Source organism: Microtus oregoni, unplaced genomic scaffold (assembly GCF_018167655.1).
Source record: "Microtus oregoni isolate MIOR12 unplaced genomic scaffold, Mior012 000092F_ref0000046, whole genome shotgun sequence".
Taxonomy (NCBI): Eukaryota; Metazoa; Chordata; class Mammalia; order Rodentia; family Cricetidae; genus Microtus; species Microtus oregoni.
In genome coordinates this window covers 3,082,184-3,226,362 of record NW_024544604.1, presented here as the reverse complement: position 1 = coordinate 3,226,362, position 144,179 = coordinate 3,082,184, and the positions used below count along the sequence as shown (strand labels likewise).

The following is a 144,179-nucleotide window of genomic DNA, read 5'->3' as shown; positions in this document are numbered from 1 at the left end:
TAGCAGCTGCTGACCCAAACCTTACCAATAGAAACTGTTATGATAGTTTGAATGAAAAGGGCCCCCACAGGCTCCTAGGCAGTGGCACTATTAGAAGTGTGGCCTTGTTGGAATAGGTGTGGCATTGTTGGACCAGGTGTGGCCTTGTTGGAGAAACTGTATCACTGGGTGGTGGGGCTTGAGGTTTCAGAAGCTCAAACCAGGCCCATTGGCTCACCCAGTCTTCCTGTTGCCTTCAGCCACAGATGTAGAACTCTCAGCTACCTTTCCAGCACCATGTCTGCCTGTGTGCTGCCATGTTCTCACCATGATTGATAATGGACTAAATCTCTGAACTTTAAGCAAGCCCCAATTAAATGTTTCCCTTCCCAAGAGTTGTTGTGGTCGTGGTGTCTCATCACAGAAATAAAACCTTAAGACAGATGTTGATAATGGGGACTGGCATATTGCTGTGACAGGCCTAATAATGGTTTTGTTTTAGAAGAATGTGGACTTTGGCACATTGGATTAGGAAAACAGTTGAATGCTTAAGCAGGTCTTAATGGGCCGTAATAGTAGGGACATGGGAGACAGTGGTGTTGAGAGTGATTTGAACTGTGGGAGTCTGTCTCAAGAGGCTTCAGGGTAGAAGAATATTAGTATGTGGCTTAGAGACCATTCTTGTGATATTTTGGTGAAGAATGTGGCTCTTTCTGTGTGAAGCTAAATTGAAGAGTTATGGAGTAATAGATTTGGTAGAGATTTCCAGAGAGCCTAGTATTGACTGTGCTACTTTGTTATTAATGGCCACACTTATGCAGATATATAATGGGAAGGGGCAAGCTCAACAAGGAAAAACACAGTTTGAGGAGAAAAGGCGCACCAGGAAAAGTTAAAAAAAAAAGTCTGATCTGCAGGGCAGTTCAGGGCAGTTGTGGTGCCTGCCTTTAATTCCAGCACTCAGAAGGCAGAGGCAAATAGATCTCTGAGTTTGAGGCCAGTCTGGACTACAGAATGACTTCCAGGACCTCCAAGGATATACAGAGAAATCCTGTCTTGAAAAACAAAACAAAAAAATAAAAAAAATGGAGAAAACAGTTACCTCAGGGCAAGATCTCACCCAGCTAAGCTTCCAATTTGTGGAAAGGAATTAAAGAAAAGCTTAGGGGCAGGCATGGCAGTGCAAGCCTTTAACCCTAGAACCTTGTGGGAAGAGGCTGGTCGATCTCTGAGTTCAAGGCCAGCCTGGACTACAGATCGAGTTCCAGGATAGCCAAGCTTAGGCAGTGAAGGACACCCTCAAAAACAGAAAGCCCATGAAAATGTATTTGAAGAAAGGGGACATGTTCCAGCCCCAGCAAACAGTAGAACTTGGTAGTTTCATCTGGGTAGTTCTGGCTTTAACATCAATGATACAAGAAAGGGGTTATGGAATCTCCCTCCTTGACCAAGGAAGTGTGTTGAGGCTAAGCATATGTCAGGGGTGTCCCTGAATGGAGGTCTAGAGAGACCATTGTGTGAAGTTGTGAAGTTGAAGCCTGGATTGCCTTGGAGATCTTAAGGTGTTGGAAGATGCCAGAGCTGTGGCATACCTGCCGAGGAGAGCTGCTGAAAGGGAGTGGAAACAGACCAAGAGAAGGGAGTGTGTTGCAGTCAACCGAGCTGAACGTAGTTGGAGATCTAAAGAGCTCTTTGATGTCACACATGGAGATGCAGAGTTTGGAATTTGCCAGGCAGGTTCCACGCTTTCTTTGTTCCAGTATTTCCTCACTATGTTCCCTTCCCTGTGTTTTGGAATGGCAATGTGTGTCCTTTCCCTTTGTATACTGGAAGTGTGTGACCTGCTTTTGTTATTTTGATTTTCTAGGGGTTACAGTGAAGAGATTGCCATGAGTTTCAGAAGAGAATTGGAACTTTGGATTTTTAAACAATGTGAAGACGGTGATAGACTATTGTGAATTTTTTTTAATGTCATTAAGAGATTTTTATTACTCTTTTTGTTGCTTTTATTTGTTATATATATATATTTTTTTATTGAAAAAAATTCTGCCTCCTCCCCGCCTCCCATTTCCCTCCTCCTCCCCCCACTCCTCTCCCTCTTCCCCCCACTCCACTCTCCTCTACTCCTCCCCCCTCTCTTCTCCCCCTCCCTCTCCAGTCCCAAGAGCAGTCATGGTTCCCTGCCCTGTGGGAAGTCCAAGATCCTCCCCCCTCCATCCAGGTTTAGGAAGGTGAGCATCCAAACAGGCTAGGCTCTCACACAGACAGTACATGCAGTAGGATCAAAACCCAGTGCCATTGTCCTTGGCTTCTCATCAGCCCTCATTGTCCGCCATGTTCGGAGAGTCCCGTTTCATCCCATGCTTATTCAGTCCCAGTCCAGCTGGCCTTGGTGAGCTCCCAATAGATCAATTCCACTGTCTCAGTGGGTGGGTGCACCCCTCGCGGTTCTGACTTCCTTGCTCATGTTCTCCCTCCTTCTGCTCCTCATTTGGACCTTGGGAGCTCAGTCCGGTGCTCCAATATGGGCCTCTGTCTCCATCTCCATCCATCACCAGATGAAGGTTCTATGGTGATATGCAAGATATTCATCAGTATGGTTATAGGATAGGGCCATTTCAGGTTCCCTCTCCTCAGCTGCCCAAGTTGGGTTGAATGTAGTTTTGGATACAAGCCTATGGGGGCCAGAGAGTGAACGTTGGGGGACTTAATGAAAATGGCCTTAATAGGCTCACAGGAAGTGGCAGTATTAGGAGGTGTGGCTTTAATGGAGGAAGTATGTCACTGAGGGAGAGCTTGGAGGTTTCAGAAGCTCAAGCTAGGTCAATTGGCTCACTGGCTTTTCCTGCTGCCTTCAGATCCAGATGTAGAACTCTCGAATCCTTCTCCAGCACTATCTCTGCCTACATGCTACTTTTCTCCCAGTTATAATGATAATGGACTAACCTCTGAACTGTAAGCCAGCCCCAGCCAAATGTTTTCCTTTATAAGAGTTGCTGTGATCATGATGTCTCTTCAGAGCAGTAAAAACCTATAAGACAATGGTCTTACATGTTTGGATTTTGGTCAATTCAAGAAGTGGGACACACTATCTCATAATTTTTGTTTTTATTTGTAGAATTAGAATTAAAGTTGTGTATATTTCTTCTATGTTTTAGAAGCTATTTATAAACGTTTTCTTATGAATCATCTTTTACCTTCCTTAACCATTGACCCATTATGTTAATCTATTTTCTATCACAAATAATAGAATATTACAGACTTGTTAAGTTATAACAAAATAAGGTTCTTATGTCCTAAGAACCATTCATAGTTGTGATATCATCATGTGGTAATGGCCTTCTTGCCGACACCGTCCCGAGGAGTACCAAGCACAAATAACAATAGTGCGTGCATATGCGTCTCTTCGGGCCTTGCTTCTTCTTAGAACGTCGCTAGAATTTAGTCATGGGAGTTTTACCTTACTGGACTTATCTAATAACATTCACTTTTGAAAAGCCCTGTATCTAATCAGGATTCTCAGAATATGTTCACAATGCTTTTAATATCTTACAGTGGTGATTAAATTTTAATATAAGAAGACTTGAGAGACGCTCAAACACCATTCGTACCATGGCATACATGTCTCTTGAAAGGTTCTTATGGTTTCCTTTTCTTGGCTTTTTCTTTTCTATTTAACTCTCTAGTGAATTTAATGCTTGCTCTAGTGCATGATTATACAGTATGAGGTATGGATCTAACAGTACACTATTTTAGATCATACTCTAGTAGACTAAAGTCCTGAGCCTACTGATTAGAATGTCATTTTATCATGCAGTAGCCATTTTCATCATGAAGTAACACGCACATCGTTCAATATCTGAACTTTCTATTCTCTGACCTTGGTTCCCGCTATCTTTTCCAGTATTGATATTTATTTTTTAATTTTTGTACTTCTGCTATCTTTGTGTTGTTTTAATTTTTTCAGAACACACCATTGGTTGGTCATTTTTTTTTGTAATGAATGTTACTTATAGCTCTCATTGTGGTCATTTAGCCTTGGGTGTGAAGATATAAAGAAAGAGACACACTTCTAAATATCTTATGGGAACTTCATTTTATAGATGACTTTTCTCCCTTTGTTAAAATGGAAATAAAAACTGAAGCATTATGAACTTGCCTGTATTTAGGTGGAGAGTTTGCTTGTGAGTGCAAAGCTAATTTTACAGTGGGGACCACACTTCAGAAGAAGCAGGTGCTGGAGAATTAAAGTAAAATAGATGATTCCACATCTGAAACGTAATTTCAGAGAAAGGAAACAGTACGAAGGCACAGGTTTAGTGATGCATAGTACATTTGGGAAATGACAAGTGTAGGTGGTTAGGGTGTGTGTTGGATAGTTTTATGTCAGCTTGACACAGATAAAGTTGAGGAGAAAAAACCTCAATTAAGAAAATGTTTCCATAAGATTGGGACATAGGCCCAGTCCACTGTGGGTGGTGCCATCCCTGGGCTGGTGGTGCTGAAAGCAGGTTGCATAAACCATGAGGAGCAAGTCAGTAAGTAGCATCCCTCCAAGGCCTCTGTAGTAGCTCTTGTCTCTAGGTTTCTGCCTCCGACATTGAACAGTAATGTTGAATTGTAAGGCAAGTAAATCCTTTCCTCCATGAGCTGCTTTTGGTCATAGTGCTCCATCATAGCAGTAGTAACCCTAACTAAGAAAAGGAATAAGGAAGCCCAGAGGGCCATGAATACATGGATAATCAGATCCTGCAGTCCTCCCTATACCAGCAGAGAATCATATCTAACCCCTTTCTCTAGACTTTAACAAAATCACTAGCCACTGAAGAATTCTTTATTTTACCTGCTTTGTGCCATTTAAAAATATTTATTCTTTTTTATTTATATGTACATGTTTATGCTGGCGTGAGCTTATGTACATTGTCTGCATGAAGGTGCCTGGGGAGGCCAGACAGCATTGGAGCCTGTGGAACTGGTGTCACAGGCACTTGTGAGTCATCAGATATGGGCACTGGGAATTGAACCCTGAACCTTTGGAGGAGCAGCAAATGCTCTTATCCACTGAGCCACATCTCCAGCCCCTTGTTTGTGGCATTAAAAATAATCTTGCTTCCACCCAGTGAAAAGTTAATTCATATCCATATCTTCATTCCCATTCCCTTGCACCACAGCATCTTTTGTGCCTTTTCAGAATTCTCTCCCCGGGAATGTATGTGCACTATGGGTACATGTCCTTTTAAAAACGAAGCTTACTGTGTTGCAGTGTAGCTTGCCATATTTATTTTCTAGTTAATTACTGCTCTTTGCTATGGCTGTTTCTGAAAAGGCTTGCCATTTAGTGGAAGGACTCCTTTGAAAAACTGGTTATGGTGGATTTTTCTCTGCAAAATATGCTAACTATGCATTGACACCGAGCTTTCGGAGCAAGGTATATGTGCTAATTTCCTCACATAATGAAGTCTATTCAGATGTTAGGATGCAGAGCTAATTTGAGGTGTGCACTGGGTGAATGCAGCTGTTTTGTTTTTCATATGTGGGCCAAGCAAGATCCGAGGAATGGCAGTGTCACATCTGTAGTCTGTATAACGTGCTTTGTTTCCGTGTGATCAAACCCACCCGTGTTGAGCTTATACTGTGCCCCCACAACGTTATATGCTACACATTTATTTTCAAGTAGCGTTTCAGGGCAAGATAGGCAAAAGCCCATATTAAGGTAAAGAAATGCTCAGAAAGCAGAATTCACCTTTCAAGGAACTACTAAGTCTCTGCTCCTTGGGGCAACAACAATGAGCTTTACTTTTGTACACACTTGCAAATTGATTTTTATTCCTTATACAAACTTGCTTTCACAGTTCAATTGATTTATTATTCTACTTGCAAACCGTTTTGGGGTATTTGGGGTTGGGTTACAGTGCAATACAATATTCCCCAGTTAAATTAATTTGCTCAGGTTTTCATGAAACAGTTTTTTGCATAGTGGGAAGATTTTCAGCGAGAAGCCCCTGTCTCTAAGGGAAGGTGTAGAAGGCTCTTGAAGGTTGTGCATTCCAAACAAGATCACAACTTCACTCTTCCATTTCCACCATTCTGCTCCTAACTTTGCACTGTTCGGTGTGTGTGGCTACCACAGCAACTCTAACCCCTCACCTCTAATCACAGGAGGTAGATTTTGCTTTCCAAACAGGAAAGGGGGCAGTAGGAATCCGCAACAGAAAGTACAGTGCCAGATATCCTCATACACATATCATAAAGCACTTGTGCAAAAATATCTGTAGGGAAAGTTTCTAGAAGTAGAATGGCTAGGTTAAAAAATGCGGACATTTACAATGTAAAAGGCAGTGTTGAATTGTCCTTCCCAGAGGACACACCAGTTTACACTCCCATTAACATCAGACAAGAATCCCTAGGCCGTCACCAAGAGTGGATGATCACAAACATTTTCAGATGGGCGAAGCAGCGATTCATCTGCTTTATATGCATTTCCTTAGATGTTAGTGAGGTATAAGGATGGAGGGAAGCATTTTTCATGTGCTGATACCCGTATGCAATTCTTTCACTTAGAAAGGCCTCTTTGTGCCCTTTGCCCATTTTTCCATTAACTCGCTAGCCCTTCTTTTATTGAATTGTAAGACTGAAGGATTTTAAATAAGGGAGAAATTCAATCGCATTTTCTTCTGCTTTATCGCCTCACGTTGATATTGCAGTTTATCATTCACTTGGCTAATGTGCTCATATTTCTGAAGAGTCTGGACAGAGGCTTCTCAGAGCCTCAGTGAAGGAGAAAAGCTACTATGAAATACCAAGTTTATAGATTCTCGTGGGCTAGATAGTGTTTTATTCTGTGACGTTTGAGAGTTATGATGAAAAAACAAACAGTATCTTGGAGAACTGACAACAGAAAGATCAGAAAACATACACATTCTGAAAAGGAAATAAAAATTTAATAATGAAGACCATTTCAAAAGGAGAAAATGACAGAGATGTCCATTGTCTTAATTTCTCTGAAACAATGCTTTGATTTCTCTTTGAGATGGAGTGATGTTTCTTCTCAGTCCCTTTTGAAGAAGACCCACTCACCTCTACCGGATGAAAATTCACACCGAACTTTCCATTTCCCCGCGTACTGGATCCCAACTCAGCAGGTGAGCATCACTGCTTAGACCCACTTTCCCAGGAGCGTTGTGTATTCTCTAGTGGGAAGTGGCTGCCTCATCCACAGTGGATGATGCTGGGTTGTCCACCTCTCAGCCTGTGTGCCCTGGCCTTAGTGAATCCTTAGTGAATCTGCCTCTTGAGACTCTCAAGGTCATCCGAGTCTTTGAAATCTTTGATACTTTAGTTCACCCTGAGTCCAGGAGAGCTTGCCCTTCCTCACCATTTGACCTGTCCTTAGGGTTCCACCTAACTTCTTTGAAGAATGTGCTTTTTCCCCACACTGTAGTGTGCGGCTCTTAAGGTCACAAATTCTGTGTTAGACATATTTGTGTCTCTTCTACAGCGGAAGGAGGTCTCACAGTGCTATTACTCCAGTGTGACAGGAGGACTCCTAAATGTTCTTCAGTGGCAGTGTGAAGTCCTTTCCAAACCTTTCTACAACAGCCTTACCTTGTTTCTGCACATTTTCTGGATCACCCCCCCCCCTTTTTTTCTGTGAGAGACCTAAGAGCAAAGCTGAAACCTGTCTGGAGCCATTCATAGGTTTATGTGGCTCAAACAAACATGGATGCTAGACAGTTAGTCATCGTAGCTTCCCTGGGGCTGTATCCCTGTAGAAAACTGATTCTTTTTTCCCCAGCATCCATCAATTGCCAATAGCTCCTCAGCAATCCAGGAGTGGAATTCTGTGAGTCCTCCCTCATCCATGCTGGGAGTTTGGCTGGCCTAATCTGTCATAAGCCTTGTGCATGCAGGCATAGCTGCTGTGAGCTCGTGTGTGAAATGATTCTGTCGTATTCAGTAGGTACTGTTTCACGGAAGATGTCTGCTACTTCTGGCGTTGATACTCTTTCTACCCTACCTTCTACATGATGACCCTTGAGGGGAGAGGATATGGTACCGATATCCCATCTGGAACTGGGTACACCATATTCTTATTCTCTGCACCTTGACCAGTTGTGGGTCACTTTCATTAATCACCACTCACGGCAAAAAGAAACTTCTCTGATGGGGGGATGCATTAATCTATGTGTATAAAGATAAGATCTTGTGGGCGGTTTATTACTATGCCCATTTGGCAGAATAATAGTGGTAAAGTCTTCTCTAGGGCTTATGCTCTAGCTGCCCACAGGATTTGGCCCTACCAGACATGAGTTCCATCTTGGGATGCTTCAATGCTGCTATCATAACATTCGTCCAATGGCTGCACCAGTGGGCAAGTCTTGCCAGGCTGTCATTGTCTTGTCATCACTCAAATGATGTACAAATGGGTGAGAGATGTTGGCTACTCTCCTTCGCGGTAGTGTGCACAGACTCCCAGCTCTATTACAGCTAGCCTACCGAGGCATGATGCTTTCGGATCTGTACTCATTTGATTTCTCCATGTCTTATGACACAAGTATGTGGTATCTTCAGCAGCAGAGTCTTACTGTCAAGGTATGGAGGGTAATTAAGAGCACAGGCAGTAGTCTGTAATGTCTGGTGGTCTGTGGGACCCCACTGACCATCACTCTAAAAGAGGCAACCCATTGCTAGTACTGGTCTTTTGATTTGATAGATAATGGGGTCTGGGAGAAGAATTGTCTCCACTCCCTTGATATAAGATACTTGCATATAAACTCCTTTTATATATTATAGATTTTAGGAAGCTTCCACAGAAGGTTTTCATATGCCACTTCAAAGGTCTTTAGTGTTACTTCCCCCTCTTTATACTCCTTCCTGGACTCCGCCTTCTATCCTCCACCATATTTAACCCTTCCTGGTTCAATAATGATACCCCTTTCTCCCCCCATACCACCAGTGTTCCATCCCCGTTCTATTGAAATCCCCATCCTGCCTCATTACCAGTTTTTGTACTCCTATGAGTACTCTAGTTTAAACTCATGTATCTAAAGATTTAAATCTAATACCCACATATGAGAGAGACCATGAAATGTTCGTCTTTCTGGGCCTTGGTTATCGCACTCAGCACAATATTATCTAGTTTTATCTGTTGACCAGTGAATTTCATTTATCTTTACAATGGAATAATACTCTATTTGTGTAAATGTATCATATTTTCATTATTTATTCATCTAGGCTACTTCTATTTCTTGACTATAGTGAGTGGAACAGCAATAAACATACATGAGCGGCTATGTCTGTGGTTGTATATGGAAGTGCTTTGAGAGTCTGTCCAGGAGTAGTATAGATATTATAGTAGAACAATTTCTAGTCTTTTTTTTCTTGAGGGCCCATCACACCGATTTCCACAGTGGTTGTATCAATTGGCGCTCCCACTGAAAGCGAATCAGCACTCTTTTTGTCAGCATCAACACTAGCATTTGCTGTCTTTTTAAAAAAGTCTTAATTGTGCTGAGTTGGCTAAGACAAAGAATCTAGGGGCCTGATCTTTCATAACCTTTTCTGCCTAAATATTAGCATTCCACAGAAGAAAAGCAAATTCTATTCTTATTAGGCAATGATCATGATATAGGTTTCATGTAGCAATGGACTCTCTTACAAAGCAAGATTCACTTGGATATTACTTCCGCAGTCAGACCAAAAGTCTCCCAATGGTACAGGGAGCTACAAATGTAAGCCTACAATGATTGGCTTTTTAAAAATGCCAATATTACAATAAGGATGAGGAAGGAAAACAGAAGGTAAGTCAGGATTGTCTGTGCCTTCACATAAAACTGCTGTGACTCCTGGGGAGTTTATGTCCTACTAACAGTTATGTAAGCATCCTATCAGGTAGAAGAGATTTGTCAATTGTATATTGACTCCTGGTATTTATTTTCATTTTCTTATGTGCGTGTGCACATATGTGTGAGACTTGTATAAATCTATGCTATGTGTGATGTCAGACTTGTGTGAGTCAATGAGGCATGTGTGTGCATGCTTTCTTATGTGTGTGGGTGTAGGTATGCATATGTCAGAGTACATGTGAGGTCATGGGGCACATTTCAGCATCAGACTTTCCACCTTGTTGGAGACAGGGTCTCATTGTTTGTAGCTCCATACGCCAAGGGTAGCTGGTGTGCAAACTTCTGCACATCCTCCTGTCTTTGCTTCCTGTATCAGTGAAGCAGTACTAAGAATTGTAGATGTGTTCCATCGTGTCCAAATTTACATGAGTGCGGGAGATTTGAACTAGTGTTTGCACACTAAGCATCTTGCTCACTGAACCATTATCTCCCCAGTTGGATCTTGGTGTTTTACAGAAAAATAAGATACAAAGTCTATTTGAATTCTATGGGGCAATTGCAGCAGTTTGAAGCCACTGGTGACAAATGGATTTGAGTAACCTGGTAGCCAGCTTGTTCGTTTCTGCCCCCTAGTGGTTCATTTGGAGTGCTTGATACGTAACTTGAGCTGCTTTGAATGTTTTCTTGGTGTATAGATTTTGGAATTTATGGAGTACATTTTATTTCTTTGGCTATCATGCCATACTGACTCACTCCTAAAAGCTTAGCTTAACCTAAAAAGAACTATTTCAACTCTTACTTTACACAGCCTGGTCATGCTTTCAAAACATATTATGGTTTCTTGATTCTGATGAAATGATTGACATACTGGTTTCATTACTTTCATCCTGTCTAGAATTATTAATGGTGTGTTATGCTGCTTGATCTCTCTCTCTGTTAATCTTGGCGAGATTTGTGATTTGTAATCGTTATGTAACCAGCATTCTCAAATGATGTACATTTTGTTTTACATTAATCTGAAATGGAATGTTATTGGGTGAAATACCCCTTAGGGGTATAATGAAAGGGACCCATTAATTTTCAGAGCAGGAAGGCTAATTACTCCTCTCCCCCTTAAGTCGGTACTAATTGCTAATAACTTTTTATAGAATTGAGTACATGAAGCTAATTTTGATTTCTTCTATCCAATGTACAGAGTATCTGAAATGCTTATCCAAAATAAGAAAAGGAGGTTTTGAAGGTTGAGTGTTTAATAAACATGCTTTATGTATTGCAGTTTGTGAACGAGTCAAAATTGAGTGAAATTTGGGGCCTTAAGAGGAAATACCCATGTTTTTAATTAGAGGGAACTGTAATGGGGTAACCTGAACATTTATGATTGCATGTATGAACAATGCTTCGTAGGAGACCCTTTCTAGAAAATAAAGATGAGGCAGTAGTGCATTCTGGGTAACAGTCCATCCCTGGCTGTTCCCACTGATTCAGTGGGACCAGCTCCACTGCTGTGACCTTATGGAAAGTGGTCCATTACTTGGTTTATTAATCTGCAAAATGGGAAGAAAAACACTCCCTAATTCTTATCCTTGTTGTGAAGAGTAAATGAGATTTACAAATCCTTGAAAACACTAGCAGATATTAGGACCAACATTTTTGCTATTGTTAATAGTAGAAGAATTCTTATATTCATAGCAGTGTTATTCACTACAGTCAACAGGTAGAGGCTTGGCGGTGGTGGCACATGCCTTTAATCCCAGCACTCGGGAGGCAGAAGCAGGTGCATCTGCCTGGTCTTCAAGAGCTAGTTCCAGGAAAGTCTCCAAAGCTACACAGAGAAACCCTGTCTCAACCACCCCACCCCGCCAAAAAAAAAAAACAGGTAGGAGGTCCCTAGACAAACAAAATGTATCAAACCAAGTGAAGCACACAATGTGGAATATAATTAATATTTAACACAAAAGAAACCTTGTGTCTGTGATAATACAGATAAACCTTCTGAAGGGAATTACACTAAGTGACATAAGCCACAAGGCACAGTGCTACATGATTGGACTTGCATAAGATCTCTAATCAAATTCTTATAGACAGTGGAGTGATGCTTCACAGGGCTTCCAGGGAGGGGAGGGAGGGAATTGCTTAATGGGTATGGAATTTCGGGTCCCCAAGATGAAAAGGTTGCAGCATTCCATTTCACAGCTATGTGGTTATATACAACACTGCTAAGCTTACACCAGTAATGGCAAAGGTGGTAAATGTGTGTGTGTGTGTGTGTGTGTGTGTGTGTGTGTGTGTGTGTCTGTGTCTGTGTGTAGTTTTACCAACAATAGAAAAAAAAGGCATTTTGTTCTGAAAATCTGGGAGTTTCTTGGAACATGTAATTATTCTGTTCTTGACCTTGGTCAAAGTTTTAGGTATTGTGGGTGGTGAAATTTTGTCAAAACATGTTTTTAATTTTTTTTTAAAGTAAGCCGGGCAGTGGTGCCACGTGTTTTTAATCCCAGCACTTGGGAGGCAGAGGCAGGCGGATCTCTGTGAGTTCGAGGACAGCCTGGTCTACAAGAGCTAGTTCCAGGACAGGCTCCAAAGCTACAGAGAAACCCTGTCTCGAAAAAAAAAAGCAATTCCTATATGTCTTTTACACTAATGAAAGGGTTTCAAAGAATGGGATTTCCTTTGACTGAAGCATACAGCCATGCAGCCAGGACAAATATACAACTGTTTGGAGAAATAATTTTCAATGTATTTCCATACAGAAATGATCATCCAGAGTCTGCAGGTGTGCTCAGAATGTAAAAAATTCTACACCCGTCACATAATATTCCAATAAACTGAGGAAAACTTGGCAGTGCAATGGAGATAGAATTCTTACTCAGTATGCACTAGAGTTTTATATACTTTTTCTCTTCCTTCCTTCCTTTCTTCCTTCCTTTCTTTCTTTCTTTCTTCCTTTCTTCCTCTTTCTGCTTCGTCTTCTGGTTATTCAAAACACAATTTCTCCATGTAGCCCTGGCTGTCCTGAAACTCACTCTGTAGACCAGACTGCCTTGAACTCACAAAGATCCATCTGCCTCTGCCTCCTGAGTGCTGGGATTAAATGCGTGTGAAACTACCACTCGGCTCATTTACTTTCTAAAAACCAATCACTTTTCGGGGAAGACTCAGAAGAATTCAGTGACAAAAGATTTCCTTTAAAATAATTAATATTGTTATTGGTTATTATTGAAATAGTTGACACACCGTTTTATAATAGTTTTACTTTATAATTCTATGTTATAAATTATATAAAGACTATAAATCATGATTTTAGTAGTTTCTTAGAGTTGGAGAACTATTGAAACAACTAACTGTAGACCACGTTGATAATCTCGTGAAGAAACTCCACACTCTGCAGCTGGCATTCTTCATTCTCTCCTGTGTTCACCACCACACACTTGAGGCAATCACTTCTACTTTCTGAGTTTATATTATTATTTAGAAACAAGTAGAATTATACAGGTACTTGCCTTTCTGAGTCTTCTGTCATTCACTTAGCAGGATGCTTCAAGGTTCATCCATGTTATAGCATGTACCAGTATTTCACTTCTTTCAATGGCTTGGAAAATGGTCTATGGACATTTGATTCACTTTGCAGTAGATGGTCATTTAAGTTATTTCAACATTTTGGCTATTACGAAAACTGCTGTTGTGACCCTTTCAGTCTGGAGAAGAGATGGTTTCATTTCTCTTGAGTAGAATATACATAGACATATTTGACATACAGCAAATGAATCCACCATAACATAGAAATTGGTAAAGGATGATGTATAAATACACACACCTCAAACTATCAGAATCATGGTCATGAACACATCTATCATGTCTCCTCCCAAATCTCCTCATTTGCTTTCATCACTCTTTATCACCAGTACTGCCCTGAGAAAAACTTTAATCTGATTTTCATCACTGAGGGGATTTGAACTTTCCATAGTTTCATATAAATGGAATCATAAAATACATACTCTTCGTTTGGCTGGCTTCTTTCACTTGATATTATGATAGTAACCCATGTTCCTTTCTGTATTAGTTCATCATCACATTTTTATTGTCCCATGTATAAATATTCTATAATTTGTTCACCAATTTACCTGCTGACAGCCAATTCTACCTATGATATTTTGGATATGGTAATCAGTATTATATAGTAAATTATTTTAATTTTGGTTATTGTCGTGAATACATAGGTAATTATGATTTACATAGTTAAGTATTATGTTGTGGAATATTCCTTTACACTGCACGAACATAAGTCACCATGATTGGTTTAATAAAAAGATAAACTACCAATAGTTAGGCAGGATTTTCAAGGCAGAAAGAACGCTGGGAAAAAGAGCAGAGAAGCCAGACAATTGCAGAATGAGTGAGAGACACAAAATAGGATAGAAGTAAAAGCCACATGGTAGAACTAGGTTAATAAAAATATGGATTAATTGAAGTAATAAGAGCTAGTTAGGAAGAAGTCTAAGCTATGGGCTGATCTTTCATAATTAATAAGAAGTCTCTGTGTTATGATTGTGAGCTGGCTGGTGAGACAAAGAAAGATGAGCTACACTATTAGGTATTGATTTATACAATTATGATTTAAATTTCCATTTTCAAAATGACTAAAGTTATCAATCATAGTTGTATGCACTTATGTAGCATCTGTGTGTCTTCTTTAGGGAAATACCTGTTCAACTATTTTGTCTATGTTACTAGGATTGATTTCTTATTTGATTTTGTGACATTTTAAAATGTATTCAATAACACATCATTTATTGTACATGGTTTGCAAAGACTTTATTCCAACCTGTAGTTTGTCTTTTCACTTCTTTTTTGGTGTTTTATCTAAGAAATTTTTGTGTGACATATAATCATTTATTTTTTTAGAATTTTGCCACATCCAGCATGGCTTGGTCCTGGAAATTTGACTAGGAAGATGAAGCAATGGAAAAAAGACAGACACACATACAGCAGGGAGCAGGAGGGCTGTGCTCACTCTGATGGATCAGCACCAACTACGCAACAACCAGAACCTGGGGCATTTATCATGTGCAGCATGAGAAGGAGTTGGCTAGTCTTGTAGGAGATCTCTGTAGGAAAGCCATCTTAGGTTGCAGTCATACACGAGGAGGAGGCTGTGGTTAGTACACACTTGTCCATCATTTGTATCTTTGTTATTGTTGTTTTTTGTGTTTTGGTTTTTCAAGACAGGGTTTCTCTGTAGCTTTGGAGCCTGTCCTGGAACTAGCTGTTGTAAACCAGGCTGGCCTTGAACTCACAGAGATCCGCGAGCGTCTGCCTCCCGAGTGCTGGGCTTAAAGGCGTGTACCACCACCACCTGGTCTCATCATTTGCAAACAGTTGAATTTGGACCAGAGAAAAGCTTTGCTATGCCCCTGAGCCTCATAGGTAGGAAAGCTTTTCCAGTTCCCATGGATCCGATGTCTATTGGTCCTTGACAATAATAGATATTCACTTAGGACTTCATCAATTCCTTACACACTCACTCAGGAGCTACTATAGTTTTGGGTTTTATAGTAAATGTATAATTAATTGTTTATGCAAGTGTGACTACAAGTTCTTTGTGCATGCAGCCACTCAAACCTTTCCACACTGTTCGATAAAAAGACTGTTATTTGCCCCTTTGCTTTGGAACCTTTGTGAAAACTCAGCCATCTTACATCTGTGTTGCTCTATCATTTAGACTTCCAAATCTCTTCAATTTTGTTAGAATTATTTTGGCTATTGTGAGTCTTTCATATTTCCATATGGAGCTTTAATGTCAAGCATACATTTTTACTAAGATAATAAGCCTTCCAGAGTTTTTATTGAGACTATATTGAATTTGTTAATTTATAGGAACTGACATCACTTTGGAGTCTTCTGAACAATTAACATGGTATATATATATATATATATATATATATATATATATTCTATAATTTGTCAGTAATGATTTTTTTTACTTTTCAACCTATAGATTTTGTGATCTTTTGTCAATTTTATCATTAAGAATTTAATTTTATTTATTTATTGAATATTTTTCTACTTTTATTGATTCTTTGCAGATTTCGCATCATGCATTCTGAGCCCACTCATCTCCCCATCCCCACACACCCTCCCTCTGTTCTTGCAACCTTCTCCCAAAAAATTGAAAAGAAAAACCAAAAACCAACCAAAACAAATAAAACAACAACAAAAACCCAAGCAAACAAAACTGGACTCTCACTGGGGTGCCTCTTCCATATTCTTTGATCGTCCTGTGGGGATCCTGAAGTTTTGGATCTGTAGGTCTGTCCTCTTCACATGCTCCAACAGTTCACAGATGAGGCAGATGTGGGGTGGGGGAATGCATGGTTCTGTTTGTGGGCCTGGGTAATAGCTGGGTTAGCCTGCCAGCTTTCTCCAACAGACTCTACCCAGGTGAGCTCTCCAGCACTGAGCAGAGCTAGTTCAGCTCTGTGGCCGTCATCTGTCTAATCCACACTCACACAACCAGGACCAGCTCCATTGTCTTGCCCAGGCAAGGTGCAGAGCTTTCTCTCTCTTTCTCTCTCTCTCTCTCTCTCTCTCTCTCTCTCTCTCTCTCTTTCTCTCTCTCTCTCTCTTCCTCCTTCTCCCTTTCTTTCTGAAGGGGAGGCATATGTGGGAGGGGGCAGGACGGGGTCAGCACTGCTGTTCTCTTGCCCCTAAGGGCTGGCTGACATGCACCACGACCAACAAGGTCAGCTCTAGTCTACTGGTGGGGTGGAGGAAGAATTTAATTTTAAGAGAAATTTTTAAGACTTTAATTTCAGATGACTCATTGGCGATTCATTTATTAGTTCACAGCTTTTGAGATTTCATCAGATTTCCTGTCTATATAGAAGATGCCTTTGGTTGTTTTTTTGAGAAGATTTGGGATGAATATATATGTATTTATTCATGACTGTGATGGCTTCAAGTGCGTATATACATATCACAACTTATCAGTTTATACCCTTCAGATAGGTTCATTTATTGTACATCAAATATGTATATGTGTATTCTATTCTTGTCCATATGCAAGAGAAGTATAAGTGCCATAGTTCACATGAAGTTTTCTTAAATTTCTTAAATTTATTGGTAAGAAGATGAAAAGACTAGCTACTCTGTCTGGGAAACTCTAGCTGCTTTGGTCTCCTGGAATCAGGAAGTGTCTGTTCAATTCAGGGTCTTGACCTCAGAGAGTTCCTTCTTCCAACATGAAGCCATCAAAATTCTCAAGAAAGTAAAGCTGAGGATATCAGAAGGTTCATCTCCTCTGATTCCTGCTTCTGGAATTTCTGTTCCTATTAAAAATGTCCGATAAAGTAACGTTACCTAATGTATTTCTGTTCCTCATCACTTGATTTCAAAGTCTTGAACAATGTTGTTTCATGCAGCTGGAGCTGGCAAGGTCTGCCATTGTTTCAGGTATGAGGGCAACTCATTTTGTTGCAATTGATCATTTCTTTTCTATAGTTCTTTTCAAATAGAAGAGATCTTTCCCTCCCAATCCTTCTATTACATTGTCCTATTTTCTTTGTGCAGCTTTTATTCTGAGTTTTGTGCTTTACAAGTGATGTAGTATTTTAATTAATGATTTTACACTGTGTGCTTCCCTAGCAGACAGGAATTCATGCAAAAAGAAAACACTCCAAAGATGGCTTTTCCTTTAGGCAGGTGCTTCACTGGGAACCCTGCCTATAATTGCGTGGCTATGGATGTGCACTGCCAGAAAGATTGTACAAATGGTGGTTTTGAAAAACCTATATAAATGAAGGCTCGGTCTGTATTGTGTTCACTTTCTGGTCAAGGAGGCCTCGTTTGGTTCCCACTTGTCTTAAGAACAAAGAAAACAAAGAATTCAAAGGAACTCGAGTAGCAGTCATTAGTTCAGGGTGTTTACAACCATCTATTTCCACACTTGGTTTGTAGATGAAGAAAGAGAAGTGTAAAACACTTAAAAGAGCCCCAGGAAACTCTTTGGCGTAAGCTGAGACGCGTGTTTCCCTCAGCTCGTTTCTGGCCATGCTCTGGTTAGATGGTGCCATAGCGCCCCTCGCTAACCATGAGAATGTTAGTGTGCAGTAATGACAATGCGGACACATTGTTACTTGCTGACTGACATTTAATCCAACCTCCTTATTAGTGTCACCTCACTCCTTGCTCGTGAGTAATCTAGACCCTAGATTCTCGCATAGGTAAGTTTTGGCCTGAGAGCAGAATGAGGCATTTCCCAATACTGAAGCAGAGGGGTCTAAAAACTAGATATTAGTGATAACTGAATCATGGATAATTCTGGGGAGTTAATTTGGGAAGTAGTGGTTCCCAAGATAGGATTTTAAAAATCCTTCCTCCCCATGTCTCACTTAATGATATATAATTGTCAATAAAATTTTATATATTTGAGGTATACAGTATGTTTTTTATATATGCATACATTGTGAAATGATTACCACAATCAAGGTAGTTATCATTTCCAGCCCTTCAGCTGCTTTTGTGTATGTGGTGAGAACATTAAGATCGACCATCTTTAGCATATTGGAAGTATACATTAACAATTATAATCGCTACGCTCTACATTCAACATCCAGAACGTATTGAAACTGAGCTTGTTCCTCTAACAAGAAAACTTCTAACCCCTGCCTCCTACCACTCTGTTCTGCTTCCATAGAATTTGTCTTTTGTAAAACTCTAGCTGTAAAGTAAAATCATGCCATCAGGAGTTGTCATGTGATGTCTGGCTTTTTTCGCTTAGCATGCCTTCCAGGTTCATCTGTGTTATCAAACGTTAGGATTTCTTTCTTTACAAAGATTTAATCTTCCAATACACACATATTTTCTTATCCATCCATTTGTTGATGGACACATATGTGGTTTCCATATCTTGGTTTTATGGCTAGTGCTGCAATGAGCATGAAAGTCTAGATGTCTGTCTGAGATACATATTTCATTTCCTCTGGATATATACCCAGAAGTGGGATTGCTGGATCATATGGCAGTTCTAATTTTTTTCTGGCTCTTTGTAACCACTCTTGTGACTTCTGAGTATTGCTTAGTTTTATCTGCTCTTGACTTTCATATTAGTAGAATAACATCCTCTTTTGTATAGTCTTTCACTTTATATTTTGCCTAAGATATTCATTAATATCATTGTGTAAAGGTTTGTTTTTTGTTAAGGATGTTTAGAATTTAATTCATATAGTATAGTTTCAATATCCATTCTCCCATTAATGCACACTTGAGTTGAGTCTAGTGTGAACCTATTGTAAAGGAAGCTGCTACGATTATCCTTGCCACAAAATTTTAGTAAAAATACATGTTGAATATTTTACAACTTTCAAGATTATATTTGGGCCTGTGTAGTGTCCGCCACAACTATGCTAATCCCTTATAGCCCCCAACAGGCTTGGAAGTTTTAAAATGAATTCCTGTTGGTTTGTTTTCACATGAATGGGATGGATGACAGCAGATCTTCAAAGTATGCCAGTGAACAAAACTGTTTTGTCATCAGCAGGGAAAATGGAAATGCTTGATTTTCTTCAGCTAAACCAGACATAAAGAAACAGCAAGCCAAACATATATGCTCATCAGCATGATTATCTACTCTCTGTAGGGAGACCGCCTTGTCATAAGTTGTGGGACCCAAGGAACTTTGGCCTCCTGGTTATGATTGTTTTCCTATCTGAAAACACGAAGCACTCAGGGCTGGGTCTCCAGCTGTTGATTCTCTTTCAGAGTGTGTGCCACATTTATTCATCAAACACTGGTCAGAAGACAGTACTGAATTCGGATTAATATCCTTGCTGTGGCTAGACTGCTCATCTGTGTACAATTTACAGCACTCACTTGCTTATCTTAGCTAATTTTTATATGTAGTTATTTTGAACTTTAGATGTTCTTTCCCTGAGATCTCAGTACTCTCTGTGAAGCAATCATGTACCTGAAGTGTTTCCATTGCCTCCCTCCCTTCTCTCCTTCCCACTGTACTGTTTGGTAGTCTCTACTACCAGCAGTGTGATGGCTTCAATGTAAGAGACAGAGTGTGAATGGGATTAGGAGAAAGGACTTCACAGCCACATTTGGGCTTTCCTGGGGAAAGAATCCTTTTTTTTTTTTTTGGACATAAGTACAGAAGTGCAATCAATGCTGGAGTGGAAACAGATTGCTGAGTCTTGGGCTGACAGCTCGGACTCCACTACTCTATTTCAACTGTGGGCCGGAAATCAGGCTGCAGAGGATTATTGTCTCGGAGAAACATCCTGGCATCTGGAATAGTCTACAAAACGGTTCATTTGCACAATAACATCCTCCAGGTTGCTAGTAGAATGGCAATTAACCTAAAACTCATGAGGAAATGGTAATGGTGACCTGAAACACAGTACATAATAGTCTATATGGGGCGGGTTTTCAAACTCCTTTCTCATTGATTAACTGCTTTCATTCCAAAAACAGCTGACTCTTATTTCTGGTGAACTTTGCTAACTTTGGCTTCATTTTTCTTCTTACCCACATTGACCACAACCTAGCCTAGGACATTTGGTGTGTGTGTGTATATATATATATTTGTCCAAAAACATTTGCAATTTATTTTTAATGTTAAAATATGAACAAGGCGTTTTTTATTTTAGCCATTCTGACAGGTGTAAGATGGTATCTTAAAGTTGTTTTGATTTGCATTTCCCTTTTCGCTAAGGAAGTTGAGCTTGACCTTAAGTGTCTTTTGGCCATTTGAACTTCTTCTGTTGAGAATTCTCTGTTCAGCTCAGTGTCCCATTTTATAATTGGGTTAATTAGAATTTTAAAGTCTAGTTTCTTGAGTTCTTTATATATTTTGGAGATCAGACCTTTGTATGTTGCGGGGTTGGTGAAGATCTTCTCCCAGTCAGTGGGTTGCCTTTGTGTCTTAGTGACAGTGTCCTTTGCTTTACAGAAGCCTCTCAGTCTCAGGAGGTCCCATTTATTCAATGAGGCCCTTAATGTCTGTGCTGCTGGGGTTATACGTAGGAAGTGGTCTCCTGTGCCCATGTGTTGTAGAGTACTTCCCACTTTCTCTTCTATCAGGTTCAGTGTGTTCGGACTGATATTGAGGTCTTTAATCCATTTGGACTTGAGTTTTGTGCATGGTGATAGATATGGGTCTATTTTCATTCTTCTACAAAGATCCTAACTTTGTATCTATCTGCCTCAGTGGTCAGGTTCCCTACCTCTGATGCATCTCTCCTTGCCCCTGCTTATCAATCAAAACTTGCTAATTTTATTGCATGTGTTCACAAGAATGTGGGTGCACATTTGTGTGGGTATGCATGCACGTACATATGAAGGCCAGAGATTCATGTCAGGTGTTATCCTCCATCACTCTTGACTGAGACAGGCTCTTTCACTGAACCTGAAGCTCACTGATTTGACTTGTCTATCTAGCTAGCTTGTCTCAGAAATTCTGCCTCCACCTCTCTGGAGCACCGAGATTACAGGCAGGCCTTCATGCTATAAAAAAAAAGATGCCACTCGTCTTTTTATATGGATGCTAGGGATCTAAACTCTGATCCTCATGCTATATACACCAGAGCCATTTGCTTCCTCTTTCCAATTCTTTCATTCAGTATCAGGACAGGAGTATATGGAAAAAATCGGTAAGAAATGCTTACACAATACAAATTTTGATAATTAATATGCATAATTTTGTTTTCAGTGATAGAAAAGATGGTGTTGCCATTTCCCCTTCTCCCCACCACCATTTTTGATCATTTGAAAGCATAGATTCCTTGAAACAGTGAAGATATAAAGAGGCACTAGAATCAAGAAGATAAAAAATGAAAAATCTTCCATTCACTTCACTATTTCATAGAAGAATTCTATGCTATATACATTGTCTAGAAGAGATTAAGCAAAACAAAGGTCACTGGGGAAACTGAAATTATTTTTATAAATTCTTGTTTTATTTTTATTTTTAAAATTTTGTTTTAATTGTGGTGCGCGCGATCACACACACACACACACACACACACACACACACACACGCACATGTCTTCATCCACGGAAGTTAGGCAAGGGAATTGGGAATTGGATCCCCTGGAGAAGGAGTTAAAGATTATTGTGAGACACACACACTGGCTGCTGGGAACCAAATTTGGGTCCTCAGAATGAATAGTACACATTCTTAACCAGTGAGCCATCTCTCCAGGCCTATTTAAAACACCTTCATTGAAAACATTCTCATAGAATACATGATACTTGAGAGGCAAGAGTCAGGGTTGAGAGTTTTAGTCTCCAGCTTATGAAAAGTCCCAGCACCTGCCTCTAGACAAGAGTCACAGACGTGAGAATGAATGCTAAGATTGTGGAGAAAGTGGGTTGGGATGAAATTACTTGTAATAACCTATTTCCAGTGGATCAGCTATGCTATATTTACTTATGGATCCCATGTGTAGTGGTAGACTTGTGGGCATTTCCGTGGTAAACTTGTATAAAAATAGAACACAAATCTGAATTATGAATCCCATAGTTGCAGTATAAGCACATTTTGGCATTTTCATCTACCATGGACATTCAGTTTGGAAGAGCACAGGACTCAGAGGTGTTAGTGCTATCATATGTGTAACATAAAGAACATTGGTTCTCAGAAAACCAGTTTTCACTTGTTATTACAAGTGTGCATGCTTGAATCATAATGAAAAGCTCACTGCTACCTGCCTTCTGAGCATCAAGCTAAAACTTCACTTCACACATGCCTCCTTCTAACAATGTCTCAGTTAATGTAGCTTTAGGACCATGGGGAATTTAATATATTAGAATTCTTAAAGTAGTGTATGGCTTGCGTGTTTCCATGGTTTGATATTCATTTAGAAACCTGGAAGTACTCATATAGATTTAATTGTTCAAATCACATTTCTGGGAGATGGACAGAGATAAAAGAAGGGCGCTGAAACCCCAAGGTCCTTTCATGAATGGTTAGAAACTACTTTCCCTTGTCCACCAATCCTCTTCAGTTTGCTTTATGGCTTAATGAATGCATAAGACCTTTCTATTTACTGTCTTCAGCAGTTGGAACTACCCATGTGGCTTCTTTCCCTGGAGGAATTTCACAGATAAATTATTGCATACAATTACATAAAATAAATGTAAACTGAATAGGGTGAGGAGCAGGCAGGCTAGTTTTTCTGACTGTTTCTGTGGAGTTAATCCCTAGCGAAGAGGGGGAAAAAAATCACTGCATATAAATGAGATATCGCTGCTGTCGAATCCAGCTGATAAATGATTCCATCTGCTGGAAAGGAATTCTCAATGCCCTTGACACTTGTCCCACCCAGTTACCAGAATAGCCATTCTCCATTACTTACCAGCTTTCACGTGAAAGGATGGGGTTGGGTGAGGGGCTCTTATTTTGCTTTACTGGTAGAGGGTTGTAGTTGATAGACTCACACTATAAATCTGCTTCTTTGGGTAGCCACACAGCCCACATTTTTAGACACCAATCACATTAGGGCTCAATTTGTGGTCTAAATCAGTGTCCTCAAACTTGGATGCACATCAGAACTAAACAAAGAAACAAAACAAAACAAAAACAAAACCATGCCTAGCCAATTACTCAACTCTCAGGTCATTCAGCATTACAGCTAAGTTGGGAAAACAGTGGTCTAAGTCCTAAATAAGTACTTCTCAACTTTGTGTGAATATGAATCCTGTAAAGTCTTTCCAGAAAATGTAGATGCTGGTTCTGAGTGTGCCTTGAAATTCTGCTCTTCTCACCAGGCTCTCAGGTGACATGCGCACTGCACACACTGCACACAGTGCTGATCAAGATCACATTTGTGTAGCTCTGAATCCTCTCATTGGTATGGTAATCTAGCACAATGGTTTGGAAGAAAACACCCTTTCTTAAGGCTATTGGCATCCTTTCTTTAAATCCACCCTTACAGCAAAGCCTTGTATGTGAGAAAGAACAGATGTGGGTGACAAGGGTGAAGGACCAGGGCTAGCGCACTAAGCTAATCTAGCAGGATCACAATATACCCCTTCAGTGGATATTCTTGCACAAACACATTCTTTTCTGTCTGAAGTCAATTCTTTTATGTAAAAGGATATCTAAAATACTGATGTACTGTCTTTGTGGCAAATTGTTCAGGGTCCACATTTGGGGAAGTTGTTAGCTTTGTATATATTATTGTAAATGGCTAGTTTTAATACTCTTATTCTCTTGTAGCCACAATGCCTGAGCCCAAACCTTAAGCATATATCATCTGATTCCAGGCCACTTTTAAATGAACTTAGATGAGGTGACAGAGCTTGGCCGTTCAGGTTCGTAAATGAAACTGAGAGTTCAACTGCTAAAGTGGGGTCACCAATGTCACTCATCTACATTTACTATTTTAATGATTTATTTATTATGTACACAGTATTCTGCCTGCATATGTGCCTGCAGGCCAGAAGAGGGCATTAGATCTCATTATTAGTGGTTAATAGCTACCATGTGGATGCTGGAAATTGAACTCAGGTTCTCTGGAAGAGCAGTCAGTGCTCTTAACCTCTTGAGACATCTCTCCTGTCCATTTACATTTATTTTTTAAAGTCTATCACTAGTCTTATTGAGAAAAACATTATTTGCTATCTTCTCTTTAAAAAAATATCTCTTTAAAAAATTTATGTGCATTGGTATTTGGCCTGCATGTATGTCTGTGTGAGGGTGTTAGATTCCCTGGAACTGGAGTTACAGACAGTTGTGAACTGCCATGTGGGTGCCGAGAATTGAACTCAGGTCCTCTGAAAGAGCAGCCAGTTCTCTTAACCACTGAGCCATCTCTCCAGTTCTTTTCCATCTTCTCTTAAAACAAAAATTTCATATGGATAGTTGATACGGGAAGTCCTTCTGTCTATGTGTTGCTTTTATTGGTTAATGAATAAGAAGCTGCCTTAGCTTGTGATAGGGCAGAGCAGAGCTAGGCAGGGAAAACTAAACTGAATGCTGGGAGAAAGAAGGCAACATTGCGAGACATCATGTAGGTGCCAGAGGGGAAAGATGTGAGCTGCCAGCTGGAACCTTGCCAATCGGTCACAAACCTCATGGTAAAATATAAAATAATAGAAATGGGTTAATTTAAAATGTAAGAGTTATTCAGAAATATGCTTAAGCTATTGGCCAAGCAGTGATTTAAACAATAATTTCTGAGTGATTATGTCAGGAGTCTTGGTGGCTGGGAAATGAACGAGCAGCCTCCCCCCAACAGACAATGGCCTGATCTGTCTTGTCAGCACTGTAGTCTCGCACTGAAAGTGGTGGTTAGCACATAGCATTTGCATTCAGAATTATTACATAAAGAGAATCCTAAAGAAATTTGGATTCTCATTTCTTTTAGTTCAAATCACACTGATCTGGACCTCTCCTGGGTTTGAACCAGTTAGTCACATCATCACCAGCACTTCGGATTTCTAGGCTCTTTTCTGCATCGGAGCTGTTGTCAGCTAAACTATACACATGTGTAGTTTGCAAGAAGAGTGTGAGTTGGGTAAGTGAAAATGGAAGACACTGCCATCTATATAGTAATTGAAACAACCTGGATGGATACAATTGCCCAGAAGGAGAGGGTTGAGATGATGGTCCAAGTATGATTCCCCATGAACTCAGTGTTTAAAGAAGACAATGAGTTTCTTCCTTAATGTGCCCCCATTGCCATCCATTCAGACTTATACGATGAGCTTCACAAATTCCTTCAACTCAAAGATGACCCTTACTAGTCTGAAGAGTACTTTTGACATCATTTACTAGCTTGCCAATGTTCTCCTTCCACAAAGATCTTACAGAGAAGATGACTACAAAGCTTATTTGAATCATGTAAGAGGACTAGTCCTAATGAATAAAATTCACAGAAGAAAGGGTAAAATCAAATACCAAATAATTTACTTTCAATGATTTCTTTTGGGGGCTATATTTTATCATGACATATGTGGAAATATGGAACTGTGGTCATTAGTATATATTTTTTTTAAAAAAAGAGAACATAGATAGATATCCAGCAATTAAAAGAAGATAAGAGAAAGATAGTTTGATATTTTTTGAAACTTGTAGCATTTTATTTGTTTACCAGAACTTATAATTCCTGGGGAGATTATTTGAGATAATTTTAAAAAGCCTTGGCTCATCATAAAAGAAACAGAAAACATTAAGATCCGTGAGTATAAAGTTAGTGCAAATCATGCTTCTTTCTTAGTTTAGCTGCCATTACCTAGGACCTATGTGAGTTTTCCAGCAAGTCCCAAGGGGAAGCAAACCCAAGTAGAATTGGTGTAGGTTGGCTCTAAGGATGGTGCTCAGTGATCCTAACCTCCCAGTAACTCCAACTGTGTATCAACCTCTTCCCTTTTCATCAGCTACATTTATTCAAAGACTTCTAACAACTGGGTTCTACTGAATTGACGTTAGGATAGAAAATTGTGGCTTCTGTCTCAGATACTCTTTCTTTGATTGCTCATCCTGGGGTAAAGCAACTGTTTAGTCTAAAGGATACCCTGTGGAGAATCACATGTGGCAAGGGATCAGGGGCTGTCAACAAGTGACTGAACTTAGAAGCTGGCGTGCCCACCTCAAGTTGAATTTTCACAGTAGGTTGCAGTCCCAACCAATGGCTTCACTATTAACTCATCAAAGAACTCTAGGGCCAGAAACCTCTAGTTAAGCCATCCTGGCATGGTGATTCCCTGAAACCTATAATAATAAGTAGTTGCTCTTTTAAACTGATAAGTGATGCATGTCCCATCATTTATCAGTTGAAAATAGCAATAGACAGCTAATGCAGTTGTACACACAGATTGTATTGTATTTGATTTTTTCACTTAACTCTACAGTTCTGAATTATTCTAGCATCAAGCACTTTCACAACCTATACTATACACAACAATTAATCAACATTGCTTGAAGGTGCATGCATTATTCTTTTTCACGTCTCGCAGTCTAAATTCAGGACGTCTTCAAATAATCATTTTAAATTAAACCGCAAAAGTCCTTGGAAAGTATATAGACTAAAATTTCTGTGCATGTATTGCATAGTACTATTTTCTTCAGAGAACCACTAGCACTAGCTCATTTGTCAATTCTTTGATCCTTTTCTTCTTATCCATTAGCCAATTTTACACTTACCAGATTCTGTTAGAGGGCACAACCTACATTTCTTCACTCAAGAAACAAAACCTAAAAAGTAATATCTAGGGATACAATCCAAATCTACATAAAAATCCAGATGGGATCATTCCATTATTACTCAAGACATGTAACTCTTTATTGGGAAGGCACACCCATGAGATAAAGATATGGATCATTAATTAGCAAACAGAACATGGCACAAAAATGGAATACTACAAAATTCAGAATTCTAGAGTTAAATCCACAAATAAAACTCAAGGAGGAAATGAAACAAAGAAAATATATCCACATAAGATAAGTTACTTTTCTGGCACATAGCTAAAGATTGGGAGTGCATTCATTCATTATTCATAAAGGAATCTGAGAACCCCAAAAGTGATCAATTCTGCATGTCACTGTAGGGATATAAAGACACTGTTAGACTGTCTTTGTTCTCAAGAACTCTATTCAAAGTTCTCCATCAAATGTCAGGGAAATTGCATGAGAAACAATTAGGGAAATTTGAAAGCAGACTATGATACATTAAAAATAACGTAAATAATAGTTCCTGGTAACACGACAACCTGAAGGAAGATGAAGCTACTTATACAAGCAGAAATTCACGAGCTGGATAAAAATATGCTGAACTGCATTCAATATACATTGATAAATAAAACCTAAAGCAGGTGTTTTGGACTGAACCTTTCTTTGTATTAGGCATTAAAAGGTGAAACCAAAACAGAATGGAGTGACTCATGTCAAACTAGATTTTAAACGAGGACATTTTCTCAATCATGTGAGTACTGTGTGTGTGTGTGTGTGTGTGTGTGTGTGTGTGTGTGTGTGTGTATGTGTGTGTCCTGATGCAGGAAAGTAGAGGGCACTGGATCCCTCAGAGCTGTGGTCACTGGTGGTTGTAAGCTGATTTATGTGGGTCCTAAGAATCAAATTCCAATCTTCCTTAAGAGCAGTTATGTGTACTTAACCACTAAGACAATGATCCATCTCCTTCATTTAAAAATATTTTAATCTAGCCATCTAGCCATCTATCTATCTATTTTTTAAGTGTGTGTAAGATGAGTGAAGAGGTCAGAAGATGGCGTTGGATCCTTGGAACTGGAATTAAGGATGGCTGGGAACCAAACTGGCCCTTTGCAAGAGTAGCGAGCATTTTCAGTGTAATTAATCACATACAAATACACTCTGAAAACCCAAAGGACTGAGATGTAAGAAGCAACAAAGAAAATGAGACTGAAACACATTTAGGAAAATTTAAATTTTAAAGACACTAATAGGATTAGGTTTAGGCGATTGTAGAAAAAAAAATGTCAGGCAACAAAAGCATGCCTTTGACAGTTGATTGGGATCAGATTACTCTACAGTCTTGGTGTCATTTTGGAGGAAGATGGGGATTCTGATTAACTTTAAATTTCAAGATTGCACATTAAGAAATTAATGTTGATCACTGAAATGTGAATTATCTTATACTATAAATATATCATGCGTATTTTTTTATTTTTTTTATTATTTTTTTAAATATTTATTTATTTATTATGTATACAATATTCTGTCTGTATGCCTGAAGGCCAGAAGAGGGCACCAGACCTCTTTACAGATGGTTGTAAGCCACCATGTGGATGCTGGGAATTGAACTCAGGACCTTTGGAAGAGCAGGCAATGCTCTTAACCACTGAGCCATCTCTCCAGCCCTCATGCGTATTTTTTTGAAAAAAGTAAACAGGATGACACCACAATTCAAGAGAAGACAAAGAAAAAGATACACAATGTTATAAAAAAGTAACATGGTAGAAATAAAATCAAATGTGTCAGTAACAATAACACATAACTAAACTCAGCTGTCAATTGATGAAGGCTGCCTCAAACTGATCTAAAGATGTAGTCATACGCCACTGAGAAGCATATCTGAACTACACAGAAAAATACTAAAAAGAGAGATATAGGGAACAATTCTTTCAGTAAATACAAGTCAAAAGAAAGTGACTAGACCAACTGTAATTTCACACAAAGTGAACATTTGAGAGAAATCAGTGTCAGCGGGAAAAGGGAACAAGGTCACCAAGGAGACGTTAAATTTGCATGTCCCTAACACCATAGCTTAAGAATAAAGTTTTAAGAGCTAGTTGAGAACAAGTCTAAGCTAAGGCCATACTTGATAATAAGACTCTATGTCATTATTTGGGAGCAGGCAGTCCAAAGAAAGACATGGTACACATACTATAGAAGAGATTTGCCACACGTACATCCAGGAGAGGACCTGTACCTAGAATATATGAAGAACTACTACAAATTGATAAAGACTGCTGAATTGTTGACAACCAAAAATTACTTGAACACCTGTCAAGGGGATATCAAAATGGCCAATGGGGAGAAAAATAAGTAATCAGTACTGTTAGTCACAAGGAGAAGACAAATTAAAGTAAGATTCCACTATATATTCACTGGATGGCTAAAATAATACATTGAGAATAGTGAGTTCTAGGGAGGATATGGAATTAGAGAACTCTTTGTACTGCTGTTTGAATTATAAATCATTGATATGGGATTCCCCTCTGTATGCTGTGATTACCATTGGTGAATAAAGAAATTGCCTTGGCCTGTTGATAGGACAGAACTTAGGTAGGTGGGGAAAACTAAGCTGAATCCTGAGAGAAAGAAGGGTGGAACTCTGTCTCTGTCTCCTTTCATCGCCTGATGAAGGTTAATATCCAGGAGGATGTCTATATGTTTTTCTTTGGGTTCTCCTTATTTAGCTTCTCTAGGAACATGAATTATAGGCTCAATGTCCTTTATTTATGCCTAGAAACCATATATGAGTGAGTACATCTCATGTTTCTCTTTTTGGGTCTGGCTTACCTCACTCAGGATAGTGTTTTCTATTTCCATCCATTTGCATGAAAAATTTAAGAATTCATTGTTTTTTACCGCAGCATAGTACTCTAATGTGTATATATTCCACACTTTCTTCATCCATTCTTCCATTGAAGGGCATTTAAGTTGTTTCCAGGTTCTGGCTATTACAAACAATGCTGCTATGAACATAGTTGAGCATATACTTTTATTGTATGATAGACCTGGAAGGAGGTGGGAGGTCCTTGGACTACCCACAGGGGAGGGAACCTGGTCTGCTTCTTCAGGCTGATGAGAGAGGGGGAGTTGATTGGGGGAGGGGGAGGGATATGGGAGGCAGTGGCAGGAAAGAGACAGAAATCTTTAATGAATAAATAAATAAATAAATAAATGAATAGAAACGAGAAAAAAAAAGAAGGGTGGAGTCAGAGAGAAGCCATGGAGCCACCTCCAGAGACAGACGTGCTGCATTTTTGCCGGTAGGCCACAAGCCTCATAGTAAAATATAAAACACTGAGACTGGATTAAATTAAGATGTAAGAGTTAGCCAATAAGAAGCTAGAGCTAATGGGCCAAGCAGTGATTTAAATAATATGGTTTCTGTGTGATTATTTTGGGTCTAAATGGCTGAAACGACCAAGTGGCCTTCCTACTAGAAATTATTACATTCATTTTAGAAAAAATGTTAAGCAGTACCTCCTGACTTGGAATATATATTATTTTCAAGTAATTCTACACGCGTGTTTATGGCCATAAAGAAGGATGTCCCATAGTATTCATTCCAGCTTCATTCATATGATCCAAAACCTGAAAATAAGGTCAGTTCACAGCAATAATAAAACAGACAAATTGTGCCATATTTATGGAGTGGAATCCTGTATGGCAGTGGAAATGAGAGAATGTACATAAAACAGCCCACATATACAATTATATTTGCATGAAGTTTAAAAACAGACAAAACCAACCTTCGGCAAAAGAGTACTGAGCATTGGCTACTCCTAGGTGGGGAAATGGGGTGTGGTTGCTAATGGAGAATAGGAAACTTCAGGAGTGCTAATATTTTGTATACTGGCTTCCACTATGCATAATAAGTTTGAGGTATATATTTAGCAAATTGTCTGCCATTTTATTTCTAATGATTCAAGGATGATTTTAAAATTTGGGTCTTTTACATTTTACTTAAAGGAGGACTATCCATTGTATACAGGTTATTCAGAGTTGAAATGTGGCTACTTTAAATTTTGAAGTAAAAGCAATCTCAGTCCAAATGTTTCATATTAAAATATGGAATGCGGAGATCTGAATTCAATTTAGAAAGATTTGTTACCAAAATACACTAAAAAGACCAAACAAACCTATAGTATTCAAGAGGGTGAACCAAGAGCTCAGATATATTTAAGAATTTACAGAGAAGCCCCATTTTAATATACACTGCAGCCTTAAAACTGAAATAGTGAAAAGGTTTTGAGAGGCATTTGTTTCTAAGACAGTGACCTTCCAAAGGGGACATGTGAATGCTGGGGCACTGTCTTTGTACATCTTGTAGGGTTTATGGTGTGCAGCATTCAGACTCACAAATGCACTTAGCTGGAAAGCCACTATTGCCCTAATTACAGGTTGTTCTGTGGGGGAGAAAGCTTTGCAGATCCACTACTTTGCTAATTAATAAATTTATGCTTTCACTCACACTTCTCTTTTTGACAACTCATCAAAAAGCAATGATTGGTGCTGGTTGTGGTGGCACATGCCAGCAGGAGCTGCTGGAAGAAAAAACCCAATGATTACAATTAATGCATCATATTGTACCTGTTATTAAAATGGCATTTAAATCAAATGTGAGCATTTCATACTTTAATTCAGATTAGGGCACTGGGACATTGAATTGTTCCTTACATCATGCATACTCAATCAGATCTGGAGGAGAAAGTGAAGAGGAAAGAATACGTGTTTATAGAAATGATAAAAGAAGTGACAGATACTCATTTCATTTTGAAATGGAAATCAGACTTTAAAAACTCTGATGAAATCTTTGTACTGTCTTCAAGAATTGCAGAGGCACGAAGTGCTACAAAGGCACTGTGGCCTAACAGTCTCTCTTATTCATGATAGCCCACTCACGATTCTGAAATACCCATGCTAAAAGCCCAACGCTCCAGCATTTTGGCTAGGAGGGATACATGTGGATAGCTATCCATGTATAAAATGGGGCTTTCTCCCAATCCCAGGAAGAGCAGAATGGAATGGGAGCGTGTGTTAAAGATTGTAATCACAGTCAAAGAAAAGAACCACAACACAGCCATTTGGAATTGCTCTATTTATTAATACATATTATCACAAATGTTCACAATATCAATGCATTCTTGTTGGCATGCTAGACAGAGGCATTATTTTTAAGATCTTTAAAAAATATTTTGACTTTCATTTCCCCTCTACACTCACTTTGAAATTGATCTGATGAGGTCCTCAAAGTCTATAATGTCAGTGCAAGGAAAAAAAAAGAGAGAGCAGGAAAAAGGAAAATGATAGAAATTAGTTGGGCGGGGCAAATCAAAAGGAGTATCTGTGCCTTCAGGGGAGTAACGACATAGCCTTGTAACAGGATTATACAGGTTTCCTCTGAGAGGAAATCCTTCACTAAGCTGTTTCTCCAAACCCACGTGTGGAACAATTCCGAGCAAGGAGGTCACCCAATGTTAACACCAGATTCCACCATGCATGAGAGATGCCATTTCCTCCTTACAAATAACTCCCACTGTGTCTCTCCACATGTCCTAGGCAGCCTAAAGAAGGTAGGAAAGAACCCCAGTAAAGGGAAAACCACAGCAAATCAGATCAAGGCAAAAGGAAAGAGAACTACCATCTGCTTATTTACGGAAAGGTGCATGGCATTCATGGACCACAGTGAGGGACTGACTGAAGCCTCCCCTACTACATGCAGGGCCACAAGGGGCCAGTGATGATGTGATAACCAGTCACCTACAGTTGGACCAAGTACATGTGAGAGAGCTGGCACTCACGGGGCCTTAGGGCGGGGTTCACTATGACTAGCTGTAGGGGGCCTGGCTACACTGTGTGGCATTACAGGGCTTCACGAGATGGACACTACACATGATGTGGGCTGAAAGGCAGAGCATAGACTGGGTAGGTGTGCCAGTTGCACATAGGGGGTGGGGTTGTGGGGAGTGGGGGGGGAGCAGGGAGGGCTATTATGTACTGTGCTCTAACGTTCTTTGGAAGTCTTTCAGAGATTGCGCAGTTTCTTTTAAAAACAGGCCTCTTTTCCATAGTTCTGAAAGACTGAGAGAGAGAGAGAGAAAGAGAGAGAGAATATGTGAGTGAAACACCAGCACACACAGCCTGCACCCAGAGGCCCAAGGTGAAGAGTAAGCATGCCCATCTTTTCATCATGGCACCCGCCCCGTCTCCTCCCCAGCACAAGGAGATGAGATTTCTATACATGGATAACACTGGGTAGTTCGGTGGCTGAGCCCTCTTCCTGACCACTTGAAGGGTAGTACGGGCACCAAAGGGAAAAATACCCATATGCAATACTGCCCACTTGCCACTTACCTTCTCTTTACACCATCTCATACTGATTGGCAGTGATGAACCGGGACAGACAGCAAGCCAGCAACATGCCAATCAACTGTAGCCAAGGAAAACAAATGAAAAAGAATCAAGTCACAAACAGATGTATTTAGTTTTGATACATAATAACTGCATATATCTCTCTGTCAATACAAAGAGTTGACATGATCCTCATGTATCCCTAGATAAAACTTTTAGTAAATGGAGCTGTCCTTATGTGGAAAGGACAAAGATAAGGAGTGATGAACAAATGGATTTGACTTGTCGTATCTAAGCTTGAGGTAGTCTAAGTACTAGTGGGAAGTTTTAAAACTGGCTACCAGGTCCAGAAGCAGCTCACTTTGATTATTTCAGAACAACTTCTAATACCAACTAGTATTAAAACATGATCATGCTGTGAGATTAACGTTAAAAATAATTAAATGGCACAGAGCTGGTGTGATATTAACGGAAAGGCTAAATTTTAATTCAAACACATAAGCTTTGAATTATTGGAAGGCTAAATATATTTGGCAGATTTTTCGACCTAGTATGATACTCTAGTTATACTTGGCTGACAGAATAGTGGCTTTTTTCCCTTGAGACAAGAAGAGAGACTTAATTCTTGACTGGGTCCACTTTCCAGTGAGATAACAAGGTTATCACTTGTAAGAGGTGGGTGGGGAGAAGGTAAGTGTGAAAGCAGAGCTTTAATTTCTGTTTGTCTCTCAATCACGTAGCTATTACTGGCCTAGACAGGCCCACATTCATTCAGGGGCCATCTCCTAGTTTTTCAGGGGAACACAAAAGCCACCCACAGAGAATCTTACCACTTCCATAGAGAACTCTGGCCCCTAGTCTTTGTGCCTTGGATTAGCCAGTGGCACAGGTGAATCTGATGAAAAATGTTTCTGGCAGTAGGACGACACCCTTAGTCACACGTTTAGTAACCAAGAGTCATAAACCTCAAGGACTGGCATTTCTTGGAGAGGCGCCTGATGGCACACTTGAGTCCAGAGGCCATTTTCCTTTGGTAATAGTGTTTTCTCTTTAAGCAACTGGCTATGTTTTGTTGTTGCATAGGTATCTGTGACCTCTGAAAATACAACTGCATTATTCCATCCACAAAATACATATTATGCACTTACTGTGCAGTTGTCAAAGGTATCGTGGCTGCAACTTTCAGGTTCTGTTGCTGAATGAGAACCTAAATTCCTCCAGGAGCACAGGGACTTTGAAACTTACAGTGTGTCTCTTTCTATATTATATATAGAGACTGATATATTCCGAGGCCAGCAACTTCCAGAATATATTTTACAGCGTGAAAAAATATTCCAATAAAAAACTAAATAAGTATTGAAAGGGTATAACACATTCAGATATAACAAAATTTTGATTCTTTACCACAACTCTTTGTAATATTTTAATTTCAGCCTTCCAGATAAGGGAATGTGTTTAATAGGTTCAACTATCTTCCTCAAACTACACAGGTAGTCTTCATAAAGATTAATGTTGCAGCCACTTCTGTATCTGGGACTAGTCCCAGCTCTTTTCTGCCCTGTACATGGAAAAAGAAACAGGTCCTTGGTAAGTGACTCCTAAAAAAATTACTGACACAGAATAAAACTGTGTTCATCCCATCAAACTGTAGGCCCCAAGGAAGGTCCTGCAAGGAGGGGAGAGGCCAGGAGATGAATTGGTAGAAATGGATTCTGTATTTCTTGGTAAAAACCTTTTGCCTTTGAATTAGAAGACTTTTCTAATAAAAGAAGGGAAAAACAGAGGAAGGGAGAGGGGGAGGAAAGATGGAAATAATACACATATATCACCTCTCCCTCCCTCTCTCCCACCTTCTCCCCCCATCCTCTCCTCTCTTCCTGCCCAAGTTCTCTCTCTGAGGATGGCAGCTATCAAAATCACAGGGAAAGACAGAAATGTGCTGGCTCATGCCTATAACCTCAGCATTAGGGAGACCAGGCCCATGTAGGAGGAATTCTTTGAACTGAGTTTCACCTGGGCTACACAGTGACTTCCAAGAGTCTGGGATAAACTGTGAGACTGTCTCCTCTCAAAGAAAAGGAAAGACACACCCCATCGAAGCACACTCAATTCTTACTGTAAACTGATAGGGCAGGCAGGATGTGCTCATCAAGCTCAGCCAAATATGCTTTTCCTTGAGAGGACAGAGGGAATGGGAGCTCTGGGGAGCGGTAGCTCAAACTTTGCCATCCACACAGGAGAGCTAAGCCAACTTAACTAACAAGGGATGTGGTGCTTACAATTCAGTCAGAAAACTGGACTCAGCGCAGTTTTCCTTGCACCCTTACACCTCCTGTCCCATGTGGCACAACAGGTGTGCCAAAGGCCAGTTTCTCAGAACAGCATATAGAGAAAGGGCAAGGAGAAGACGGAAAGTAGATGAAGAAAAGGGAGAGGGAGAGGCAGATACAGAGAAGTGGGAAAAGACGAGAGAAAAGCAAGGGGTGGGTGCCGCTGATCTTTCCCACACACTTTGACCTCTATTCAGTAGAGGGAAACCAAGGCAGAACACTTTAATTCATAGCAACCAGCATTTGTGAGGTTTGGCTTTACCATATCTGAATTAAATTTGTAAAGCTTGGCCTCTGGGACACTGACTAGGCTCTATGGGGTGATACTTCCTGAACAGGCATCTTGTAAGTGGTTAGCTACCATTGCTCCAGGGAGGTCCTGGATCTACTGGTGTGTGGAAGCCATCCCTTATCTTCCAGGAATTTGGTTGATGGAGACAGAGAAAATAACTGCAGTTCCTACTATCTCTAGCCAGGAAGAGCAGCCATGACCATCCATCCCCTTCCCTCCCAGCCGGGAAGAGCCAGCCATAACCATTCCCCTCCCAGACACAAGTTGAACACGGTTGTCAAGTCGGATCAGCCTGGCCATGTGAGTGAATGGTAAGGCATGCACCATGCTAGTGGGCTTTGTGATGCCTCTTCTTTTTTTTTTTTACATTTATTTACTTATTATGCATACAATATTCTGTCGGTGTGTATGTCTGCAGGCCAGAAGAGGGCACCAGACCCCATAACTGATGGTTGTGAGCCACCATGTGGTTGCTGGGAATTGAACTCAGGACCTTTGGAAGAGCAGGCAATGCTCTTAACCTCTGAGCCATCTCTCCAGCCCTGTGATGTCTCTTCTTATCTCAACATTTGTGTTGCTCTCTGGTGAGACTGTTTTCATGATCCTCAACGTCAAAGCTCCTCTTTCGTTGTTCTAGTGTGCCACCAAGCATCTTCAAACATTCCCAAGTCACATATGTCTTAAAGACAGCACGGTTAGACTAATGATCATCATGCTAGCTAGCTACTTGCCTAAGCATAAAGCCCTCTACAGGGATGCTCGAGAGAAGCATGGACAACACTTGATGCATCTCACTGATGAAAACAGGATCTTCCTACCCTTTCACTTCCACACATATAACTACACAGGCATGTTCTTAGATAAGAAGCTTGATCAACAAGCTCCCAGGATCACGTCTCCTTATGTAGTGTATTGGCATCATGTCACTTTATTTCTCTATGGAAGCCATGATGGAAGACTTCAGGTGTGTGTGTGTGTATGTGCGTGCACACATGCTCACATGCCAACCACTTCTACATTTCTGGTGTTAACAACCTGTGTTGAAACTACATGCTCAAGGCCGCCAATTGTATCCTAACATTTGCATGAGTCACAAGGTTTGGGTTCCTTGAAATTGTCCCTAGGCCATTAAGAATGTTGCTAAGTGTTATTACTGAAATGTTACCGCAATTGGGAGAAAGTTCAGGGCAGTAACTGCCTTTGAAATGTCTCTGGAGACTGAGTTAATTGCACTGTTTGTGATCCCACTCTGGTTTGTCCGTGTGTTGGCATGTTGGGGGTTTAATTCACTCCAAGAGTGCAAAAACAATGAAGTATGTTTCCGGAGGATTTTTAAATTGCAACCCAAGAGACAATCACAGTGATTTACATACCGTTGGGAGCTGACATGTCACACAGGTTAGGAAGAAAAGCATTTCACTTTCTTTAATGCTAAGCCCTGCCCGGCAGAGACATACTAATAAGTACTCCTTGGTCTAAGCAAGGGCCATGTAGGTAATAATTTATAAACTATAAAAATACAATTTAGCTACTTTTCTTTGAACTTCATATTTCAATAAAAACATCTCTGGAACAAGTTTGAATAAAGCAAAGCTGCATTTGCATTGCTAAGCAGAACAACAGATGCAGAGGGGGAAAGACTTTGCGATAACCTCTAGAGACATGGAATTCTGCAGTCACTACTAAGACACCAACTGGGCTTTCTGTGAAAAATGATCTGGTAGTGTGAAAAAAATCTGAGTTTAACATAAAGTTCTTATTAAGCTTCTAAGTATACATGTCAGTCCTTGTACCCATAGCAATGTTATATCCATAACAAGGATATACCGCTTGTTCAAGAGATCAGAAGCCAGTAAAACAGGACCTTACTGGCTAGAAGAAGGCTAAATTTCAGAATTAGCTTAAATGTATTTTATCCTTTAGTATGTATGGCTTACTTAATTGGCATAATTATATCTCCCACTGGTATGTAAAATGTGAACGGAGATCAGGAGATGGAAAGTTTAATACACAAATAATTAAGTTCCTTCCTAAGAAACAGAAGAGTCAAATCCAAAGATTCAAATAATGCTTATAAGATGAAGATTGCTAAATATGAGCTTCCTTTAAAGGGAGCAATGCCATATGTAACCCACAGAAACTAAAAAAGAATAACAACAACAACAACAAAAAAAAACCAGGTCAAGCAGGGAAAGAGGCTCCCTCAAATCTAGAGCAGCCAGTTGATGTTTGGAGTTGTTTATAGTTCAATAAAGCCAGAAGCTTGTTCTGTTACCCTCCATTTGAGCTGTGAGGAAGCAAGTTGTTTTACTGGAGGTAGTCATTAGTTGAACTGTTGGCAATATTCCCTTGACAGCAAAACTTCATTTAAGTTGAAAAAGAAAAATCAATAAACAGATGACCTGAGGCCTAATGAGCAAGGACCTCTGACCCCATCTATCAGCATTCCCCAGAGCATGGGAAGACAGGCTGAGAATCTGGAGGTCAGGGAGGCAAAAAAGACCGGGAGACTGGGAAAGGCACCATGAACTGAGTACCTGGGAGAATGCGATTCCAAACGCCACTCCTGCGATGATCCCCATGTTAGTTTCCATGAAACTGGTAACCAGATCGTAACAGCCCTACAAAGAGAATACAGGTAGTCAAACCAACCAACCTGCCAACCAGCCAGCCAACCCACCCACCCACCAACCAACCAGTCAGCCATCCATCCAACCAACCAAACAAGAATTCAAGCATACAAAAAGTATAGAGGATAGCAAAATGAACCCACACAGGACACTTCCCTAATATTATAATTAATATATATATGTACATATATCATCATATCATCAGCATTAGATTGTTCCAAGTATTAAAACACTAGCCTGATAATCCCACACGAATAGAAACAACAGGGGTAATTTTCTTACTCTGGAAACTAGTTGACAGAGATGACTCTGCTCCCTCCATCACGGCTTTAATTCTGTACTTAAACCCAATCTGTGTTTCTATAAGTGTGATCTATTGAGAGGGGGGTTTGTTTGTTTTTGTTTCTCCAGTGAGGGGGCTTTAACACAGGGCTTCAAACACACTAGGTAAGCCCTGTCACTGAGTCATATCCCAGTTCTGTTTCTGTACATTTCAAGAGGAACTTTATTTTTGATATGCTCATTGTCAACCAGTGGTAGAAGCCACAAACCCAAGTAACTGCATGGTATGAGTTCACCTGTGGCAAGAATAGTTCTCCCTGTTAAATCTTCTGCATTTCCTGAATATATATATATATATATATATATATATATATATATATATATATATATATATAGTCAATATTGTTTCACTGAGACTTCTCCAATACACATTCCCTAACAAATTCCAGACATAATTCCACCCATGGAGTTATCATTAGTAGGGCTAAATTTATCAAGAAATATAAAAGTTCTATGAAGTATACTCTGTAGAGACACAAATGGAAACATTCAAAGATCAAAAGGTATTCCAAAACTTCGAGCTGAAAATTTTATGAACAGTCATTAGGCTGGTCATTGTGGTGCACACCTTTAATCCCAGCATTTTGGAGGCAGAGGCAGATGAATTTTGTGAGTTTGATACAAGTTTGGTTTATGTATCAAGTTCTAGGCCAATCAGGGCTGGAAAATGAGATATTGTCTCAAAACAAAAACAAACACCGCCATTAGCATTTTGTCAGGGAATGATGAACTCTTGGATAAAGAGAAATCATTTGGTCAGAGGAAAATGTTCTAATTGCTACAAATTTTACAAAGTTTGAGTTACTCCTTAAGATTTTTTTCTTAATAACAAAACTCTATATTCTAGAATTAGCTTTGTCAACATTTACTATGTAACCTTGAGTAAGTCACTTCACCTTTCAGAATGTCATTAACCTTATCCATAAGACCAAGTAAATTTCCTCTTCATCTTTAATCTTCAAATATTAATAGCTAAATAGAACAATCGACAGCATTTTAATGTTAAAATTAAAATGTCGTTGAGGTAGATTATATTTTATCAACTTAGTCCAGGTAGGAAATACCCACTTATTTTGCATCCTCCATAATATAAAGAAAGGGTTTTAGATCAAACAGTGGGACTCAAAGTGTACATGGGCATATGTGTACATGGATACGTGTGTTTAAACGTTCATTTATATGCAACTAACCAAATCTACCTGTTTTTGAGTGGACTTATTCAGCAAAGAATATCCAGTCTTCCAATAAAGGACTATGACTTGAATATACAAATTGTGTAAAAAAATAAAGACATTTAATAAACAGAATCAAAGTGGTTCTTGTTTTTCTGGAAGATCATACTAAGGCATAATAACATCTGAATGACCACAACAACCACCTCCACTGTCTTTCATTTTTAAATTCCAATTTTGTTTAACAAAGCTCATAGCGCGTGGAAGTTCTACAATAGCTTTCTGCTCTATATTGTCTATCATATCCACCGCATCTTTCCAGAGAGAGGTTACATTAGCTTAGAGCAGTGCTATAACATGGATTCAACTGACAAAACATACTCCTCACTATCTGGTATAAATATGAAGGGAAGTGCTTGCTGGCTCATGGGGAGTTGTGCAATTTGATTCTTTCTGGTGAAGCTTGCTGATTTCACTTTTACTCGCGATATGATACATCACATTACCTTCCAAACGGTAACAGGAAGGAGAAACACGTGGGTTAGGAAGGCTTCAATAGGCAGGAAGATAAGCAGCTATTCTAACCCTTTCCCAAATGATGTTTCTCCAAGCTGGCCGTCACCACAACCTCCCTTCAGTTAGTGATGTCCAAGTGTGGAAGTGACCTTCATATCATCAGCATTAGATTGTTCCAAGTATTAAAACACTAGCCTGATAATCCCACACGAATAGAAACAACAGGGGTAATTTTCTTACTCTGGAAACTAGTTGACAGAGATGACTCTGCTCCCTCCATCACGGCTTTAATTCTGTACTTAAACCCAATCTGTGTTTCTATAAGTGTGATCTATTGAGAGGGGGGTTTGTTTGTTTTTGTTTCTCCAGTGAGGGGGCTTTAACACAGGGCTTCAAACACACTAGGTAAGCCCTGTCACTGAGTCATATCCCAGTTCTGTTTCTGTACATTTCAAGAGGAACTTTATTTTTGATATGCTCATTGTCAACCAGTGGTAGAAGCCACAAACCCAAGTAACTGCATGGTATGAGTTCACCTGTGGCAAGAATAGTTCTCCCTGTTAAATCTTCTGCATTTCCTGAAAGAGCAGCATGGAACTTGGGAGGAATGCCAAACTGGAGGTCCTACCCAGACCTGTAGAACCAGCTTCTGCTGGGTGCTCGGGATATTTCCTTCTAAAACATTTTTAGTGACTCTGAATGCATTTTTAACAAGCTCTCCAGCTGTTTTTCACATACCCATTAAAGCTTGAAAAAGAACTACTGTTCTGTAAAAAACAAAAAGTTATCTAGTTTTACTACAAAGAAGAAACCAGATTAATACACCCTACCAGTAATAGAGTAAAGCAAAATGAGAAAATGAGAATGATTTTAAAAATGTCTTCCACCCCTTAATGAAGAGGTTTTTTCTATGATTCATCATTCAGTCCTAAGGCCTCCTCTTCAAGTAGCACAGCTCTGGAGATGCAAGGACTGCTTTGTACTACAACCACAGGTCATGTTTGCGTTCAACCTTAAGTCCTGCGCTAGGGCATGAGCTTGTCTACCTACAGCCATCTCTCTCAATTTCCTAATAGGAAAGCCTGGTTGTCAAGCATGAGATAAATCCAGAGACCTGCTAAGTCTCCTAGGAAACACTGAGAAACAGAACAATTAATTCCCTTGTACTTGTGGCATGTCTAAACCTATAGTCGCCAAGGGAAAAGCATCTGCCTGTGGGAGACTTTTACTATTTGGAGAAGGCAAGTTCCAGAAAGGTTCTAGAGGTATCTCTTTAGCTGCCAAGCAGAGTTAGTCTTTCTTCCTCTTGTTCTTAGAAATTGGCAAGAATATGAATGCAGTGACAGAGTAGTTATGTAATTTCCCCAAGTCTTTGAGGCACTCAGGGAACAATAAATAGCGGGAGTGAGGTCAAAGTATAGGCTGTCACCAAAATGGCAAAAAATTGATACATATCTTTTCTTCTAGAAATAATTTTACAAATTACAGATACACCATAGGCCCCAAGTTTTCTTTTATGTTTTCAAGATGCATTTTATCTTTTAATGTGTGTGTGTGTGTGTGTGTGTGTGTGTGTGTGTGTGTATTCACAAGAGCACATGTCTGTGGAGGCCAGAAGAGGGCATCAGATTCCTTGGAGCTAGAATTAAAGGCAGTTGTGGGCCAACCAGCCTCAGTGCTGGGAACTGAATTCCTGCCCTGTGCAAGAGCAACAAGCTCTTTTAACCTCTGAGCCATCTCTCCAGCCCCTTTCTTTCAGATGCTAACAGAAAATATCCCCTATAAAAATCATTGTGAGAAAATAAAGGTAATTTCAACATTGCTGAGATCACATTTGCATCACAGATAATACCTAGAGCATCTCACTCTGTGCCTGGCATTATGCTTTAGATAATTTATTTCATTCAATCCTCATATTAACTCTAAGGAGCAAGAACCCTTATAATCTACAGTTTACATACGGAAAAAACAAACCCGAGAAAGGTTAAGTAACTACACTAAGATCCCACAACGAGAAGGTGCCTGATTCAAAATTTAAACTGACTCTAGCCTCTGAATTCAGATTTCTAGGTTCTTAATTTTCACAAAGGAGGGTATTTACATGAAGAAAAAGAAATTTACCAAAATTTGGTAAGTGCTGTTTTTACAAGCCATATGGACCAAAGCACTCACGCCCATAGATTACTTCTTGTTATCTGTCAATCAAGAGTCTCTCATATGCTAGTAGGTGTATATGCACACTCCATAAAATGGCAGCAAAATGATACACATGGCTCTCTAATCAGGGGCGATTTCCCATCCAAAAGGCAGACATAGTCTATGAGAGGCAAAGGAAACCTCAAAGTTTGAGTTCCTAAGAATATTCCAATAGCAGTCGGTGTTCTTGAAGCTGAGATAGTCAGTACCCAGTCTTTGTGAATCATATCGAGAGTGAAGTCAAAATTCCAGAATGACAAAATGAGCACCCAGGGCAGCAACAAGGCCTTGCAGCATTCCTGTTACAGAGCCCAATATAAAATGGGTAAGATACAGAAAAGACCTCATCATATTCTAATCTTGAGAGAATGGCTATCATCGCTTTATGAATTATTCAATAGATGGCCCAGATAACACAGAACTGTGACGACATTAGAAGAACAGGAAGTTTTCTTGGTAAGAGAAGAAAATTCGCCCCATGGGTGACTAACTATAGGCAAATCCAACTGTACATTCCGCTCTTTTGTTTCTCAAATCATAGGGCGTTTCTTGAACTGTTTAAGACAGCTGATAGCATTCACGCACAGTTGCCATGTGTTCGCTGCATTCCCTATAAAGAGTAATCCAGAATTGGTTTCCCTTCTCTCTGACTCCTGGAAGTTCATTGCTGTCCTTTGCGCTATGAGCAGACTTCCACATCTCGTCCCACCATCCTTTTTTCTCTCTGCTTCTTTTGGAATCGGGATGTTGACAGTGAATTGAATTGGAGCTGTTCATTTCTTTTCCTACAACAGTGAACTCCCTAAAATAAAGGCCACCCTCCTAGCAGAAGCAGACACTGTCTGTCAACTCTACTCCCTTCTTCCTGCCAAAGACTGGCACCCAGCTGTGAATAATTTCATGTTTCGATGGTATATTAAGTAGAAGAAAGGCACCCAGAAAGAAGAAAGCAAACCGTCTCTGTCTGACACGGGCATCAAGGTTAACAGAAACCATTTGCTAACCCTTCATAGCTGTGCCTGGTAGCTGCTTGCTGTGGGAGAGCCACGTGAGACCAATTGGAGGCACAGCTTCCTCTTTCAGAAGTGAGCAGCCTCAAGTGCTTCTCCTAGACAAGCAAACGCCACAAAGGAAGAAGCTCGACTCCCACGAGACTATCCTTTCTAACCTATTTGTCTTAATTTCATGAAAGGAGCCATCGTTGTGAGCCTGCCAGCACCTGCCTGTCCCACTAGCGCGGGGAGAAAGAGGTACCTTCTGGTTCACTTTGGTGGCGGCCACAGTCAGATTGTGCAGATCCAGGGGGTTGCAATCAGTTTCATTCATGCAGCAGCTGGGGGGGATGCCGTGGTCCTGGAAGTAGGGGCTGCTGCTCCAGTTGGTGTAGTTCTGCACGCCGCAGCAGCTCAGCTGGTAACAGGGAAATAGAAAGAATTCAAGCGCACTGGAATGTGGCCTCCTCCCTTTCTGCCCTGAAACTTTTATAAGAAAAGGAGCAGCCAGGCTTCCGATAATAGTGCACCCACCTTTGGTGCGGAAGAAATGAACTCAAGCTCTTCTGCCGATCATCTTGTTTATGGTGCCCATCTGAGCTCAGAGAAGGAAGCTGATTCTACATTATGCTGCTTTTCTTACCCTCTCCACTGTGAAGTAGTATGTCTCTGCCCTTGCTAAACATTACAGCTGTGTAAGAGTGCTCTTAAACACGCAGATGCATATATTAATTACACCCAGAACCCTGATGGGCAGGCAATGGTTTCTCAAAGTTTTCCACTGGATGTGCAATAATAAGTAAATAAATAGCTTCGAGAGAACAGTTGATCTATGGGATAGAAAGCCACTGTTGGTGAGCTATAGTCTACTACCGACTTGGTTTTGTAAAGCTGTTTTGAGAACTGGCCATGCTTGTTTGTTTATGTGTTGTTTATTGTTGCCCATGGTTTCTTTTGTGCAGTGGTGGCAGAGTTGGTTTTGCAGAGTATAAGGCCCTCCCCTATAGCCTGAAGTATCTTCTCTTTTTCCCTTCTGAGAAAAGGTTTTCTGATCTCTCATGTAGACTTTGAAAGCAAATGAAACAAAAAACGTTACTGACTGGTAAATGTGAGCATATAGTTCCTTATAGTTTTGACTTTTAGAAGTCTGAAATGTTGTCAAAATAAAATTTAAAATCTTACTGTTTCAAATTTTGAAATTTTTGGGAGTTTAAATACAGTTACGTCATTCCCCCTTTGCAGATCATACCTAACAGATTCTCAGTTCCCTGTTTGTCTACTCTCTACCCTTACTACAGGACCCCAACAAGTGGATGCTACTCCCCTGACTTCTCTATCTACCCTGGAGATGCCAATTCCAGAGAGCCAGCCTTCAGGCATTATCTGGTAGCTAGACTGACACGAATCCACCACCTTAGCCCCTTTCCCACGATGCCCCTTCTCAGGACAAATGGGGGTGTTCTTGGCACGTTCAGCACTTTTACCAACACAAGACACGCTGGAGAGAGGACGCCTTCTTGACGCTAACTTTCTGGAAAACCGAAACCTGGACAAATGTTTGGAACCAACTCTTCAGAACAGAATTGGACCAAGAGTTAGAGAGTGAGGATGAACAGCATAAGCAACTGATCTAAACTACCGATACCAGGCCTAGAGGTCTAAGCCTGAAACTTCCTACGCAAGCTCCATTCTCCTCTGTTTTCCGGGAACTTACGCTGCGCTGCACATGGTCCACGGCCCGGCTCCTCTCATCATTGCCATTGTAGTTTTGCATGGCCTCCGTGTAAGTCCTCAGGAAGGTGTCCTTGATCTACGGAAGGTAAAGGGGAATGCGGTTCCAGGTCACTGTAGCCTTAACTGACTCCGATTCCTCCCAGCTTCTACCCCAGCACCATTTCTTCTGAAATTTTCTCAGGAAGTGCTGACTATGGAGGGCAAGCCCTGTTGTTTTCTGAGACAAAGATGCTCAAAAAATTCACCAAAGGGTTAACTAGCTGAGGGATTTAAAGAAAAAAAGTTGGTTTCAACCACCAATTTAGAAGGAAGCACGCTTGCCGCCTGTCAGATGGCTCACTGAAGAGGCTAGGTGGGTTTTGGAAGGGCTGGAAGGGTGACTGGCCAAACCTCAGACATGATTTTGCTAGTTATTTTTCTTTGACTTGATTCATACCAAACTTCCTTTTTTACGACCTTCTTTGGCTTTCTGCAGACTGAATTGTAGCAGACAGGCCACCAGCAGGATGGGAAGACTGAGGTTTGGGCTCCAAATTGACCTCTATTCTACCTGACTGGAGTGGGACAAAGCCACCACTCATGTTAGCTCTGATTACTACGACCAAAAGAGAAGAGGCTAAAAGACAAAAGCTTTTCTTGTTAGGAGAAAGCTAATGAAGCCTTTTCTCCTTGTCGGTGAACACATTTGCCCTTGGGATCATTTTTAAGTTCCATCTCACCTCTTTGAAAATCTGAGGAAGATAGGTAGTTGGTAGGTAGACCACTGGGTCACGCGGCTTGTGGCAAACCTTACCCCTGATTCGCGAAGTGCCTCTGAATTACAAAAGCAGCAAGTGGCAGTAATTGGCTGGCAGCATGCTCAAAGCTAAATATGGTAACCCTCCCAATTAGGCATATTCCTTACTAAATCCTGGAAATAATGTCCAGGGGCTAGTTAAGGGACACTAGCTAGCTATGGGACATTTAGCTACAAGCCAAAGTGGCTACAGGATCCAACTCTGTCACCTCATTTTACTCCCGTGCTGTATCTCAGGGTGGGGAATTGTATACAGAATAGGCCTTGTGTCACCCTGAGGACATATGCTCAAGAAACAAGGCTGTGGCGGTCCTCTAGGTAATCCAGGCTTCTTGACAGCATTAGTCCAAGCAAGTGGTACCAATGTGAGCGACTGCCACCCCATGAGTTGTACCACTTAGTCAAAGTGATCAGGGCGAGACTGAAATCCCTAGAGACTACATGGAAAAGAGAGAACTTCTCTTTTTCACACATGCACTTAGGTCATGCTTTTGCCCCCCTTCTCTCTTCAGCTGACAGTAAAGAGTGGGCAGTCTACCTCTAGATGCAGCATCATAGGAAACTGGTCCTGGAACATAGCTTTGGTATTTGGGATGCTACCTACAGTCTACGTCAAAATCAGGATAATAGGGAAAGTAAGAGAACATATACAAGGCAAGCTCCTGGGGAATATAACTCAGCATGCAAAAACAGAACCCAGGAAGGCATGCTGCTAGAATTCAACCGCAGCCACACTACTTCTTGGAGCACTAGATCCGTGTGCTAGGTTTCCATTCCCATGCGCCTATCTGCTGCAGCGTTTCCCGCTCTTTCTGTGGTAGAATAATGGATTTATAAGCAAGCCAATTATCTCAGCTCGCTTCTAGCGCCAGAAATCTTACAGAGAAATACATGTGCTTTGTGCAAATAGCTACTCTCAAAGGACTCCATATTGGAAGCTACTGCTTTAAAACAGAGAGGAGACTCATTTTATGAAAGAGCCAGAGAGAAAGCTCAAGGAAGGATCCACAATGAAGGGCCTAAAGTTTGGAGGATGTTCCCGGCTAGTCCGTATGCGCCCTTTACACATTCCGTTCATTTTCAAAACTCCTCTTCACAAAGCCTCTTGAACTGAGTTTCCTACCATGAATATACTCACCTCATGACGAAAGACAAATCCAGAAATGCCAGCTACAAGCTCAGCCAGGAACACCAGGGACAGGAACATGGCATACTAAAAATGAAGCAAACAGGGACAAAGTCACAAGGCAGGATTAAGAAGAAGACTTTGAAGGGTTGGAAAAATGGGTCATTCAATCCCTCTGGCCTCTGTAGGTACCTGTACTTGGGTGCATATGCCCACACTCAAACACAGACCCCTGCACACACACACAGATAAAGAGAGAAAGAGAGAGAGAGAGAGAGAGAGAGAGAGAGAGAGAGAGAGAGAGAAACAGACAGATATTTAAAAAGCGTGCTTTTTCAGGGTAAACCTTTCTGCTAGGGGCAATTAGACAAGTCCTTATTATCCTCGAGAAAGTTCAGAAATGGAAATAGCCTTCTTGGAATTTCACGCATGAGTATCAACATAGAAAACTGCCTTTTTAATATGCACAAACGTTTTGGGGCATGGATGCTGGGGAGACCTCAGCTAACACTGACACTGTGCCCTTCTGCCCAGACCAATCAGGGGAGACCTAAAAGGACCACCCACTCCAAAGTGTCATCTACCTTCAATATGAAAATATTCAGGCTAAAAAAAAAATCCGCTCTATAGGTCAGGTCACAGGAAATAGTTCTGTGGTGTTTGGGAGACTCGTCAGCCAACTTCTTAATGGTGAGAGAGTGCCTGTAAAGTCAATCTATGCAGATAACTTTCATTTCTTTTTTACACTCTTTCTGCAGTGAAACTTAGGACCTCCAGTATTATGCCACTGAACTGCCACTCCAGCCCTCCCTATTCTATTTTGTAAACTGTTCCAGTTACTGGAAAGACTTCTTCTCCCCCCGGTTGTTGGTCTACCTACTTCCAATTTCCATTTGCTGATATTGGTCCTGCTTTCAGACTTAGTATGAACATCAGCCATTTGGGCAAACTTCTCCATCTTCTTGGCCACATCTCAGAGTAAATGACTAAAAACCCACTTTATTTTGAAGTGCACCATCTTATCTGTTGTCAAAGACCAGGATGTGTATAGCAGGATGTGCCTCTTCACTATTTTGGCTACCCCTGAACATTGTACCCTCAGCAGGCTCTTGTGGGGATGCTTGCCTCTGGACTGAGAATGGAATGGAATTTATAGCCTCTACAAATTCAAATTCAGTTATAGCCTCTACAAGTACAGGCACTACTACTACTAATCCCAAGTGTTTCTCATCTCATTCTACCTGCGCTTCCCAGTTGGAAACACACACACTCTTTCTCTGGGTCTCTGTACACACGTAGGCAAACATCTGAGTTCAAAGATGTTACACAGCACTTAGGAGTTAGGAAGGCTTTCCCCATTTTCTGACTTTGAAAAACAGACAAAAAGAAGAGGAATTAATTCCTTACCAACAAGTCATATATCTTATGACCTGCTTCTTCTCCTCTCCAAATGAAATATAGCAGTTCTGAATGTTTGTAATGACCCTAAATGATGATCTGGATGGACTACACAATGTCACATAACTTACCCATAAATGTGTACATATGACTTATAAGTATATAAGTCAAATACAAATACACATAGGGTCATATATAACTCTTCTTAGTGACACATACTTTAAGAAAGCACTGGGTTAAAATATTTATGTTTTCTAAATATTAGTGAAATTCTCTACAAACAGTACAACCACTAAAATATGAAGCATGAGGTTATGATTCCCTATGCCTATGTATATAATTTATCTTTAGACCTCAAAGAAAATATGATCAGAAGTGTCATTACTCTGTGCATAAAAGGCCTAGTGCATACAAGGCCTACCATCTACCTGAAAGCTCTCTGGGAAGATAACTATAAGAAGGCAAGTGGGAAAAAGAGCATTTACTGTTGTGTTCAGACAACCTCTTTGGGCCTCCATATAGGACAAGTTGTTATTGTTTGTGGTTTTTCATTTCTTAAGGCTAAAGCTAACAGAGGCCCCTAAGATTCTAAATACTATTAAAGGCGCAGTAAGAGCCTTTTGGCGGTATACTTTTGGGGATCCGTCACCGTCACTGCTCTGTCTGCACTAGGAGTGCACAGGCCGGTTCATGTCATTGCATCAGTCCTCTGAGTGAGAGGGTCTACCTTAGTTGAACTCCCACAGTGGGCCAGAGAGTGTGAGGGGAGAGAAAAGCATACACAGGCATCCTTGCACATCAAAACTCAAAGACACAGGAAGGCCAGCTCCAATGGCAACGTGGGCATGTAAGGATGCTTGGGCTCAGGATGATCTCCTGCTCATCAAAGTCACACAATGAATGCCTGAGGAGATTTCCAAGCCACAGTTGAAGACTAGTACAGGGCATCTTGCCAAGAAGACATTAATTGTTCACTGGGATCAATGGCCAGCGCTTTGCCAATCTACCTCAGGAAACTGGGACTATATTTACTGTGCCAGGCTGTGTCTGGGATTGTTTTTCCCACTGGGAGGATTGAAAGGTGGATTAGTTACAAGTATGGTGTAAAATTAAAATCAATGAATATTAAAGTCTTTTGTGTCGGTGTGTGGGGCTCAGAGAAGGGCTACTTAACCATCATGTGGATTTATTGTTTTACAGAAAGTAACTGAGAAAGCACATTATGCTGAAATATACTTACCAGTTTCAGCATCCATGGGCTACCACGGCATGTAGCAAAGCATCCAAAGAGGCCGAAAACAACAATAGTGGTGCCGGTTCCGATGAGCACATTTGTGCTCATTTGTGGAATTCTCAGCAATAAGGGAGATGTAGGTGCCCAAAGTAAGCTTTCCCCAGACTCCAACAGCCAACAGGATCACTCCGGTGATCTGTAAATGGAAGAGAAGACAGCATGAAACTATAGTCAGAAGAGGTGAGAATGGGCATTGTCTCTGTTACTCTTTCATTGCTGTGAAGAGAGACATGAGCAAGGTAACTTACATAAGAGTTTACTTGGTGCTTAAAGTTCCAGAAGGAGCACATGATCATCATGGCAGGGAGCATGGAAGCAGGCAGGGAGTCATAGTGCCATGGCAGTAGCTAAAAGCTCACATCCTGACCCATAAGCACGGGCGAAAAGGGAAAGCTAAAAATGGCATGGGATTTTGAAATCTCAAAGTCTGGCCCCAATAATACGCCTCTTCCAACAAGATCACAGCTCATAATCCTTCCCAAACAGTTTCACCGACAGAGGGAATATGAATATATACAAATACAGCATCTAAATTCATGGGCCATCCTCATTCAAACCACCATAGACATAGAGCAATATGATTACAGTTCAAGAATAAAGCATATATGAGCAAGGCACACTTGTTGAAGGACTCCCTGAACAGCAAGAAATGTCAGAGGCCATTATCCAAAACTGTCACAGAGTAAAGGCACATTGATTGGTATGCAATTAGACCTGCCCCTTACATATCCTGAATGTAGTTTTTACATTAATTGGAAATCAAGTCAATAAAGACACTTAAAAAAAAAACCTCTTAAAGAACATCATAAGACATGTGTGAGAGGCGTTCTTCCAGTGTGTGTCTGTCTGGTACTGAGCTAGGCATGATCCCAGAAAGAATGCTGGCTCCTTCCTTCAATGGCATATGAGGATAGAGCAAGTCTTAAGGCTATCCTGAATATTTGAAGAACAAGGGTATTCTTGTCCATTATCATCAAACTCTCTATGAAGAAAATATTCTAGATAGTTTAGAATCCCTATTGAAGTACTGTCACACAATACTTTATTCATTATAAAGCAAAAGAAGAGTCTGATTATCGATCTCTTGAGATTGGTTATGATGCTATTTGTCAAATATCATCAACCATTTTGACTGAAACCTTACAACATGTCTAAATTCTAGCCCTGTGTATTTTTAAGGCCTTTACATAGGGTAGCAGGCTCAAGACTGTGTGTTAGGCCCTGCTTTTCATTCCCTGCAGTTCCCAGGCCTCAGTAATTGGGGATGGTGAAGCAATGAGTGTCTTTGTGTCCCCACCATCCCACAGTTGCTAGATCCTTAAATTCACTTATAGCTTGGTGACATATTCAAAAGGGAAAGTTTTCAAATTACCACTACTTTTCCAACTGAGGCTGAAGTATTTCCACAGTTTTGTCCCATGCTGCAGCTCAGTGCTCCACACTAAAGATCTCAGATTTCTGTCAGTCTACCAAAGAGGCAAGATGAGAAACTCAAGAAAATTAGCAAAGTGTGTCTGCACGTGCTCGGGTGCTCGGGCGCGCACACACACATCCACACACAAATTACTTTTTGAAAGAAGGAAAGGCATAAAGTAGTGTTAACAATGCATGCTGTATAATTAGGCTTTGCTTGAAATTTCATAAAATGCATATGAGATTTGTTATGGTACTAACTCCCCGGTCTTGTCCCAGTAGCCTATTTTATAGATCTATCAATGTGCATGAGAGAATTACATGTTATATGATAAAAGAGTAAATATAGGATACAGATTTGAGGAGAAAGAATTTGACACTAATTTTGAAGAGCAGGGGGCCCAGTGGAGGCTGACTGCCTATGGGAATGGCTTCATTGAATTAAAACCAAGACTGCAGATGCTGCCAAGAGTTTCACATCCTCTGCTGACACCTGGTGGTCATTTTAAAAATGCACCTTCCCTGAACAGTTTGTTTAGCTGTACTCTGACAATTAAGAACAAACCTAAAATGATCTTTACCCACTAGAATCAACTCTTATGTTACCCAGGGTAAAAACAGACCATGTTGGTAAAATAAGATGCCTGCCACCAACCTTCCACTCTCAAATTAGCTACAAAGAATTCCATAATAATTGGATTCTAAGACATTCAATAGCAAGGGCTAGGTCTAGGTAGGGTATATATGACAGCTGTCATGTGTGTTGGATGGCTGCAGTGGTCGCCACAGACACCATACACACACATACACACATGAGGGGGCACAATGGGACGGAAGGAGGGTGGGGAGAGCCCATGTGATGGAAGCTAAGGGGTAAGTGTCAGTACAGTCTGGGCACAACTCTGAATTATGACGAACAGAAGCAGAATACCACTAGCTGCTATTAATATAGGTTCTGAAACGAGGCTGAAGAATACAAAATCATTAGCATTAGAAGAGGTATATCAGTGCTGGAATGTTAGTGCAACACAGTCCAGCATGAATGAAAATCTAAGTTCAAGTTCTAGTATAGGAGAAAATAAAACCCAAAACATTAATTCAGACTTAAAAAATAGCATATGTTACTTTAAAGTTATAATGAAAGCGCGTCATGGAAAGGTTTGGCCATGTGCCACAGTGTTCCCAGAGGCTCCTGGAATAGACTCACTAGGCTTCATTTTCATCATAAATTGGATATTTGGGGAGCAGGCAGCAGACGTAAGTGATTCTCCTTGTTCCTATTAGATCATTCCACGTAATATTGGGCAGGCTCCTTGCCAATTCTGTACCATCTCGATCTTTCTCAGGAGTCCGCAGCCATGTGACACCTTCCCACTCTGTTACTACATAGAGCATAGATCTGACCAATGTGGTTGTGAAAGGGTAAAGTCCCCATTGTCTTCACTCTCACTCCCTAACACCCAGCTTGGGAGCTCCACCTTCGGAGTGAACACGCCCAATCACTTTAATGATGAGATGAGGTCATATTTAGCATGTCAAGAGTCAAGGAACGTTGTGAAGGGCAGCAAGAAATGACGTGATGGGGGTATACAGTATAACTAAGAGTCCCGTCCTAAGACGCTGTGTGGGATTAGAAGGCACTGTATCTAAGCACTAAGAAAAGGCAATGCCAAAGAGACAGCAGGCAGAAATCTCAGCTAGATCACATGTTATGTGAAAGCCTTGGCTCGAACATCCCAGAATGTCACAGGTTGGTTTGTTCTTGGTGACTACTCATAGAGGTATGCTAGAGTAGTCTTCTTCCACCTCCATGGCTCTGTAACGCAGAAAAATACAGGATGCAGAAAGCCTATGGCAATTATCAGTGGTTAAAATACAGTTCCTTCTGGTGTCAGATTTTAAGAGGAAAATTGGGCAACAAAGTATTCCTGTACTTAATTCTTAGGTGAGTGTGTTTGCGTATTTTCTGCAGCACTGGAGACACTGGGGTCTGGCTCTGGAGAGTACTGATAGGAGCCAGATTGCAGAGAACCAGAAGCCTCCATTATCTTAAGATGTCTTTTTTTCTTTAAACTTTGAGAAGTATGCTCGTTATATTTATAGCTTTGTTTCTTATTATGAGTTATGTGTCTGTGTATCTAGTACACTAAAATGTACTAGATTAAGAATTAGAATGTATGGGGTTTCTGGTAGGCTTGAGAAAGCACTGGAAGACAGGCAAAGGAAAGGGACTCAGAGTATTTCAAAGCCAGAGTTCTAGACTGGAAGGTCAGGAGACAAGGCCTTTGCAGTTCTGTAGAGAGTTGTGTGAGTTTGGACAGATCACCAAAGCTTTCTGGGTCTCAGTTCCCTTTCCAGTACAACTAGGAGATAGACAAATCTGGCTTTCCCGTGACCTAGCTCTAATGTTCCGATTTGAGAGACCTGAGCCTCAAACTTTGGTTGTTTACTAACTGTAATAAATTTTATGTGTGATTTTTGGGAAAATAAACAAAGGAAAGTTTACAAGGTTCTATTTGCACGTGACAAACCATTAGGCACAGGACAAGCCAGTCAGTTCGTTTCTAGACACAAAGCTCTCGGTTTTGTCACTTTTCTAGAAGTCACCAAGCTCTTCAATCAGAGAGAGGAGAATGCCCAGTGGATTACATTTTTATACTGACACCCCAAAATCCATGAGCTTCTTGGCATAACCACAGTTTTCTTCTTTATATGAAGATAGCTGTTATCTCAACAGAAATAAGACACTACTACAAACTATTTCCTTCTAAATAAGTTCTTTTGGCCCATTCAATTCTTTTTTATCTTGTGCATGCACAGGTGTGCGTGTGAGTGTGTATGCATGTGCATTTAGCAGCACAAATGTGGAAGGCAGAATGTGCTGCACAGCCAACAGATTTTCAGTACAAAGAAAAGAGAAGCTGGGAAATGAGAGAAATGGGAGCACCTTAATCATTGCTTTGCTCAAACTGAGTTTGAGGACCAGCAAAAGCTCCAGAGTTCAGGCTCTGTTTTCTGTGGGGCTTGGATAAGACAAAAGGTCATATATGTACCATGTTCAGAAGACAGTTGCGAGCATGGGGCTTGAGTTAAAGCGTCAATAATGATTGCAGGGCTGTGGCTAGCTGAGGGAATCGTGTTGCCTGGAAACAGAAGAGGAGAATGGTAAGAAGGCCAGAGGGTAAGGCTTGAGGCAGATGAGCAGTAGAGCACTAGAAGAAAATGCCAGATGGAAAATGGTGAGAGACACAGAACCAAGTAGCCATACCTATGAAGGTGGCTCTAAATATGAGAAAAAGCTATGGAAGAGAGGGAAGCTTCACATTTTAAAGGCATATGGGGAACAAAACACCATCATAGTTCCATGTTCATTAGCAGCTGTGGTATTTTTTACTTATAGATTCAGAAAAGCCTGTGTCTTAGCTACATTTTTATTGCTGCAAAAGGCACTCTGACCAAGGCAACCTTTAGAAGAAAGAGCAGGAGCTTGCGGTTCCAGAGGGTTAGAGTCCGTGGTTATCATGATGGGGAACATGGCAACAGGCAGGCAGCAGGCATGGTGCTGGAACAGAAGCTGCAATTTACATCCTCATCTAAAAGTAGGAGGCAGGCACACGCACGCACGCACACACACACACACACACACATACACACACACACACACACACACACACAGAGAGAGAGAGAGAGAGAGAGAGAGAGAGAGAGAGAGAGAGAGAAGAGAGCGCACGAGAGTTACCTGGGAAAGGATGGGCTTTTGAAATCTGAAAGCCCATCCCTAGTGACACACCTCTGCCACTGAGGGCACACCCTCCTAACCCTTCCCAAATGGTTCTACCAACTGGGGGTCAAGTATTTAAATATATGAACCCACAGGGACCATTCTCATTCAAATCACCACAGCCCACTAAGACAATGCTTTGCATGAAAATATCACTTCATCTGACATCATTTCAATAGACTTCAAATTTCCAGACCCATAGCATGAGCCTAGAATAATTTGTCACAAATCCGAACTACTATTTTGAATTTATCTGTGACTATACAGCCAAGTTCTATAGCGCAGATTTTGTAAGAGGTTCCAGATCCTTTTGAAGATACGCAAGAGCTTTGAAAGACACTACAAAGAGCTAGACACTCAGCTCTGGCTCTGCGTCCAGCATAGACTTTCCATGTGCTTAGTGAAGCAGGTGATCACTTCACAGGAAATGGCTCTGGGCATGTTGTAAGACTAGCAAACTGTGCTTCTTTTTCCAATTATCTTTTCAAGTTGGCTCCATCAGCTTGACTCAGTCAGTATACACATATTTGTCTTACTTTGTCATCTATAAAGTCACAGAACCGGACCCAATGACTCTACATGGCTCCTTATAGCACTAGAGTGTTGTTGTTGCTGCTGCTGTTTTCCTTTTCTTTGAAGTGCTCAAAGGTCCTCAAAGGGGCCAAGGTTGCACTCTGGTCAAGGAGGCAGGTAGGCTGACTGCAGATCTTCACCTCTGCTTCAGCTCAGAACACCTGCTATAGTTTCCCCTTCCCCTTACAACCTCCAGTGTGTCGCACAGATCTTTCCCTTGAAACCACCTTTCCTGCCATCCACTGTTTTATTCCATTGCCCAACTCCAGCCGGCATTCCCTGGGAACTACAGGCCAGTCCAGCTAAGGAGGCAGGGAGGCTAGCTACCTCTTCCTCGGCGTCTCCAAATCCTTTCCCCATTTCCATCCCAGTTCTGTACTAGACCACTTGCTAAGGCCCCCCGACCCCACCTCCAGTGTATCACAGAGATTTCGCCTTTACATTTTCTTCTTCAGCTCACTGCTTTATGGTAGCACTGAACTACATCAGCTGTCTGCTGGGAATTCTCAGGTCACCCCAGTCAGGAAAGTTGGTAGATTAGCTGCGGCTCTTCACCTGCCCCCACCCCTCCTCCAAACCCACTGCCCCAGGCTCATTCCAGCTCTGCAGTGGAACACCTGCTGTGGTCTCCCCTTCCTCTCTGACACACCCCCATCCCCATCTCCAGTGGATAATGTAGACAGACCTTCTCCTCCAATCCTCAAAGCACATATGAACTCACAGAAACAGAGGCAGTATGCATGCACAGGACTTGCATGGATCTGCACGAGATGGGGTCCCAGAGCTATAAGAAGTAGACACATTCCCTCATCTCTAATCCTGAAGTCATTTCCTATTGATACTCACCTGCAAATGAAAATTTAGCTTCCACCAAGGGGGGCTCACTCGGGGAAGAAACTACTTTTAAAGTTGGCCTGCACGCCCAGCAGTGGGGGCCAGCACATAACAGGGGTATCTTTGGTGCTTTCTTGGGCTCAAAATGTTGCATTGGAGCTTTTTTGGTTTTAATATAATATTCTCTCTCTTTTACCCTATAGGTACTGTGTGTATCTATTATGGCTTCTAGTTCTGTGTTTTTAATGGGCTTCCCGAGTGTGTGAATGAGTGGGTCTTCATTTCTTATACATTCTCTTGGGCCCTTTTTCTTCTGTTTGTTTGTTTTGTCCTATACCGATGCGTTCATTTTTATTTTATGATTATTACACTTTAGAAGCTTCATTGCTAATGAGAGACAGAAGGGGGTGGATCTGGATGGGAGGGATGGTGGAGAGGAACTGGGAGGAGTAATAAGAGGGAAAACTAATTAGTAAAAACTATGTGAGAAAAAATTCTATGTACAGTAAAAGGAGAGGGAGTGTGTGTGTGTGAAAGAGAGGAAGATGGAAGGGAGGAAAGGACAAGCCAATTGCTTTCTGCGTTGCTAACTGCATTGGCCAAGGACCTGGCCTGAGCCAGCCCTGTATTTCACCTGGAGGGGTGAAGTGAACACCAGGGACGAATGTCAAGGGGAGCTCGTTGTGAGCTGTGTGGCATGAATGTTTTATACTAATAAGCACTGTTGACTACTTGCAAAAGTTGAAGAGCAGCCTTAGGCTTTTGACCTGCGCTCACAGAGAGTGTATTGCTATTTTTTTAACTGTCCCAAAACAGAAGTATAAAACTAAGCACACTAGAGCAGAAGACTATCCAGAATGAGCTCACATCAGAATGGCTTCACGATGACCCAGATACGGAAATAGAAATCATACAGGTGAACTAGGAATTGGAACTAACAAAGCCACTTACAAGGAGATTTATGTACTTAGAATCCAAGACCAGCTGTAGTGGTTAAAGTGGCAGAAGCTTAATGCTGGGGGAATTCCCTCTATGGTACGCCTCCCCCATCAAACTCCTAAGTCGATCACTTGTCTTGAAAATCGGTTGGTGCAGCTTAACACACAAAGAGGCCACATGAGTGCCAGTAGTACTAAAAGGCTTAGTGACATTGGCAGCGAGCCAGCCACCACTGAAGGAAGAGTGGTGCGAGAAGCCACTTCCCTGGCTTCCATTCCTCATGGGACTAGCCCTGTGAGAAGAAGATGGCTCGAATCCCACATTAGTAAGGAAAAGAGACTTCTTAAAAAGACCACATCAAGTAAGTGTATAACCAAGAGCCACAATGGTATTAATGGGTGTTGAAAATGCCTGTAACCACGTTTATCCCATTTTTTCTTGTTGAATACACAGCAAGGTTTCAAGAGTCATGTGAAGGAAACTCAAGTCTTCTGCCTCTTTATAGCACTCAGTGCCTCAGCCACATTCTGTGTCTGATTCTCCAAGACCACATGGCACTCATTCTGTCCTAATATCTGCCCAGCAAAAGAGCTGCTTGTGGGATTAGAAGTCCAAATTTTCAATTTGAAAATCAGTCACTGCCTATAGTGCAATGTCCCTCTGGGGCCCATCATGGGAATTTGACAAACACGGGATGAATCTTAGCAATGCTCCTTTCATGGGTTGTATCCTTCAGAGGTATCAGATGGGAATAAACCCAAATAAACTCATCCTAACAATTACTCATAAATATGAACCTAATCAACACTCTGTGACAGAGTACCATGCATGCTATGATTATATCATTAAACACATTCCTGTTCTGGGGTTTAATTATTTCCAAAAGGGAGACTGTATTTTGCCTAGTCTTTTGGCATGATTATCATCTCTAAGTCACAAAAATAAAACTTTATCTGAATATATATATATATATATATATATATATATATATATATATATAGTATATGTACATATGGAAATAAGAGGAAGACCTCAAGTCGTAGTCATTCAGTTCCCATACTCTCTGTGGTTGTATATTGGGAGTGTGATGGGCGGGATGTGGGATGGGAGCCTCAGGTCTCCTTCTGCATGAAACTGGGGCTGGGAGGCATACTTTCAAAAGAGGGTCAGCTATTAAATGAGGAAATACGAGACAAAGAAAATGCAAGTACAAGATTCTGATAAAAAAACAAAACAAAACAAAGCAGAGTTTTTCCTTAATTCTCCCCTGAGATAGTTTAAAAGACAAATAAAAATAGCAATTTAATTAAGTTTCCCTCAGTACTCACAAGTCCATATTGCGCACATTTGTGATAATACCACCAAGTAAAATGTATAGTTTTGAACTGGATGACAACATTTCAGTAACAAGTAATCACTAACGTCATGGTGATCCCACAAGATAATATTGCTATGACATGCGGACTTCTAAAGTTTGTATACACTTGCTCTGATAGTACTTACTATAAAACTGCCTAGCAATGCATTTCTCAGGATATAGCCCAGTTAAGTGATGTGTAAGTGTGAGTAATACAGGTAAAGTTCACACATTTGCTACTGAGAAAGTATGAAAACAATGGACCCTAAGATAATATGTTCTTGGCAAATAAATAAACAAATACAACAAAAATTAAACAAGAAATATTGGGCTGGAGAGATGGCTCAGCCATTGAAGGCTTTGCTCCCAACCAAAAATATAAGAGTTGGGTTTCCAGCACCCACGTCTGTTTCTCCAGCCACTAAAAAAAGAAAGGAAAAAAAAAGAAATATATTGTTTCCGAAGAAAAGTGATAGAGCGCCGCAGTACCCCTGCTGCTAGAAGATTCTGTTGCTCTCTGAACCTTCACTGTCCCCATATTGTCCCCATACTCTATTCCCCGCGAAGCAGCAAGGGTGATTCCACTAAAGCCTACATTCAACAGCACCCCTCCTCTGTTCAAGATTCTTGCCCAGTGTCTCATCTCCTAGGAAAAGAGCCAACGTTCTCCTCTAACTGGGCTGGCGCTCTTTGACCTGCAGCCTCCACTGGTGTTCTCTGTGACCTCTTGTGACTCTCCTCTTGCTTTCCCTGATCCATTCTTAGCTGCCTCTCAAGCTCCCTACTTCCTTCTCTCCACATTTGTTGTTCCTTCTAGAAGACTTTTGAAATCTCTGCTTCCTTCAAGGTCTTTCTCTATGAGCTCTTCTCTCCACTAAGGCTCCTGTTTTATTTTATACCACTGGACTTGAACGCTATTTATTTGATTTATCTCCAAAAACCAATCTAAACTCCACAAGGGTAGGATTTGATCTTATTTATTGGTTTATTTCCCCAGCCCAAGACAGATGCCTGTTTATAGCTAAGTGTTCGGTATGTATCTGTTAAATGCGGAAATACAAGATGGTAGGTAGGGTCTGAGGCTATGAATCATACTTTCACCAGCACCATGTTGAGAAAGCCAAATACGGACGACTGACTCTGCTATGACCCATGTATCTATTTTACCATAAAAATAAAACAACAAAAATGAAAAATGTCAAAATTGTTTTTTTTGGTTTTAGTCAAGCACAATGTTTTCCGAATGTTTGCTTTGTGCCACAATGAGGACTAAATGAGCAAGCATGGAAACAGTTGATTCCCATGAATAGAAAACTAATTTGAAGCTCGAATATCTTTCATCCTCTACAGTGGCTGCAATTAATGGGCGGGAGCCTAGAGAACAAACAGTGCTTGCAACAGTGAGATTTCTCTTCTCTTAAAAATTCATCACCAGGCCCTTCCCTCTTCGGGCACATAACATCACCCAGCTCAGCCTGTCTGGGCGCTGGGGCCGAATCCTGAGGGCAACCGGGCGGGCGGAAGTTCCTTTATTTCAATAGCCTGCATGCACCAAGCAAGGTAGGCGCTTTGTTTACGAGCTACCCAACCAGCACGGAGATCTGATCTTGGCACCAGAAGAGACATCACTGGAGCACCAGGAGAGCTATCACTGGAGAGTGCCATCACTGGGAAGGTACATCAGTAGGCAAGGAGACCTGATCCTGTAAAAGAAGATCCATAGGGGGGCATTCGGAGGAAGAGATGGGCAGGCAGGTGCCAATGCAAGAATTCACCCAACAATCTGAAAAACAACATGAAACAACCAGAACCCAGCTACCTCACAACAGGAGGACATGAACACCTTAATCAAGAAGAAGTAGAAAAAATTGACTTTATGAAAGTGATTGACGCCCTTAAACAGCATGTAAAAAAATGCCCTTATAGAAATGGATGAGAAGTATAACAGAAAGTTTGAAGAATTGAATAAATCAGTGACTGATACCCTAGGAAACCAGGGAAAAACAATCAAACAGATAATTGAAACAGTTCAAGATTTGAAAAATGAAATGGAGGCAAAGAAGAAAACACAAACAGAGGGCCGGCTGGACATGGAAAATCTAGGTAAATGAATAGAGACTACAGAAAAAAGCATAACCAACAGAATACAAGAGATAGAAGAAAGAATCTCAGATTCTGAAGATACCATAGAGAAAATAAATGCACTGATCAAAGAAAACAGCAAGTAGAACAAACTCTCATCACAAAACATTCAGGAAATATGGGACACAATAAAAAGACCAAACCTAAGAATAATATGAGTAGAAGAAGGAGAAGAAGTGCAGCTCAACGGTCCAGAAAATATATTTAATAAAATTATAGAAGAAAACTTTCCCAACCTAAAGAAAGATATGCCTATGAAGGTTCAAGAAGCATACAGAACACCGAATAGGCTGGATCAAAAAAAAAAAAAAACCATCCCCTCGCCATATAATAATCAAAACATAAAACATACAGAATAAAGAAAGAATATTAAGAGCTGTAAAGGAAAAAGGCCAAGTTACTTATAAAGGTAAACCTATCAGACTTATACCTGACTTCTCTATGGAAACCATGAAAGCCAGAAGGTCCTGGATAGATGTTCTGCAGAAACTAAGAGACCATGGATGCAAGCCCAGACTACTATAACCAGCCAAGCTTTCGTTCACTATAAATAGAGAAAACAAAATTTTCCAGGATAAAAACAAATTTAAAAAATACGTAGCCACAAATCCAGCCTTACAGAAAGTAATAGAAGGAAAATCACAAACCAAGGAGTCCAACAATGACCACAATAACTCAGACATCTAGAGACCCTTCACCAGCGCAACTCAAAGAAGGGAAACACACAAACTCTACTACTAAAAAAGTGACCGGAGTTAACAACCACTGGTCATTAATATCACTTAATGTCAATGGACTCAACTCACCTATAAAAAGGCACAGGCTAAGAGATTGGATACGAAAACAGGATCCAACATTCTGCTGTTTACAAGAAACACACCTCAACCACAAAGACAGGTACCTACTCAGAGTAAGGGGCTGGGAAAAGGCTTATCAAGCAAATGGACCTAAGAAACGAGCTAGTGTGGCCATACTAATTTCTAACAAAGTTGACTTCAAACTTAAATCAATCAGAAGAGATTGAGAGGGACATATTATACTCATAACAGGAACAATTCATCAGGATGAAGTCTCAGTCCTGAATATCTATGCCCGTAATATAAAAGCACCCACGTATGTAAAAGAAACATTACTAAAACTCAAGGCAGCCATCAAACCGCACACACTAATAGGAGGAGACTTCAACACTCCTCTCTCACCAACGGACAGGTCAATCGGACAGAAACCTAACAGAGAAATAAGAGAATTAATGGAGGTAATGAATCAAATGGACTTAACAGACATCTATAGAACATTCCACCCAAATAGGAAAGAATATACCTTCTTCTCTGCAGCTCATGGAACCTTCTTGAAAATTGACCACATACTCGATAACAAAGCAAACTTCCACAGTTACAAAAAAAATATTAGTAACCACCTGCGTCTTATCAGATCACCATGGATTAAAGTTAGAATTCAATAACAATGCTACCCCCAGAGAGCCTACAAACTCATGGAAACTGAACAGTCAACTACTGAACCATACCTGGATTAAGGTAAAGATAAAGAAAGAAATTAAAGTCTTCCTTGAATTCAATGAAAATAAAGAAACAACATACTCAAACTGATGGGGCACTGTGAAAGCAGTCCTAAGAGGAAAATTCATAGCACTTAAAAAAACAGAGAAAGCACACATTGGAGACTTAGCAGCCCACCTGAAAGCTCTAGAAAAAAAAGAAGCAGACTCACCTAGGAGGAGTAGAAGCCTGGAAATAATCAAACTGAGGGCTGAAATCAACAAAATAGAAACACAGAAAACAATCCAAAGAATCAATAAAACAAAAAGCTGGTTCCTGGAGAAATTCAACAAGATTGATAAACCCCTATCCAAACTAATCAAAAGGCAGAGAGAATATGCAAATTAATAAGATCAGAAATGAAAAGGGGGACATAACCACAGACACAGAGGAAATTCAGAGAATCATTGGATCTTACTACAAAAGCCTGTATGCCACAAAACTGGAAAACGTAAAAGAAATGGACACTTTTTTTTAGATAAATACCATATACCAAAGTTAAACCAGGACCAGGTGAACAATATAAATAGACCTGTTCGTCGCGAAGAATTAGAAGCTGTTACCAAAAACCTCCCTAACAAAGAAAGCCCAGGACCAGATGGTTTCAATGCGGAATTCTACCAGAACTTCCAAGAAGACCTAATACCTATACTCCTTAATGTATTTCACAATATAGAAGCAGAAGAGTCATTGCCAAATTCCTTTTATAAAGCTACAGTTACTCTAATACCAAAACCACACAAAGACTCAACAAGGAAAGAGAATTACAGGCCTATATCACTCATGAACATAGACCCAAAAATCCTCAAAAAAATACTGGCAAACCAAATCCAAGAACACATTAGAAAAATTATCCATTATGATCAAGTAGGCTTCATCCCAGGGATGCAGGACTGGTTCAACATACGAAAATCTATCAATGTAATCCATAATATAAATAAACTGAAAGAAAAAAACCATATGATCATTTCATTAGATGCTGAAAAAGCATTTGACAAAATTCAACATCCCTTTATGATAAAAGTCTTGGAGGGATTAGGGATACAAGGGTCATACCTAAATATAATAAAAGCTATATACAGCAAGCCGACAGCTAACATCAAATTAAATGGAGGGAAACTCAAAGCCATCCCACTAAACTCAGGAACACGACAAGGCTGTCCACTCTCGCCATACCTCTTCAATATAGTGCTTGAAGTTCTAGCAATAGCAATAAGACAACATAAGGGGATCAAGGGGATTTGGATTGGAAAGGAAGAAGATACACTTTTGTTATTTGCAGATGATATGATATTGTACTTAAGTGACCCCCAAAACTCCACCAAAGAACTCCTACAGCTGATAAAGACCTTTAGTAATGTGGTAGGATACAAGATCAACTCCAAAAAATCAGTCTCCTCTTATACACAAAAGATATGGAAGCAGAGAGGGAAATCAGAGAAGCATCAACTTTCACGATAGCCACAAAAAGCATAAAATATCTTGGGGAAACTCTAACCAAGGAAGTAAAAGATCTATTTGACAAGAACTTTAAGGCATTGAAGAGGATACCAGAAAATGGAAGGACCTCCCTTGCTCTTGGATTTGGAGGATCAACATAGTAAAAATGGCAATTCTACCAAAAGCAATTTATAGATTCAATGCAATTCCCATCAAGGTCCTATCAAAATTCTTCACAGGTCTTGAGAGGACAATAATCAACTTTATATGGAAAAACAAAAAACCCAGGATAGCCAAAACAATCCTATACAATAAAGGATTGTCTGGAGGCATTACCATCCCTGACTTCAAACTCTATTACAGAGCTACAGTTATGAAAACAGCGTGGTACTGGCATAAAAACAGAGAAGTCGACCAATGGAATCGCATAGAAGACCCGGTTTTTAACCCACAAACCTATGAACACCTCATTTTCAATAAAGGAGCTCAAAGTATACAATGGAAGAAAGAAAGCATATTCAACAAATGGTGCTGGCACAACTGGATGTCAACCTGTAGAAGAATGAAAATAGACCAATATCTATCACCATGCACAAAATTCAAGTCCAAATGGATCAAAGACCTCAATATCAATCTGAACACAGTGAACCTGATAGAAGAGAAAGTGGGAAATACCCTACAACAGATGGGCACAGGAGATCGCTTCCTATGTATAACCACAGACATTAAGGGCAACATTGAATAAATGGGACCTACTGAAACTGAGAAGCTTCTGTAAAGCAAAGGACACTGTCACTAAGACAAAAAGGTAACCCACTGACTGGGAGAAGATCTTCACCAACCCCGCAACAGACAAAGGTCTGATCTCCAAAATATATAAAAAACTCAAGAAACTAAACTTTAAAATGCCAATTAACCCAATTAAAAAATGGGGCACTGAACTGAACAGAGAATTCTCAACAGAAGAAGTTCAAATGGCCAAAAGACATTTAAGATCATGCTCAACCTCCTTAGCGATCAGGGAAATGCAAATCAAATCAACTTTGAGATATCATCTTACACCTGTCAGAATGGCTAAAATCAAAAACACCAATGATAGCCTGATAGAGGAAGGTCATTGGCTAATAAAGGAACTGCCTTGGCCCATTTTATTGGTTAGAGGATAGGTGGGAGGAGTAAACAGAACAGAAAACTGGGAGGAAGAGGAAGTGAGCTCAGTCTCGACAGCTCTCCTCTCAGGAGCAGATGCCTGAGAGAGACGCCATGCCCCGCTCCGGGGATGAAGCTCCGACCCAGGATGGACATAAGCTAGAATCTTCCTGGTAAGTGCACCTTGGGGTGCCATACACAGATGATTAGAGATGGGCTAAATTAATATGTGAGAATTAGCCTAGAAGGGAATGGACCAAGCAGTGTTTAAATGAATACAGTTTGTGTGTTGTTATTTCGGGCATAAGCTAGCCGTGCGGGCGGCTGGGGTGCTGGGGATGCAGCCCCGCCGCCCCTATTACTACAATAGCCTTTGCTGGAGAGGTTGTGGAGAAAGGGGTACCCTCATGCATTGCTGATGGGAATGCAAACTTGTGCAACCACTTTGGAAATCAGTGTGGCGGATTCTCAAGAAATTCGGGATCAACCTACCCCTGGACCCAGCAATACCACTCTTGAGAATATACCCAAGAGATACCCTATCATATGACAAAAGCATTTGTTCAACTATGTTCATAGCAGTATTATTTGTAATAGCCAGAACCTGGAAACAACCTAGATGCCCTTCAATGGAAGAATGGATGAAGAAAGTGTGGAATATATACACATTAGAGTACTACTCTGTGGTAAAAAAAACAATGATTTCTCGAATTTTGCAAGCAAATGGATGGAAATAGAAAACACTATCCTGAGTGAGGTAAGCCAGACCCCAAAATATGAACATGGGATGTAATCACTCATAATTGGTTTCTAGCCCTAAATAAAGGTCACCGAGTCTATAACTTGTGATCCTAAAGAAGCTAAATAAGAAGGTGAACCCAAAGAAAAACATATCGTTATCCTTCTGGCTATGGGAAGTAGACAAGATTGCTGGGCAAAAAATTGGGATCTTAGGGGTGGGATGGGATGGGGTAAGGGGAGATGGGGAGAGAAAAGTGAGATGGGGAGGATGGGTGGAACTTGGGGAAACGGGATGATTGGAGATAAAGGAAGGTTGGATAGGGGACCAGGAAAGCACATATCTTAGTTAAGGGAGCCACCTTAGGGTTGGCAAGAGACTTGAACCTAGAGTGGCTCCAAGGTGCCCAGGGCAATGTCCCCAGTTAGTTCCTTGGGCAGCTAAGGATAGGGAACCTGAAATGACCCTATCCTATAGCCATACTGATGAATATCTTGCATATCACCATAGAACCTTCATCTGGCGATGGATGGAGATAGAGACAGACCCACACTGGAGCACAGGACTGAGCTCCCAAGGTCCAAATGAGGAGCAGAAGGAGGGAGAACATGAGCAAGGAAGTCAGGACCACTAGGGATGCACCCACCCACTGAGACAGTGGGGCTGATCTGTTGGGAGCTCACCAAGGCCAGCTGGACTGTGACTGAAAAAGCATGGGATAAAACCAGACTCTCTGAACGTGGCTGACAATGAGGGCTGATGAGAAGCCAAGGACAATGGCATGGGGTTTTGATCCTACATAATGTGCTGGCTTTGTGGGCGCCTAGCCAGTTTGGATGTTCACCTTCCTAGACCTGGATGGAGTGGGGAGGACCTTGGACTTTCCACAGGGCAGGGACCCCTGACTGCTCTTGGGACTGGAGAGGGAGGGGGAGAGGAATGGGGGGAGGGGGAGAGGGGCGGGCGGAGGGGGAGAGGGGCGGGCGGAGGGGGAGGGAAATGCATCACCAGGACCTGGTGCTGGGCACTATGTTAATGGCTTTGGTGTTTCATTTGTGCCAATCTGCTAGATAAGCCAAATATTTTGTCAATCTCCTGAGTAAGCCCAAAATTTTGCCCTAGGCTATTTACCACTAATAGGAAAACAGGAACACAAATCTTCTGACCCTCAATCCTTAATGTATTCTTTAGCCTGTCTCCAGAATTCTCTTTCTCCTTATCCCTATATTAAGAACGCACAAGCCAGTGTGGTACCTCTCGGTACTGATTTATCATGAAACAACCTTGAAAATTTGACGGCTACCACGAAAAGTTAAAATCTGCAGGCATGGGCACTAGTCTGTTAGTACATACATCTCCAGAAATGGAAATATATTCCACATCAAGCTATATCTAGTTCAATTCTTTAAAATCCAGGCCAAGGAATAAATATCCTCGGGTATATGTGGGGATAACGAGAGGTGTTAAACATTACAAAGAGCAGGTGCAAACCTATGGAGTAATCAATCTGAAGATTCAGTCCAGTTTGACATATAAACAAAAACCAAAGTGTCACGAGTGCTGTTTTCCATCGAACATATTCTGGGGGGAAACATGTTAAACTAAAGTACCCTGGTTTGAGTCCTGAGAAGAGAAAGAAGGACTCATAGCGAAATAATAGAAAGAAAATCCTGAACATGCAGAACTGCCAGGCTCTCAGCCAAAGCAATGGGTTGAGTCATATCACATCTATGCTCCCTGTGGCCTAGAGTGGGATCTGATTTGTTTCCAAACAGTGTAGAAACACGCTTCCTAGAGTATGTGTGTGATAAATGGCTTTTACTGAGCAAACCGTGTTCCTGTTATGGCTAATGACATGTATTCTCAATCTCTGTCTCACAGATGCAGACCTGAGGCGCCAGGGTCAATAACTTGCTCAAAGTCATGGAGCTAATGAATGGTCTACCCTAGAGTCAAATTCATTGTCCAACTGGAGGCAGTTTTCTAAGCCACTATAGTGCTCTGCCTGCCGTAGCTGGGTAAGGGAATCCAGGCAGGGTGGAGGACCAAGTTCCGCTTCATTCAATGTTGTCCAGTCACCCACTCTCCAACAGCTAAGGAAGAGTCATAAAGGTAAGCTCGGTTTCTTCACACACATTTTAGGTGTTCCCTAGAGTCAGTTATGAGGAAGGCAGCCCTCTAAAGCATTTCCCATAGAGAATTTTCTTAGGCTGTCTATTACTGCTAATCCTGGAAAAGAAAGGCAGAGTAGGGAGACATACCTCTCCAGCCTGATGCTCTGAACACTCATCTGGTCCCTTCTCCTCTCCTTGGGCATTCTCCATTATTGAGCATGCTCCAATGGAAGAGCAGGGTTGTGTTCCAGAATACTGTTTATACATGACTTTTTTGGAACTGCAATTGCTTTTCTTTGGGAATAGAGTTATATATGGTGGCTGTGTTCCTATGCCAATATTCAAAATTCTGTATTTAAGCCAGTATTAGGGAAAGCTAGAGTCAAACAGATTTTTGGCGCAATATAGAGTTTTAAAATAACAGTCATTGCCCCAAATGGTGTGGTTGGCCTTAAGAGGTGTTATCACAGAAGGCAAAGAACTTTTTGCAATCTCCACTCCATGGAGCCTGCAGAGCTAAGATGTCCAGGCTGAAATACACTGATTCTCCGAAGCTCTTATCATCTTCTCTGGGATCAAGGAAGCCTTATGGTCTCCCCCCAATTAGCTCCCTCCCTCAATTTTCATACATGAATGAGCAGGACCCGTGGCAATGTAAGAACCACAGAAACCATTTTCTCAGACCCCGAGCTTCATTTCCTTTGGAATCCCAGATAGGCCACACAATTCTGTCCCACGAAAAGCAATGGAAATACCTGCTCAGTGTAATGAGGTTGCAACTAAAATGAGCCATGTTCTGCACTTGAAAAAACATTTGCCCTGTTATCTTCAAACCTCTCTTTTCCCAAGGCAAATACACTCTTTCCATTTTTTAGCTATAGTCAGAAATCATGTGCGACTTTAAAAATCAGCCAAGTAAGTGGGTTGAAGGTAAATTTTCAAAAATTATAGAATCAACTTGCATAATTTTTTAACATATATACAAGGAATTTTGTTTCTTCAAACCAGACATACACACTGGAATTAGAGGACTCCTATGAATAGTGGTCTTTTTCATTAGCGATCCATTCCTTTAAATGATTATGTAGTTCTTTAGATGGGTATTAAGCAAACACAGCTGTAATATGTACTGATTAGTAGCACAGCTGCCAAGCTTACTCCTACAGAATGCATTCTCCCTTCAAATACAAGTGAAATAAACTGTGTTCCACCAAGAATTTTTTTTCTGACATGTAAAGACAATGAACTTCTCTGAACATGCCTAGGGATGGATATATATATATATATATATATATATATATATATATATATAGTGAATGGTATTTCACCTTGCATTTTGAAACTTTATGAATATATTGTTTGCATTCTCAGTTACTTTCTAAGGAAGACAGGAAGCTCTCTGGAACTATATCTATATATCCATATCTATGTATCTATATATATAGAGATATATATATAGTGCCTATCTGGTGGGAAAGTAAAAGCAATTGGTAACTTCATAGACAAGCCATAGGAATCATTCTTTTCTATAAGGCTGTGCACATTTTATATTTCATTTACGTGTGTGTGTGTGTGTGTGTGTGTGTGTGTGTGTGTGTGTGTGATGTATGTGGATGTGTATCAGAGGACAACTTTGTGGAGTTCTCCTTTCAAGTTTATATGGGATCTTGGAAATTTGAACTTGGGTCTTAAAGTCTCCACAGCAAGCACCTTTTGCATGCTCCTTGCTTTTATATTTCTAACATCTACTTCCCTATATGTACAAATCATCTTTCTATATACAGTATCAAAAGCTTCTGATTAGATCACCTCCCAACCCCAATATCCAATAGAGACCAATGAGCGGCTTTGGACAGTAATCTCACATCCAGGGAAGAGAGACACTGAGGGATCTCAAGTCAGGTGAGCTCTTGGGTGCCACAGGGAGAGCCTTGTCCCAAGACACCATCATATCTGTAAGTGCTAGGAAAACAGTGGCCCAGAAAATGCTATGATCCAGGCAACTCACGGATGCCTGCTCTATGAGACTTTCTCCCTAAAACAGAGTACAGGGACTATGAAGCAGCGTATGTAGGTATTCAACTTCTCTCGAAACAGTCTGTAGTCCATGTAGAACTAGAAAATTCCAGTGTCAGACAAATTATTGGCAGAAGCCTTGATCAGAAGAGCATCTAAAGAATCCCCAATCAGGTCTGTTGCCAAACTCAGCATATTCTATGTACCATTTACAGAACATCCCTCTTAAACAATCTAGGGGCATTTGTGGGATTCTAAGGACAGCCTCCAGCTCACAGTAACCCTCTCACATCTAGTTAGATACCAGCCATTTCTAACTTGCAAGTTTAGCTGACAGTTGCTGCCACTACTGGAGCACATGAGATCATGGTCTTGGCTAATAGGGGAGACAGGACCATAGTACAGGGGCTGAAGACATGTCTCAAGAGCACTTGCTATTCTTGCAGAGGATCTGGGTTCTGTTCCTAGCACCTATGTCAGGTGACTCACAACAAACTGTAATTCCAGTTCCAGAGGATCCGACATCCTTTTCTGGTTTCCATTGGCACCTGACACTCAACATGGTTCATAGACCTACATGTCAACAAAATAACCACACACACACACACACACACACACACACACACACATTAAAAGAACATAGCATATAGAAAGATGCCATATTCTGCACAATTTGTTATTGTATTCATTTGGGAAGTCAAAAGGCCCAATTACCAAGTAGATAAGAGTTGTTACTCAGGGACTTGGTTCCAAAAAAATCAGTGGTAACCAAAAGTTTCCTAAGTTCTAGTTTCTTTTATAGAAGGTGTAGTTTTCCCTTACAATCTGCACACCTTGTCCTGAATAGCCTGAAATATACACAGACTATTTGTGGTAGTTAATGGAAAGCAAATGCTGTGGAAAAAGTTATTGTACTCGATTGTTCATGAAACAATGAGAAAGCAAAAAGTCTGCATGGGGTTGTAAGGAAGGACCTCACAATGCAAGTGGAAAAAGAGAGTGCAGAAATGTTAGCACATCCTCACTGGCAACAGGAGAGAGAAAACGGCTCTGAATGTTTGACAACACTTTAAACTATCCGGTAGCATTTCCAAGATGCTCTCTAATTTGTACAGTATTGTCACTCACACAATTCCACTTATCACAACGACCCCCACAAAGTCCACATAGTTAGCACACCTGGTTGTAAGATGAGGAAGCAAGCTCACAGGAAATTAAATGCTACCCAAGTCCCACAGTCTCTAAGGGACCAAGAATAAAAAGTTAATACCGTGACTCTTAGGCCAAGTCCTTTGGACTACACTCTGCTGGGAATATTTTAAATTTAGTTTGCTTACTTGCTTTAACTCACTGCATTTTGTATATCCGATTTCCACTGATCTGTCTTTGTCTAAGTGACTAGGTCCCTAAGCAATAAGTTTATTAACGTCATCATTACTTAAATATATATAGATCAAGTCTACAAATTACTGCATTCCATTGGGTCTAACATTTAGGCTTCCCAGTAATCAAGCTACAGTATTGAAAGCTGATAATCAATGGGTTAAAATAAATTCTATTAATAAAAATTAATACCATAACTGTGTCTCTTTGTAGATTGTAGTTTCAACTTGTTACAGCTTCATGAATGTCGACCTGGTCCTCTTAACAGCATGTGATCAGTTGAAGTTAGAGACCAAACATTTTATACTTCCAGGAGCATGCAGTATAGTGCCTTCCATATATATATAGTACATATTCAATAAATGCTTGTTTTGCAATACATTTGGCACCTTCTAGTATGAGTGTCAAGCAGACAATTCTCTGGCATGAGACTTGATATCATAGAACAAAAAGGATTTCAGTAAAACTCAGGGCAATGTTATTATAGTGGTTTCTGAGTTAACTGTGCTGGCTCTTCCCCTTTCATCCAAGTGGGGGAATCATATACAGAACTTAACTAAAGCAGTGCAATTAGGAGAACCATCTTTCAGAAATGTGTTGGAGCACACTAGGAACAGTTTTTACATGGGTTCCTTTCATCCTGAGCATCATAACAAGTATTTCTCAACTGTGATGTGGGCCTTCTCCTGCAGCACAGACCTGTTCTCGCTGCAGCAAGGTGGCTTTCAGCTTGAATCACCTCCAAGAGCCTTGTGAGCACTGTTCTTCCAAAGTAGAACACTAGGGAATTCAAGCACTGAGCTCAGTGAGGGACTGGGAACCGAGAAAACAATCTGCTCTCCTGTGGCCACCAATATCTGGTATCACGAGGACACAAAAATCCCAGAAGTCAATGGAAAAAGCAGTAGCTACCTAAGCTCTTGTCCTCTCTCTTAAAAGCTGAATCTTAAAAGTTGAATCACACCTTCAAATCTCATCACCTTAATGTAAAAGGTGAAATTCAGAATCAATTCACCCCATGGAAATGCATATATTTGTAGCATCTATGCCCTTGAACCTAGAAACAACTAGGGCTTCTGAGTTCCAAACTTCTCCTTTTGTAAACCCATCATGGCTCCATTCCCCCTTGAAGATCATTTAGAACTTCAGAAGCTTTTCTAAGGCACAAGGAATAGCCATCTCTCTACTGTGCTTCCAAACATCTCCTATTTCACAGCTACTCATCCCTCTACATCTGTCTATTTGATTGTGCTGACACCCAGGCAAGCACAAAACTAGCCACCATCATTACACGATCCCAGAACTATGCATATCACATACACGAGGCAGGCTTCCACAGAGTATGTTGAACAGAGGCATCGCCACAGCCCACCTGCCCCACACGCAGGCAGGAGAGGGAGAACAGCAGAAGCTGGGAGCCATTGCCTCTGCTTTCATCGTGAGGCGCCTTTCTCCAATGTCTCGTTGCTTTTTCAGGCTTTGTTAGAAAGCACACCAACTGTTACAAATGAAAAACAGAAGCTGAAGTCTTTTTGACCAACAGAAGTCAGGAATTTTCCAGGTCAGTAACTCATTACCAGGGATTGGCAAGAAGTATACCAACTTAAATATAGGTTAGGCAGACACCAAAACCAACCCAGAACCCCCTCCATAGCCCTATGGGTTTCAGTTTCACATGCGCAAACTAGCTCGCCTGTCTCTTTCCCATGCTTGCTGAGCAGCTGGGCTAGACAGAACTGCTGACAAACTCAGCAGGCAGCCAGGCATGGGAAGCAGGAAACCTGAAATGGAAGCCGTGGCTTTCCTATTGTCATTTTACTGTTATCCTGTTGACATTATTGAGCACGTCTGATTATTTCCATAGCTATGCTGACGACCGAGAAACTGTACTACCTAGAATCCTTTTCTATTCTAGTGCTTCTGGAGAAAAGTCTTTATTCAGTTAGGAATTCAGGGAGTTGTGAATCCAGAGGTCTGCTTCAGATTTCAGGGAAAATTATCCATCCTGTTTTGGAGCTAGAGAAGACTGAAGGCCCCATATTCTGCACAGTCACTTCTAGCTCACTACCCCAGAGAACACTTGCTCCTCTTTCTTTTTAATCAAGGAGAGATAGCTGTTTTCAAAAAGAGCTCTTAGAAAGGGAGCTTGTCAGAGTCTTCACCTGCAGGCTAACCTTAGGGTCAAGCATCTACCTGATAGTGTTGGTGGGAGTAGTAAACGCATTGATGCATCTCAGATACTCAAAATAATACTTTATGCATAGAAAGCGTCCGACTGATGTCAGTCACCATTTTTCTGTCAACATCAACATTAGTTGAATCCTTACAACTTTACATATGAGAAGACCGGGGTCCAGAGAAGCAAAGCACTTGCCCAAGAACACAGTGAATTGGAGGCGTTACCAAAACTAGAACCCAAGCCTTTCATGAATCCCTGTAGATGCCATCAAAATGTCGCCTTTACGTTTCCAGGCACCTTGTATTAGAAAGTCTCTGGGTTGCCTGGACAGAGTTCTCGGGACTGCTGGTAGTGATAACACTTATAACAACATGTGACAATAATTTGAGATTCACTTTATCAAGGAAATGCAAAAACTAGAAATCAAAAAAGATACATGAAATGATTGAAAAAACAAACTAAAATATGTCGCTTTGAGATTTATTTTCATAGTAGGGTGCCTTCTCTTACTCTCAATCACCATCTGGTGGTCATGCTATGTTGAGATAAGAATTAATATCAGGAAATCCCATCAGAACAACACTGACACGAGGTCAGAAGCATCAGTTCTTGTCAGCAAAATATTCGTCCAAACAGACAGCTGGAAATAATTTTAGCCTATAGCTCATTCTCTGGAAGTAAACTCTCTCTCTGAAGCATAGTTTACAGAGGCCAGCAGAGTCTGCCAAGTGTGTGGCTTGAGGGCTGGGAGCTGGGCTCTGCTAAATTTTCACATCCACTGGAGCTAATTGTCCCATTCTGAGAGCAACACCTACCACATCAGAGCCAGAGACGCACAAGTTCCTATTGATAGGCTCCCATGAACTCCAGAGTTTCCTACTGGCCTTTTACAGCAAAGACAGCATCCAGAGGGCGAGCGGGTCACTCAATGGTGGAGCAGTTGTACAATATACACAAGGCCCCCGGTCCTTCATTCCCATCATCTCTCATTCCGTAGGAAAATGGGTATAAATTCCCAACTTGCTTTAAAGCCTTAATCATGGCTTTGTCTCTTTGTAAACAATCCCTTCCCTCTCATGTCTAGCTTCCTAGGCAGCAATTTTGCTTCTCTTAGTAGAACAGAGGAAGTTTTAGTTTATTACAGGCCAAATTTCACGTTATAGTATTAAATATTTTCTCTGAGTCTTAGCAATCAAAGACTGCAGTAATATATAACCTTTCTCGACCTTTTTTATTGTACAATATACTCTTTTTAAATTATCTGACCACATATTTGCTTATATAGTCTCCCTAATCTGAAGTAATAATGATCATTATTCCACTGATCTTTTAACGTCTAACCAGGGTCACATTTTTCACAGGACTTAAATGTCTTACACTGAAATATGATTTCACAACAATATTCAAACAGTTGTAGACTCCTCCCCAGTCCATCATGTCATTCTGGGTCTAGACATGAAAAGGGGGCTGGTAGAAATAACTTCCCACCAGAGCCCATCACAGTATTGAGTACACTGGGCAGCCAATTATTTTATGAATACACATTGGAAGATGGGATGGTGTTTGTCCACTTTCCCCTAGTCAACAAATAGTTTCAGAGCCTCCCAGTTAACCACAGCCACCAAGAATGCTACCTTAGTCTTGACATGCCTTAGCCACAGCTGTCTTATATAATGGCACTTGCAAATTCAACGTGTGTACCTTTTAACCTGGGGAATCATAACCAAGAAAGTTATAGATAAACTACAGATCCGCTCTTAAAACACACCCACACTGAATGCTCCCCATAAACAGAACAAAAGAAACTGCTGATGGCGTCCAGGAAAACACGACAAGCATCTAGGATAAAAATGGTCTTTTGTTTGTATATTATGTTTGCCATTTTTTTACAGTGTATGTTTCTTTTCTAGTTTTTTTTTAATAAATTCTCATTATTTGCCAGAGAGAGAGAGAGAGAGAGAGAGAGAGAGAGAGAGAGAGAGAAAGGGCATGGATTTGAGTGGGAGGGGAGATGGGGAGGAGTTGGAAAAGAGGAAACAGTGATGAGAATATACTGTATGAAAACTTCTTTCAATGAAAATGAAAGACGGAGACTTTTTCCTACCTGAGCGATGTCACTAGCTTAGTTTGTAATGCGCACTAAACCGGCAATGGTAGTATGAGGCTGAGCGGCAGAGATAGTTCACAATGTGGGGATGAGATGATAAAAACCTACTAGTGTAGAGGAAGAGGTCACGGAAAAAGGTATTTCTTCTTCTTTTGACTCCATCTGTCTCCTTTTCATCTGCCCTTGGCCACTTCCTTGCTGTGATCCTGGCTAACATTGCTGATTCAACCTTCCAGCTGAAAAATGAAGAAGCTACTTGCTCTGTGAGGGACAACGTGGGAGGGCATCCTGAATTTTAACAACTTTCAAAATTTGCTGCTCATAGGAGCTTGAAAAAGTCTGTGAAAGAAATTTAAAGAAAGGATAAAAAGGCGAAGTAAGAGGGGAAAACAGAAAGAATGATGGAAGGGCAGAATGGTTTCTTCCTTTTCTTGGTATAGCATTAGAAAACATGATGACCAGAGCCCTACTTCTGCATGGAGCTGTTCAGAGGACAGCTGCTTCTTTTGGTGTTGGGTGGGGCACTTGGACTCAGTTAACTCTGGTACCAGCCCTTTGAAGGTAAGGATAAGAGAGAACCTGCATTCAGCAAGTTAACTGAAAAGGGAACTGGCATTATTCATTTTACACAATTTTCTTTGTTCCTCAACTACAAAAAAACATCGGAAAGGACCAACCAATGTTCACTTGCAGAAGTCTTAAGCCTTTCTTCAGAACGGCAGAAGCAAGAAATACTTGGGCTACTGTACTCAGTCACCATCCATCATAGTACAGACACATCTGAGGTCTCCCACTTGGAGGCTGTGCCCTTGTCTCCAAGGTGAAGAATTTACAAACAAAATTCCCTCAGAGAAAGGCCAAGTACTTGGAGCTACAAAGCCCATCTCCCAAGAATCCCTCACCTGTGACCTTAGACAAAACCTTCCTCATTTAATGTCCCTACTAAAAATAACTTGCATTTCATGAGCACCTGAATCATGAGCACCAATATCAAAGCTGGGCGTGGCAGTGTGCGCCCATAAACTTAGTTCTGGAGGATGGAGACAAGCAGAGCCCATGGGTACAATGACCAGACAGTCTAGCCAAAGCCATGAGCACCATGCTCAGTGAGAGATCTCATTTCAGAAAAAGAAGGTGGAGAAGGGATGAAGGAAGACATTCCAACACCAGCCTCTGGCCTCCACGTGTATGCACACAGGCAAGTGCATACCCACATGATTGTATACATGTACACAAGACACACACACACACACACACAAGCTAGCTACAATAATTCTGTAACCCATGCCATTTGTTCACGGCAGAAGCTATTTCTCCATGTACACTAGAGAGCTCCTATCCACTAAACCATGGCAAACAAAAGGCACCAAGCACTTTTGCAGCAAGGTCCTGATTTTAAACACTTGTATTCTAAAGAGAAGCTAAAAATAAGAAAAAAAGCTTTACAGGAGTTTCACTGAATTTTCACAGTAACTAAGAATTATTATAAAACAAATTTGTCTTTACTCAAAAATTCCTTAAGTCAGTGTGTATACTCATTGCCTCATAGCATGCAGAGTGGCCATAATTTCATCTACCTGTGATGACTAAGCAGTGCTAGTCCAGATAATTAAGGAAGATTCCACATAATTGACACTTTGAAGATGAAGATCTGGACCAACTGCAAAAACAAACTGCTGGGCGAAGGAGAAAATTTGAGAAAAAGAAAGAAGACAGGGCCCTCAGTGTTAGGGCTGTCAGACTTGACTGTGAACCACAGAAGAAATATGGTTTAGCTGGGTATGTTGGCATATGTCTGTGACATAAGCATTCATGAAGCTAAGGCAGGAGGATCACTGCATTTTCAGGTGATCCTGGGATACTAGCCAGTTGCAGGTCAGTCTGGGCTAGAGTGTGAAAACCTTAGTTGAATTAAAAAAAACCAACAAAAAAGAAATAGATATTTATGCTGAATCCATTAATATACATACATGTACTGAAGGCTTCTTAAACCCATACTCAGCTTCACTGAGAACATGTATGTATTTTCTACTTTATGTATTTTAGTTTTCAATGGATGGATATGGATTACTAAATTCATTTTAGTATTCCAGAGTCTGATAAACCTTCTTACAGTTAGCCCCTGGGATTGGACCATAGGAGGCCGACCTGTAATCCCAGAGGCAAAGAAGGTAGGTTAATACAAGTTCACTTAATAGAAACATGAAGAACCCGGTATAGTTACACACCTGCTACTGAAGCACTGGGAAGCTGAAGGTGGTAGATCCTGGAATTCCAAGCTAGTTAGCACTACATAAGGATCTCTAGGCTATCCTGGGCTACTTGAGAGGCTACTTCAAAACAATGGAAGGAAGGTTGTTGTAACATTTTCCTGAATTGGAAAGTTGGTGAGGAAGAAGACAGAGTCTAGGGTTGCTCCTTCTTTCCCCTTCACAGATTTGGCCAAGCAATGCCTTCCACATTCTTACTGGCACCATTCAATAGATCGGCCATAGGTACCTGGCCCTCTCCAGAGGCACCAAGTCTGTTTCCAGAACTGGACAACCTATAACCTCTTAAGAGACCTGCAGCATATTGTAAGAGTGACACATCCTTTGTCACAGAATAAGCAAAAGCAAAACAAAAACAAAACAAAAACCACTGCAATGTGAAAATATTTTTCATCACTCAAGTGTCACACATGCCTGTGGGAACCCCAAGTATGTTTCAGGCACTTCGCCAGAAAGAAGCTTCTATCCATGGGAGCCTAGTGTGTTGCTGGCCACCTGGGCTGCATAGCACTGCCGTCCAGAGAAAATAAAGGCATTGCAACTAGGAGAAAACTGCTGACGGCCACCCATGCTGGCAAACTGCTGTGTGCATGTGCACACACAGGAAGATTTCCTGTCAGCAGGGGCTCTCTGTTCTGTTAGGAAAGACGGCTGTGTTTCAAGAGGCAGCTTGAAGGAAAAACTTACTTCAGCATCCTCACCAATAAGTACCATATGAAGGAAGAGAAGCTCCATGGACCTGACCCCTCCAGGAAATCCCAACATGATTCCCAAAACTGGTAGGGCATTTCTAAGTCTTACACTAAGGCCATTAGATTATACATTACCAGAATAGACCAGCCTTAAGCATGTAAGCCAGACACAAACTTGGGAAGGAGTCTTAAAATAAGCAAGCATTGCCAGAAGTCACAAGATTAAAGTGCCTTTTGAGTTAATTGTATTCATAAGAATACACAGGTCACATGAAATTGAAGCAACACTTTTGGAATTTTACAGGAAGGAGATTGGTCCATCAGGCCACCCAAAGGGCAGTTTTCAAGATACCAAAATGCAGCAGTAAGCTGAAACCCTAGCCAGACACAGGAACTTCCAGTGTGGCAGGGTAAGGAAACACCTTCCAGAAAGTCAGGAGGAAACAATGAGCCTGGATTATGAAGGGGTTATTTCTTAAAGCCACAGGATTTGTAGTACCTTGGCTAGCTGCCCTGCATTTTTTTTTCAATAGGACTATAGCTTTATTGGAGAAGTTATAGGGGACAAATCCATGTCCACTCATTGACTCTACATTTGTGACTCACTTAGATTTCCAGGAAAAAAAAGAGAAAGAGAGAGAGAGAGAGAGAGAGAGAGAGAGAGAGAGAGAGAGAAGAAAGAAAAAAAGAAAGAAAGAAAAAGAAAGGAAGGAAGGAAAGAAAGAAGGAAGGAAAGTCAGTCAGTCTTAATTAGTGAGCATAAATAAATTTATTCGTGCTACGATTATGGAATTTCGAAAGTACTGTCTCAACATGAAAAATTAAATACTTTAGTAGAAATGAGATGCCTGCAACAATACTTCCAGTGTTGTCTTCATAAAAGGAGGCCACATCGCATCTCTGAAGTTCCCAATGCAGTGTCCATGCTGACCCACAGTCCACCTCAACCAAAGGAGCCCACACAGCTGTGCTAGCAGCTACACACACAGAGCTACAGAAGTTCCACTCCACAGCCTGCTGTTGTGGAAACTAGCACAGGCGACACATTCTCTGCCTCAGTGTCCTCGTCTATTGAATGGCATTCCTACCATTACTGTGATCTCCAGAAAGATGTTCTCACTCCGTAGTGAATGTTCAGGCCCTCTGAGGCATATGGTAAACATTCAAGAGGTAGTGCTACCATTATTATTTTAGATTATTACAGAGTGAACTTTATTTCTATTCTTTCTGAAAACAAAATATTATTAGTACTCCTCAAAAGAGATGGGAAATAGAATCTATTTCTTAAGAAACGTCACCCAGTGTCTGCATAATCTTCCTCAGGAAATGAAACTATTACAGAAAATCATTGATGACACCATCTTTGTTCCCACAAGTCTTACCAACGTTTAACAGAAGGGATGTTACATAACATTTTCTTCCCTGGAAGGTTTCTTTGCCTCTTCTAGAACCCCCTGCTCCCAAGCTAATGTAGAAAATGCAAACTTGATCATGGTGAATGTTTCCTTTAGAATTTATTTAAAACCAATTTCAGGATGGATTGATTGGCCCTTCTTGTGGATAATCTTCAAACTTTTAATTTGAAAAGATAATCTATTTCTGCTAAGGGAAGTCATAAGTCTTAGAAGTGTCTCCTCTAACCCACAGCCGTGAAAGGACGCGGACAGGAAGGACAATCTGAAGGAGCAGCACTCAAGGCCCCTGCCTGGAAGTTCAGCATGGATTGGGAACCAGACCTTTGGCCTCTCCCTGGAGTGCCCCATCCTGCTTCCCTGAGGATTTTGCCCTAGTTGGACGTCCTAGCTCTGTATTTTGCAGAGAGTTCACTTTCTGGTATCCACTTGAACTTGGCTTCTTAGCGGTCTCTGTGCTCAAGCAGTTTAGGAGGATGAGCCAGTTGAGGGTCAAGCACTCTTGCATCTCTAAGAGTCTGGCGGCTCATGTTCATGAGAGGCTGGGAAAGAGGTCAGGAGAGCAACCACTGGACACTGTAGTGAGCTGTGTCAAAGGGAAGTTCCTCACAAGAAGGAAAAGATGGGCATGATTCATGCAGAAAATGTACATTTATGGAAATGTCACAGTGAGATGCATTAATCAGCACAATTAATACATTAACTAATAAAACAGTCATTAAAAGATTATAATAAGAAAGGAAGTTAGCAGATTGGTATATATTGAGGATTTTTAGAGCAGTTAAGTAAAGAATATGAATTTTAGGCAAAGTGAAAAAAATATGCACTTGCCAAAAATCTTATAGCCCAATCCAGGTGCATTTTACTAACTAGTGTAATCATTGCTATAGGTACAAAATGCTGCTTAACAGTCTGGGACAATGTTGGAATTCAGTGTTCTTGAAACTTCAATAGCATTAGCACAATTAGAAGGTGAGCAGTTTACACCAATTAAAGAAGGTTTAAATTTAGACCCAATCCTCCAGAGGATGTTCTCTAAGTCATATGTCTTCTTTATACTTTACCATGAGGCAGGACATAAGAGCTATTAATACAAAAGTAAACACAAATTATACATTCAACTGGAAAATAGTAGAGAAAACCTTTTCAAAATTTATGCACACACACACACACATACACAATGTTTTCATAGGATAGTGTAACACCAAGAAAGCAAAACAGTCCAGAAGCAATTACTGTTTTTGTCAATCCACATCCCTCAAATTAGGGGAGCAACAGATAATAACAATGACTTTATTCTAAACCTTACATTCTGGTAGAAAAACAAAAAAATACAAATAAGAGTAAAATAATTCTTACTGAAATAGTGTTTATATAAACAGGCGGCAAAGTAAAATTAAATTTTACTCAGCCACAAAGAAAATTGAAATTGCATCATTTTTTGAGGTGTGGGGTAAGGTTCAAGACAGGGTTTCTCTGCGTAGCTCTGGCTGTCCTGGAACTCACTCTGTAGGATAAGGCTGCCCTTTAACTCAGAGATCTACCTGCTTTTGCCTCCTGAGTACTGGGATTAAAGGTGTGTGCCAACACCACCCGGCAGAAATTGTGTCATTTGGAATTGAGTAGAACTGCTGACGACCACGTTAAGGGCCATTAGCCAGACTCTAAAAGACAAATACCAATGTTCCATTCTTATGTGTTATCAAGAGTTAGGGTGTGTGTGCGCGCGCGAGTGCACACGCGTGCACTAAAAGTAAGAGGGGAGCTATTTAGGAAAGAGGAAAGGGTATTGGGGGTCAAGATAGGTAAATGTGCAGGTACATCTGATCTAAGTACATTATTCTTATGCATCACGTATGCTGTGTTGAAGCCCATTCTTCCTATAGTGAATTTGTGCTAAGAAAGAAGATAAGGAAATAAAACAGAGATTTCGAGCTTGACAGGCAAACAAAATATCCATGTGGAAAAATATGTCCTTCCAGTTTAATAGAGTAAAAATGTGAAAGCAATTTATTTAAAAGCAGTTCATAGTTTCAAAAATATATTTTAGTTAGTGGAAATTTTTAGCTCTTTAAACTTTTAGTGTCTAATATAAGAGGAAAAACATGTATTCTTCCTTCTACCCCTCCAAAGATGTGTAAGTGGGCGGCACAAGCAAGAAGGCTGGGATTTTGATATCAGTCCAGTTCTTGGTGCTGTTTCCGCCCTCCCAGTGGGTAGCGGTAAACATCATCTGTACTCACAGATGGGACATTGCTATGCCATTTTGTTGCTCTGTTGCAGGAGTCTTCATTAGGCAGTTCAGACACAAAAGAAGACCGTCTGGAAAGTCCTACGTAGGAGTGGTGGTGCACATCTGTAATCCTGCTCAGCACCAGGGAAAGCACGAGTTTGAAGTAATCTGGGCTACACGAGAGACATGGTCTCCAAAACGAAAGTCAAATAAACCAAACAACAACCACAAAACCCCAAACCCAAAACCAATAAAAACCAGCCAAAAGAAATTCCTAAAAGTGGAAGAAAAACAAGAGGAAGATGAAAAAGGACATGCATGCTATCTTCCTAAATCACCTGAAGGCACACAGTAAATAAAGCGTAGCAATAGCAGAACATGCAAACGTGCCACTCCACATATATTTGGTCCCCATTCGGATGTTTGCATTTTTAAAAATTACATTAGAGAAAGGATGCTCTGATTTCCAAAACTAGTCACCTCCAGACCAAATAGGCCCAACTTTGAATCTAGATAGAGATAAATTTAGTCATACAATGGAATATTTAAATTCAAATTTTAAAATGTAAATCCATAAAATTAGGCATTGTTATGAGAAGCCTCTGTGGTCCCTATACTGTAAGCCCTGTTAATTTTCAAGAAGCACTAATATTAAAGATAACTAGAGAAAAAAAGAGAAAAAAGGAGACATCATCTGCTCTCAACAGTTACGTATTTGGCAATAAATCAAAACCAGAAATCATAGTGAGCAGTGTATGATAGTACTTTTGAGCCTACATGAAGGATACAATCATATCCTAAAATGTTGTGGAATATATCTTAACATAAAAATAAACAAAACTCATAAATTAGCATTATCATTATTTGCCCCTCTTCCCCCCAGTAACATTCTAAATATTGAAAATATTTAGACATATAAGACAAGAGTCTTAAATCTTCCATACTAGAAGATTATGCTAGAAGCCAAACATTCTCATCACAAATATCCAACTGCCCATTGCAGAGCTGATGCAAAGGAACCAGCAGTGTTGAGGCGAGAAGTAATTAGTCTCCAGAGTTGACGGATGAGGCTCTGAAGGCAACTCTACCATTGAAGAACAGCAAATACTGAACTGAGCTGACCTCAAATGAAACAAGTTTGGAGTTGGATAGATGTCAGGAGACATCACAAATGTCTGGAAGCCCTATCTGCTCCTAATTACATGTGTGGTGGTAGCCATCCCTCAGGTTTTTGCTGGAGGGCCTCAAGCAAAAGCAGCATTAAATTGAACGAGCTCTAATGTACTTAGACATTTCGGCCCTTCTCTCATCTCCTGCCCTCCTCCTCGGGAGTGGCTGATGTTAAGAAACTTCAACCACGTCTATGCTACCCCTATTACAGCTAGCCCTAAAACTTTCAGCCTCACTTTTCCATTAGGAGGAGACATGTGTATTTTCTCATGTGGAATTTAGATTTCAAAAATGACAGGAAAGCAGAGAGAGTAGGAAAGGGACCAGCAGGAGGGGAAAGAGCATGGAAGGGCAATGGGGCATGTTAAGAGCAAAGGATAAAGATACAGGTGGAGGATCGTGTTATAATAAAACCCATTATTGTGTATGTTAATAAAATTCTAAGTTTAGAAAAGCCTTTTTACAGATATCACTAGTTCTCATTTTTTTCTCAAATGTTATTCAAAAAACAACATGGTGGTGAAGGGTGAGATGCTTCTGGATGCAGTTTAAGTGCTTCAGGGGAACTGTCCCAAACTTAATGAAGATGCTGCTGCTAACAACAAAAATATGAGAAAACAATACCATAATACTCCACAAGAACTGTGGTCAAAGGCTGTCCACATTGTATCACAGATTTTTTTTTCTTTTTAAAGACAAGATCTCACTCTGTAGCTCAAGTTGGCCTCGAAGCCAAAAATTCTTCTGTCCCTGCTTTTTGAGAGACAGGATTACAGCTGCGTGCCAATGCGCCTGACATGCACACTGTCTCAATTTCATAGCGCGGTACTACCCACAAGCTGCCATTAACCACAGGGCCAACCGAGCACATCAAACGTGCCTGATGAAAACTGGGATGGACTGTAACTGAAAGGCATATGGAGGATTCCAGTGAATGAGAAATAAAGACTACAAGACACCTAATCCCCCTACCTATGTTTTATTTTGAAGATGGGTACTAGAACATTAAGTATATATTACAGTCTTGTTGAATTAAAACTTCGGCAGATTTCCTTAAAAGGAAAAGAAAAATAGGAAACACATACACCTGAAATTTATACTATGATTTTTAACTATACATATATCTGCTATTTATCACAAGCTCACATACTGTTTGAGGCCTGAAACGAACTGGCCACTCTAAGTAACTGTCCAAATGCAAAGCCCTACTCAGAGTTTCTCAGTTTTACTTATAAGCAAAGGAGCACTCTTGGTGTCTCCCGATACAACTCCTCATTAGGACATGAAAACATCTTGGTAGGTGATGAAAAAAATAAAGGACTGGCAGAACTAGGTTGATGGAGGAAGGTCATTGGTTAAGTAATAAAGAAACTGCTTGGCCTCATAGGTTAAAACATAGGTGGGAGGAGTAAACAGAAAAGAATGCTGGGAGGAAGAGGAAGTGAGCTCAGACTCAACAGCTCTGCTCTCTGGAGCAGAGACGCCATGCTCCCCTCTCCTGGGCAGATGCATAGCTCTGCTCTCTGAGGCACACGCGATGAAGCTCTGACCCAGGATGGACGTAGGCTAGAATCTCCCTGGTAAGCTACCTCGTGGGCTACAGCAGATTATTAGAAATGGGCTAGTCCAGGTGCGAGAGTTAGCCTAAAAGAGGCTAGATAGAAATGGGCCAAGCAGTGTTTAAATGAATACAGTTTGTGTGTTGTTATTTCTGGCATAAGCTAGCAGGCAGCCGGGGTGCTGGGGACACAGACCCACTGCTCATATTACAACACTAGGTTGCATTACATGACTTGTGAAAAAAATTCCCAGGGCCAAAATCATGCTACAGTAGAGCCATCAATCTTAGCAGAACATGGTGTCTGCTAAACCAAGGACAAACTCCTCCCAGGGACTGTAGACTTCCAACCAGGAAAGCCATGAACAATACTTCAATATCTCTGGGGGACTAAAATCACTGGGCCATCTCTTGGGATACCATAATGACAATACTTTCTGCCCTAATTCTCAGAAATCTTCTAGGCAACAACGCTCAACAGCAGATACATTTTCTTAAACATATAAGCAGCAAATAGGCTAATTATACCTTGAGTTTCTGAATTGTTTGCCATATTTCTATAATATGTTTCTGTTCTAGTATATTTGCAAATGGGATGGACTGTAGCCAAAATATAAAGCCTCACAGTAGAAAGTCACATTATTAACTTGAGGCCAATACTAAATTACATATTTATTTCTAAAATAAATGGCAGCAATTTCACATTATAGATACAAGTTTTTATGTACACCCCATATGTCAGTTTCATAAGGCAAATCTAAACACACAATAGCTAGTATATAGAGCTCCTCTTTAAGATGGTATCATAAAACCCCCCAAGACAAATGTTTAGTAGTCATGAAGAAGAATCAACTTGATAAATATGAATATTTGAAGTAACCTAGTTTTCAAAATTCATCAATGAATGACCAAGAAATCAGAGACATTAAGAACTACAAGAACAGCTGGCTGCAAGCTGAGCAGAAAACACATAGCTTTAACATCCAACTCTAATACTGATCTGAGATGACTCACAGAAGAATAAGGCAATAGTACAAGTGAGCATGTGCAAGTTTTACTACGCCAGTTAAGCAAAATTCATGCCATTCATTGGCAAGTTCTCACAAGTGGATATCATGCACTGAAGCAGACAGCACACAGGAGAGGTCTCTTTCCCTGTTGAGCAAAAGAGAAAAGAATATAACAACCAAACCATCAGAATGGCCACCGTAAGTATATCCCAGGTGGAAAACCCAGATTGGGCCCAGTGCTTCATAGTCACAAACATGTCCTTGTTCACAGATGTAACTGTGATGACTTCAGGCATCATCTGAACATCTGGCTCAGTGTCCTGACACAAACACAGAGAGAGGGCTCCGTGGCTAAGAGCACTGGCTGTTCTTCCAAAGGACCAGGGTTCAATTCCCAGCACCCACATGACAGCTCACAATCATCTGTGACTACAGTTCTGGGGCGGGGGGTGGGGCTAACACCCTCATATAGACATATGTGCAGGCAAAACAACAATTCACATAAAATAAAAGTAAAAATCAAAAATGAGGTGGGGTCCTACAAGAACGTGATTCGGATCCAGGGCTATCCTGTTTAGAAGGCATTAATGTATTGCTTAAAGGGCCAGGTTAGTCTACTGAGAGTGAGTTGTTGTGAAAGTTAGCCTGGTGTCTTGCTTCTTCTCTCATTATAGGAATTCTTCCCATGTTCCCTACTCTCACCTACACATGCTACTATGGTGCCATCAGTCATGTAATGTCAGAGCCATTAAGGTTTCACCAGAGGGTAAGCAGCTCAGGCCTTTCACCCTCCAAAACTCTGATCCAATTAAACCTCTATTCTGAAAGAAAACAAAACAAAACTTCAGCATCAAGTAGTTTTGTTACAATAAAATAGAACAGACTAACCCAGAGTCATTAATGTAAACTACCCCAAGGACAAAATCTACTCAATTTGATGGCTTAGAAATAAAAACTTTTTTCAAGACATTTGTGGTTTGAGGTACTGCAGTATGAGTAGGGCTTTGATAGAGAGACATTAGGCAGTAATTTGGCCACCGCATTCTTTCAAGTGGCTCTGCATACATGCCTGGGTGTCAGCCAACTGCCAGTTATCTACATGGGAAAAGAGAGGAGGTATGTTCTACTCCTAGTATTAAGTTCATAATATGTAAAATTATTATCTTGCTGTAACCCAGCAATTTGGGAAAAAATGTAAAAATCCCTATTTACTGCGAAGAACAAAGGCCAAGTGGGTAAGTAGACCCCTGTTCTGGTGAGAGGGCTCAGACAGTCTGTCTCTATCAACCAAGATGGCTATGGAAACTGATGCTTCTGCCAGCCAAGCGGCATGCCTGCTTCCCATAGGAGTTGTTGCTCATCCAAAGGTGGGAACTTCCCCACTTCCAGTCTTCAACTTCTCTCCTTATCCTCTTTCCCAACATGTGACAGACAGCAAAAATGGTCGCAGTTCTCTGCCCTGCCTAGCATCCCCACCCTGTGCCATACACCCGTACCATTTACTCTGAGTCTAGTTACAATTTTAGACAGCAGGATGTTAGGAAGTATAACCCAAGCAGAAACCTGAAAGGGATTGAGCACTTGAACTTGTTCTTAACCTTGCCCTCATCTTCACTCTGATAAGGCCATGTCTAGACAAGTTCACAGGTCCCAGGGGGTGGATGAGATACACACAGAGTACATTCAAGTGCCTCCAGACCAAGCCAGAAGAGATCATCTGACAGCTAGTTAATTCCCAGGCATGTGATTAAGCCCAGCCAAAAAATCACCATAGCCACTTAAGTGACTCCCATTCAACTCCAAAAGTTGACACAATAAATATGCAATCAACACTTACTGTTGTACACCCCTGAGGTTTTATGGTTTCTTGTTACGCAGTAGTCATCTGGCAAGAAATACTGGTGCATACTGAAACCCCCCTCCAAGGCCTTTTCTAGCATAAACCAGTTCCTTTGTTGAGGATTAAGTGCCTGTCTTCTGAAAGTGTCACTCACTTCTTGGCACTTTATAGAAGACAGTTCTCCTCAGAGAGTCCTGCGTCTTCCATGCCATTTCCCTTAGCCTCAGCAGACGCATCGCCATCAGGTACAGTTGGCTTCTTTCTGGTACCCTGGTGCAGCTACTAGACCACTGTCCTGCCACTCCCTAACAGCCAGCCTTCTCCCCTGAGGCTCAGACCATCTGGCTATTCCGTCTATCACAATCTATCTGGCTTTCTCTTTGCTTCAACTACGAATCTCTTTATTATTTTATCAGTACTGACAACTGCTTCATTGCTGTGCTCTCCACTCCATCCCTATCATCCAGGTCACTTCTTTTTGGCACCTCACTCCAAAGGATCTCCAGTGGCAATGATCTACACCTCCACTCCATCCCTGGCAGCTAGTTCCATGACCATAGCATACGATTTGTTAGCACCTGGACTAGTTGACTTCTAGTTGATTTCTAGAATAGTCAATTAAAAATCACACCTTTTGCCCATTGTCGTCCCCCCTCCCCATTTTGTTCCAGCTCTCCCATCTTCAATGCCTCTATATTTACTAGTCAGTCAGTCAATCGTTTACTCATGGCCGGCCACTCCCTGGCATCATACAAAGCCCTGGAGAAACAGCATTGAGCAAGACCATCTTGGCAGTGACAAATTCCCGTGAATCCTATTGTCAGTAGACGAGAACACCAACACTGACCACTAACTACTGTCTCCCTTGGGTCTCTTTTTGAGTCCCATACTTATAAGGGCACTACTGTAGATATTCTCCACCACTGATTCCATATTAGCATCACCTGAGGAACTTTGAAAATTCAGGTGCCTGTGTAACATTCAAATACAATAAAATCAGAGTCTTTGGCTGTGAGCTCTAGGTGTCAGCCCTCCATAAGTACCTTCAGTGATGCGGATGTGAACCCGATGTAGATAATCACAATCTTAGAGATAAGTACATTCAATCTGACATGTTTGCCTTTTACTTCAAGTGAGCAACATGCAGAAAAGTCAAATATGGTACTGATGATCCGACTAGGTGATTCTACCTTAATCATTTGCTTCTTAATCCTTTAGGCTCTAGAAACTATTTGTAAGTGATACTTCTGGACCTGGTAAGTACCAAGAACTGAATCCCGTTTCTATGTACCCTATAAGATTACTAAGGACTAAAAAGACCCTACAAAGAGACTTCAACAATTATTGGCCTAAAAAAATCAAAGAAGCCTCTCAAATATGAACGGAATAACTTGATAAGCTGAACCTAAGTGCAGAAATCTGCTGTTCCACAGCACCTCTTCCCATGACTCAAGGGCCTCAGAGCCAATCTGGCAGCACTTTTCCAATAGGTTGGCCTGATTAAACTCTATGACTCAGTGTTTTAATAATATAATTTTGTGGGCTGGAGGTTATAGCTTACCAAGTAGAAAGAAAAATACTGAGAAGAAAATTATAGCTATATATCACTGGACTGATTATCTCTCTTACTTGGAGTCAGCCTGGGATATCTCATATTTATAAAGGATCATCCTGGATGGCCCAGGAAATAAAAATCATCCTCCAAATCATCACAGAGTTCTTTTCTGAGAGAAGAAGTATCTACACAATTTGGCTATACACGGCCTTGGGACTGTTTTCTCATCCTTAAACTCTGAGGTCACAACCTGTATTGTGTTTCAGTTCTAATGTCTTGCCCTTGGCAATGAATGAGAGTGTGAGAAGAAGGAGGGTAGAGAACATAGTTTTGGGAGAGAAAGAAGTCGCAGTTTAAGGAAGGGTACAGCTGTAGGTAGAGCTGGGTGTGGTTTTGTTTGAAAGGAAAAGGACCATTTGAGCTTGTGAACATGTTGGCTTCATATATCAAAGCCGGGAAAGCATGGAATACAAGCCTCAACATCAAGAAAAAGTCAGTTGTTAAGATGGAGATGGTATTTAAAATTGTAAGGTTGGATGAGGTCATCAACGAGCTGAGGCCTGGGACCTGCCCTAATGGGAGAAATTAGGGCAAAGGGGAAGAGTTAGTAAGGAGGTTGAGAAAGAACAACAAATGATGTAAGAAGAAAACTGAGGGAGCAACGTACTCTGCAAAGTCAGGAAGAGAAAGCTCCAGAATACAGGGTGACACATACAAGCTTCAGGCATCTTTTTCTGGGTTGCTTGGAGGAATGGAACCCTTGAGCTTACCATACAATAACATTAGCTTCAACAGCTTGTCTCCTTATTGTAATAAAACCACGTCTAAACCAAAGGGCCTGCCGCTGGTAGAGCTTATGAGTGAGAATGAACAAAACTGACAATGCCAACACTTCAGTGTAGACAAAGGGCTGTCTCAGAGCTTCCCTTGGAACTCCAAAACTTCCCCATGCTGGAGAAACATTGGCTTCTGTTGTGAAGATGGAAAATTCTTCAATACCTACAACTCAGTGTATGGTTAAGATCAACCATAGACTGTTGAAAAGATGGCCGAGCACTTGGATCTTCTGACCTTAGATCTTTGGTCCTGCCGCTCACACCAGAAGAGTTGTCATACAAATGATGAAAACTCAGATTTTTAGCTTTGACAAGGCAGAAAATGTCAAACACCGAAATAAGCACACAGTGAACACCTGTTCTGTTTTTTCTGAGACATAGCGGCTTCAGCATGATTCTTAGATTGGCCTCAAGTTTATGGTCCTTCTGCTTCAGTCTCCTGGATTCTGTAATTATAAGCACACACCACCATGGCTGACCATAAAGAATATTTGCATACTCTCTTTCAGATCATATTAGTAGCATGGTCAATATCATGGAAAGGGGAAAAATAAGTCCAAATTGAGCAAGTTAGGAGAACCAAAATTAATGGTAGACATTAGGTCTCTCACCATTTTCTTTGCCTTACATGGTCCTACTTTACTTTCATGGAGGGGGAATGGCTAAGCTTATAATCAATCTACTCTTAACACAGCCTAATTAGGATAAAAATAACACATGCCAGATAGTCAAACTCTTTATCAACGGCATAGAAACTTACCTAGAGCCAAGAAAGTCAGTTATTCTGAGCTTTACAAGCCTGGACAAACCAAAGCATGTTACACATGATAACGAATCATCATCAGTTTCATGTTGTCATAAAGAGCTAAGTTCCAAGCCAATAATTTGCATGGCCAAGATCTAGAAACCTGAAAATTTTCTGACTCACTTCAGGGCTCTGGAATTATGTACATACTGCATTAAATAGGTTATTCTTGGCTTAATAAGTTAGTTTATGTTGGAGACTAACTATTAGCTATAAGGAGGCAAATGGTAGGTGGATGGTGGTGGTACGCACCTTTAATCCCAGCACTCAGGAGGCAGAGTCAAGAGGGTCTCTGTGAGTTCGAGGCCAGCCTGGTATACAGAGGAAGTTCCAGAACAGTCAGGGCTATTACAACAGAGAAACCCTGTGTTGATAAACCAAGGAGGTGGGGGTAGAGAAGGAAAATGGTAGGTTGTAACAGAAGAAGTACCTTATCACTTCAGCATATACTGAATCAATTCCACATCTATCTGTTTCTAGGTCCAGCCTTAGTGACAGGAGCCACGTCAGTAAAGCCAGTGCGGTGGCTCAGCACAGCCACCAGCAATTTGCCTGCTATTTTTCTGAAAGGCAAAGTGACATAGACACTACTCTGTTTTTTTTATGAAGAAGTCAAGCAGTTTTGCTTTTAATTCATTTTTTTCTGAAAGAACAGAAATAAGTTCAATATAACATGTAAAAGAGACAAGAAGATAGATATTGAAGAGAATTAAGCTTGAGTCCTCTACAAGAGTAACAAGGACTCTAAACCACTGAGCCATATCTCAAGCTCCTACTTAGAATTTATTATTAACTACCATGTCTAACAAATATTTAAAAGAAATGACACAAAAAGAACACTGTCGATATCACTAAAAAACAAAATTCTGTATCATGGGCAGGTCTTGCCTTTAAAAGAAAAGTGAAGTAGTATATGTTTTGTTGTTGTTTTTGTTTATGGTACTCCTGTCAAGAGGATCCATATGATCCAATCTATTCATATGGGAAAGCATCTCCAATTCTGGCAGGTTCCAAGTATGTTTATTGTGTGGCAACTATTGTGTTGGAAATAGAGCAGTAAAAACTACATGCCCCGCCCCGTTGAGTCAGCAATTTCTGAATGTCAAGGAACAGAGACTAGCCACACATGTTCCCACATTCATTATTCTTTGCCAAATGGGGTACCAAAATGCAGTCAACCCCAGCTTCCCTAGGTCTAGCCTCTGCTTGAGGATGGGTTTCCTTATGACATGGTAAGTAAAATAAGGTGGGTACAGAAAAACAGATACCTTATGTTTTTATACAGATATAGAATCAAAAAGTCATATTCATATTAATAGAGAATAAAATGGAGGTTTCTAGAGGCTGAGAATAGACAGCATAAGGAGAGACATTTTGGTTAATAGGAACAAAGTTCCATTAGATAAGAGGAATGAATTCCCGTGTCCTATTGCATACAACAGGGACTGTTGCTAACAAAATGTATATCATATCTCCAAATGGTCAAGAGGACCTTTACTCTTATCACAACAAATACTCCAAGTGATAGATATGCCAACCGACCTGGCTTGATCCTTCCAAAGTACACACATGTAGCAAAGGATTACACTATAAAACACACACACACGTAGGCACATGCGCACACACACACAATTATCTGCAATTAAAAACAAAACATAAAATTAAAAAAAAACAGAGCAAAAAGAAGATTCAGTTTGGTTTCAACATGCTCTGTGCAGGCAACTAATGGACACAAAACTAGGAATGTCAATGCTATGGCATTCACAGAGCCATTCTGATTGTCAGTCTAAATTAGGAATAGGGGTGATGAGTAGAAAGAGGCCACAAGTATCACGTGAAAACAGGTTCTTGTCTTGTATGCAGCTTTGAGCGCCCTTTCAGGCTCTGCGGCCACAACTTTAAAATCCTTTTCTAAAAACCATTTTAAAAGCAAATGGCTCTTTCAGAGACAAGAAGTTCTTTCCTGCCGTGCTCAGAGAGGGACTGAAGGACAAGCCTGTGCCTTAGCTAAGGAATACTGATGAGCATCCTGTGCTTGGGACAGACTTTGGCATCTAAACAAGATGAGAACATGTGGGGAAAGAATATGGGACATTTGCTGTGCTCTTTTAGGAAACACCAAGCATTCAGAGCAGGCTGAAGCCAGCAGGATACCAAATCCTAGCAGGCCAGATTCCAGTGTCCATTCCTGGTGCCCCAAGAGAGCAAACAGCTGCTGCAGCTTCTGCTTCCTCTGCCTTTCACTAAGCAAGAGGCTTGAGAAATGCCGTGGCCAGTGGTGGCTAAGGGGCAGCCTTATTCTTTGGGATCTTGACCCTAGCTGAAAATTGCATGTCTGGCCTGTCTAAGAACTCAAAATGAATAGTGAATTGATATTTCCAGGAAAACTGACAGGTCCTAAGATCACATGTTGGGGAAAAGGCACACTTGCAATGGAACCCTTAGCAAGATATGGGTACACAGTAGCCCAATGTGCTTGAGTCACGTTTACTTCCAGAATTTCAAGCCCCTTTGTCCACTCCAACTTTCAGTAAAGCTTCCATGGCTTTGCCTCACAGCCTTTGCCACCCTGGCATATCTTCCCTCTTACGCCTCTCCACAGAGACACCACTCTCACAAGCCTGCAAACCCGTGGTTTGGGTTGGACCTCTTGGGCACACAGCATGATAACTTTCAGAAAACGATGGGGAGACACCTGCCTTAGAAGTTTGTAAGCTCATCAAATGAGAAGACTTGCATCCAAGTTCTTGGCCTAGTATGAAATGGCACTGAAGGTAGCTCCATGATAGTGGGTAGACTTGGAGAAGGAAGATGGCTTTTGCAAAAGATTTGTGGGGAAACTGAATGTCCCTACCATTCTGTCAGCATTCCCACATATGAGGGTTGTTTCCACAGGAAATAACAGCAGAGGTGCAAATGTTGCTCCTTCTACACTAACTTAACCATAATTTACCAATACTCCTGTCATAAACAACCACTCATCCACCTGATAAATTCATTGCACCTTCACAGGAAGCAAGGTGAGTAAGGGAAAGTGTGGGTGGGAAGGGGCTCTCTGAACACCGTCTTTTCAGCAATGCACAGGTCAGATCTGCTGCTCTGTCAAGGGAGGAAGAGTATTCCAACTTCAGGAAAGCTGCTGCAATCAGAGTTCTTCTGCAAGAACATAAATGTATGTGGGCCTGCCAAGTTAAGGAGTTCTTGCTTCCTTGGCATATTTACTGAAGTCTCTGTCTTCTGTACTATTTACACATTCCCGCTTGCTCCTATCCCAGCCTGTACAACATGACAGTCCTGTGCAGAGGGAGACTGTTTCTCCTCCACTTCCATTCCTTCTTATAACTGCACCAAGAACTTTGAAGGGTTAGTTTCTCTCCAGTGCAAATATTATTTTCTTAGTCTACCTAAAATATTTTTATGATCAGTCAATACAAGTTACAATTCCTTCCATCTCTTTGGCCCTTATCTTTGACCTGAGCAAACAGATAAAAGGATGAGATTTTTCTCCAACACCCAGTCTTCCTCTGTCTCCATTATTTCCTACAAACAAAGAAGAAAGAAAAGAGCAAACCACTTGTCATCCATTCGGTCAGATGGAAAGGTGCGCTTCACAATGAAGAGGTGCTCTCACTAAGTCAGAGAAGAAGTTTTCAGGGCACAAAGGATGGAGAAGACACTGTACAAGGAGGCGTACTTCTCCTGATGATGGGAGATGCACACACTGCTACTCCAAATGCGGCATGGAGCCATCCTGCTTCACCAAGTCATGCTTTCTCAATGTGTTAACAATTATAAAGAAGCAGTCTCTGGGCTGTCTAAAGCACTCACTTCAATGGAAAACTGGACAATGTCTACAAAGAATATGCCCATGTTTCCAAGTTCTAAGCCCTCGTTGCAATTTTATAATATATAAAAACTGCCATTTTCCCCCTGCAAGGGGAAAAAAATCAGTTTTACCTTCATTTGCAATTCAGTTTTTCCTCAATATAAATTTGTGCATTCTGATTTCTCCCCCTCTGAACTGTTTGTAGTATAGCCAGAATCCCTCACATGAATAGAATGAGATCTTGAAGTCGTCTTATCTGTATGAACTAATGACTTTGCTTTTTTATGGCGATTATCATTGTGCCCAGACAAGTTCAGGAAACTCTATTTTTAAAAGGTGACTCTTCAGCAGTACAAAGTCGGGAAGCCAGCACCGTGAGGCAGGGTCAGCAAAAGACAACTCTCAGGCAGATGGTAGAAAGCCAGGCTCTTTGTAAATAAAGTTTTCTTGGCACAAAGTCACAAACACTGCCTGCAGCTGTTTTACAGCTATAGTGGAGTAGTACAGAGATGTTATGTCTTACAAAGCCTAAACCGTTTATTATTTGGCACTTTCGAGAACCTGGCTAACCCCCGTACCTCCCACCACCACTCTTAGGAAATAGCTTCTAAAGGTCTTCATCGAGCAAATCTTTCACAACCACCACAAGGTAGTTACGGCTAGGTTGAAACGCTTAGTAAAAATATCAGCACAAGGTTTGACTCAGCGCTCAGAGCTAAGAGGATGCTTACAGAGGTGTGTGGAAGTTGAACACAGCAGGTCAGGTTTGGGGAACCCAGAGTGGCCTCAGTAGGTTATGGAAATTTCCTTGCCCACTTACCATTATATACTTGTGGAGGGCCTATCACCAGCTAGAGTAGGCAAATGAACAGGACAGGACACTATCCTGCTGATGAACACAACCGAGCACATCATTATCAGCCACTTCCCGTGTAGCAGTAAAGACAGAGGGTCTGGAGGAGGACCCCAGTGGAAAGACCTGCTCTCCCACTTCCAGGCGGTGTAACCCACACTTTCGGTGCTTCAGCTTTCTGCTCTGTAAGTGGGAATATTAACAGAGTACCTACCACAGAGATGGTCTGGCAAGTTAATATACACAACATTCTTACAACACAGGTTAATAGGCACAAAGTACTGGTGATTGGTGTCACGCCTATCATTAGAAGCCCCCCCCCCCCATTACACTATAGTTGTCCATCTATACCCATCAGAGGTAGTTTTTTTTTCAAATTTCACATTAACCATTCAAACTGCCAGTTGCCCTCATTTTATGATATAGAATAAGCCTAGAGAGGTCAAAGAACTTTTTTTAGAATATAAAATAAAGGCAGACTCAAAACCTAAGGCTAACTCCTAAGTCCAATGTGCTTTTTCTCCTGAGAGATTTGAAATAATCATGTCCTCAAAAATCTCAGGCTTGCGTGCATCTTCTATGTCCTCTGGAATTCAAAATCTGCTTTTGAGACAGCAAATTTTTCTAGTCTGAAAGACTAGTTTTTTCTTTTGGGTAAGAATTTTAGAGATCATCCCCACAATAACAACAAACTAAAATACAAGGTTAAGCAATAGCTATCAAAAAAGAAATACTCAAGCCACACATTCTTCATCATTGTCTCCCCAAGGTCTAGCTAAATAGAGTAAGGTTCTTTACCACATGTCCTTATAATGTTTTTGTTAGAACTTGACCCAAATGTGTATCTTAGAACAGCTAAAACTGGTCCAGCACTTGTTTAATCCTTTTAACTGAAAAGGGTTCTCTCTATAGGTACTAAAATTAATTTGGCTTAAGTCTTGGTTTTGAAATGGAAGCCCAGCTCATGTCCAGGGTTCACAGGCAGCAACAGGGTGATAATACTTTATATTTTCAGCTATTTGTAGGTATTTTATACTATATTATTCTAAGCAAATATAGGTATGGGAAAGAAAACAGACAGAATCTTATTGTTAATAACTAAGCAGTCATGAATAGAAGGATGTCTGTTCTTTGAAAGCTAAGAATTAAATCCATGGTACTCATAAAAATGTATTTGTCAATAGTTCTAATACTCTAACACACAAACTTATCTAGCCCCTACTTAAGTCTCTTCAGTGTTGAAGTAGCTTCGATACATACTTTGGTAGGTTTTACAAAGGTCTGCACAAAATACCTAATAGCAAGTAATTAAATCTGCAAAAACACTGAAGATCACATGAATAGCTGTATTTGTTTTAGGGATCAATGGTTTCCTACTTCTGCACAAAGAAAGCAAAAGCCTCAACAGAGAACTGAGATGCTGATGCCCATGACATTGAATAGATAATGAGTTGCCTAACCTTGTACTCATATAGAAAATAAGACCTTCATGAGAGCACAATCTCACTTATAGGACATATATTCCATTGGGTGGGCCAGAACATCATGCGTGTTTTGTTTTCTGCACAGATAGCATTACAATGACATTGCCACATGGCAAGCTAGCTGGGAGAGAGTTCCTGCAGCTGGGCGAAGCAGATGCCTCTCATGATTTCCGGGGACCCTATTTGCTTCCAGAAAGGGGAATCAAGGTTGGTCAACTCAAACCACATTGGAATAGTTCTCCTTCAAAGCCTAGTTAATTCATGCTGATATTGATGGGATTGACAGGCATGATTACAAATGAGCCCTTGGCAAAGGAACCAGACTAGGCCAAAGCTTTCACAGGGTTTTGAGCCACATCTTAGATACGTCTTCCTTCCTTCCTGTTGAAACAAGGGTGGCGGGCTGCGTCCCCGGCACCGGGCTGCCCCCACTGCTAGCTTTACCCGAAATAATTACACGGAAACTGTATAGCCTTTTCTCGGCTAACTCTCACACCTGGACTAGCCCATTTCTAATAATCTGCTGTAGCCCACGAGCTGGCTTACCAGGAATGATCTTCACCTGCATCTGTCTGGAGTGAGAGAACCATGGCGACTCCCTGACTCAGCTTCTTTCTCCCAGCATTCTGTTCTGTTTACTCCACCCACCTAAGGGTGGGCCTATCAAATGGGCCTAGCAGTTTCTTTATTGCTTAATCAATGAAATCAACAGATTGATATATGACACTCCCACATCACCTTCCTTCCTTCCTTCCTTCTTCCCTCCCTCCCTCCCTCCCTCCCTCCCTCCCTTTCTTTCTTTCCTCTTTTGGATTTTTGAGACAGGGTCTCTCTACACAGCTTTGACTATTTTGGAACTTGCTTTGTAGACCAGGCTGTCCTTGAACTCAAGAGATCTACCTGCCTCTACCTGCCATCATACATAGCTCTATATTCATTTTAAAAACCTTCATTATCATTTTTTTCTACATGTATATGCATTCTGCCTGCATGTATGCCTGTGCACCAAGTGGGTACTTGGAACATACAGAGACTAGAGTAGGGCATCAGCTCCTCTGGGATGGAAGTAACAGATGATTGTGAGCTGCCGTGTTGGTGACTGGGAATTGAACCTGGGTCCTCTGGAAGTTGCTCTTAATATCTGAGACATCTCTCCAGCCCATCAAATTACATTTTGATCCACCTTTGGGCAGCACTTTATTTGAAATTCCATGTTGAACGTTGTCTTTTGCAAAGTAAGGATGACATTCATTCAACAGGCCTCTCTCCACACTCAGAAGGCTTTGACTTTGAGTCACCAAATCTGAACAGGATTAACATAATACAAAAAGGAAAACAAAACTCCAGCTACTAAGATGGACAGAAAACATAATTATAAATTCACTCCCTTGAAAGTACACCGAGATCACCAAGAGAAATTATTTGTCTTTTTTTTTTAAACAAGATTAAACTCGGGAGGTGGAAGCGGGTCGCAACAGCAACACCACTTTAGAAGCTGAAAGGCAAACCATGAGCAGCCCAGCAGGCAGTGTGGAAGAAAAGACCTCACACCAGAGGAGGGAGAAACTGAAACTGGGATAAAGAGGATGACAAAGCAAAGGGGCTGAAAAGAAAGCCAGTTCCACCTACTTCCCCATTTTATTCCCTGGAGGGCCTGCCCATCCCCACCAAGGAAAGCATCCACGCCTGCGAGGCAGAGGCAGGCCATGAGCACACTGCTAGAACAATGGGCATAAAGTGATCAGGTGCATGCCAACTTCTGAATGGAGAGATACTCGCCAAGTCCTCTCATCCCAAGATGATGGGGGAGAGTCTTCTGTTTTGTGTTAATTTCATTGGTTAAATAAAGAGACGGCCTTGGCCCTTTAATAGGACATAAAATTAGGTAGGCTGAGTAAACAGAACAGAATGTTGGGAGAAAGAAGCTGAGTCAGGCGGTCGCCATGATTCTCCCACTCCAGACAGACGCAGGTTAAGATATTCCCTGGTAAGCCACCTCGTGGGCTACACAGATTATTAGAAATGGGTTAGATCAATATGTAAGAGCTAGCCAATAAGAGGCTGGAACTAATGGGCCAAGCAGTGTTTAAAAGAATACAGTTTCCATGCAATTATTTCGGGTATAAAGCTAGCCGTGTGGGCAACCGGGTGGCGGGACGCAGCCCAGCCTCTCCTATTTCAACACCAAGAGTCTCCCAGACCAGACAGCAGACCTAACTTCCATTAGCTTCTCTGGGGCACATAAGCGACCTAAGGTAAAAGAATGACCTAAAGATACTAACCATCAAGTTTCTCAATAAGTGCCCAACCCAGATCAAATTTTAAAAGTTCCACCCACCTATTTAGAGCTTCGGCAGCTATCTGGTTTCTAAGCAACCAAGGATTATCAGATATCTGAGAAAAGTTTCTGCCAAGGAAGACAAATCAAAACAAGCGCACAAGGGAACAACTTAAATGGAATAGGGACTGCACAGCTAGAACAAAAATAAACAAATATAAATCCATTACAGTCTAAAAGAGAAAATATATGGTATCCATAACATAATAAACAAAATTTGAAAACCTAAATATGTTTAGAAATGAAAAATACCGAGAAATCAAAATCAACAGAAATACTAAGAGCTACCTCTATGAGAATGCTAGAGCAAATTTAAAGATATTAAAAATACGAGAAAAGGCTGAACATGGGAGCACAGGGTTATGGTCTTAGCATATGGGAAGGAGAAGCATGAGAATTAGGGGTTTAAGAGCAGCCTAGATTCCAAAGTAGAAGTGCTGTGAAGACTTCATTCTCTGGATATGACCTTCAGGATGAAAAGAGAAAAGGGGAAAAATAATTTGAGAGGTTTTTTTTTTTTTCCTAATCCTTCTGGAATTGAGATGTGAGAATGAAAGAACATAGAGTAGACGACAGAAAACTCCAAACAGTGGATAAAAGCAGAGCCGGACCATGGCCCTTCCGTGTGGGACTTAAGAGCCTTAGGAGCAAAAGACATCACATGATCACACAAAGAAGAAGAAGTCAGGTCATATATAGCCCATAAGGACCTAAATGCCTTCATATTCCCCTAAAACTAACAAAAATAAAAACAGAAAATAACAGAGAACAATATGTGAACTTTTACTAGAAATTTGATTTCTCCTTCATTTTTGATGCAAGGGACGAACACAGGGATCGCACAGGATAAGGCCATGCTCTATCCCTGAACATCGGTCCCCAGGTCTCTACTTTAGAATTCTCCCAATCCCTCAGAAAATGATAGAAGACCAGGTATTCTGAAGTAAGTAAAAGACTCAAAAATATATTTCCCATGTATACTTTCTCAGAATGTTACTGGAGGATGTATTCCAGTAAAATTTAAAATGAATAACACACAATAAAATGAGCTTAGACACAAGATAGAGGTTGAGGAGACCGATGCGTCAAAGCAAAGACTGGACACCTGCACCAAAAGTAGGGAAGCCAAGTCTAAGCGAAGCATTGCCACTCAAAAGATATGCGCCCCAGGACTGTTATCACAAGCTGTAAGTCTGCTGTCTTTGAAGTGTAAAACGGTGACCCAGCAAACTGGATCCAGATTTTTCTGTTTGGCTTTGCTATGCTCTAGGCTGATGCGATTTCCTGTTCTTTTGTGCTGTTGGGAGCAGCGAGGGTCCTCATTTTCCTTCACCACAGCATTCTGCTTTAACCCATTCCTGAGAGCTGAAAGGGTTGTCTGGGAGCTCAAGAGCAGGCAATGGGAAATGACCTGTGCCTGGGACCACATTCTTGCTGACACTCAATACACAGCCCACTCCACATGGTGGTCAGATGTCCTGACTGTGCAGAACCCTATCTTCTCCAGATTCAGCCAGAGTTTCACACAGCACTTCCCCCACACATAAACTCATGGAAACTGAAGTCAAGGGTCTCCCGGAGACTGAGTTTACTTCACCTTCCGTTTGGGGCTTTTTATTGAATGCGATGTCTTCCCTTCCTCACAAAACTGAATTTATCTTGGATGCTGTTTTCAAAATTGAACAACATACTGTTTAGCAGAAGCTAAAATAAAAACGCAAGAAAACAAGTAATATAAATCAACCTCCGGATTATCTGTGGTGGAAGGGAGGGTGTTGCAAGTGGGCGAAGACACTTAAAATAACCTATCCTTGCATCATTTCTTAAAACGGGGGCAGAATGCACAAGCATGTATTTTATTATTCTCTGTTAATGTTTTTATATTTCCAGTACATTTCACAATTTAAATACAAATTGAGCCAGAGATTATGTCACAAAGTGTATCACAATCTGTGCTATTTGTCTCTGTTCTCCCCCACAAACAGCAGTGGGAGTATATTTTTATCACCACAAATTCAGAGACAGCAGTCACCAAAACACAAGTCTAGAAGACACTTTGGGCAGGAACAAACAAAGACAGGGTTCTCTGTAATTAGCTTTTATGGACGGCCATAATGATAAAAATGCCTTCACGCTCTTTAACCCAGAGGACTCCTGCAGGCTGACAGGCTTCTAAGAACAACAAACCAGTGTCTGTTCAAAGGGGACTGCTCTTGCCATTTTCTTCAACACGATTTAGCTTAGCTTGAACAAGAGGTAATTCCAAGATAAATTCCCCAATCAACAAATTTACTTTCCCAGCCTGATTGAGATGGGGAGAGAAAAATAATGCCTTCCATTAACTAATGAACCCTGCTGGAGGGGCTTCTTTAAATGCTATACATCCTATGCTCACATCGTGAGCAAGAACTACATTTCTTCAGGGGCATTTTGCTGTTTCATTTTACTAAATTGCTCTAGTAGAAAACTCCTTTCCAAAAGGTTCATGTGCTGAAAGCTTGGCCAGTCAACTGTAGAGCACTGGCAGAGGGCTGAAAACGCTCGTGCCTCAGAGCGCTCCTCCCACTAGCTGAAATATGGCCTGAATGTCCTACCGCCATCGGTAGGCTCTCTTCTTTTTAGATTCATCTCTAAGTTCAGGTATGGAAAACTCAAATCAACTAGCTGATTTCAATAAAAGCAACCTAATCCAGTCACTGAAATAAGAAACGGAAAGTGCTAGTTGATATATGCCACCACAAAGGGATCCACATCTGGGCTTTCTGCAATGCGATCAGAAACAGGGTCTTCAGAAGCAATGCTTTCCCCAACGTTCTAGCACCCGTGTTTGAAGAAGCCTTGACCTTTGAGAACAGGTTTCCCCCTCATAGACTCCACAGTGAAATACACCAAGACAAAAGTCCAGCTATAATTTTTATCGGAAATTCTGACAAGGATAGGCCATCAGAAAATGTCTCTTCACTGGAGATTCTTAATCTTGGCTGCTACTAGAATCATCCAAGGAGCATTCAAAACTCCTAGTATTTTTACCTTCTTGGAATGAGTGCCCCAAATAAAAGGTCAGAGGCCAGCTTAGGATACTTGAGTCTTTCTTTCTTCCCTTCTTCCTTCTTTTTCTTTTTTTTTTCGAATTTTTCAAAGGTAAATCTAATAACCAATCAAGGCTAAAAACAAGGATTTTTTTTTTGTTTTTTGGAATAAGGGTGACCATTTTCCTCTTACCAAAATATCATTTGCAAGAAAACAGATGGTGGAATTGGAGATAATCCTGTCAAGCAACATAAGACAGACTTAGAACACAAATATCACACTTTTCTCTCGTGTGGATGCTAGATATATGTCATGTATAGGACATGAAAGTCTAAAGGGGAGTTCCATGTACTCCATGTTCCATGTACATGGAACGGGGAGGAAAACTAGTAGAAGTGAGAGGAGCAGGGAGGGTAATGGGATGAATATGGTCAAAGTACAAGCTATGTCTGAATGAAAATGTTATTATGAAATTCAGTACTTTATATTATGAACGTGTTAACAAAATTAATATACATATATATTAAAAATTATAAATTACGATTTTTTTAAAACCTGGCATGGTTGTAGTAAAGTATATAAATGCCAGACAGTCCAGGTTGTCATACAATTTAGACTTCCAGCTTTGCCATTCATTGGCTGGGTGATTCTGAACAATTTGTCAAGGACCCTGTGCCTCTCCTTCCTCATAGTGAAATGGGCTAATAGGAGTAGGTGGTTAAGTTGGTTGGTAATTACAAACATCTCAAAAAAATGACTAAGATTTGTAATATATCTCAGAAATGTTTGTTAAATGAGTGACTATTAGTGAGTCATTATTTTCTGCCAAAAAGAAACTAATAAAACAAAAAGTAACTTGGTGCTAGAGATGGCTCAGCAGCTAAGAGCACTTGCTGTTCTTTGCAGAGGAACCAGGATCGGTTCCCAGAATCTACATTGTGGCTCACAACCACATGTAACTCCAGTTCCAGGCATCTAATGCCGCCTTCTAGCCTCCATGACCACCAGACATGTACATGGTTATATACATATACATAAAAATATTTGCAAAAAAACCAGTAACTGAATTAACAGCAAATCACAGAATCAAATGGAATTGTCCTAGAAACAATATGCACACACGGGGAATACAAATCTCTCAAACTTCTTGAACAAACTCATAAAAGAATTTTAGCTCTGGCAAAGGGGATATTTTTGAGAACCGAGATGGGAATTTAACATCACACCAAGACATTCTTGCTGTCTCCACCCTTCTCTTCCTCATTTCGGGCATCCATGTCTTTGTTAATAATTTGCTGTGAAATCTGAGCAGGGCATTTGCAAGGACTGGCAAGACCATAAGCTTTAGAATCACGAGCGTTCTTTTCAAGGGTGTATGCCACAGCCTCACTTGGAAAATATAGGAACATTTTCCCCTCAAAGGGTTCTCTGCATCCTTGTAAGAAACAGAGGTTCCTGAATTTTCTTACTATAATTGTTCCCCAACTCCAAAAAAAACCCTGCAGGCACAGCATACAGAAATCCATTAATTCTAAATGATATCAAAGTTAGTGATCAAAACTGAAGGCAGTCTTGAAATGAATGTGTGAGCAGATACTTGGCTGCATAAGCTTTTCAACTACAGATAAATATAAAACAGTATTTAAGGAAAACTATTTCCACAGACGAAGCTCTAAACACAGCAGAACCCCGATGGTAAACATTTGGTGTCTCTCACACTGGCTTCCACTAAGAATAGAACCTGTTCCTTATCCCAGCAGTCCACAAATGCAAGGGGGTTGGATGACGACAGAAAACTCCAATAATATCCCCCATTCTGCTTCTTAACACTTTCATTCAAAAAACCAAGCCCAGTGCTCTCTACTGCTGTGGTATCCCATCTTCAAAATAACAGCCGCTCATTTTATAGCATACAGGCTGCTTCAGACAGTACTAAGAGCTTATGAAAAGACTCGCACTTCTACAGGGCAATGAGGCACTGGGCTCCAAAAGCATTTTAAAGTATGTATTTATCTATCTGAAGATTCAGCTTCAAGGGCGCTCTCCTGCAGAAATAAGGAGGCACTCCTGGAAAAATGCACTTCCAAGGAGGGTCATTCCAGCATAGCATAATGGCAAAAAAAATGGGAGTAAGAATATCATAAAGCATTGATTACCTAGAGGAAAATATATTTATGGAATGGTCTTCATGCATGTCAACATAATAATGCAAGAAAAACAAGCATATAATATTATTTTCAGGAAAGAGTGGTTACATGATCTGAGTAGCAGGGCTCCATTTTGTAAGCACTGAAGAAAATGAGTGTGCAGCACAATGTTAAATGTAACAAGATGTTAGATTAAATATAACAGATACATTGACTAATATGGAATGTCACAAGAGGAGGGAGGGGAGCACTCCTACACTTTCCCCACATTTCTCAGCAATTATCTGCAACAAACTCAAAGAATAGCATCTTATAAAATTGTTATGTTAGCGCTCATCCACTAAGTGGCCAGAACAGCAGTACTGAGAATTTCAAAACAAACAATGTCTCCTGAAAGGACAGCCACCGACCATGGTTCAAGCCTGCTGCAGTGCGGGTGGGCAGACACACTATTTGGTATGTTTGTTTGCCTGGATCATAACTGAGGTCATCAGGTCCACTACCTCCCTGTGTTCTTTTTACACAGCACCATCTCCAGAGAGCCACTGCACATTCAAATTAAAGGAAACCCATGTTTAAAAGCCCACCCGAATGTCCTTGATGAGAATTCTCAGCCCTGCCTGTAACCTTAGCATTTGCTTTATTTTTCTAATTTCCCCACATTTCCTAATGGCTTCAGTACTTCCCTATCCAAGATCCAGCTATGTGAGGGATGTTTTAGGAGATTCCAGATGATGTCAAAGAAGAAAAATGATAGAGCCTTGGAAGATATTCAAAATTCACTCGAGAATCTTAATTTCTGTTCAAAACCAGTTTCTCTTGGTTCCCACCTATTTTTTACCACTCCCAACCCAAATTAGACCAGACAGCAGCCTTTCTGCCACATTAACTATGGTCATACTTTGGGTCAGAAAGACAATGAACCCTACGAGCAAGATAAATGATCAGCACTCATCTTCATTCTCAAGCATGTGTCTCAGATACCCAAACATGAAACCACAAACTAAAGGACCCTAGAGTTAAAAGTAATTTTCTAAATTTTATAGATGAGCAGCTGGTTTAGCAGCTGCAGGAGGATCAGCCACAGCATTGCTTGGGCATTTATTTAAAATGTCCATTTTATGGCCTCCCCACAGGACCAAGTGCTGGGTCTGTGCATCTACGTGAATACAAGCTCTCCGGGAGCTTGCGTTCTGCATCTGTGAAAATTATTCCTTCAGGAGAAGAAACCGAAGTCAAGTGAGGGCATAACTTTTTATCTCATCAACGTTAACTGAAAAAGCAGGTATTCTAAATGGGACAGCTACATAAAGTTACAGTTCTTTTCCCTGTTCCACTATCTGCAATGCCATGCCCACGTATCTGAGTCATCTTGCATCCCTAGCTGTCATTTGATTTTTTTTCTACTTCACTGTATTTGGAGAAAATGTTGACCAATACCAGGTACCTCAATGTGGTCTCAGGAGCAAATGACTGGATTCATGAAATTCATTGCACACGGATGTTCTTGGATCTCAGCTACATGCAAATCACATCTAACAAACTGCACTGCACATCGCTACAACTCCCAGAAAGTTAGTAATGGGAACTTGACAGTGACTACACTTTTACCTAAATAACCTAAGTTCCTCATCTTATTTTTGTAAATTATCTCCCCTGAATATAGGCGGTTCCATCTCACCAAGAGGAGTCTGAGACATTTATTTGAAGCCTAGACACATTCTTTATACCACATAACAGATGATCTGAAATCACACTAGATTTGGGATAAACTTTCATGTTAACAAAACGAAATCATTTTTAAAATGTAGTTTCTTAGGGAAAATGCTCAAGTTCCAGATACTTCTACAGGCGATACGCTAGGTAGGGGATCACAGCAGTAACTCTAATGTTACGACAGAGATGAGGGGGAAGGCACCCTCTGTACATGCATAGCCTCCAGGTTGGAGAGCACAGATACTATGGAACTTGAGACTCAGGATTTAAGACCAAGAGAGCACAGTCATCCTACCACCTAGTAGCCCAGAAACTCTGACCTAATCCATTCAAGAAGACGTAGCTCTGGCTCTTTTGGTTCCTAAGGCCCAAATCAACTGCCTCTTCTCACAAGTTTTCCAACTCGTTCTTAGTTGTTGTTCCTCAGTCCTTCACCTATCCTCTCCCTAAGGCAAATACTTACTACTGTTTCTACAGAGCCCAACTGGAAATGTCATATTAGCAGAGTTAGGAACTGCATGGGCTTTTCTGACTGGTGTTTAGAGTCAGCCTGTTTTCAAGGTTCATCCATGATGTAGCATAGGTCAATATTCCATTCTTTTAAAATGTCAAATAACAGTTGATGTTAAATACAGTAAATTTTATTAATAATCAGTTGGTGAATGTTTGGATTGTTTCCACTCTGGGGTTATTGCAAATAATGATTCTATAAACATTTCTATACAAATGATTGTATAAAATTGTTTTTAAACATTCCTCTCCACCTTCTCACCCCTCTGGATCTACTCCCTTTCTGTCTCTCATTAGAAAAGAACAGTCTTTGAGAGCTGGAGAGTTGGCTCAGGGGATAAGAGAATTTGTTATTCTCGCAGAGGACCTGGGTTCAATCCCCAGTACCCACATGATTGCTAACAACCATCTGTAATCCCAGTCAATGGGGGGATCTAATGCCTTCTTCTAGCCTCCAAGGATACTGCATGTATGTGGTTCAGACATACATGCAGGCAAAATAACCATACACATAAAATTTTTAAAAAAATTTAAAAAGAACAGGCTTCTAATACTCTTGCCTGGATTTCCCTTTATGATGAACTATGATCAGAACAAGTAAACTCTTTCTTCACCACATCCACAAAAAGTGTTTTAAAAGACTTATTTATATGCATGTTTGTCTGTGGGCATGTTCATATATGTGTGGGTACCAACAGAGGCTATAAGAAGACTTTGGATCACCTGAATTATAGGTGGTTATATGTCACGTAACAGTCCTCAGGAAGAACAGCTCAGGCTCTTAATCGCTGAACTATCTCTCTATCCCACAAAGTGTTTTCAGTTCTCTTGAATCTATATATATCTAACAGCAGAACTGTTGGCTCAGAGCAACTGTCATTCATTTAAAGAAATACCAGGCTCGGTTCCAAAGCATCTGCACGATTGTAAGTTCCATCCAGAATTTTTTTCATATCCTTGCTAGAAACACTGTGTTTGTTATGGACATTTGAATCATATCATTTGGATTTGAATTTTCCTAATGATTAATAATATAATAATATTAAGCACTGTTCATGTGTTCGTTGGCTTTTGCAGACACACTTCCGCGCAGTGTCTGTTCATATTCTTTGCCTTCTCACTGGCAATAATTTTTAAGAATATTGCTCATTTGTCTGCCATCAATACTTTTCCCAGTTTCTGTCTTCCTTGTTTATTCATGTCAGGGTGTTTGCTTTATAATATTTCTTTGTTAGCATGTCTGTTGATCTTTAAATGTATTCATTACCTTTGTGCCTTGTCTTCCAAAGACTACACAGAACTGACTAGCCTATATATTTATGATAATTTTCATAAAATGCCCCTGCAGTTTGTAGACTGAAATTCTTTCAGGGGGAAAAATTTTAAGATTTGCAGTATTTGTAATCTGTGGCTTTTTCTGTAACCATACTTTATTTTCCGGCAGGGGTATCATCTCGACTAATGTAGCCTCAAGAATGAATCCGGCAATTCTTATCTAAGCAGACTTTTATTATTAAAGATGCTCAAAGTGAAGTGAGTTCATTTACATGACATGTCCTGTATACCTCCAGATAGAGAAATTGCTCTGCTTTAATAATTAACAACTATATAGATTATTCACTTCCAATTTCCAAATTTGCTGAAGAATAGCATGTTCTTCTGCATTTTCTACCCACTATTCCTGGCCCTGTTCCTAGGGTGTTCATGGGAAGTCACCCTCTGCAAAAGCGATGTGAGATTGACAAAGCAAAGATCTATTCAGGGCATATCTCCCTGTCCTCAACGAAGGAAAATTCAAATAGTACAACCTGATGCTGAATCCATTGATGGTGTTCAATGTGGCCCCAAATGGACAACATCATTCCTACATCAGGAAGATGCCAGAAACAAAATACTATTACTAGCATCTTTAAATTAAAGCAATAACAAGAGCAAAAATAAAACAAAGCATAACAAAAACAAACCCATCCTGCCCCAAAAAACAAACAAAAAATCAAGTTTACTATAAGTCCTGCATGTGTTCTGGAGAGGTGCTGACATGGTACCCAATTGTAATTACTAGGAATAACAAAGTGGCTTCTCTATTTATCAGAAGAAAAAGAAATGAATAAAACCACTACTTTTAATTAAAAACTATTACAACTAAGCACGAAGAAAGAAGTTTGGAAGACATAAAAGCCAAGTGAAATTATGCCCCGCTCAGGCTATTTATAGCTGGTCAGATCATAAGATTCTCCTCTTCGCTTGGCCAGACAGACGTGACAGAAACAGCATAATATCTCTGAAAGTGACGAACAGCTGGCAGAGCTTATGTGCTTCTCTCAGTGATAGAAGAAACAGAACAAAGGGGCCGAGAACTTTAGCCAGTAAGCCTGGAGGGCGCCACTTAGAAGTACCATCCATTTCTGTACTTTTCTGAAAAAAAAAGTAGAGGATGAGGAAAACAAGATCAAGGGAAACTTAAGACCCTTTGTATGTTTAGATTTTCCAGCTGGATAGATAGCTCACCCAATAGCCATCCTTCCCTGCTGTTACTAAAAATACATGAGTTAGCTGTTCTAGGAAGAAAATGGCTGCACATCACCACAGAGACAGGAAGACCCCCATGATAGTCTTTAATGACCTGGGACTCCAAACAATACCCTATTCCTCTCTCTGGTTCTCTGGTTCTGTCAAGAGGTTAACTAAAATGCCTGATTCATAATGAGAAAGTTTATTCCCAGACAGAATTTTGTCTCTTCATAGCTGATGCTGGGAATCAGTAGAAACCTGAAGCACCTTAAAACCAGCTCATTGTGAAGGCAGACATTCTGGCCTGGCAACTGGAAAAAGCTGTCACTAAAATAAATGCACCTTGTCTTGTACAAACTGATACTAAAAAGCAATTTCAAGGATGCAAGTTGGAAAGAGAATGTATGATTGACAAGAGATTGAAAGAGCGGAGAATGAGCACTGCTGGAGGAAATGGAAAAGAGAACGGCTTCCCAATAAAGGATATTTCTCATAAAATTAGGAGGCAAGGGCTTCTTTTTATGATGCGGAATGTAGAATAGGATGAATATTCTCCTTAGAAGCCGTGCACAGTTGCTTTCCTTTGAATAGTGTTCTTTGCTTCCTCCCTGCTGCCAAGAAAATGTAGGACAAGCTAATACGAGCAGCACAAAATGGGACTCCATTACAGTTGATTGCAATTCATCTCCATCCCCCAGTCCCTGATTGACACAAAAAGGCTGGCTCTTTGTGTAGTACCCCTATTATTTTCTTATTTTCATAATGCCCATTGTCTTTGAATTCACGACTAATATTACATTTTATACTTGGTCATTTTGTTTCTTCCCCACTCCACACACAAAACACACAAAATTCTTGTGGCTGTGATTAATTCAACATCCCAGTAGGGTAAACGGGTGGAGGCCCCATTAATAGTCCCTGAGAGGGAGATTGTGAAATGTGTTCTGGTGATGAGAACTGAATAAACTGTATTGACTGAAATCCCTGATGCATAATCCACTCACAATAACCCTGATTACTTGTGTTTATTATGTTAATATATACATAAGCGCAAACCTAGTGTTCAGCTGAGACTAGATCATGTACTTCTATGTAATCCTTTCTATCTCGTCACCCTACCTTCATCCTAAGACGCCACTATCAGGAATCACGTGTGTGTCTCTCATACAGTCCAGTTATGTAACCCTGATGGTTTACTTTTCATTCTTCTATAGTTTTGAGTATTGTAACGGTTTTAGGCCGGCCACAGCTACACAGTGAGAAGCTGTCTCAAAATAAACAGACAGAAAAAGAGGAAAACTAGCAGATAAGTCTTTACTGCATCAGTTCACTCTATGCGCTCTGCTTCTTAACAACTGTTACACTCTATATCATTAGTTGGAAAATAACGGGCTACAGAAAACACGTTATCACTCTTTTATCTGTCCTTCATAGCTGATGTCCTCAACCTCAGCTGTTTCGACACTGCCCAATAGCAAATGAGTATATGCTCTATACCACGGAGCAGACACAAGCTGCTAATACAGGAAGTTCATTATTACTCAAGTTAGACTTATCCCTAAATTCTGATCTACTAAGCAGCTCCTACGGTGTTATAGACGGACACTCCTACACAAAATAAAGGGGACTGTTGAAAGCAAGGTGAACAAAACCATTCCTCTACCTCAGCGCTCTCACTGACTAATGCCGGACTGCCATAAGAAACGGTGCACCAAGTGGAGGGAGAGCTTGTTCAAAAGGACACAGCAGTCCTTTTGTCTCAAGCAGTCAGAGGTCTTCAAGCATAGCAGCAAGCTTGGGGTCAAATCTCAGGTCATCTAGGACTTTATTCCAAGGTGATATCATCCCACAGGGGCACTCCGATTTCATAGAGAAGAGGGTAGGATAATATGTACCAGGAAGTGACTGGCAGTGCAGAGTGTGCCATAGTAAGAGTGGTTGGGGCACTAGTCTAGGGTTCTGCTAGTCAGCAATGTGAACCCAAACTAAAGCAACTGTAAGGATCACGGTACAGGAAAGAGGGTAGAGGAGTCTGTGATATTTATGCACCAAAGCTGACATACACCCTTCTAAACATAAATCCTAATTTTAAAAAAGGGCTTAACATAGAAACTTGTTATTATGGGATACTAGCAATATAATTGTCTCAAATACCATGCCCATAAGAATGTCATTTAATCCACAGGACAATAAGGTCCTTGCTGGAATACTGCTTGATCACAAGAACGTCTACAAATACTAAAATATGCTTTTGTAAATTACAAAGTTTATTTAGTTGTCACTGTGCAAAACCTTCTCAATGTCAAGCACCAAAGAGAAAAAGATTGTGTGCTGAAATTCTAGTCCAGTTGCTTTCTATAAAGTTCCCTGTCATTGCTTGTAGCACTTAGGTTCTCCAAGGTCATTGCTAATACTGAAGTGTCTATGAAAGCATTGTTCCTTGGGAAAACGTTGAATTAGGGTCCTGCAAACCTGTGGTCACCACATTAAGTGATCAATACCTGACCATGTATGTATGTTTCTGTTTAAACATACCTCATTTAATATGTTGTTTTTATTGTTAGTTCCCTGGCATTAACTCACAGACATTACTATTATCACGTACGCCTGAAGGAAGCTTATGCAACACACATATTTTCCCTGTAAAGCATATCACCACCCTTTTAGACTCAGAAACAATAAACAGCTCTTTCGCATTCTGCTTTGAGGATACTGTAAATAGCAAAAGCCACAAAGAAAACGATGGGGAACTGGGTACTACACAGACTATGAAAAGGGCATGTGTTACATAATGAGAGGTAGAATAAGGCAGGTACTGTCTTATATGACCATACCCAAATATGTGTTTATTAGGTGATTCAATTTTGTTCACCTCTATATGTCTGTGAGTGGCAAGGAAGTGTATTGCAGATATTGATTGGGGGATATAAATAAAATTCCGTCAAGTAGGCAAATTTTCCTCTCTGTGAACAGTGAGGATTGACTCCATTTCAAGAACTCATGGCCTGCCTTGAGGTATCTAAATATACTTTAGTAGACACGCAGAGCCAAGTAACTGCTGCTATGTCAGTTCTTTAGGTACATGCTCTCCTTGAGTGAGTTCACAGTGGATCTCATGACCTCAGAGTCCTTCACTCTTGTCCCATGTGCCTGAAAAAATAGCTTACAGTTGATACTTAAAAAAATCAAAACTCTAGAAAATTGTGAAATATGCTGTTTGGAGAGAGAGAGAGAGAGAGAGAGAGAGAGAGAGAGAGAGAGAGAGAGAGATTTTCTCGAACTGTGCTAAGCTCATTCCCTTTGGGGATGTTGTAACTTCTTTAACTTCCTACTCAGGAGGTCTGAAGTGATGTCTGAGGAGCTGCCTTCCTAGCCCGCTCCCAGAAAATGCTGATGGTGCACATGCTTTGAGTAATATGTGTGGATATCATAAGCTCTCTCCAGAAATTTATCTGTTCCAGCATGGGCATATGTCCCACTGACAATAACTACTTGTGGGAAACAAAAATCTCTTCTGCTCATGAGTACAAGATATATACTTTGAAAATAAGGTTTTAGAATATCAACAGATACACAAGGAAAATATTCTATAATAGACAATGATATCTGTTTAAATCTATCCATGTTGTAAAGAAAATATAACAATGTACAGTAGGATCTCATTATTGCTTTCAAAATAGTACCTCCCATGTAGAGTCATTGTCTTCTCCTTCTCCTCCTCCTTCTCACAACAGACATTTACCAGCATTTAGAAAACCAACCTGCGTAATCCCAGCACTCAGGGGGTAAAGGCAGGAGGATCTCTGTGAGTTCGAGGCCAGTCTGGTCAACAGAAGCAGTTCCAGAACAGCCAGGGCTATTACACAGAGAAACCTTGTTTCAAAAAAAGAAAGAAAAGAAATGAAGGAAGGAGGCAGGGAGGGAAGGAGGGAGGAAGGGAAAGAGGGAAAGGGGGAGAGAGGGAGAGAGAGAGAGAGAGAGAGAGAGAGAGAGAGAGAGAGAGAGAGAGAAAGCCAAGGCACAACCATCTGAATGGCCCAGAATGCTTAGTTGAGCAGGCAGCTGACACTGACAGGCAAAAACACCCCTTGTCTGTTTTAAGATGCAGATAAGGGTTAGGGTTATTAGAAATCTCTTATCTGCAGATAAAGACATTGCTTCTCACTGCTTTGGTGCCCTTGCCCTGAGACACACACAGTAAATCAAAGACAACTTGGGGAAATGAGCGCAGTAAAGTGCAGATCAGGCAACCTGTCATTTCACAAGGAAGTCTGGCACCAAAGAGCCTGGGAGAAGGGCAGTTTGAAGCAAACCCCCAGTGGAAATTTGATCTATAAGATATAATTCAGAAGAACACAAAGGTTTGCAGAGCTACAAAAACAAGCCCACTGTGGCCAATAAGAATGGTGTGTTCATGGAAACTTCAAATGGGCAGACTTCTGAGGGAGGCTGAGGCCAGGAAGGGCCTTAGGGATGCTTTCCATTCTTCCTTTAACATCACTGACTTCACCTTGATAGCTTGTGTTTAATAATTGAAAAACTCAAAGTTCAACTAGAGATCAAACATAGGCTTATCCACCATTTAAGACAGTTTGATTTTTCACCCTACTAGAGAACTCTCCACAACTGTCTTTTTCCCTTACACCAAGTTTCTTTCTGCACACGTGGTTCCGCAAAAGCAACAGTCTGCGTTTGACTATATCTCAATAATGGAATATTGTTGGTGTTATATGTTTTCATTTGGCAAGATTAAAAAAAACTATGCTGATAATTATAAGTAAATCTCAGGTCAAGCTACAACTGAAAACATATAATGTAAGAGAATCATATGAAAAGTGATAATTAAAAAGAGAGGAAAATAATTTAAAATCTAACACTCAAAGGAGAATGTTAGATACCAAGAAGAGTACTACAAGAATCCTACTTAAAGCCCCATACAAATTTGGTTTTGCTTAACTCAGAATTACGGGAGGAACCTTCTATTTTCTGATTCAAATTAAAAAGTCTTCAAGGAATCTGAGGGACATCAAGAGCTATTTTTCTCAGGAGGCTGACTACTAAGACTTCACGCAAGGAGCTGGAAAAATGGCTCAATGGTTGAGAGCCTGTATTGCTCTTGCAGAGGACCGGAGCTGGGTTCCCAGCACCCACAGGGTCACAACCTATTCACAACCACCTGAAACTTCAGCTCCAGGGAATTTGCTGCCCTCTTCCGGCCTCTGCACCACATTTTGACTATAGTAGAATCAAAAGCAGACAATTCCCAGCCATGATGCCTTAATAGTATGCCTAGTTAGGGCTTTATATGAAGGTTAATGGTCAAGAATTTCTAAACAGTCTTTAACATTGCACACACAAATAAATATATATGTATAAATATGAACATATGTATGTATGTATGACTTTATGTCCTTGTCCAGCCAATGCAATTTAAACAGCATCTACATTGTAAACTATAAGAGAAATGGAAAAATTACTAATTTACAATAAAACATTAGATAATTAATTTATATACACAGTCTAAAAAAGAATCAAACCCTAACAGTGAGAGCAATATAATAGACAACCTATAATAACAAAGATTGTCTAACTTCACCTTACAATTAAGAAGCCATACATAATTTATCACTTTTAAAATCTGTGAATTAAAAAGGTTCAAAGATTGATCAATGAGGACACAATCTTGTACTTGGGATATTCTTATGCACTTAAAAGAAAGATACTGGCAAGCATCCTTTTGGAATGCTCCTCTAATTAAAGCTTTAAAAATCTAAAAACATACTTATTTCTACCTCAAGGAAGCAAATATTGAAATGTGAAGGGATCAATTTAAGGGCTACTATTCACAATTTTACCAAAAATAGAAAACACACACATGTTATGTAAATTATGAGTTTGAAGAAACAAAGAATAAATTCATAAATAGATTAATTTTACAGATGACTTTGAACATAGTGTCCTTTAATTTTTATATAGAGATCTAACTAGGCATAATTCTAAGGGATGCATGCACATGTGCACACACACACACACACACACACACACACACACACACACACACACATATATATATATATATATAGCCGGGAAATGGCTAAGTAAGTGAACTTCAACTATAGAAAAATAGATAACTTAAAATTATTTCTTAATTTTTAAAATTTCATACAATATATTTTGATCATGTTTTTCTCCTCCTCCAACCAAATCCTCAAATCCAATCAACTCCCTCCACAATCCATCTTCATGTTCTTTCTCTTTACCCCCACCAAAAAAAAAATCCAACAAGAAAACAAGACAAACAAAATCCCCCAAAGGCAAAAACCCACTAATCTGTAACAAAAGAAATCACACTCAAACATGAAGTGCATTTTGTATTGGAAAACTATTCTTTAGCATGAGGCCTGTTCTGGAGCATGGCTGATATACCCAGTGTCACCCCACTGAAGAAAACTGATTTTTTTTCCTCTCTTGGCAGTTTTCCATTACAAATAGTTTCTTGGTTAGGTATGGGACTTTGTGACCACTTCCTCTTCTTATCAGTAAAACAATTGGAATCATTTTGTTTGGAGTTTATTTTTTTAAGAAGGTCATTTCAAACAATCACTTCCTCTGAATAACACATTCATTCTTGGAATTCAACTGCCTAGGGAAAGAAATGACACCTGGGGCTCAGAGACCAAGGAAAATGGGACTAAGGGCAAACATTAGTCCCCAAAGTCTCTTCTTATAAAAATTATTAAGTTTATTCATTTAATTTTATGTTTAAGTGTTTTTCAGCATACACATATGTACACCATAGGTATGTGTGGTGTTCATGGAGGTCATAAGATGGTATTGGATCCCCTGAAGGTGGAGTTACATACAAATGGCTGGGAAGCGCTATGTGAGTGCTGGGAAATGAACCTGGGTCCTTCCCAGACCCTCCCTCAAAAGTCTTTTCTTACCAATTTGAAACACTGTGCCACAATAGTCCCGATTTTGTCAAGTTAGGTTATTTTCATCAGGAATGTTCTGAAATACTAAAGTACCATGTATAGCCACACAAGATTACATAGTGAATATGGCAGCATTCATTCCAGTATGACTTCTTTCTCTAGCAGTTCTTGATTGCTGGGTAAGTTCGAGAGGGGGGAACAGCAAGCATATTTTCGTTTTGTGTACATTCTCTCTTCTTTTTCACACAGTATCATTTTAGTGCTGTTGATAGTTGGCCTACAGTAAGTCGCCCAAATAAAACCAGAAACATTATCACGATGACTGCAAGCTCTAGAACAGTGTTAGCATGCAGTTAAACACCTCTAAGCGTTTCAGTGCTCCAACGTGCCGCTTATTTTTGCCACTGAAAGACCCTACAGACCCCCTCCTTAAAACCCGCAGCTAGCATGCTCCCGGGGGAACGTCCTGTTTGCTTTAAAAAAATTCTCCAGATCAGCAGCCAGCCTGCTCTCATAAGAACATCCCACATGCTTGAGAGAGCAGGATGTCTATGAGATAGGAAGACTGCAGGGCAGGATGTCAATAAGATAGGACATCAACAAAGCAGGTTGACTGCAAAACAGGATATCTATGAGATAGGAACAGTCATGCCCCCCATCTCATTCCGATAACCATGCTTTTGCTTCTGTAAACTTGCTTTTTGCTCTTCCCTATAAAAAGCCGCTCTCCATTTGGCAGGCTCGCAAGTCCCCCGAAAGACTTTGCTGCCCGCAGGTACCTGTGTTTACTCAATAAACCTCTTGCTAATTGCATCCTGTGGTCTGGACTCAGAGTGTCCTGGTTCTGGGGACTTCATTGGAGGAAAAGGTCCTCTATGAGGGTCTTTCACCACCATATGAGAACTGGTGTATTCTCATTACAGCACAAATAGAAGAACACAAATCAAGAATAACTGCCAGCCACCTTTCTTCTAAACTTTCTGGATTTTCTTCTACAGATACATTAGCAATCTTACCCCAGAACCATGAAAGCAAGTTCCACATTGACTGAGAAAAGGACAGGAATGAGAAAACACCTGCTAAGCTAGCAGACTCACTTAACAGTTCAAGATTCATCTAAATCCACCTCCCCAACTGTATTTACAGGGCTTAGTGGTCAAGGAAAATCTCTCGCCCTAAGAAAGTAGTTCAACTAGAGAAATATGAACGCCCATCTATTCCACCACAGACAACCTAGCAAAGCCAACTTTAGCCTCCCAAACAGCCAACATTCTGGAAACTAACCTTCACTAAAAAACTAGACACTCTGATTTCTGCATCAGATACCTAGTTCTATTTTATACTTGCATGAAAAACATTTGGATATAGAAAATACAATAAGAACCCAGAAACTTGTGGTCATAATAGTTGGCATTTACTGAGGTGGGCTAAATGTAGAGATTTTGTTTTATTATGTGAAACACATCTTCTCTGCTAATCACCCCAATGTCATAATGGGACCCTTTAGTAAAATAAAACAGCATCAAGTTACTATTAAGAGAGAGTGAAAATGCCACACTGCCCCGTCGGTGTTTTCATTAATTACCACATGTATGATACCAATTATTCATAAGCTCCCAATCAGTACCTGGATTACAAGTATCCTTCTCATCTAGAATGGAATGCCATTTAACTAAGATATACTTTAAACTACAGAACTAAAATGTAAACATATTAATATTGTGATTGTTCAGAACTAAGAATTGATTTCAAGGCCTTAAGTGTGTTAGGCAAGGGAACCACCACCATGTTTAAGTTTCACCTCTGTATACACAATTGCATGATTATTTTAGTGTTCTCTAAGCTGTATATATATATATATATATATATATATATATATATATATATATATATATGCCTAGACAAATATAGCTATACGCATGTGTATGTGAGTTTGTGTCAAAATTCATTTACCAAATTATATGATTGTGGGCATGTATATATACATAAAATCTACAAAAAGGTGACTGAACAATATTAATTAGCATCTCATAGAACATGACTTAAGAACTGATAATTAACTCACAAAAACATGGCAATAACACCTGGAATAAAACGAAAGCAAAGAGAGAAATTTATTACATTTGAGAGGAGTGTCTCAGTCTCAGCATTCCTAATATTTGGAATTACTTAATTCTTTGTCATACAATGGTGATGGCCAATGTGCTGCTATCCATGCATTCATAGCATTCCCAGTGTGAACTTACTAGATGCTATTCATCCTTTCCTCCGCCAATTGTGAGAAACACAACCCTCCAGACACTGCCAAATGACTTTGGGAGCGGAATGGAGACATAACTAACACCCTTCAAAACCCATGCATTACACACCCACTGCAACGTATATTATGTAAATTTTACTAAAGACAAATTTAAAAGGTAACAAATTCAGAGAAAGGGAAATAAATTTAGAATGCGGATGGCTGAACAGTCATTTGGGACACCTTCGAATGTAGTCAATCGATGCAGTCAGCGCGTCTTCTCTAGCTAATGCAAATATACGAGTCTGGAAACGCTTCAAGTCCACTTTCCAAGAGCTGTCATGAAGCCTGTGTGATAAATTTTACAATCATTAATCACTGTCATTGACCACCTCTCCCAAGTAGCTTCATAGACGGGTCATTTGTTCTAGCAGAACACACAGGAATTCAAAGAATTGATCCTATCCCCTACACTGCCGAGAGAATATTAGACTTCTAATAAATATACTTTCTAGAAATTGGCTTTTTAAATTTTTAATCTCTAATTTCAAGATTCCAATTAAAAACCATAGTACTCTTAACAACTAATTGTGCCACAAAAACGCCTACTAATAGGCTTCATGGGACACAGACTCTGTATAAATAGCTAATCTGATCTTTATATTTCTCCACATATGCCATACCAGCTTTAAAGAAATAAACTGTTACATAACTTCACATTTGGAAATTTATTTAAGGAAATAACCTTCCCTCAAAACAAGCCCAAAAATATTCAAAGCACTGCGGCTTATCAAATACTCTATGACTCCCAGCTCTGCAGGTGGAGACGAGACAACACAAAATGGCGGTTGGAAGGAATCTGAACAACCCATGTTATCCCATCATAGGTCTCTGTGCCACTGAGCAGATCTGAAGGAGTAGAAGACAACACAGGGTACTCCTAGGACTTTAAAAAGAAATGCACAGGCCAACACTCTAGGTAATGGGGCTCAGTTGCAAGTGTAATAGGTTGAGTCAGATGATGACCTAATGAACAGTTGTCTAGCCATACAGACATAGCTGTTGACACACGCCACAGCTGCATTTAAACAAACACTGCATACAAATACAATTAGAATAGTAGAATCACCGGCCCCTTTTGGCTTGGTGGTGGTTTGTTTGTTTTGAGAACAGGTTCTCACTAAGGGCAGACTGGCCTTGAACTCACGATCCTTCCATCTCATCCAAGATTGCAGCTGTGTACCTCCATCTCCAGTTCAAAAAATCCTTCTTAAAAATATAACTTCTTATTGAATAATCTTTCCAATCATAGTAGTTAGGGAAAATAAGATGTCTCTTAGGGAAAAACGAAATATGACCCAAATTGATATAAGACTGGATAGCAAAGACATGAAAAATATACTTCTTCATTATCAACCAGAAAGACACACAGCCAAAGCACTACAAGACTGAAATGTCTGCTGGGCTGGACTAATACTGAATAGTTAAACAAGAAGGTGTGAAGAGCTACAATTATCACCAATATTTATTACTTTCAAAATCAGGATTTTTTTTTTCGCTTTCTTTTCTTCTTCTTGATTCCTTCTTTGTTCTTCCTTCCTCTTTGGTGTATTTTTAAACATTAAGAAAACTAAATTGCATTCCTAATTGCCTTCTAATCTCACAAAAGCTCCAGTTCTAGAGAAAGTCAAGAAGAAGGTAAAACAGCTTCATAGAATCTCCTGGGACACCAGAGAGAGGAAAGAGAAATATGTATCACAGAAACTTAGATGACTTCTGGAAGTGCCAATAATTTATCTACATTATTACTTGATTTTTAATTATTTTTAAGGAGGCATAAATATTTTACATTTCTCCCACAAAATAAAGACTTCATCTTAGACACAAAACAAGACACCCAACCATCTAGTCACACCCACGTGCACACCTGAATAGCACTAGCTGGGAAAAGCAGAATTCCATGTGTTTAGGATGATTCTAACTGTACTACTAGGAAGGTATGAGATCAAAGGCCACAAGAGAATTGGAAATGCTTTGGTGGTCAAGATCACGATGTGTTTTTTCCTGTAGGAGTGTTCAGGTTCATAATTTCAAAACAATTTGATCGGTGTCACATAACAGATTAACTCTAGAGCTGGTAGTATTGAAAAATCAATATACAGAAGAGATTCAATTGACAATGGGTTTAGAATAATTAAAGCCTGAACTGATGTTTAATAGGCAATTTCAGCTGGCAAACAGGCAAGGTGGATTTGAGAGACTTAAGATTGTGTACAGAAGCCTCCATGTGGGCCCGATCTACAAATGAAAAGCATTAGCCATAAACAAGCGCTGAGCGACAACTCTATTTCATGGCAAAATGTTTTTCTTGTCATTACAAGGCAGGATACCAATTACCCAAAATTAGGTTCATGTGTTCTGTTTTGTTTTTCACGTTATAAGAATTAATCTTTAGGAGGGCAAATCTAGCCCAGCTGTCAATAGGAGTCAAGTAATAGCAATTCAAACCGTAACTTGACTTCTAAATTACTTGCTTCAGCTCAGATAACTGGAGTAATCAGCTTAACAATGGATAGCAAATAACAAAAATCACACTAGATTCTGAAACATCTAAATCTACATTCTGAGTCTCTGTATCCCTCTGGTTTCACCTTAAATGACACCTCCTTAGAAAGACCCTTTATGATATCTTTATTAAATATAACCCTATACCAGCACTTCTCGCTGCTTGAAATTATCTTCTTTATTTTCTTGTTTATTGTATATTTCCTCTCTTTGCAAGGGATCATCTTGCTCAATTTGTTCAATTGAATCCTAGCACTTAGCATTTTGCAGACACTCAGTATTCTGAGCAAATCTCCTGCTTAAAGGCAGAGGGTGAATGAGGAACATTGACAGGTAAGTAAATAAATGATTATTATACAACAAGAATACTATTATAGCTGGGCAAAGTTCAAAAGTACAGATTGCTTCCATGGTGGAGGGAAAGGTTACAAATGGCTTCCCAGGGATTGTGACAGCTGAAAGAAATCCTGAAGACTAGTTAGTTTTAGTAACCAGAGAACTGGGAATAGTGACCTGAATGGAAGCTAAAATAGGAGAGGGAGGGTGTGTAGGGCTCCTGATGTTTTATCAGCACACAAAAATTTGTGAAGATGTTTTTATAGGTTAAAAAAAATGGTAGTTTTTTTTGATTCTGGCTTTTGAAAAATATCAGTCTGATTTGTTAGAATAAAAGTCACAGCAGAACAGATAGCAGTGAAAGAGGGGCTTGGGGTAGAGAATACAAGTAGCTGTGATGGTCCAAGAGCAAGAAAAAAGTTGGTAGCACTGATTTTGTTGTTATACAACATATCATGTTCATTGTACAATGAAATGAATTGAAAATGAATAATAAAAAATTTAAAGCTAGTGGCAATGAGAAGGAGAGAAGGGATGTGATCCAAAGATTTTCTGAGATCACTACCAGATAAAATTCAGTCCGTTTGCTTTGGGCAGAAATAAAGACTATGTACAGCCATTCCTAATAATTGAAATCTCTCAAATCTGAGAGAGAGAGAGAGAGAGAGAGAGAGAGAGAGAGAGAGAGAGAGACTCAATAGGGCTTGGTGATTTGTGTTATATGAACGAGAGGACAGCAACACAAAAGTTTAGAATTTAAGACAGTGGTTCTCCATTCTCTTTAGATGGATACCTTGCTCAGCTTAGATATAGTAGGGAGGGCTTTGGATCTTCCACAAAGCAATGTGCCTTACTCTTTCTGAGGAGTGGATGGGGGTGGGGGGTAGGGAGAGCTGAGGGAATGGGAGGAGGGGAGGGAGTAGGAACTGGGATTGGTATGTAAAATTTAAAAAAAAAAGTTCATTTGCTTTTTTAAAAAATAAAATAAAAAATGTGGAGAAAAAAAAGAAGAAAAAAAGACATTAGTTCTCAACTTTCCTAGTGCTGAGACCCTTTAGTACTGACCCCAACCATAAATTTATCTTGTTGCTACTTCATAACTGTAATTTTGCTACTGTTATGAATCATAATATAAATATCTGATATGCAGGATCATGACCCACAGGTTGAGAACTGCTGGCATAAGGCAACTGGATACAACAGACACAAGAGAGATTTGGTAACCCTAGAAATGAGATGGGGGGAAAATAAAGACAAATTCCATTTCTTCTTAATGCTGGAAGTGCAGGGAACTAGTATACATAAAAAAGCAACACAACTCCATATGCTCTGCTCAGTTCAGGCTTAATCTGAATGTAGTGTCCCGTCTGGCCCATGACCCCAGTCTACAAATAGTTTCTGATGCTTTAATTTACACATATTTATTTTGGGTGCTGGTGGGGACATGCCAAGCATGAGTGTAGAAGTCTGCGGACAACTTTTGAGAGAAAGCTCTCTTTTACCTTATAGGTCATGAAAATCGAATTCAGATCATTTACTGGATGATCCGTTCAGCTGGCCCTAAAAATGGATTTTTAAAAAATACACATATTCCAAATTCCATATAAATAAAACCTTTACAATTATAGAGACTTGATGCAGAGGGAAGTCAGGGGGAATCAAAGCACAAAGGAATGTTTAATATATATGTATATGTATATTAACACATATTACATATAAGTTTTATATAGTATATATATATATATATGCATACAATTTCCATGGTTCCATAGAAACATGTCACTCAAGTCAGGTCTGTTTAAAGCTTGGCCCAAGCTGGCAAGTCCTAAGGTCTTCAGAACTTCCTTTTACTATCTATGAAGTGGGAACTGGAGAAGGAAGGTGGTGTCCCAGTATTCTGTGATGAATATATTTACATTATTCTTATTTTAAAGAATAATTCATACTATCAAGATTTGTGTTTATAAATCATGATGAATTATTAACATTGTTGCTACTGTGGAGTTGCTCTTACAAGCAGAAAATGGAAAGGTATATCCACAAATGTCATTTTTTTTGAAACTGCACTTTTGCTGCCTTGGGAAATTTCTGGTTTTGAATTAGACTTTCTCCAATGTTCTGTAGTGCCTTAAACTCTTCTCCCCAGAGATAATACAGCTAATTAACTTTATACAGGCAAAACGTCCCATAAATCTCCACAGAAGTTATGAATGGCCAGATTTTTTCCCCTAAAAGATTCAGGGAGAGGAAACAAGATCACATCAACCGACAAATGCCGAGTTGGCAGCTGTGCAGATGAGCCTTATCTGCGTGTGCATTAGATAAGCATTTAGCTAGTGTCAACTCCAAAGGAAAATGCCTAATGGCTCCTGGTGCTTTTAGAATTCTTCATGGCAACGACACAGAGAAAACTTGCATCTCTAGCAGTTTTTAATGCTTTGGCTTCAGGCTTGTTCAAAGTGGCCTGGGGCTTGTTGCTATAGTAATCAAGTTCACATGTGAACCATATTTCATAGCAGCAGGATAAATAATACTCATGTACTTTGGGGCAACAATTTAGAATCTTATAGACATAAGATAATTTTATCTTGAATGACAGAGGGAGACTATCATTTACCCCTATGGAAATTCTCAGGACTTTTTATGTCTTGCCTATCTACATCAGCCATGAATTAAAAAGGAAAAAGAAAGGTTCGTTATATATTCAAACTTTTGAAAGAGAACCAGGAGCTGTTGCTAAGTTGCTGGTATTAAGAGTCCCTTAGCCTATATCCCCAATCTGTAAATCATTATATATTCAAACTTTTGAAAGAGAACCAGGAGCTGTTGCTAAGTTGCTGGTATTAGAGTCCCTTAGCCTATATCCCCAATCTGCAAATCATTTATTCTTACTAGGAAAGCTGAAGCTGAGAGCTAAAGGGACAGAAAACAATGTGAATATTTCTATGAAAACATAAATCAAAACACTAGAGCTACTAGAAGTGTAAACTTGGACCATTCTGGAAATTGGAGGATCCTCTCTTGTGCAGGAAGCTTCGGCCAGTTCATAAGAGGCAAGGCTGCGGACAAAAGAATTGGTGACTAAGAGTAGCAAGGATTCTCAGAGTACCCTTTAACCATCTCCAAAGGCTTTCCCTGGAGAAATGTGCTCCTGGACACTGGGCACTAGGCCCAGCTGGGGTGAAAAAGTCTACACCAAAAACCCATTTCAGACGTGACTGTGGGCCACACAATGGACCTCAGGAGGCTCCTCTCAAAATGAGGAGCAGTAATTCACATGTGAATTGGTCAGCCTTATCCTTGACTTTACAAAATGTTCAATAATCGTACAGTAGCAATGTTGATCTGGACCAATAATATCACCTTGATCTAATCCAGTGAGCTGTATACAGCAGATATTTCCTTGTTGCTGCCAGAACCAGTCATGATTCTCATGTTTTTCCTTATGGACAAAACAATCCTCTTCTCTCTTCAAATGATAATAATTCACTTGGTGACAAAAATAATCTAATCAACAATAAGGTATTATCTCCTTCCAAACAGCTAAATAAAACACCTAGATGCTAACAGAGCAATATCTATCTTGGATTTACTATTTCTAACTGTGAAAAATAGGATCAAAATGCATGAAACTTGAGTTGGTTGATGTTAATATTCAATATGCTACTTTGGAGACCCTCAAACTCTCACAGTCAGGAGATGCACTATACACACATACATGTATGTGTGTGTATCTAAAATTTCATCAAAATAACTTTTCATAAATAATGGAGAGAAGAAGAAGCAATGGCATATCTATATAAAGAATGAACTAAGACTAGAAAGACCTCTGTAAAGGGACAGATAGTAAATATTTTCCGTGGCACACAATGAAAAAGTTGTGGCTATACCATCCCAAAGTTGCTCACTGCTTATATTAATCATCTCAGTCTAGAAACATCTGAGAAACTGTAGCTTCAGAAGAACTGTCTGTCTGCCTCTTTGTACAGTTAACAAACCATAAAGATTTCTTTGCAAAGGGCAGGGGAAGTATTCCCAAACCAGAATAAGAAATAACCCATAATCACTAGATATTGGGAACAGATGCCACAATCTTTACACCCCCTTATGTCTTCCGATGACATCACTAGGATTCCCTATCCCTTGTCTAGATCCCTTTGTTCCATCATTTATTATTGGTATTTGGTTTAAAAGTCTAAAAGCTTCCTGCTTTGGTCACGTCTTAGATTGTTGCTCTCTTATGAAGGTCCCTACATATGTTTAAAATCAGTACAATGTGTATATATTCTCCTGTTAATCTGCCTTGTGTCAACTTGACTGAGTTCTTAGTCTCAGCCAAATATCACATTATTGAAGTAGGGTGGTCTAAGTTGTTCTTCAGCCTTCCCTACAACAATCTTCTGTAATAACTGTTATGGCATGAAGACATCCATAGACAATACATAAAGCTTGTTTCCAAAAGAGGTGGTTGTAGATTTGGCTCATAGGGGGTAGCTTAAAAATCCCTATGGCTGACCCATGTGTATCAACATGGAAACTCACCAGAAAATGCTAAGTTTCAAGACACTACAATTTAGAATGATTTATTCATGTGGAGTTTAAAAGGTGTAAAGATGATGTCTTATAGTAATTATGGCTATTTAATATAATTAAATATGTAAAAATAGACTCAACTGATGAATTGTATTTAAGATATAGTGGACAGGATAGAGCATCAACTGTAAATTTTTTCATATTTCTTTGAAAACTAACTGCTTAAGGCAAACACAGCATATGGTATGATCTGATACAATTGGTTAATAGACAAATAAGCAATTATCATATTATTCCCAACCCAGAAATTTAATGTCCCATAGGAATAGGCATTTGCCTTTATTTTGAAGAGGTGAGACTTAAAAATCGGGCTGGAGAGATGGCTCAGTGGTTAAGAGCACTGGTTGCTCTTCCAGAGGTTCTGAGTTAAATTCCCAGCACCCACATGGTGGCTCACACCCGTCTGTAGTGAGATCTGGCACCCTCTTCTGGCGTGTAGGCATACATGCAGAGGAACACTGTATACATAATAAATAAATCTTTAAAAACAAAAACTAAAAATCAAGTTAAATTTGGTTTTGATGTGCATTAACTTAATCCAATCACAAACGTAGACTGGGTTGATGAGCTGCTCCATGATAAACAAGATGATGCATATTTAAAACTCATTCCATATTTGAGAAATAAAATCATATACTACACAACGTGTAGGGTGTCTTTTTGAAGCATTTCCTGTTTTCTTCATTATAAAAGTAACACATTCTACGTGTACTTAGCGTTTTAAAGCCTTGGAAAACACACCAAAAAGGAACTCACAAATTCCTCTGCCTCTTAACCATAACTGCTAATACTTTGTGTGGAGACCTGCTCAGTATTTGCTACATTGCAAATCATATCACATGTTGTTCCAATAGCTTCTTAAACAGAATATTCACTTATGAGGCCCTCTTTGTCTATATTCATTTAAAAGCTTTCCGAGATGCTCTCCACCCAGAGTCACTTCCCACATCTCACGCTCTGACCTGTGTTCCTGAGAATATGGAGACAAGCTTTTCTTCTACCTCGGTCATTGAGACTTTCAGGAGATCCACCTACCACCTGCCACTGCAGAGCGCAAGGAGGAGCCATTGAGGCACCCACCGCTCCAAGTTGCCCTTTGAAACCGTTTATAAAGCCATCAGGGTGGGTCATCCCAGTGTATTCTAGGCCTGTATGTTTTGAAGAACACACCACACAAAGCAGTTCCTTGTTTGTCCTTGAAACATCTTTGGAGAATATGAACTCAGAGAGCTGCAAAGCTCACTCCCCCAAAAGAGCAGCTGCTATTAAAGAGTTTAATGAGTAACTTGCTCAAATAATTTGCTACATGAAGGAGGACCTTTATCCCTTAGACAGGACTTACTGGAAACACAGGCTTCCTTTAGCACCGGTGGCGCAATGCATTGCTACACCTATTATCAGCAAGCAATGTAGCATTAACTGTGCTTAGAATGCTGGGCGTACTGCGCATTTGTAAAGGATAACTTTACTATCTCATGCCTCTTAAATGACCTTATGGGCTTTCCCCAGCCTTGTCTGACAACTCCACACTGCTCTTGTAATGCGCTTGAAAGTCCGCCCCTGTCTTTCTAACCACTTCAAACATCCGCCTCATCACCTTCCGTCATCAGCCAAGCAATTTTAGAACAAAGGAGCGAGGAGGAGCCTAGGAGTCACTCCCAAGTTGGACAGGCCTCCCCAGAAAAGTGAAAAGCCACTTGCAGGCTGGAAGGGCATGCCTGGGCTCTCCAGGAACCTACAAAAGTTCCTAACTGAGTCTTCGTGGTTTCCATTCCATCTCTCCAGCGTGCGTGTGTCTGCTATTACCTTGCCCAGCTGCCAAGCTTTCTCTATTCTATTGCACACTCGAAAGTATAAAAAGGCTGTTCGGTTTTGCTCTCTTGATCAAATGCTTCACTGACCAGTCAATGTACAGTCAACCAACTGTGACCACCTTGGGTGGGAGGGGGTAGTGCCACACAGTACAGAGATGGCCAAAACAAAGAACTTCACCAATATCAGCCAGAAAACAGCAAACTTCTGAGACTCAACCTATCTCAAGCTAAATATATACAAAACAAAATGTAGCTCAGCCTATCAGGCTCCAAACAGTTCCTTAGGGTCTTCATTGTCATGAGGGCATCAACATCAGTCAGACTCTTGAAGTACAGAACACTGGCATTCATTCTTCCTAATGTCCTTGCCAATCCTAAAGCAGCCATCTTCTGCTGTCCATTGCTCATTCTGGTTACCCTATTATTAGATCTCAGTTCCTAGCTAGCTAATCTGGTCTCACTTCCTCTTGCCTTTGTATTTTAACTCACTTCTAGGCTAGGCATGTAAAGCGCAGCTCTCCTCTACAGGCTCCAAACTATGAATGAGTCTTCCTTGTGGCAGTCAAACCATCCTAGCTGACCCATGATAAAGCCCATGCCTAACTGATCCATGGCACAGCTTTCTCTTTAGTGCAGCGGACCTCATCCTGGTCCCACGAAACAGGAGTACACCTGTACCACACTTCTAACCCAGAGCTATCCAGAAGAGACAGAGTGGCAAGCCATATGTTTTTAATACAGGGTCTCACATTGTAGCCCAGGTTAGCCTGGAACTCCCTATGTAGCCTAGGCTGACCTTATATTCATAGCAATGATGCTCTGAGCTCCTGAGCACATGGACTATAGATTTAAACCAACACACCCAGCTCACATTTATAGCTTTAAATATCTGAGTGACACTCAAGTAAAAAAAAATAGAAAATTAATCTTAATAATAAGTTTTTCTTTAGCCAATATATCTACAATATTACCAAATCAATATACAATTAATAGAAAATGAGGGGTTTTTTTACACTTTACACTAAATCTTCAAAAATTGGTGTGAATTTTACTTTGAAGTATTCACATCTGAAGTAATTTAGTGGTTACTTTGCTGGACACAGAATAAGTAGCCTTTTCAAGGTAGAAAATGTGAGGCTTGCTTCATTCCCACTCCCATACCCCTATAGCAAATTTTACACTATAATTAGTGAAGAAAAGGATTGGACCTCCCTTATACCTGCATCCTATAGAGCAGGAGTCAATCAGTTTCAGCCCAGGAGTCAAATCCGGTTGGCCATCTGGTTTGGTAAAGACAGTTTGGTTACTCACTTTTCCATAGTCTCATCTATGCTGCACAGGCTTCCGTTAACACTGCTGGTGCTAATTAGATGCATGGCCCATGAAACTGAAAATAGTTAGTGTTTGGCCCTGTACAGAAGAGCTGTGCCAACTGTTTCTCTAAAGTAGCGATTCTGCAAGTATACCTAGTGCCGCTCAGGAAACAGTCATTGGTCTGCATTGAGAGAAGACTTCCAATAGAAGGTAAATGAGAGCTTTTGTGTAGATGTCTAGATGAAGAAAGCAGCATGACACAAGTTCTTTGCCTCACTATTATTTATTGACTTTAGTGCAACTTTTATTACATCCTTTAAAAAATTAATAATCAACTACATCAATATTTTACGTGCTTCGGAGTGTCTAATTTTGTAAGATGTCTCTCTCACACCTATATTATACCTATGACTTTTTGTTTGTTCATTTGTTTGTTTGTTTTCCAAGACAGGGTTTCTCTGTGTAGTCCTACCTGTCCTGGAACTCAATGTATAGACCAGGCTGGCCTCGAACTCAGAGATCCAGCTGTCTCTGCCTCTTGAGTGATGAGACTAAAGGCGTGCACCAACTAGCTTGGCTCTATCTATTACTTCTAAATAAAAATATGTTATAGTAAATATATAAAAATATGATTTTATTTTATTTTATATTTGAACACTTAAACTAACTGAAATTTTTTGTATAATTTAAGCAAAACCTCCAATAATTTTCCCAATCTAGTAGTGCCAGCAGCATTTAAAACTAGTAAAACATACTGTTTCGTTTATTAAGTAATATACACACACCCTTATTTCTGGACTCCTCAGTGTCCTATTAATTTATTGACCTCTTTCTAAACTAACATTATACTGAATTAATTAGTGACTTTCTAGTTGTGTATTATTTCATAATAATATTAATAATGCCAAAATATGGATACAGGAAACAAAATACATTTATTATTCCATAGATTTTTGTGGAGTCTAAGTGATATCATCTGCCTTTGGTTCCCACTAAAGAATCAGGTAGGACTGTAGTCTCCTGGGAGGCTCAAGTGGGTGAAAGAATCCATTTCCAAAATCGTCCAATTGTTGGCAGTTGCTTACATATTGCCAAACTGGAGGCTTCCTTTTCCTGCTGGTTGTCAACACAGAATTCCTCAGTGTGTAGCCCTCTCTAAGGCACCTCTCAACAAGGCAGCTTAAGTTTTCAAAGCCAGAAAGAAAAAGAGCCTCTCAACAAGACTGATTGTAAAACTCCTATGTAACGCAGTTGTATGGCACATTTGATCACTTTTTTTTTTATATTCTATGAGAAGCAAGCCATAGATGCTCCTGACACTGGAACAGAAGGGGTAGCACACAGGCATGGATGCCAGGAATTGAGGATTACATAGGTCTGTCTTTATCTCCCCTTAAACAGTATATACTGTTATCATATAAGGTACAAACTTCTGAATTTCCTATCAATTTCTCAGTTATTTGTTTCCTACATTAGCAATATAATTTAATCAAGTACTACCCCTCGCTCCCCAAATTCTACCAGGATTCTATATGAAAGAAAATACATATCAAACAAATCTTTAGATAACTGGTAATTTTATGATATTATATCTCCCAACTAAAGAATATATAGGTGTCTTTAAATCTGTTTAGGTCTTATTTTCAATGAAATTTTTGTTCTATTCCATCATATCAGAGACTTCTTTGCATTTCTTATTAACTTTATTCTGCAGCAGTCATGATTCTTGATGGTACTGCAAATGAACAAATTTTCTCTTCTAAAGCTTGCATAATGAACTAATGATAGGCAGTTAATAGTTCATCCTTACCTTGTATCTAGCCAGCATATCCAATTCTTTGCTTTGTACTAGACTCTCCAGGAAGTTTCGGAATATAAAAACTATAGCTATAAAAGACAATTTTATCTTTTTTTCCATTTTAATGTTTTGCATTTCTGCATTTGAAAGAAAAATCAAATCACAAATAATAGTGGCACATGGTGACTTGCTTCTGTAGTCCCAGCACTTTCGAGACACAAGTTTGAAGCTGGTCCAATGGGGTTTCAGGCCAGTGAAACCATGTCTCCCAAATCCAAAGTCAGAAAATAAATACATGTAATCAAAAATTCTTTTCTAATTCCAGATCAACTAAAACTATGTTAACATTTTCCTGTTAGTACATTTGTGTGGATGGAAATAATTTCTGTTAAAAATAATAGTTGGTACTCCTTCCTCAAGAATACAGAGCTAGAACTTTGCCCGCAAACACCATTTGAGAGCTTCCTGTTTCCAGTGATTGGACACGGACTTTCTTTGGCTTGGAAGTGAACCCAACATATACAAAAACTGAGATTGAATGAGAATCCATATTCCCTGTTTTTACTTGGATTCAAGCTTCAACTCTGATGAAGCTTTTAAGAATTCCTTATCCTTCCCAATTTATTCTTCATATCCTACTATATCATACACTTGCTATTCTTTTGACAATTGCCTCTACTGAAGGGGATTTCAAACTATATTTATGAGAAGTCTTAATTTGGACATGTGTTTTATAATATTAAGTGAATCACATAATCTCTGTGAGACTCTGTCCTCTCTTAAGAGTTTAAAAAATCTGTGCTTACCCACCATAGTCAAGTGTTGGTGATCATCAAGATATTCATGAATTTGTAAATGAGATGTAATATCTAGAGTTGGGCAGTGGTGGTGCTAAACTAAATCATAGTTTATAACTAAAGTATATCTTTTGAAGGTATCATGGTATTTGAAAGGTTTTCATTATGGGGATATGAGTTGTTGCCCTTGACCTTACAAACATCACACTTTGATGACATTGTTCGTCATCATCAGTATCCTTGGTGCGTTTGGGTGCACACAGTGTGCAGATAGGGGGTTCAGGTTTACATCACTGGATGCCAAGTGCCCTTGACCATTGAGCCATGTCATTGTGCAAGGCTGTTCTTGATTTTGTCAAGTGTGTTTATCTGCTGATGATTGGTTTGGTATTGAATTGAATGTTGTTTTTCCTTACAATTCTGAATATGTTCTCCAAAACAAACTGGCCATCATAATTGAACTAAATTGTCATTCACTAGGATAGGTTTAACTGTTGAGGTTGGTGGTTACTGCTGCTCATCATATCTATTAAATAATCAATCTTTGTCTCCCAATAGGGCTGTAAAGACATTTCAGTTGCCTTGAGAGTCTAATTCTTGGTATTATGGGATTACTTTCCATTTTTGAAATATGATTTTCATGTGTGCAACTTTGGGTAACACTAAATATGCTAAGTTATATTGTTGCTAAAAGAAATAGATAACACATTTGCTTTGGTTTTGCTTTGCTTTTTTTTCTTCTCTTTCCTTCTTTCTTTCTTTCGTTTTTGAGACAGGGTCTCACTGTGTAGCTCTGATTGTTCTGGAACTCAACATGTATACCAGGCTGGCCTCAAATTCACAGAGATCCTCCTGTCTCTGCCTCCCAAGTACTGGGGTTAAAAGTATGCACCATCACTGCCCAACTCTAGATATTACATGTCATTTACAAATTCATGAATATCTTGATGATCACGAACACTCTGGCAGGGCTACATGGCTTCTCTCTAAGTCCTTCTTCTTTCTTCCAGCATTCAGTTTAGTTTTTCCTGCCTACCTAAGTTCTGCCCTGCTATAGGTTCAAAGCAGTTTCTTTATTCATTAATGGTAATCACAGCGTACAGAGGGAAATCCTACATCAATCCAAGAGACTCAAGATGAAATGGCCTGCTATTAGCTACTATGTCTTCTCGGGATCACGGGTTTACAATCCAATCCTAATTGCACAGTTGAATCTCTATTTATTTATTTCAAAACCATGAATGCTGGAACCCCATCTGGACAAACTGAATCATGGTGTCTTAGAATGTAGTTTAGACATTATTTTAAAAAATTTCAGGCAGTTCTTCTGCTTAACAAAATGGGTTAAGAATCACCAATTAAGTTGTTCAATTAGTATCTATTCCAAACCCACCCAATCATCTCTTTTTTTGTTTGTTTGTTTGTTTGTTTGTTCATCTCTTAATATGGATACTTACAAACTTCTTCTAAAATAGATGATGGGGAATGTTCACCTTCAAAAGTCATTACAGAAAATATTTTAAGGCAGAATAGGATCCTTGATTTTATCATTAGATTGTTTAAAATGTTTACATATTCAACTGATCAAAAATAAAAAACAATGAAAGGAAAAACTCCTCTTTTATTCTCCCCTTCATCTGGTGTGGGAGGTCATTCTGTCTATGTGTTGCTTTTATTGGTTGATGAATAAAGAAACTGGGTTGTCCTATAGCAAGGTAGAAGTTTGTTAGGTGGGGAAAACTAAGCTGAATGCTGGGAGAAAGGAGGTGGAGTCAGATAGAAGCCATGGAGCAGCCACCAGAGAGAGATGCAGAAACTTGCCAGTAAGCCACAACCACGTGGCAATACACAGATAAATGGAAATGGGTTAAATTAAGATGTAAAAGCTAGCCAATAAGAAGTTAGAGCTATTAGGCCAAGCAGTGATATAATTAATACAGTTTCTATGCGGTTATCTCGGAAGTCTGGGCAGCTGGGAAACAAACAAGCAGCTTCCTACTACACTCATCCTTTTCTTAATGAATATTGAGGCACTATAAAGAGATGAATAAAGTGCTCTGCCAAGAATGAAAAGCATCTATCTCAGCAAGGGGGATAACAGCCAACAGAAGGAGTTTACACATCAATCCACTGATCTGCTTTCTACCATGTGGTAGAAAAGCTCAGAAGCTGCCGTAACGGAACCAAAGTAGAAAAATTCAAGAATATATTTTTAAGGTGCATTTCCAGTACATTTGGCAGAACGTTAGTCATCCATCTCAAGGATCTAGGATGTTTAAACAAAGAAACAGTCACAAATGACTTCCAGTTCTCAGTACCTTTTGAAATACTTATAACAGGATATAATGCTGAAGAGCCAGTGAGTCATCATAATGTATCACACAGCGATGCCAAATCAATAACTCTTCCTGGGATTAAGATGAATGAATTTCATTTGATTTTGATTAAAAATTCAGCTAGTTTCTAAGCAACTACTAGGGAAAATGGCTTAATGTTCCCCAAATGGTATAGAAGAGAGTACGCATGTCCTAACTTCACATTGTATATGGGAATTAAGTTGCCTAAAAACGAGAAGATTCCAGATTATCATATAGATGCCCCATAACCATAATAGCATAAAAATAGTAATTTAACATCAACTCTCCCACCACACACATATCATATGCTAAACTCTTATGCAACTACATTACATTAGTCCAGTAGAGTCTGAATTAAGTCAGAAAACACTACATTGCGTCATTTCCCAGTGGAAAGAAATGAGAAGTGACGACAAAATACCAGAAATCTTCAGGGCTTCATTCCTATTTGTTCTCTCCCTGATAACCTGATGACCTTTTCGAGGATGGACTTTAGTAAGCCTATTCCAACACAGAATATTTTCCTTGTCATCCAAAAGAGTTTTTTTTCCAAAATATATTAATAGGATAAACTGCTGGCCTATGATGCCTAAGTCTCTTGGTTCATTTTAACCCTGTGTGTGTGTGTGTACCAATACTTATGATAATCCAACTATTACCATTTTAGTTGTTCTATACGATCAATCAGAATCAACAACTCATGTAATTAATAGCATGCAAAGTATAAATATAGATAGAAAAGACTTCTTGTTAAAGATGATGTATTGAACATATCCATTTATCTTGGTTAACTCCCAAAATTCCACTGACATGACACTTTTTTAAAAACCCACAGTTAAAAAAAAGAGTGGAAGAGACAACCATACTGATATCCTGAGAGCTAACAAAAATATGGCAGTGTCTTTGGACAGCCTAGAATAAAGTATTTATACCCAAGCACCTCCAGAAGACATTGACAGCTGACATTAGGGAGAAGGCTGACATTACAAGGATCTAGTAAAATACTTTTTGAAGAGAAATTAGGAAATCTCCAACTTCCTGTCTCTGGTTTCTCTTTCATTCTACCATAGGTTCAGAGATGTATTCTTTGGAGACTATATCTGAAAGTCTCTGAACCAGAAACAGAAGAACAATGGACATTTGTGTCTCTCACATCCCTACCTTCTTGTTCAGAGGAAAATGAAAGGATTCTCCTGTAGGCCATATGATCAGACCAACAGAAAAACCACAGGCATAAAAATACTGATCTTAGTTCTAAAACTCACCTAGCCCAACAAAGCCACACAACTTAAAAACAACAAACAGGAATAAAGTCATGCTAACAGCTTCCAAATGTGTTTTAAATGACCCCCTCTTAAACACACATGAAACAATTAGCAGAATCCCCCAGAAATCTGTGATTATAAAGTGGTCTAAAAAAATAGTTTGGAAGAAACAAAGAAGACATAAAGAAAAACATTTTTTTTAAAAAATAAAAAAATTCCTAATATCTTCAGAGATAAATTTGAGAGCATTGGAAATGTGCAAGAAGAAACTCCCAGAGGGGAAAAACAGGATTCAAGAAGAATCATAATAATAATTAATTTTTCAACATTAATAACAAGGAGACATTGGTAGAAAGTAGATAGTAAAAATTTGAGGATATTTTCTAAACTACAATTATATATTCAGCCAAACTATCAAGCCAATTAAAAGCATCAAGTAGGAGTCTGCATCTGTAAAGGATTCACTATATGACTTCCCATATATCATTTTAGAAAGAAAACTAAATGAAAGCTTGCTCTACCAAAATAAAGAGATAAAAAAAAATCAAGAACTAGAACAAACAAACATCTAGGAACTTTGAGGATTCAACATAGCAGAAGTCCAGAGAACATTAGTCCACGTTGAAAGCCAAAATGAAACACTAGGCCATACAAATGATACACGGAGTGCTTGAACACACTGAGCACAGATATATAATTCTTGAAAAAATATGGAAATGAATTTTAGTAAACATTCTAAATGCAAGGTGGCTGCTAATTACAGGGAAAATCAAAAGTTGTATAAGTATTCATAATATCCATACTACATGGCTGGCTCTGCTATGAAGAGATTTTTCTTGTCACCTCATCACAGCCCACTGCTTAAACAAAATGGTGTGTGATAAACCGATAACATCTTTGCAAGATGTGACTATGAGAGAAAAGGAGGGGTTCAAAGGAACTAAATTTCCAACTTCTATAGTGTGACAACAATTAGATAATACCTAATTATGAACAATTTGGAAGTGATTGTATTACTGATTAACCCGACAAAAATGCCAAATGCAGCACGCAGTGAACAGATAACATCTTATAGGATAAACGATATCTGGTACATGACAGACAGTCAGTGAATGTTGGCTGAAGTGAACTGACATGCGAAAATTTTGCCAGGAATATGTGTCAATCTCAAACACTCTGTAAATATTAGGGCCTTCTCTTTAAGATTTTCCCTCTTTATTAAATCTAATCACTGAGAGTTTCTAGAAGAAAAGAGAGAAAAATAATATCATTTTAATTACCCCCAAATGATTAATGATATTCTAAAAAGGAAAAGAGAAATCACTGATATTTCACCATTAAGAGATTTAACAATACCATTAGCAAGCTAATTACATTCATAGATGATAAAATAAACAAATCCAATATTCACTAGAATGAAGCAAAGAACATTTCTCTTCAAAAGACTGTTCAGATGTAGTCAACATATATCTTACCTCAGAACTCAGATGAGTACTTAAAGTCCATAAAAATTTATAAATCAAAACAGTTTTCTGGTAAGTATATATTTAGAAAGTTTTCTTGTTTGCTTCTGAATTACATTTCTCATAAAAATTAGAAACTTCTTTTTATTTAGAGCAAGACAGATATTTTTATCCAAAGTTAAGTTCAATAACAGTTCACTAAAATATCTGATAAAAAGAGACCACAAAGATATAATGATTTAACAGTCTTTATTGTAAGCAAGTCCTTTTAAAGTTCCCTAGTCATTACCAACATGCGAAGAAAAAGAACACATTTAATTCACTATGGATAGCTCTATTCAGCTGTGGTGCGTTAAACACCTTAGCCAGGAGTGTTGCTAAGTTTCAGTTTTCATTCATTTATTAAGAATGTAAACATTCCCCAAGTAAACTCCCATGTAATACTGTTTCGAGTCTTTAAAGCACAAGAGAACTTACTCCTAGGTGTTTTCCTCCCTCTAACGCCAAACCTGAAAATAAAACATAGAAATCAAGGAAAGTAAGATTATGTTATCAGCACTCAGGTGATGTCATTGAACTGGAAGGAAAACTGTCCTATCCACGAGCACACAGTCTGTAAAGAGTCACTTACCTTTAGTCTTCAAACAAACCATTATGGCACGTCATAGGGAATGCTTTTCTTCTGACAGGTAATTGTGTTGAACATGCTGTGGTAGGGTAAATACAGTGACTTTCTCATTAGGCCTCTCCTTTTCTTCACAGCGCTTACTACTCTTCTGGGCACTATTAACCTTTTGAGCCAGGTATTGGGCAGGGCTCAACCCCTATAAGGAATCATCAGGTAGCTGCTTAGCAACACCTGTGGTCTCTAGCCACTAAATGCCTGTGGAACCCATTCCAGATGTAACAAAAAAGTCTTTAGACATGGCCAAATATGGAGAGATTGTGCCCTGTCGAGAATCAAAACTTTAACAAAATATGGCGGCCAGGGAGAGTGATTGCAAATAAAAGAATACAGATAAAAACAACTATCTCCTTTTCGTAACGGTAGTCTTCTGGTTTGGCATAGGCCAAAGTACTTGTTGATGCTACTAACTTAGGACCATTTTAAGATAAAACACCTTCCACACCTAAACCTAAATTCAAGTAAAAGAAGTCTAATTAAGACAACTCACAAAGAACACAATGTAAATAATTCTGACTAATCATCTTTCCATATTCCCCTTAAAAGAGTGAAAAGTCAGCCTTTTTATATTACAGGGCATAATTCCAGAAATGTAAAAAAAGAAAATGGAGTACTTACCATGTGCCAGACATAGTACTTGGTATTCAAGAAATAGTCATATATCAAATATATTTACTGAACTGAGAAATAACTCTTGCAGTTTTTAAAGGGTTATTGTTGTGATCTTTGGCAAAAGATTCTTCCATATAAGATCAAAAGCATGAACAATGCAACACACGAGAAGCCAATCCATTTGCACTTCATATATATATATATATATATATATATATATGCACACACATATATAAACTTACATGTATATCTAAACATTTTTTCATATATATGTTCATAGTTCAAAAGACCACTAAAAGGAAGAGAACCCACAGAATGGAAAAATGGAGCTTGTACCTAGAATATATGATTGATTAATAATGCAATAATAAAAAGATAAATGAAATGGTCAAACAATATGAATATGTATCTCTTCAAAAGATGACCAACAATCATTAAGCATTTTAAAATATTCAACATTAGCATTTATTAAGGAAATTCAAAGAAGAATCACAGTAAGATGTATAAATGCACAGGTATTAGGATGGCTACAATTAAATAGCCAGATAGTGACAAATTCTGGCAAACATAAAAGGAAAGTGGAACCCTAACTGTTGAAGGGAATATAAAAATGCAACACTTTCTCTGAAAGACAGTATGACCATTCTTCCAACAATTAACTATAGAGTTATTTGACCTAGTAATTTCATGAAGACCCCCAGGTATATAGCCAAGAAAAATGAAAATATAGGCACTCACAGAGACAGAGACACAGAGACACATACCCAAACTAATAGCACATAAGTCATTATAACCTCATCATCCATAACAGTCAAAATGCTCAACTATCCATCAACGGATGAACTATAGTATATTCACAAAATGGAATCCTATTTGACCATAAAACCAAATGAAGTCCTGACACATGCTAACAACATGGATGAATCATGAAGATCTCATGCTAAATGAAACCAATCAGTCACAAAAGTGCAAATATGTGATTTTGTATAAGAAATGTTCAGAACAGTAAAAATCTAGAGCAATTGAAAGTAGAGTTGTGGTTTCCTACGGCTGGCACCAGGAGAGGGACAAGTGGGAGAGAAAATGGGATCTTAAGGGCAGAACAAGGTTTCTTATCGTTATTTCGATGATGAAACAACAAAAAATGGAGTGCAGTGATGATTGTGTCCATGAACACACTAAAATGATAACAAACACACTAAAATGCAAACTATTTATATGCTTAGACTATATTTATATGGCATACTTTAAATGGATGACATATATCATATGAATTATGTCTGACTAGAGCAGCTTTGTTCAAAACAACATTCAAGGTACATTAAAAAACTCAGCAGTTGAACTATGGCTTATTAAAAAACATCTTTAATATGTCCTATTGTCTAAAGGGAGCTCATTCTTTTTATTGTAAAGTATGAAATGTGTGAAAAGATCATTAAATCCTATTTAAACTACTGAAAATACTTTGTGTAAACACTTAAGAACATGAAAATCTTGAAAGTACAAAAAATAAATTTAAATGCCAGCATGAGGAACTTTCAGGGTCATAGAACACAGTGATCATTTCAAATGTTTTAGGAGACTTGAAGCAATTTTGTTCATGAAGCAGCAGCGGGGAGGGGGGAGGCTGTCAAACAAAAAGAGTTAAATAATCCATATGAAAATCGGGAGCCTGGAGCAACCCCTCCTTTACCAGGCTTCAGAGCCGCTCAGAAAACAACCCTCCTTCCTCCCCACGAACCATAAGCCTTCTTTTTCAGGACCCTAACATAATCACTCATAGATTTACTCCAGTAACAAATAGGAAGTGTATACAACAAAGGGCAAAACAACAACAGATTGAAGGAGATATATAAAGATCTAAACCAGTTCCCAGCAATGGCTACTGCGAAGTTGTATAGTCATCAAGCATGACCGCTTTTTTTCAGGCATACATAGCAAGATCCTTGAATGTATAGCTAGCCCACAGTCCCACTACTGAGATGATTCAACCTGTGTTGAATCCAGTCTAAAAAGAAGTCAACTCCTATGTTTCTCTTATGTGGTGGGCTGTCTCGATCATGCTACTCTGTGTCATTGCGGAGCCCTGGTTTGCGTTGTTGCCACACTGCATGGCTTTTCAGACCTGAAGTATCACCAACATCAGTAGCAACGAAAGCCTAGACACATTAGGGATTTTTTTTTAATATATAAAAAATCTCAGCTTTTGTCTTGGCTTCTGCAAACAATTCAGTTTACCATCAGTCCGAGTATAGGTACCTCATTCAATACTGTGCTCCACAATTGAATAAAAAACGGGGCTAATATTGGGGTGGAAAAGGCAAGAAAAAAAAACCAAAGGCAAGAAGATTTTTTTAAACAGAGCTTCATGTTTCAAAATGACTATATTGGAAGTCAGAATGACCCAGATTATGGGGGGGGGGAGGAATCCATTCCTTTGCAGGGTGGCTGTGGCTTGAGTTGGGAAGAGGGAACTGGGGGCATCTACGTGGTGAAAGAACTGGGAATGGTCTTTAGGTACCACCCACCTCTGCAAATGAATCACTGCAGTGTCAACGCTGCACTGATTTCATGAATTGCCAAACAGGATGAGGTAAGGCATAAGCCCGGAGCCCTCTCCTCCCCTTTTTTCCCCTCCTCCTGCGCACAGAAGCATCCCTCAACGAGGTGCACCAAGCAGCCCATCGCCGGCCTGGGCTGAAGGGCTGACGTCACCTTTCTGCATTGAGCTCAAGGACTAGTAGCAGTACCAATTAGGTAGGGAACAGAGTTGGGGAGCTACCGCAGCCACCAGGTATTAGGGGTCCTCCTCTTATGTACTGTAGATTGGGTTCACACAGTAAACACAATGACCAGATGGAAACAGTAAAGGGTGGAACAGAACCAGAAAGGGGTCGTAAGACCAACTCACTGAGTACGCTCAAAGATAGATAACCCCTTGCTTATGTAAGACCCTCTCCGTGCGCCTCCACGCGGTGGCGGCGCCTGTCCCGCATTAGTGCATTTGAGAGACTGATTGCCCTTGTCCAGGCGGGCAGAAGGCTGCCGGCGACTGTCTCCCGCATCCCCACCGGGTCAGGACTGAGTTGGAATCGGGGATCAAACCCCGCTGTCCTGCGCCCACTCCCAACCCGCCACAGGTTAGATCCAGCAGGCCTCCAAAACTAGCTGGTAAGGTAGAGAGAGGAGTCCAGAAGAGAAAACAGACAAATCCCCAACTTTCCCCAGGGGCTGACCCTGTCCAGGGAGCTTAAGAACTCAATGCATTCAATATATATATATATATATATATATATATATATATATATATATATATATATATATATATATATATATATTTGGAAGGGTCAAAAATCTGCAACCACCGCCACCACATAGCTCACTACAGTTTTTGTCAGACAAAATCGACGGTCTAAGCAGCCCAGACCTGCACCCTACCTTCCCGCAGCCCAGACTCAGGACCCTGCGCCTGTCTCCTTATCCACCGTCTAAGATTGGCTTTCGGGTTTGGGTTTTTTCTTCCACCTTTCTTTCTAAGAGCATCACCACACGGTCTGCTGGACCGTAGCCCGGCCAGCAGCCAGGCTTGGGCACTCACCCAGAAGACGAAGGAGTAGATGATGAGGAGGGTTTTGAGACAGGTTATCACAGGTTTGGTCTCCATTCTCCTCGATGCCATACTACTGAGCTCCGGCGGCGGTGGTGGCGGCGGGCGGCGGGGCGGCGCGCGGGAGGGGGAGGAGGCGGGGCCAACGGAGGTGGGGCGCGGGGCGCGTGCAGCCCAAGCTTCCCCGGCGGGCGCGCACAGGCTGGGAGAGGCGCGTGCATAAGCGCTCACCCTGCGGGACTTGGGCCGAAGGAGCAGGCCAACTGGTGACTGATTGGAAGCTCAGAATGCAGCCCTAGCCTGCACTCCAGCTTGGGCACAGATCCCCCAGCTAAGCTGGAGGCTGCAATGGTTCGTGGACCCAGTGAACCCGAGAGCCTAGAGGCTGGGGCGGAGGTCAGGGCAACCTTTCTCAGACCACCCCAACATTAAGATTTCGGCTTTGTACAAAGCAGGGCGTGCCCCTGACTACATAAAGATTGTGTAGTGTGTTCCTGCGTTTGGACACTCAGAAGTCATGTCCTTGGTGATAAGCACACCTGTTTGTGCCAGGAACAGACTGTGATATCCAGAGAGACAGCTGGAAGATAGTAAAGAACCGGGGAGTTCAGAGACCCCAAAATCCTTGCTACTTCGCTGGAACTTGAAGGTTCCCTTTGAACTCCGTATTTTGAGATTTCCCCACATTTGAAAATGACAAAACTAAATCACAAGATGTAACAACATTCTTATATACAAGATGTTTAACAGAAAACAATAAAAAAATCAAATGATTAAATAAACTACCAGAGAGAATCCCTTGCCTCCCCTAGGGAACACAATCTCACTCCTGTGAAGCCACACTGCAGCAAGGAAACACAAGGGAAAACAACTTGGTAGTTCCTCCAAAAGTGGGCTGTAGAGGCACCGTAGGAATTCAACCCTAGACTCTACCCAAGAGAAATGAAGGCCCAAGGCCGTGTGAAAACCAGTGTGGGATGTAAACGCCAGTTCATACTGGTGATGAGTGGAATCGCCTGACAAATGGATGGCACCCTCGTACATATACAACGGAAAACTGTTCATCAGTGCTGCTGGTACGTGCTTCCAAGTGGATGAACTTCCAAAGTAGACAGAGCGGAAGACGCCGGACACAGAAAGATCACATACCAAATGAGCCACATCTAAAATAAACAAACCCATGGAGAAAAAAGCCCTGAGTGGTTGGTAGGGGACAGAAATAAGGAATAAGTAACTATTGATGGGTTGGGTGCTTGCTTTGATGTTTGGAGTGGCGAAAGTGTTGTGGAATTGCATAATGGTGGTGGTTGCATGATTTAGCGAGAAAATAAAACTAATGAATGGCATAATTTTCGAGAATGACTTTTATGGCATGTGATTTATTACAGAATAGAAAATAATATACACTATACCTAGATTTCCTGCGGCTAATTCAAAGAGGGACTCATAGTATAGATTCTACCAGAGATTTAATCTTCTTCCCCAGGAAGAGTACAATAGGAAGCAACAGCATCATAGGCTAACTCCATGTGGACATTGTTAAGAATACATTCTGTAAAGAGTAAAATAATAGAGTCAATACAGCTTGGCAAAGCCTTTCAAGATTGGTTGCAGCTATTATAATTATTACCTGCAATGAATTAGGCATGGTTGCAGGTCAGTAAGGTCATTGTACAAACAAGAAACACATGAGAAAGAAGACCTGGTGAAGAAAATGACCAATCATAAGAAATAGTGTCAAAGAAAGGGAGACTTCGCAGTGCTTCTCAATGAGTGCTGCTCAGTTGTCCCACCTGCAGAGCTGAAAAGAAACAGTGAATGCCCCTGCCTGGTCCAGGCTAGTCTCAATTATCTCGAATGAATTGAAGGCTCCAGAGGCTTTAAAGCCCTTCAGGTGGATCTAATACTAAGCGAGAGCTGAGGGCCAGTTTCCTTTCTGTGACGAAATTAAATTTGTCTTGACAAAAGAGATTCCTCCTTTACCTTGAGAGGTTGCAGACTGATTCCTACAACTCTCTGGAGGGACAGGGAAAGGCTTCTAATGACTTCAAGGTCATAGCTGAAAAATACCTT

At 40.2% G+C, this 144,179-nt stretch overlaps 1 pseudogene; it reads right to left on the bottom strand.

Annotated features, from left to right (window-relative positions):
• Nucleotides 1-32,120: 32,120 nt before the first annotated feature.
• Nucleotides 32,121-142,193, bottom strand: LOC121442646 (annotated as a pseudogene).
• Between the last annotated feature and the right edge of the window lie 1,986 nt (nt 142,194-144,179).